The sequence below is a fragment of the Carcharodon carcharias genome, chromosome 13, assembly GCF_017639515.1.
Source record: "Carcharodon carcharias isolate sCarCar2 chromosome 13, sCarCar2.pri, whole genome shotgun sequence".
Taxonomy (NCBI): Eukaryota; Metazoa; Chordata; class Chondrichthyes; order Lamniformes; family Lamnidae; genus Carcharodon; species Carcharodon carcharias.
In genome coordinates this window covers 81,416,955-81,556,732 of record NC_054479.1, presented here as the reverse complement: position 1 = coordinate 81,556,732, position 139,778 = coordinate 81,416,955, and positions in this window count along the sequence as shown.

The window sequence follows — 139,778 nt, the reverse complement described above, 5'->3', positions numbered from 1 at the left end:
GAACCTCATTTTTGAATTCGTAAGATAAAATGTACTTTGCCTGGGTGCCTGTTTAAAGTCTATGGGTTATTGTTGCCTTGCTGAAGATTTTAGGAGTGATTAATTTGGGGATTTGTTTAATAGTCATTATGGTAGTAATTTGAAGATGTGCATTTGTTTAATGCCTTGTAAAATTAATAAATGTTTAATTTAATTTATATAAAAAACCTCTGGAGCTTGGTGGTTTCAACTCTAAATTCAGAGCTGCATCTCAAACATATCAATTGAAAATATAGGTTATGACAGTTACTTAAAGTTTGGGATTTTAAATGACTCAGCCTTTAGCAACTGCTGTGTCATAACAAGGAATAGTAAATTCTGGTCTGTGAGCATAAATTGATTAGGAAGGAAAAAAACAAAAATATTGAGAAGTGACACCACAGGTCAAGATGTCATGTGGGATGACACTACTGGTAAGCTTTTATTTTGATTTAACTTAATCAACTGTGGAGGAAGAGTAAAGGAAATATAGAGGAAATACTGTAGTGATCAATTAATTAGTATAAAAACTAAAGCCAAATAGTTTGCCTGTCATACAATTACAAACAGTCTTCAATTAATTATCAAATCTAGGGGATAAAGTGATGCAAGATGTGGATGTGAGGTTTGTAGCAGGTCTAAGGTCACGGAGTCTGGCCAACTCCAGAAACCTTTAAAAATGGCAGGTGGCACCAGGATGTGCAAGTCCCACCCCCATGTCCAACAGATCCTATGTTTGCCATCAGGAGAAGGGTGCTGGGCATGATTCACACAGGCAGGAAACTTAAACACAGCAGGGCTATTTTAAATTAGAGCTGAATTCAAACAGACCCTGTTTTGGCTTTGTTAACAACCTTATAACACTTATAATTGTAAGTTTTTGGGTTGTGGCGTTACATTTAAGGTAAAATGTAGGGGGTTATGTGACCTGTTTCCAAGTTGGCCTGACAGTAAGCCTGAGTAGTTTGATTGTTAGAGATCAGAGGAAGGCTTAGATTGTTTTACTAAGAATAAGGTACAAGGCTTGGGAGACAATGGCAGCAGCTTGTGTGCTAACAGTGGAGACTGTAAGTCTCCAAAGTCATGAAAGTGTTGAGAATATCAGGTTGTAAATAGTTGTACTTTAAACAGTCCACTTAGTTCCAGGATGAATGAGAATTGGACTCCCAAGAATAGCTAATCAGCATTTCGACCTAGATACATGGTCCAAATGATTCACATTGACATGGGAAAGGATGCAGGGGAGACCATTATGATGATCAGGTTACTGGCTTTTCTAGAATATCAGTGTTGTGAGCTTTCTTGTGGAATCCTGAGGAGACAGGGAGCAGCTGGAGGCCAAAAAGTCTCCAAGGTTTGCTGCACAGGAATACAGGTGGAAGCTCACAGTTTGTTTGAAAAGACCAAATTCGTGGAGAGTTAAAATGAGGTTAGAAGAGTCACCTAACTTGGGCTAGAGAGAGAGTCTCGAAGAATAGAAAACCGCACTGTGAAATGCAGTTCTAAGATTGTAAGTTACCAGGCTGAGAAAAGGAAAGAATGGAAATAAACTCTTGGATTGATCCTGGGAAAATTGAATATCTATGTAAAGGATAGTGTAACTTATACCTGTGAAATGTGTTTTCTCAGTTGGACTAATAATATGAAGGGGTCAGTTCTGTTCTGTGGTTTCAACCCACAGTGTGGGAATCACGCATTTATTGAGTAGATGTAAATATTCCTGAAGGGTGGATAAGGTCTGATTAAGTGTCATGATCTTAAGTTACTTAAATCCCCAACCCTTTAAACATGAAAAAAAACAGGCTGAGTCTGTCACTTTGAATGAATAAAACATTCTGCTGGACTGTTTTGATTGACTGGCCATCTGATATAGGTTAGTAAAAACATTTCTTCTGTTCCTGCTATTTCTTTAGAGTGTTTTGTTGATATTTCCCAAGGGGCTGTTATTACAGCTGAGGTAATTCTGAATGCTTGGCTGAGTTTCAAAAAGTTTAAAAAACACCCAACCACACCCCCTCCACCCAAATTTCCATTTTTCTAATTTTGTAGATCGAGCCAGTGTAGGATCACACTGTTTCATCCTATTTACCAGTATCAAACAGATAAAAGGACATTGGTTGGATTGGCTACGGTATTCATAATAAGTAATTTCTAGGAATGGTGACTGTTAAGTTTGACAATAAATAGTTTTTGTTTTGATTTTGAATATAGTTGATAATTTAAAGATTAATTTAGTGTTTACTTCTTCTTAGTTCGAAATATGGCTGAAAATGTGATGGCTGAAGGGCCAGAATATCCTGATCTCAAGATTCCTTTTACTGAGCCTTCTGAAGCACAAATACATGGAGGTAGGTGGAGAAAACATTGTTAATTCATTAATAAATATAATGAGACTATTTTCAAACTCCTTTATTTTCATTAGGCAAAGCTATAAATAGCTCCAGTACACATTATGAATTCAACTGATTTCATGGGCAAATGTTCTTTTTCTAATTTGGTCTCAGTTTCATCTGCTGTTTTTCTGTGAGTTTGTCTTGATTAATATGAGCATTCTAGCCCAAACTGATCAAGTTAAAATGTTCTCTTTTTGATAACATAACTTAGTGCATTTATGAGCCCTGTAAGTTCACTTTATTGCTTCCATTACTGGCCATGAATTTGTAACCCTAAGCTTTTCATTATTCAGCACTAATTGAACAATCGTCCCTAGATATAACGGATGTTAAAAATGGAAATTATCTACAAGTGCAATTGTGTAGAGTATGCTAGTGTAGTTTACAGTTTGTAACAAAATTGTGTTTTTTCCCCTTGGCCCTTCTGGGCCCTTATTTCCATTTTCTCCCATTCCATGGCCCAATCATGCCACCTCCAGAAGGGTCACTCACTTAAAATAAGGCTATTACCTCATCGTGGATGTTGACATTCACAACCTGGTTTTGTCTGAATCTTGCCTCGTGGGTTATGACTACCTTGCCCTGAACAAAGTCTTTCTGCCTAGTTACATTTTCCAGCACCTGCCTTAACCAAACATCTGCAATAGTGTTTTAGCTCTCAGCACCTCTGTTTCCCACCCAGCTATCCCCCCTTCTTTCCTCCTTCATCTTCTCTGCTGAGCAATTCCTCATCTTCAGTGATTTCAATCTCCATCTCAGATGCCCCTGCCATTTCTTCTGTGTATTGACTGCCACTCTGTCCTCCTTAAACAGTTCCCTCCATATCAATTCTCTAAGAAGCATAAAACACTTAAAGAAGCTTCAAGAAACGCCTCTGCTGGCTCTTTGAAAGACCTATCTAATTAGTCTCACTCCCCTCTTCTTTCCCCATAGTCCTACAAAGTTTTTCTTATTCACATAAACATCCAATTGCCTTTTGACTCTAACCTTTTCAATACATTCCAGATCATAGCAACTCATTGCTTAAAATTTTTCCTCATACCGTCTGTTTCATATCTTAAATCTGTTCCCTTGGGTTACTGACCATCCTTCTTCCTTATATCTGCACTATTTAAACCACGTATAATTTTGAACATCTCTTTAATCACCTCTGCTCTTAGGAAAACACTCCCAGCTGCTTTAGACTCTCCTACCTTCATTACCACTCTCTAAACCCCTAGCTACTTCCATTTTCTTGAATTCCAAGGTCATCTTCAACCACTTCCATATGTCACTTGCCAACACGTCCCCACCCCTTCCAACCCTACTTCCTTTGCCTATTTAAGGAATATTGCTGTCACAATGACCAATCCAATGAGAGAGACAGTCTAACCATCTCTCCTTGACATTGAGAAGTCAAGACTCCTTTGACAGTGCTTTTCAAACCCGCACCCTCTACCATCTAGATGGACAAGGGCAGCAGGCACATGGGAACACCATCACCAGCGACACCATCCTGACTTGGAAATAGGTCACCATTTCGTCACCATCGCTGGGTCAAAATCCTCGAACTCCCTTCCTAACAGCACTGTGGGTGTACCTATAGCACATGGACTGCAGCGGTTTAAGAAGACTAGTCACTGCCACCATCTCAAGGGCAATTAGGGATGGACAATAAATGCTGGCCCTGCCTTAAAACTATTCATTCATTTTGTTTACATCATGTGGCTCCCAATATTTTAAATTTATTCTGATGTTCTCACCTGTTAGATTATGTTGTTGGTTCAAAGAGGCTAGTGAATATAATATTCAGTTTGTATTGCAGGTTAAAAATAGGGCGATGTAACAATTTATTACGGTTCCAAAAGTATATCAATTGACACCAGTCATGGGTTTACTGTAAGTTTATTATTGTGGAGCAAAGGGTCTTTAGTTATGAATACTTGAGATTTTTCAGATTTGTATTTTAAAACTGAATCCTTAAATATTTTTCTTTCAGTTGATATAGATTTCTTGAAGTATGCGATAAATGGCGTTGAAGATGGAATTCGTACACCCGTATTTAACACAGGCATTTGTCTACGTCTGGAACTGATGCATAAATTTTTGAAGACCCACCTACCTGCATATAAAATTGGGTGCAGTGTTGAGCATATTCCTATTATCCTATATGAAATGTTCGATGGCAGTCTCAGATTCCCGGATTTCAACCCTGAGGTAAAGTTTACTTTTCTAGTATTTTATGGTAAATTTTCTAAAGACTTGCTGAATGGCATATAAAGGGTACATAAATTTTCAGTACCAAACCAATAAAGAGTATTAGTGGTCAAATAGCACTTCCTGTGATGTTATTTATTATGATTTAGTTCATTATAACTGTTTGCTATAGATGCATAGTCAGTGTCATCAGACAGACAAATTAAGAAAAGGCCATTCAGCCCATCAGGCTAGTTACTTCCATTGCTCTTGTACAATCTAGCCTATTATACACTCTCAGCTGCTAAGATAAAATACTGTGCACCAATTCGTGCCCTGATTAGAAGAGATTGCTTCAAATAACTTATTTGATCACTGAGTTAAAACTTTAAAGAAAGACAACAAACCCAAACTGGAGCCTGAAAAAATCTATTATTTAAGAAGTTATCTTCACTAAGTCTTGCCTTGCTTCATAGATTCTGACACAGAATTGGCATTCAGACCTCAGAACTGATGAGATTAAAAGTGTCTGAATGACTTGCACTGCAGACCCTCCCAAATAAGAAATTAAATTGTCTACATTTATAGTCTGCAAAATGAAGACTTGGCTAAAGTGTTTTATAAATTGCAAAGTGCAGCTCCAGCAACACTCAAGCAGCTCAACACCATCCCACTTGATTGGTACCCCATCCACTACCTTAAACATTTACTCTTTTCACTATCGACGAACAGTGGCAACAGTATGTATCATTTACAAGATGCACTGCAGCAACTCACCAAGGCTCCTTCGACAGCACCTTCCAAACCGCAGCCTCTACCACCTAAAAAGACAAGGGCAGAAGATACTTGGGAACATCACCACGTATAAGTTCCTCTCCATGCCATGCACTATCCTGACTTGAAACAATATCCCCATTCCTTTACTGTTGGAACTCCCTGCCCAAGAGCACTGCGGCTGTACCCTACACCACATGGACTACAATAATTTAATAAGGCACACCACCTTCTCAAGGGCAATTAGGGATGGGCAAATAAATGCTGGGCTATTCAGCGACGCCCACATCCCGTGAATGAAAAAAAGCTTAGAGGCCTGTAATTTCCAGTATTTGCTTCCAGCCATTGTAAAGATTACATCAACTGTTGTAAAACAATTAAGAGCTGTGTTTAATATTACCACTATGGTATTTTCCTGTTGCTAAATTCCAAACGTGAGCAGAGTCATCAAATTTTAAGTCTTTATTAATTAGATGTTAATTAATAATTTTGTATGTTGCAGATTTATACAAGTGTATTTGGAGAATTTGTTCTAACAACGCCAGGGAGCAGTTACACTGGTCAACTTACTCCCAGAATGAGCGTAGCAGTATATTCTACAGAAAAAGAGCTACGTGTCCAATGGTATCTGCCAGCTCTGGCAGTACCTCCTACAAGTTGTGAAACCCAGAAGGTAATAACTAGGTGCAAAACAGCATACAAATAGCCAACTATGTCTGGCGAGCTGTTTGCAAAAGAATTTTGTAAGTAAACCTTGTAAGTGTACCTGTTCCAGGCACATCTTGGGCAGAACTTTACAACAGCAGGATTTTACGTTCCTGCTGTCGTCAATGGCATTTATAATGGCCGGCTGCATTTTACGGCCCCGTCCCCGCTGAAACGGGGCTGTAAAATTCTGCCCCTTGTGTTTCTTTCTTGCCCCATTGGCCCTGGAGAACTAACTCTTCTGTCATTCAATCTCTCCTGTCTTCCACCTATCACAGACCTTCCTTTGTCCTTGTCCCACCCAATCCTTGTTCAACTTTTATCACATCATTAACTTTTCCTAGTTCTGATAAAAGATCATTGACCTGAAACATTAATTGTTTCTCTCTCCACAGATGCTGCCTTACCTGCTGAGTATTTCCAGCATTTTCTGTTTTTTTATTTTGGATTTCCAGCATCTGCAGTATTTTGCTTTCTGATAATTCAGCCCATGGACTCCCACAGCTACTTTGACTCACACTCTAGATCCCGCATGGAGTCTCATCCATTCTCCCAGTTTCTCCATTTCTGTCATATCTGTTCGGATGATGCAATCTTCCCTACCAACGTTTTGGATATCTCTTTTTCCTCAACCAACTGTAATTGACAGAGCCCTTGACTAGGTCTGTCCCATTTCCCGCACTTTTGCTCTCACCGTCACCCTCCTAGACCCTTGATCACCTCATCTGTTCCTCACCTTTTGCCCCACCAGCCTCTGTATTCAACAGGTCATTTTCCACAATTTTGCTCACCTCCAATGTGATGCCACCATCAAACGCATCTTCCCGTCCCTTCCTCTTTCAACATTGCGAAAGGACTGTTCCCTCCACAACACACTGGCCCACTTCACAGTCACCCCAACATCCCTTTCCTTCCCCAGCACCTTTCCACTCAAGTGCAGAGGATACAGCACACACCCTTTTACCTCCTGCCTCCTCACCATCCATGTCCCCAAACACAGCTTTCAGGTGAAACAGTATTTTGTGTGTTTCTTTCAATTTAATAAACTCTATTTGCTGCTCACAATGTGGCCATGCTTTACAATGTGGATACCAAATGCACACTGGGGACTATTTTGTAGATCACCTCATTCAGCCACAAGTGTGCCCCCAAGCTTCCAGTTGCCTATCATGTTATTCCTCAACTTTCCTCTTATGCTGACCTCTTTGCGCTCAACTTTCTGTAGTACGCCAGTGAAGCCCAATGTAAGCTTGAGGAACAGCACTGCATCTTTCAATTAGGCATGTTATAGCCTTAAGGACTCTGAGTTCAACAATTTCAGACTGCAATTTCTGCTACCATTTTGTCTCTTTCTTTTGCATGTTTTGGTTTTACTCTCATTTTTCTCATTTTTGCTTTTTAGATGGCATCTGCTAATTGCCTGCCATTCACAGCTCTTTTAGACACATATTTTGTTTCTTTACTTGCCCCATCACCACTCCCTTTGGTCCTGCACAACAAGTTCTCTTGTCAGTTAATCCTTCTTGTCTGCCACCCTATCACAGTTCTTTTTCCGTTCTTCCCTATTTCACTCACTTAAATCATGTTACATTTCCAATCTTTCCCAGTTTTGACAAAAGGTCATACACCTGAAATGTTTCTCTCGCCACAGATGCTGACTGACCTACTGACTATTTCTGACATTGTTTTTATTTATTAGAGGCAACTAGTGATGATTGCCCATTGTAGATCAAGGTCTTGTGTGCAGCAAGTTCTTGTGTCTTGCCTTTTTATCTTACACTTAGTGTATTGCTTCCAACTGAGGTTGATAGGAGCGCTTGAAATGTTGGCTTTACATGAATAGCATTGGATGAATAAAAGCAAAAAACTGTGGATGCTGGAAATCCAAAACAAAACCAAAAATACCATGGAAAAACTCAGCAGGTCTGACAGCATCTGCGGAGAGGAGCACAGTTAACGTTTCGAGTCCGTATGACTCTTCAACAGAACTAAGGAAAAATAGAAAAGAGGTGAAATATAAGCTGGTTTAAGGGGGGGTGGGACAGGTAGAACTGGATAGAGGGCCAGTGATAGGTGAAGATAACCAAAAGATGTCATAGACAAAAGGACAAAGTGCTGTTGACGGTGGTGATATTAGCTAAGAAATGTGCTAATGGTGACATTAACGGTAGAAAGCAGGACAAGCAAGGTACAGATAGCCCTAGTGGGGGTGGGGTGGGGGGAAGGGATTGAAATAGGCTAAAAGGTAGAGATAAAACAATGGATGGCAATACATTTAAAAATAATGAAAATAGGTGGGATAAGAAAAATATATATAAATTATTGGAAAAAGGGAGATTGGAAAGGGGGTGAGGATGGAGGAGAGGGTTCATGATCTAAAGTTGTTGAACTCAATATTCAGTCCAGAAGGCTGTAAAGTGCCTAGTCAGAAGATGAAGTGCTGTTCCTCCAGTTTGCGTTGAGCTCCACTGGAACATTGCAGCAGGCCAAGGATGGACATGTGGGCATGAGAGTAGGGTGGTGTGTTGAAATGGCAAGCGACAGGGAGGTCTGGGTCATGCTTGCGGACAGACCAAAGGTGTTCCGCAAAGCGGTCACCCAGTCTGCGTTTGGTCTCTCCAATGTTTTACCTGCCTCCAATATTCTCCCTCCATCTGGACCCCTCCCTCTGGATTCTTACCTGCTCTTGATCTTTTCATTGAGAACTGTCGGCGTGACATCAGTCGTCTCAATTTCTCTGCTCCTCTCACCCACTGTAACCTGTCTCTCTCTGAACTTGCTGCACTCCGTTCTCTCAGGTCCAACCCTGACATTGTCATCAAACCTGCTGACAAAGGTGGTACTGTTATTGTCTGGCACACTGACCTCTATCTCACAGAGGCTGAGTATCAACTCACAGACACTTCCTCCTACCTCCCCCTAGACCATGACCCCACCACTGAACATCAAACCATTGTTTCTAGGACTGTCACTGACCTCATCTCCTCTGGAGATCTTCCTTCCACAGCTTCCAACCTCATAGTCTTCCAACCTCGGATGGCCCGCTTCTACCTCCTACCCAAAATCCACAAACAGGACTGTTCCGGCAGACCGATCGTGTCAGCCTGTTCCTACCCCACTGAACTCATTTCTTGCTATCTTGACTCCATTCTTTCTTCCCTTGTCCAGTCTCTTCCCACCTACATCCGTGATTCCTCTGACACCCTACATCATATCAACAATTTCCTGTTCCCTGGCCCCAACTGCCTCCTCTTCACCATGGACGTCCAATCCCTCTACACCTCCATCCCCCACCGGGGATAGTCTGAGGGGTCTCTGCTTCTTCCTCGAACAGAGGCCTGAACAATCCCCATCCACCACTCCTCTCCTCCGTCTGGCTGAACTTGTTCTCACACTGAACAATTCCTCCTTAAACTCCTCTCATTTCCTCCAAATAAAAGGTGTTGCAATGGGTACCAGCATGGGCCCCAGATTTTCCTGTCTCTTTATGGGGAATGTGGAACATTCCTTGTTCCAGTCCTACTCTGGCCCCCTCCCACAACTGTTTCTCCGGTACATCAATGACTGCTTCAGTACTGCTTCATGCTCTTGTCTGGACCTGGGAAAATTGATTAATTTTGCTTCCAATTTCCACCCCTCCATCATTTTCGCATGGTTCATCACTGACACTTCCCTTCCCTTCCTTGACCCTCTGTCTCAATTTCTGGTGATGGACTGTCCACCAACATTTATTACAAGCCTACCGACTCCCACAGCTACCTTGTCCACAGCTCCTCACACCCCACTTCCTGTAAGGACTCCATCCCATCGCATCTGTTTTGATGATGCCATTTTCAAAAACAGTTCCTCTGATATGTCTTCCTTCTTCCTTAACCGAGGTTTTCCACCCACGGTGGTTGACAGGGCCATCAACCGTGTCTGGCCTATCTCCCACGCATCTGCCCTCACACCTTCCTCTCCCTCCCAGAAACATGATAGGGTCCCCCTTGCCCTCACTTATCACCCCACCAGCCTTCACATTCAAAGGATCATCCTCCGCCATTTCCACCAACTCCAGCATGATGCCAACACCGGGACAAACTGGTCCACTCCTCCATCACCCCTACATCTCAACATCCTCCCACAGCACCTTCCCATGCAACCGCAGAACATTCAACACCTGTCCCTTTACTTCCCCCCTCCTCACCGTCCAAGGGCCCAAACACTCCTTTCAAGTGAAGCAGCATTTCCCTTGCACTTCCCTCAATTTAGTCTACTGCATTCGCTGCTCCCAATATGGTTTCCTCTACATTGGAGAGACCAAACGCTGACTGGGTGACCGCTTTGCAGAACACCTTCGGTCTGTCCGCAAGCATGACCCAGACCTCCCTGTCGCTTGCCATTTCAACACACCACCCTGCTCTCATGCCCACATATCCGTCCTTGGCCTGCTACAATGTTCCAGTGAAGCTCAACGCAAACTGGAGGAACAGCACCTCATCTTCCGACTAGGCACTTTACAGCCTTCTGGACTGAATATTGAGTTCAACAACTTTAGATCATGAACTCTCTCCTCCATCCCCACCCCCTTTCTGATCCCCCTTTTCCAATAATTTATATACATTTTTCTTTTCCCACCTATTTTCATTATTTTTAAGTGTATTTCCATCCATTGTTTTATCTCTACCTTTTAGCCTATTTCAATCCCTTCCCCCCACCCCACCCCCACTAGGGCTATCTGTACCTTGCTTGTCCTGCTTTCTACCGTTAATGTCAACATTAGCACATTTCTTAGCTAATATCACCACTGTCAACACCTCTTTGTCCTTTTGTCTATGACATCTTTTGGCAATCTCCACCTATCACTGGCCCTCTATCCAGCTCTACCTGTCCCACCCACCACCCCCCCCTTAAATCAGCTTATATTTCACCTCTTTTCTATTTTTCCTTAGTTCTGTTGAAGAGTCATATGGACTCGAAATGTTAACTGTAGCATTGGAGGAATGTTTGTGATGGATGTGTGTGCCTTGCAGCAAAGAGTTTCAGTAGTAATAACTGCAATGTTGACTTCATTAATGCTTGGCCATATACACACATTTGGACCATATATCCTGAATGGTAAGACCAATGATTTGTGATGCAAGATCCAAGAAACAATCAAAGTCATGCTTGGCTGCCTTGGGAACCCTTAAATGTAACCATTATAAGGGAAGTTCATTGCCATATTTCCCTGCTTGGAGGTGCTGCACCAGGAAACATTGGGCAAGATTTTTGGGCGGTCAAGCGGGTGGGTCCAGGAGCAGCTGGGAAACGGTCCACCACCTGCGATCATCCACTGACCACAATTTTACACTGGTTGGTCAATTAACGGCCAGCAGGGAGCTGCTTCAGGGAGCTGATGAATATTAAAATAAAAATGAAAGAATCTGAAAATGTGCAAAACATGTCCCCACATAGGATTCACTGACATGAACGTAAACATTATAAAGATTATGTCAAAAAATTTCATTTTTAAAAATTAATGTTGGAAATCTCATCCCATCCATGGATGAGGTTTCCCAAAAAATCCAAAGATTGCCTGGCCGATTCACCTGCCCTCCAACCTAAGGTTGGACGCGCAGTGAAAAATAGGTTTAAATTAATTGATTAATGGCCTTAATAGGTCTTTTAATTGTCAGTGGGCATGGCTGGCTATCATGTGCGCCCGCCAACCGAAATATTGCGCAAGTGCGCAATGACATCGGGACCTTTACCCGACGTCATCGTGTGCTATTTTATGGCCGATCAGCTCGGGTGTGTGCCAGCCCATGGGTGGTAAATTCCTGCCCACTAAAACCACGTTGGCTGTATGTGGCAAAGGAATCTCTAATTCTGAAATTTCATCAGGGTCATGGGAGTAGAAACAAAAACAGAATTACCTGGAAAAACTCAGCAGGTCTGGCAGCATCGGCAGAGAAGAAAAGAATTGACTTTTCGAGTCCTCATGACCCTTCAACAGCACTTCTGTTGAAGGGTCATGAGGCCTTGAAACGTCAACTCTTTTCTTCTCCGCCGATGCTGCCAGACCTGCTGAGTTTTTCCAGGTAATTCTGTTTTTGTTTTGGATTTCCAGCATCTGCAGTTTTTTGTTTTTACCTCATGGGAGTAGATAGTTAGCTTTTAAAATCTCAAGCAGCTGAGCTGATGCCTCAGGCTTCTACCCTTATCTATCTTCGGCTTTAGTTACAAAGGACACTTCAAAGCACTCTGGTCAAACTAGACAAACACATTCCACCAGCATTACAATGCACTAAATAAACTGACATTCTGCAACATGTAAAGTTGCTTTTCTCCAAGAGTACACTAAAGTGGCCTTTTGTAAGCTGGACTGCATCACTATAGCAATATCACTACACGAATTAAAAACCTTCAGGCCATGTGGGTAAATATCCCAAAATACTGCACCCAGTCTGAATGGCACCTTGTGAGATGTGGGCATGCAACAAAATATACGACTGTGAAGTTGATTGGAAAATATAACCTACACCACCAGTTATAAGATGATACTGTTTTCAAAGAATTTAACAAGGGGTGATTTTTTTATTACATTGTAAATATCATCTATGAATGAGGACAGCAAAAAACTTAAAATAGTGTTTTTTTCAGATCTTACTTCTGTTTGCCTACAATGTGAAGCCCATTACGCTGGTCAGCCTCAAGACAAGCACATTAACCAATGCTTCCTGTGGTTATAGGTGGATTCATTTAAAACGGTATTAAAAATATATATTTTTAAATATACATTACCTTTAGATTTTACTAAAAAAGTGAATTTGTTCTTATCAAGATTGTCACAGGAGAAGAGTAATCTTAAGAAGTGTGAAGTTCATTAAATATATGTTATCTTGCTCATAATTATTGGTATGAAATCTGCTCTGTGAAATTTGAGGTATATAACACTATTTTACTGAACAGAAGAGCAATAATTCTACTGTGCAAATTATTAATTACATATGCTAGCACTCTGCCCTTTACATGTGTTAATTATACATAAAAGTACAATAATTTTGAAATTACCTTGTTTACTGGACTGATTCATTGGTCTGTGACCATTCTGTAGAGGGCTTTGTGCTGTTCCCTTATACAATTTGTGGGACCTCCAATGTAAAAGCTGGCTTTTGGGCTCTTGTTCCTTGAATGAATGTGCAAATTTTTTGACTTCGTATCTGAGGTTTTTTTTACAGGATTGAAAAGCCTTCAGGATAGTTCAGTGGATTATTGGAGGTACCTTTTGTTTAGCTGGTCACTTGTGTCTTACTTGCCATACACCTGAGAACTAAAAACACAAAAGATATCTTGTATATTCTGCAAGTATGTTAAAAAAGGAAGAAAATACAGTACTCAATCACAGCACTAAGAGCAAATTAAACTTCTAAGCATCATAAGTTTATAAGGATTACATAGAACATACAGCACAGAAACAGGCCATTCAGTCCAACCAGTACATGCTGGCGTTTATGCTCCACTCAAGTCTCCTCCCATCATTCCCTACCTCAATGTACCATTTATTCCCTTTCCCCTCAAAAGCTTGTCTAGTTTCCCCTTAAATGCATCTATAGAATTCACCTTAACTACTTCCTGTGGTAGACAGTTCCACATTCTCACCACTCTTCGGGTAAAGAGGTTTCTTCCGAATTTCCTTTTGGATTTTTTGATGACTATCTTATATTGATGGCTTCTAGTTATGTATCTCCCTGCGGCTATCATCTGTTGGAGGTGCGGTCAACATCATATGCACCTAGGCATGAGCCTGTATGCCGGCATCTCAGACAAAAAGCATTTCTGTGGCTTCCTAGGTGACATTCTGAGAAACATTCTGTTAAGAAATGTGAACTTGCCTTGTTCAGGGCTGCAGACTCCATTTCCTGGCAAGCCCAAGAGTTTTGATGCACATGCAGAGCACGCAGGGTGACCGGCTACATGTGCTCCCTTCTAGTTTTTTTGGCATTTAAAGAGCTCAGCCATTTTGGACATCAGTAGTGCATCTGCATGATGTGAAAACACCAATCATGGGATCCAGTATGGCACCATAAAAAGGGAGCCCATGACAGAAAGGAGAACCACCAGAGTTGGGGGACTGGCCCAAAAGAGGACTCAGAAGGGGATCCAAAGGAGGAGAGAAACCACTGGGAGAGGAGCAAAGGAAGGGGGGTCAGACAGTGACAGAGATTCTGTGTGCTGGCTCCATACAGGTGGGTCTGAGAAGGCACGTTGGGATCTGAAAAGGCACTTTGGAGCAGTGATGTACTGCTCAAAATGGCTAAAGAACTGGAGTGGTGCCCATGAATTGGTGCTGGAGTGAAGCATCAAGAAGCCAGTGGAACAGCCTCAGGAAAAGATGTTGGACCATCAGAAGGTGAGCAGTCATTGAGGCAGTCTGAGTTGGAGTGGCTTTTGAAGGAATTTAGAGACTTGATCTTCGAAAGTGAAGACTTGAAATTTGTCATGAGGGAGACAGAGTTTTAACGAGATTGTGTAACTCAGTGGACACTGATGTCTGGGTGGGTTGCTGAGAAATCTGTGGGACCTGTTTTGGTCACATCTGCCATTTATTGTGCAGTGTAGTGTGTTCGACCACAGTTTGCAGGTTAATTCACACGTACCTCATGTTAAAGTATAAGATCGATATTGTAGATTGTTTTACTTTTCTGACTTTGTATAGTAAAGTTTAGTTTGTTTTTTTACAAACTGTGGAATTTTGTGGCTCTCTCTTAGTAAGTACCTGGGATCTCAAACTTTGTCCACTTTAAACAAAAAGTTACTGGTCCCTATCTGGATTATATCAATTCCAAATGATGAGAGGCTATTCATCTTGGGTGACTTCAGTGCAAATGTTGGGATAGAAAATGATTCATGGCCAAAATGCCTTGGTCGTCATGGGATAGGCAAGATCAATGATAGTGGACAAAACCTTTTTGAGTTTTGTTTCCTGAGTGAACTCTCCATCACCAACATCTTCTTCCTTGGCACACATTGCCACAAGGTATCATGGTGTCACCCAAGGTCTGGACATTGACACCAACAAGACCTGGTCATCAAGAGAAGACATGATCTGCCCAGTGTCCTCCACACCTGCACCTACCACAGTGCAGGTTGCGATACCAGCCACGCTCTTCTCAGCAGTAGAGTGAAGGTGGACTCCTGAGAGTTTCACAGCTCCAAACATGATGGCTCACCACACATCAACAGCACTTGTACAAGTAATGATGCCAGATACCAGCACTTCATACCGTCACTAGAACAACTTCCATCCACCAGAGGTTTATCAGGAAGTGCTGATGCTGGAATTGGTGAACATGGAAGTCACTAGCTCAATCATCGATGACAGAAACATCATTTGGTAAAGGTGGAACTTGCAACAAGGACTGGTTTGAGACCAACTCAACTAAGATGACATCTATCATTGAAACAAAAAACAAAGCTTACATAATGCACAACATAAACCCAACAGTTAAAACATTGCATGACTGGAAAGTAGCCAAGAGAGCTGTGCAAAAGATGGAGATACTGTGCAAACAAACTTTGGATCAACTTGCATCAAGAAATCCAAACTGCCTGTTCAGTGGAAATCTTTGAGCTATGTACAAAGGGATCAAGAGGGCGCTTGGTCCTGCCATGCTCCCCTGAAGTCGGCAGATGGTGAACAGACAGAAGTAAACAAATGTCCCACTGGTCCAAATATTACTGTGAGCTGTGCTCATGTGAATCGGACATCTCCCATTCCCACTTGACGCTTTCCTGTAGCTTCCTGTCATGGATGAATTAGATGAAGAACTTTCATCACTTGAGCTTGAGAGGGGCATAAACATCCTAGTGAACAAAAGGGCACCCAACAAGGACAGAATCCCAGCTGAACTGCTCAAGCACAGAAAACCCCATCTATTGTCACACCTTTATGACCTTCTCCTTCTCTGTTGGAAGGTAGGCTTCATTCCTCAGGAGATATGTGACTCCATAGGCATTACGCCACACAAAAACAAAGGCGACAGCAACAAATACAGGGCAGCTCACTCCTTAGCATTACAGGGAAGGCCTCGATAAGCTCATACTTAAAAGACTCCATCTAGTTGCAGACCGTGTGTAACCGGAAGCACAATGTGGTTTCCTTGCCAGCAGATCTACTTTGGATATGATCTTCCCCATAAGCCAACTACAAGAGAAGTGTAATGAATGGGATGTACCTCTAACTTACTTTCATTGACCTCACTAATGCATTCAGCACCATCAGCAGAGCAGGGCGCTACAAGATTTTGGGAAAAATTGGCTTTCGACAAAAGCACTTCAGTCTCATCCACTCTTTCCATGACAACATGCACTGCACTGTATAGATCAATGACTCCATTCCAATGGTTTCAGAGTGAAGAATTGGAGTGAAACAGGGCTGTGTCTCTAGCCCCCACTCTGTTAGGTATCTTACCCATGCTCTTGTCCTTCACCTTCCCTGTAGATATGGAAGGACTAGGTCAGACGGCAAGCTCTACAATTTATCAAGACTGAAAGTGAAGACAAAAACACTTCACATCCTGATCGTGGAACTCTACGCTGATGGTGCTTTGGTAGTTACCCATACGGAAACTCATACTGACTTGTGGACTGTCTCTCCCATGCCTGTAACTTGTTCTACCTGACTAGAAGTGACAAGAAAACCGTGGTCATGGGACAAAGTGTTGCACCTCTGCTTCTAATCACACTAAGTAACACTCCACTGGAAGCAGTGAGCAAATTCTGCTACTTCTGGTCCACAGTAACAGACAATCTGTATCTTGCTGCAGTATTTGAAGGAGAAGGTCACCTTTGGCCAACTTGCACAATGTGTATGGGATAACATTGAGCTGACCCTTAGGACCAAGCTGGTGGCGTATAAGGCCTGTTACAATTTAGACATTTTCCCAAGCTCTTTTTTATGTTCAATGACTGTTTCACAATCTCCTATTAACTGAAACCTGCATCTTCATTCTTTGTCTCATTTAGATTAGTGTAAAAATGCTCAAACGCTTAAACTAAATCATGATAAATTACTTACTCAAGGATATGTAAGACGTCTACTACATTTCCTATCCTGTGTTTGGTTATTTATGTGCAGGAATTAGATTCAGTGCATTAGGGTTAACTTTTCCACGTATAAAAATCTGCCTCGTTTATAATTCCTTGGATGAATTAGCAAAACTTTCTTTTTCCTTGGTATATGGCCTGAGGTCAAAAAGTATCCATGATAAGAAGTTGTTATATATGAGCTACAAGCAAGCACAGTGCCCAGAGGTCTGAATTTTATCAATCGGATGACCCAACATCAGGGGAATATTTGGAACTGCAACACATAAGGGTGGACTGCAATTTTATGAGGAAGTACCAATAAAGGACCGGTTGGGGGAAGCCAGTCAATTAAAGGTGGGTGACCTTATGATGGAAGGAAGGTCATTGATGATGAAGCAGCTGAAATTTGTTGGGCCGAGGACATTACCCTGAGGAACTCCTGCAGTGATGTCCTGGAGATGAGATGACTGACCTCCGACAACCACAATCATCTTTCTTTCTGGTAGGTATAACTCCAACCAGCAGAGAGTTTTCCCCCTGATTCCCATTTACTCCAGTTTTGTTGGGGCTCCTTGATGCCACACTTGGTCAAATGCTGCTTTCATTTCAAGGGCAGTCACTCTCACCTCACCTCGGGAGTTCAGCTCTTTTGTCCATGTTTGAACCAAGGCTGTAATGAGGTCAGGAACTGAGTGGCCCTGGTGGAACCCAAACTGGGTGTCAGTGAGCAAGTTATTGCTAAGCAAGTGCCGCTTGATAGCACTGTTGATAACCCCTTCCATTACTTAACTGATGATTGAGAGTAGACTGATGGGGCAGTAATTGGCTGGGTTGGATTTGTCCTGCTTTTCATGTACTGGATATACCTGGGCAATTTTCCACGTAGCCGGGTAGATGCCAGTATTATAGTTGTACTGGAACAGCTTGGCTAGGGGTGTGGCAAGTTCTGGAGCACAAGACTCCAGTACTGTTGCTGGAATATTGTCAGGTCCCATAGCCTTTGCAGTATCCAGTGCCTTCAGCTGTTTCTTGATATCAGATGGAGTGAATCGAATTGGCTGAAGACTTGCATCTGTGATGCTGGGACCTCCGGAGGAAGCCAAGATGGATCATCCACTTTGCACTTCTGGCTGAAGATTGTTGTGAATGCTTCAGCCTTATCTTTTGCGCTGATGTGCTGGGCTCTTCCATCATTGAGGATTGGGATATTTATAGAGCCTCCTCCTCCAGTGAGTTGTTTAATTGTCCCAACATTCACAATTGGATGTAGCAGGACTGCAGAGCTTAGATCTGATCTGTTGGTTGTGGGATTGCTTATTTTTGTCTATTACGTTCTGCTTATGCTGTTTGGCATACAAGTAGTCCTGTGTTATAGCTTTAACAGGTTGACACCTCATTTTTAGGCATGCCTGGTGCTCTCCTGCAATCTTCATTGGACCAGGGTTGATCCCCTGGCTTGATGGTAATGGTAGAGTGGGGGATAGGCCGGGCCATGAGATTACATATTGTGTTTGAGTACAATTCTGCTGCTGCTGATGACCCACGGCCCCATATTGATGCCCAGTCTTAAGTTACTAGATCTGTTCGAAATCTAACCCATTTAGTATGGTGGAAGTGCCACACAACACAATGGAGAGTATCCTCAATGTGAAGATGGGATTTCATCTCCACAACGACTGCACGGTGGTCACTCCTACCGATACTGTCATGGACAGATGCACCTGCAGCAGGCAGGTTGGTGAGGATGAGGTCAAGTATGTTTTTTGCCTCTTGTTGGTTCCCTCACCACCTGCCGCAGACCCAGTCCAGCAGCTATGTCCTTTAGGACTCAGCAAGCTTAATCAGTAGTGGTGCTGCTGAACTACTCTTGATGTTGGACATTGAAATCCCCCACCCAGAGTACTTTCTGTGCCCTTGCCGCCCTCAGTGCTTCCTCCAAATGATGTTCATCACCTACCCTATACCACAATGCCATTGCCTCCTGTGTGCTTTTAGAGTGAGCTGGTGACACAATGGCCCAGATTTTTGCTACCAAAACAGGTAGCTCGAGTTAGGAAAGTTCTCAATTCACCGCACCTGTCCTGGTAGAAAGTCCCCCTTATAGTGCGGGAGTGCAGGTGCAGGATGGAGACCGCCACCCCGGAAGCAATTCGAATGCAGACATGGAACACATGCCGGGCACATTGTAAAGCACTCCCCTGTGAGCAGTTCCAGCTGTGCGGCAGGAAGTTAATGGTATAGCTGCTGGATTGTGGGAGGCAATGTCTATCACAAGTCAGGTGAATACTAACAGTAATGGTGAGGCAGTGGCATAGTGGTATTGTCACTGGACTAATATATTTCAGAGACCCAGGGTAATGCTTAGTGGACCTGGGTTTAAATGCCACCATGGCAGATGGTGGACTTTAATTCAATAAAAATCTGGAATTAAAAGTCTGATGATGACCATGAAACCATCGTTGATTGTTGTAAAACCCATCTGGTTCAGTAATGTCCTTTAGGGAAGGAAATCTGTCATCCTTACTTGGTCTGGCCTACACGTGACTCCAGACCCACAGCAATGTGGTTGATTCTGAAATGGCCGAGCAAGCCACTCAGTTGTATCAAACCACTACAAAGTCACAAAAAAAATGAATGAAGCCGGACAAACCATCTGGCATTGACCTAGGTACCGGAAACAATGGCAATCGCAGCACTGTTGGCCTTGCAAAGTCCTCCTTACTAACATCTGGGGCCTAGTACCAAAATCGGGAGAGCTGTCTCACAGACTAGTCAAGCAATAGCCTGACAGTCATCCTCACGGAATCATACCTTACAAATAATGTCCCGGACACCACCATCACCATTCCTAAGTATGTCCTGTCCCACCAGGAGGACTGACCCAACAGAGATGGCTGCATCAGAGGAGGTATACAGTCTGGAGGGAGTTGTCCTAAGAGTCTCAACATTGACTCCGGACCCCATGAAGTCCCATGGCATCAGGTCAAACATGGGCAAGAAAACCTCCTGCTGATTACCATGTAGTGCCCTCCTTAAGGTGATGAATCAGTGCTCCTCCATGTTGAGCATCACTTGGAGGAAGCACTGAGGGTGGCAAGGGTACAGAATGTAGTCTGGGTGGGGGACTTCAATGCCCATCACCAAAAGTAATTCAATAGTGCCACTACTGACCAAGCTGGCTGAGTCCTAAATGACATAGCTGCTAGACTGGGTCTGCGGCAGGCGGTGAGGGAACCAACAAGGGGGAAAAACATACTTGACCTCATCCTCACGAACCTGCCTGCCGCATATTCATCTGTCCATGACAGTTTCGGTAGGCGTGACCACGGTCATTGTGGAGACAAAATCCCGCTTTCACATTGAGGATACCCTCCATCGTGTTGTGTGGCACCATCACTGTGCTAAATGAGAGATTTTGAACAGATCTAGCAAATTAAGATTGGGCATCCATGAGGCATGTGGGGCTATCAGCGGCAGCGGAATTGTACTCGAACGCAATCTGTAACATGGCCCGTCATATTCCCCGCTATACCATTACCATCAAGCCAGGGGATAAATGCTGGTTCAATGAAGAGTGCAGGAGGGCATGCCAGGAGCAACACTTCAAAAATGAGGTGTCAACCTGGGGAAGCTACAACACAGGACTACTTGAGTGCCAAACAACATAAGCAGCAAGTGATAAACAGCTAAGCAATTCCACAACCAACGGATCAGATCTAGGCTCTGCAGTCCTGCCACATCCATCTGTGAATGTTGGTGGATAATTAAACAACTCACTGGAGGAGGAGGCTCCATAAATGTCCCATCCTCAATGATGGGGTAGCCCAGCACATCAGTGAAAAAGATGAGGCTGAAGCATATGCTACAATCTTCAGCCAGAAATGCAAAGTGGATGATCCATCTCGGCTTCCTCCAGAGGTCCCCAGCATCACAGATGCAAGTCTTCAGCCAATTCGATTCACTCCACTTGATATCAAGAAACAGCTGAAGGCACTGGATACTGTAAAAGTTATGGGCCTTGACAATATTCCGGCAGTAGGACTGAAGACTTGTGCTCCAGAACTTGTCGGACTCCTAGCCAAGCTGTTCCAGTACAGCTACAACACTGGCATCTACCCAGCTATGTGGAAAATTGCCCAGGTATGCCCTGTACACAAAAAGCAAGACAAATCCAACCCAGACAATTACTGCCCCATCAATCTACTCTCAATCATCAGTAAAGCAACGGAAGGGGTCATCAACAGTACTATCAAGTGGAACTTGCTTAACAATAACCTGCTCACTGCCACCCAGTTCTGCCAGGGCCACTCAGCTCCTGACCTCATTACAGCCTTGGTTCAAACATGGACTAAAGAGCTGAACTCCTGAGGTGAGGTGAGAGTGACTGCCCTTGATATCAAGGCAGCATTTGACCGAGTGTGACATCAAAGAGCCCTGGCAAAACAGCCGTCAATGGGAATTAGGAGGAAAACTCTCCGCTGGTTGGAGTCATACCTAGCACAAAGGATGATGGTTGTGGTTTTTGGAGGTCAGCCATCTCAGCTTCAAGACATCAGGGTGGTGTCCTAGGCCCAACCATCTTCAGCTGCTTCATCAATAACCTTCCTTTCATCATAAGGCCTGAAGTGGGGATGTTCGCTGATGATTGCACAATGTTCAGCACCATTTGCTGCTCCTCAGATACTGAAGCAGTCCACATTCAAATGCACTAAGTCCTGGACAATATCCAGGCTTGGGCTGGCAAGTGGCAACTAACATTTACACCACACAAGTCAGGCAATGACCATCTTCAACAAACGAGAAGCCAACCATCACCCCTTGATGTTCAATGGCATTACCATCACTGAATCCCCCATTATCAACATCCTGGTGTTTACCATTGACCAGAAACTGAACTGGACTAGCCATATAAATACTGTGGCTATAAGTGCAGGTCAGAGGCTAGGAATCCTGTGATGAGTAACTTACCTCCTGACTCCCCAAAGCCTGTCCACCATCTACAAGACACAAGTCAGAAGTGTGATGGAATACTCCCCACTTGCCCGATGAGTGCAGCTCCCACAGCAAACATGAAGCTTGACACCATCCAGGACAAAGCAGCCCACTTGATTGGCACCTCATCCACAAACATTCACTCCCTCCACCACTGACACACAGTAGCAGCAGTGTGTACCATCTACAAGATGCACTGCAGAAATTCACCAAGGCTCCATTGACAGCACCTTCTAATCCCACGATCACTACCATCTAGAAGGACAAGGGCAGCAGATAGATGGGAACACCACCACCTAGAAGTTCTCCTCCAAGTCACTCATCCTCTTGACTTGGAAGTATATCTCCGTTCCATCACTGTCACTGAATCAAAATTCTGGAACTCCATTCCTAACAGCACTGTGGGTGTACCTACATGAATGACAGTGGCTCGAGAAAGCAGCTCACCATCACCTTCTCCAGGGCAATTAGGGATGGGCAATATATGCTGGCCCAGCCAGGGAAGCCCACATCCTGTGAATGTATAACAAAAAATGTTCAGGCAGGCTGCAAAGGTGGGGGAGTCTGTATTAGTCGAGGCAGCTAAGGAAAGGTTTCAGCATGAGGAAGGGCCAATCCCTGATTCAGTAATGTCTCACTGGAATGAACCACAGGCGAAAAGTTGAGTGACAACGTCACCTTAAAACTACAGGCATTGGGTGTTTACCATTTCCCAATGGCATCTACTCATGCTCGCACAGCTCTGCCATCATCTCTCTGGAGAGATGCAGTCTTCATAGGCAATGGTGCTTTGATATATCCATGAAGCTGACTCTCTGATGGTACATACTTTGAGCTGGATAGTGCCTTCTGTGTCTTCTTGCCCCCAAGCACATCCTCATCTGTGTCCTTCCTCAACCCCTTGAGCCCCTTGGCTGCTGCAAATGTACTCCATGTGGCTGCATCCCCATCTCTGTGAGACTCTTCTCCCAGGATGAGTCAAACTCTGAAAGCATAAACCCCATTGTCAAAGGAAGTTTGCTCTGCGATGAGCCTCTCAAGAGCCTGGTCCTGCTTCCAGTGGCTGCTATGGACCCAGAAGACATCGTTCCATTAGAAGTACGTCACTTTGGCCCCTCCCTCTACAGTACCTCCAAACATGATAGTGTCACATGATCAACATACAGCCTGCAGACAGCTTCACAATGTGGCTGCCAGTTCCCATTGCAACTCTACTATCACTCAGATCCCATTTCCTTTGAGGAGGTGAGAATATGACCCTCCATGCATTCCCATGTGCTATATGTAAAATTGCAAGAATGTTGGAAAATATCTGATCATTAGCTGTTTGTGATCTTAATTACCTGCTGTCAGTCTGTCAGCCACTAACCCACATCATAAAAATCGTGATCAGCCAAATCTGCCCAGAGTGTCGTTGCTGTAAGAGTTGGTCACTGAAAATTTCACATTGCCTTAGATTCTTTTTCACTTTGAACGTATTACAGTCAATCAAGTTTGATCAAAGGAATTATGATATGGAGACGATTATGTAGAATGCTGCATGGAAATTTGCACAGCAAGGCTGCTGGTCTCACAAAGGGAGAGCAGTGGAGGCTGGGTCATTCAAATATTCAAAGTTGAATTTGACAGATTTTTGATCTACAGGAGAATCAAAGCTTATTGGGAACAGGTAGGAAAGAGAAATAGAGGCCACAATCAGATCAGCCATGATGTATTGAATGGCGGAGTAGGCTCTAGGGACCAAATGACCTACTCTTGCTTCTATTTATTATCTTCTTATAGAAGGAAATGGAGATAAGACTAAATCTGTGACATTGCATTTGGGGCCATGGTCTGTTTCCGGCTCTCTTTATTTTTATGTACATCTCACACATTTCTGCCATAGACTTCTTTCAGTCCCTAGCACTTCTCAGTTTTTCCAAGTCTCCTTTTCACTGTCTTCTCTCCTATGTTGTTCTTATTTTCTTTGGATAACTCTCAGCATCTTTTTATCCCTTTTCTCTTTGTATGTCTTAGTCAATCTGTTTGGTTTTCTCTGCTGCCAGACCTGTAGTGGAACTTTGACATTAACCCTTCAAGTTGCCATGTTAATTCCTGGGAATGAATAGCTTGTGCGCAACTAGCTAGTTTTTACTGTTGTATTTCTGCATGGACCAGGAGCAAAACTGCTGTTGCATCTCAGCATGAAGCTAGGCATTCCACTCCCAAACTCCCTTTACTGGGGAGGGAGAGCAGAGGGAAAGCCATGGATGGGAAAGAGTGAGGCAGGGGATGAAATGTAGCCAGCTCAGAGATAGACTTCCAGGGAAAAGATGACAAAAGGTTGGGTAAAAGCAGTCTCTGTCTGGGACCAGGAGGCAGTAAAATGCCGATGCTTAAGGCCTATGAGGTTAGGAAAATGCATCCTTTTTCTTATAGTTGAGGGCTGCAATCACCAGAAAAATTACACCAGCAACTTCACCATCTCCAGACACTCTTGCACTTTTTTTAAAAATAAGCTTTATTAAAAACAAGTATAATTGCTGTGATCTTGTGATGATATTGGTATGAGAACTTAACACTCTAAGTATTGAAGTCAGAGACCTATATGTTCATTGTCCTCACCCTGTTTGCTTCATCATGCAGTGGAAGGGAAGTATGGAGCTTTGAACAAGCCGGGAGTGAGACTTTGGGATGAGGAGAGGGGCTGAATAGAGGTCATATATTTACAGTCATATATTCCCAGGCACTAAAGTTTCATGTTTCCCATCTTTTTTTAGACTTATTTCATTACATAAGAAACTTTCTGCCTTAAAACAAAAGGCTGAGGCGCACTTGCAACCAGAACATGCACCATCCACTTCATTGCAGCGCAGTCACCATAGACTGAGACAAAGGTATACTCGAAATGAAGCTGCAACGAGTGTTAGAAAGCTACCTGCATCGCTGGAAGTAAGTCAAAATAGATATTAGAATAACATAGCTAATTTTTAACATGTTTCCATTAATATGATAAAGTCATATCAGTAGCGAGATTGTTGATTTTGTGGTCTTTGTAAATACTGGAGATTATCATTTCTATGAGAGGTACAGAAATCACTGTATTGGTGGAGCATGCTGTTTTGCTTTGAAAACAACTGGATGTGCCAATTCAGCATTGCTGAGTGTTTGCACAGATAAAATTGATCATTTGCCATTCAGATGTGAACCATGAAGATAAGGTACCATTGCAGAACAGCTGGGGGTGTGAGAAAACACTCAACTTAAATAGCACCATTAACATGGTAACATACGCCCAAGCTGCAAATGTGAATTGGAACCTGATTAGAGGAGGTCATTGAAAATTTAAGCTGTGAGGAGCCTTTTGAAAGCAGAAGCATTGTGGCTTGGCCAAAGGATTTAGGAAGCAATCACAGTGTATGATAGCTGAGGACATTTCTATTAATACGAACATTAGACATCGGTCTTCAGAAAAAGACCAAGGCTTGAAAGACCAGGTTCAACAGACCAAGTGGTCTATTGAATCTGACCCACATTTATGATGGCAATGCTGACTAAATTCTTTCTCCCTTTCACAGCCAAGTGATCTATTGGGAGAGGTGCAAAAAAAAGTAGAGAAAAACCTAGGGCCAGTAAGTGAAAACATACTCTGGAAAGTTTTTCTCCAAACCCTCTTAGACCATTGAAACATGTACAACAGATCACATGGACAAGGCATTATTTTCTGGGATCTATTTCTTGATTAACAACTGTATGGAGGAATAGTCCCAATTATTATAAATATGAAAGGAATTAGAGATGTTCTGACTCTGTATTTACCATAGGCTCATTTTTCCTACCATAGAATTGAGAGTTACCAGCCAAGCAGTACAAGGTGGAACTTTTAACTTTCAGCATTACTTGCATTCTTCATTGGCAGTCTGTCTAATGAAGGGGAGATGCAGGAAATTGGATATCACTGGTGTGATTTAAAGACAACAGTATCTCTTAAAGGATAAGTACACTGTGGTTGCAATCAAGTTCATTCTGAAGTGATAAAATGAGAGGCAGGAGATGATGAAGGGCCTCCCTACTTCTCAGATGCAGCTTTGGAGGGGCTGGGGTGGAGGTTGGTCAGTGAAGAGACCTTATATTTCTACCCAATGCTAAGATGGTAGCTTCCGATCAACACTGGGCAAAGGTGGCAAAGTATGTCAGGGCCAGAAGCAGTGCTCAAGGAGCTGGCTGCAATGCATAAGAATGTTCAATACCTGACAAGGGCTACAAAGATAAGATTGCTAACTTATATCTCTCATGATTCCCTCCTTAGCCCTGTATAACCTGTAGCTACAACATGCACAATACCTCCCTCTTGATTTCCTACCACTCTTCCAATCACTGCAGCAAAATGCACTTGCAACTGTTCACTCTATGACTTCCCTCAGATATTTACACCAGTACTATGATTCACACACTATTTTACCCTGACATGCACATCCTTAAACTTCTTGCCAGGCTAATGCTAATGTACAGCTTTCTTTCAGAAGAAGCTGGCACACAATGGCAAGGTGCAGGCAGCTTTAGGAGGTCTACCATTAATGCAAGTATCCTGCCACCCCTGGAAGAGATCATATGGATGCTTGTCAGGCCACAAAGACACAGGGACACTAAGTCAGGGAAAGCAATTCCAAACGGGCCAGCAGAGCGACTGTGCCAACGCTGTGGAGTAAAGCGCCCTCACAGGCGAGATCAATGTCCTGCAAGTGCAGCCCAATGCAACAGGATTGGACACTATGGCAAACTGTGCAAGGCAAGACCTCTGAAACACACAGAAGACCCTATGATTCATGAAGGTCAAGACTGCAAGCCCAGAAGACACACAGCCACGTTTCTTGGGTGAGTCAAAGATCTTGGTTTTTTTATTTTGGAATGCAGACATTTATGTCAATGGCCACGTAATAAATTTAAAATTAGTTACAGTAGCCAGTGTGACAGTCCTGTCAGACAAATAACTGTCGCTGAAAGACCTCTGGCTTCGAACAACGAATCCACCACTTTACAGGCCTGGAGGAATCCAACTTCCAGTCAGTCATCAGAATGATCCTGGAGCCACTGAGGTGGCAACAAACAGATCTTCAAGCTAATCGAGCTATGACATCCATAACCAGCCTTTCTCTCTCCTGAGCAGGGATGCCTGCACAGCCTTGGATCTCCTCAAAACAGCAGATGATGTCAAGACAAACACTGTTAACCAAAGAGAACTGCATGTTCTTGTGTACTCAGATAAGGAGTATTCTGACTGGAACTGCAGCTCTGAACTGTCTCATCTCTTTGTGGAGCAGGTTTGTCAATTCTTTTTATAGGTCCCAGAAAACCCTCAGTGGTCAGACCAAGCAACCACCCAGGAGACAACCGCAATGCCTCCAATGAAAGAGGTGAAAGACAGTGATCAGCAGTATGAGAAACCTCTACCTGTGGCCCCGATAATGGTACAGCAGGTCAACACTGCAACCACTGTGCATTTGCTGCAACTCTCAGCCAGCAAGCCAAAGCCACAAGAGATGCTGGAACCTCATGGCAACCGTCCATGGCCGACAATGAAAAGCAGAGGTTAGGATATCACTAAAGCTACTTCTTGCCACAGAAACGCTCTTCCTCAGCCACGGAGGACATTGAGACAACCCACATGATGACAGAAAAATTGAAGGAAGTGACAAGGAGATGAACACAATGTTCGTCCACCCTGCAAGAAACAAACAGCAACCATGGATCAATGCAACAATTGAACTGACCAAACACAGTTCAACATGAAGGAATGGAAGAAAAGAATGAATGCATAGCCAGATGCCAGCTCAACCTCCAGACCAACAGGACAAACCAGCAATGATAGCCTACCACTCCTCCGACAGAACTGTAAATAAGATATGGAAGATTTAAGACTCCCAGACTGCCTGAACCACTAAACTCAAGGACCTGAAGGCAGGAGATGGGGTAGTGATACTGTAGTAATAATGATAATGTCGGAACAACAATGTAGAGACTGATAACAATGGGACTGATAACAATGTAAGACATGAAGTAAACTAGAACAACTCTAAGGACTCTAAGGGCTTGCACACGAGTAGGGGAGAGACCTCATTGTGAGTGAGACACAGCCAGAGTGAGTGTGGGTATTGGTAATTTGGTGCACAGTGGGAATTTGGTGCATAGGGGAAGAGGTGCTCTTTGCATTTTTCTTTGCTATCCAACTTCTTAAATCTTCAGAGAGTGGTCTTGCCCTGCTGCAGCAGTAGAGGCTACAAGGGAAAGGAATCACTGCTAAGTATTGGTTAAGGTCGGGTAAGTATTTACTGCTTTTATCGCTTATAGTTTCAGGTGTTTTTCTGGTTTATAGCTTGTATATTCTGTAGTAACTAGGATCAGAAAAGAAGGGCCCTAGAGTAATTGATTTAAAAGGTTTAATTTAAAGGGAAAGTCATGGCAGGAGAGCGCAAAGCTGTGGTGTGCTCCTCGTGCTCCATGTGGGAAGCCGGGAACATCTCCAGTGCCCGGGACCAGCATATGTCCAGCTGCAGCTCCTGGAAGCTAGGATTTCAGAGCTGGAATGGCAGCTGGGGACACTGGAGCATCCGTGAGTCTGAGAGCATTGTGGATAGTATGTTTAGAAGGTGGTCACAACGCAGCTGAAGGGACTTGAGAAAGGAAGGGAATGGGTGACCACCAGACAGTCCAAGAGAAACAGTGGGTAGTTCAGGAGTCCCCTGGGGTCCCGCTGGCAAATCGGAATTCCATTTTGGAGGCTGATGAGGGCACTGGTTCCTCCAGGGAGTGCAGACAGAACCAAGCTTCTGGCACCATAAGCAGCCTATCTGTACAGGAGGGGAGGAAGAGAGGAAGACCAATAGTAATAGGGGATTCTATAGTCAGGGGAACAGATAGGCGCTACTGTAGCCATCAACGTGACTCCAGGATGGTGTGTTGCCTCCCTGGTGCCATGGTCCGGGATGTCACTGAATGGCTGCAGGGCATCCTGAAGGGGGAGGGTGATAAGGCAGAGGTCATGGTGCATGTTGTTACCAATGACATAGGTAGAAAGAGGGAGGAGGTCTTGCATCAAGAATTCAGGGAGTTAGGCAGTAGACTAAAAAGCAAGACCTCTTGGGTTGTAATCTCTGGATTACTCCCAGTGCCAGTTGCTAGTGAGCTCAGAGATAAGTGAATAACACAGATGAATACATGGATTGAGAGTTGGTGCAGGAGGGAGGGTTTTAGATTCCTTGATCACTGGGACCGTTTCTGGAGAAGGTGGGACCTGTACAAGCAGGATGGTCTACATCTGAACCAGAATGGGACTAACAACCTTGCGGGCGGGTTTGCTAGTGCTGTTGGGAGGGGTTTAAACTAACTTGGCAGTGGGAGGGGACACAGAATGTTAACAGAATAGGGACACATCATAATACAGTAAAACAATCAAGTCAGAGGGCGTACAGCTGCATTAAGTTTCAAGTGAGTAAGGCAAGGCTGGATGGCCTCTACTTTAAGATCAGAAGTATTCCAGGTAAAACAAATGAGTTAAGGCTGAGGATTGACAGGTGGAATTGTGATATAGTAGCCATCACTGAGACGTGGTTGAGGATGGGGCAGGATTGGCAGCTCAACATTCCGGGATATAGCATCTTCAGGCGAAACAGGGGAGGGGGTAAAAGAGGAAGAGGCATTGCATTATTAGTTAAGGAGTCAGTTACTGCAGTAAGGAGAGATGATACCTTGGAGGGGGCATTGAATGAAGCTTTGTGGGTAGAGCTTAGGAATCAAAAAGGGGCAGCCACATTGTTAGGTGTTTATTATAGACCTGAGATAGTCAGCGGGAAATTGAGGAGCAAATATGTGCACACTTTGCGGAGGTGTGTAAAAACAATAACAATGGGGTAATTATATTAGGTGATTTCAACTTTCCCAAAATTAATTGGGATAGACATAGTGTTAAGGGCTTGGATAGAGTGGATTTCTTGAAATGTGTACAGGAGAACTTTTTAGGTCAACATGAAGAGGGTCCAACAAGGGTTGGCGCAGTGTTGGACCTAATTCTGGGGAATGAAGCTGGACAGGTGGCTGAGGTGGTGGTGGGGGAGCATTTTGGTGATAGCGACCACAGCATGGTACAATTTAAGCTTGTCATGGACAAAGAAATAGGCAAGTTGCAATAAAGCGTTTTGGATTGGGGGAGAGTGGATTTTAGTAAAATAAGGCAGGATCTGGACAAGGTAAACTGGGAACAGTTACTTGTGGGGAAATCTACAGAGGAGCAGTGGGCGGTGTTCAAAAAGGAAATGGGGAGGATACAGGCTCAGCATGTTCCCTCTAGGGTTGATAGGAAGGAGTAACAAGCCCAGAGAACCATGGATGACCAGGGATATTCAGGATAAGATGAGAAAGAAAAGAGAGGTTTTTAGCAGGTACAAGGGGAGCAAATCTGTAGAGGCATTAGTGGAGTACAGAAAGTGCAGGGTGGAGCTCACGAAAGCAAGTAGGAGAGCAAAGAGGGGATATGAGAAAGCTCTGGCTGGTAAAAGTAGGGAAAATCCCAAGATATGCTATAAGTATATCAATGGTAAGAGGATAACCAGGGAAAGATAAGGGACCAAGGGGGTAATCTATGGGTAGAGCCAGAGGACATTGCTAGAGTGTTGAATGAATACTACTCATCTGTTTTCATCCAATAGAATGAGGATGAAGCTATCGAACTCGGAAAGAGAGACTGCGAGGTTCTTGAGCAAATTGATATAGGAAGTGACAAGGTATTGGAGGTGTTGGCAGGCTTAAAAGTGGACAAATCTCCAGGTCCAGTGATTTGTGTCCCAGGCTGCTGAGGGAGGCAAGGGAGGAGATCGCAAGGGCTCTGACCCAAATTTTTAATTCCCATGTGGCCACAGTGGAGGTGCCTGAGGACTGGAGAACAGCTAATGCGGTTCTGCTATTTAAGAAGGGTTGTAGAGATAAGCCAGGGAACTACAGACCAGTGAGTCTCACGTCAGTGATAGGGACACTTTTGGAGAAAAGTCTGAAGGAGACAATCTATCTTCACTTGGAGAGGCAAGGTTTGATCAGGGATAGTCAGCATGGCTTTGTCAGAGGGAGGTCATGCCTAATAAATTTGATTGAATTTTTTGATGAGGTGACCAGGTGTGCAGATGAGGACAGTGCAGTTGATGTAGTTTATATGGATTTCAACAAAGCCTTTGACAAGATCCCACACAGGAGACTTATAAAGAAGGCAAATGCACATGGGATACAGGGTAATTTGAGAAGGTGGATTCAAAATTGGCTTAGTTGTAGGAGACACAGAGTGATGATAGAAGGATGCTTTTGTGACTGGAAGCCAGTGTCCAGTGGCGTACCACAGGGATCTGTGCTGGGTCCCCTATTATTTGTCATTTGTATAAACGATATAGATGACTATGTTGCGGGTAGGATTAGTAAGTTTGTGGATGACACAAAGATTGGCCAGGTGGTTAACAGTGAGGTTGAGTGTCTTGGGCTACAGGAAGATATAGATGGGATGGTCAAATGGGCAGGTAAGTGGCAGATGGAATTTAACCCTGAAAAATGTGAGGTGATACACTTTGAATATTTCCTTGTCAAATTACTCCTTTCAAAGAATGGCATGACACTAGGAAGTTCTGAGGAACAAAGGGACCTTGGTGTCTGTGTCCATGGATCTCTGAAGGCGGAGGGGCATGTTAGTGGGATGGTGAAAAAGGCATATGGGACACTTACCTTTATCAATTGAGGCATAGATTACAAAAGTAGGGAGGTCATGTTGGAGTTGTATAGAACCTTGGTGAGGCCACAGCTGGAGTACTGTGTGCAGTTCTAGTCACCACATTATAGGAAGGATGTGATTGCACTGGAGGGGGTGCAGAGGAGATTCACTAGGATGTTGCCTGGGATAAAACATTTAAGATATGAAGAGAGGTTGGGTAGACTTGGGTTGTTTTCATTGGAGCAGAGAAGACTGAGGGGCGACCTGATCAAGGTGTACAAGATTATGAGGGGCATGGGCAGGGTGGATAGGGAGCAGCTGTTCTCTTTAGTTGAAGGGTCAGTCACGAGGGGACATAAGTTCAAGGCGAGGGGCAGAAGGTTTAGGGGGGATGTGAGGAAAGGTTTTTTTTACCCAGAGGGTGTTGACGGTCTGGAATGTGCTGCCTGGGAGGGTGGTGGAGGCGGGTTGCCTCACATCCTTTAAAAAGTACCTGGATGAGTACTTGGCATGTCATAACATTCAAGGCTATGGGCCAAGTGCTGGTAAATGGGATTGGGTAGGTAGGTCAGGTGTTTCTCACATTTTCGTGCAGACCCGATGGGCCGAAGAGCCTCGTCTGCACTGTGTGATTCTGTGATTCTGTAAATGCATTGGATAAAGATTTGGGGGAGGTGTAGTATAAAGGTTTAGCACATATGGGGTTAATGTGGGACTGAGTACAGTACACCCACACAGTGTTGTAGGAAAGCACAGTATAGACCCAAGCATGGAGACCGTTCCTAGTTTGTACCCTGTACTGTACATGTGTAAAATAGTTCTAGTAGTTAGTAAAGACTTATAGAAGACTATGCAGACTTCTTTAAGACATACCGATCTGTCACCAACACCCTCCTAACTCTGTATGAGCAATTATTAACTAAGGAGCAATGGTATAGTTCTTCTTTCTTCGATCACTGTTTTTATTCTCAGTTATATGAAGCTGGAAGGGGGGTATATGGATGGTAGCTGAGAGCACAATATTAGGTGGATTGAGGGACTGTTGGTGCATTGGGAAGGGAACATTCAAGCTGCTGCCTGAGAGTTCTGGCAACAGTATTGGGCTTCACTCTTCCCCTGAATCCTTAGCTTTCAATCCCCTTCTTTCTGTTTCCTAACTTACTCCTGCTGTTGTAGCTCCAATACTTGCTTCCTTGCCAAAGTAGCACAATGACAAATTTCGACTGTTACTTCGGACTATATTGAAGGTCACCTGCAGATCTAATGGTGTGCTATATGAAAGGCCAGGTTCTGCCATAACTCATTATATATCCGCTGTGCTTCTGTGTCCGGGTTCCTGACAGGAGTCATGATCCTGTCATCAATATTTCCTTTCTTTTGGGACTGGTGCATCAGCTACTTACTTATATAATTTGATGCCCAATTTGACAAGCTTCACATTAAAGAATAAAATCCCATCCTGCAGTAGAGGGCTTAGACTTGTACACGAGCAGGCAAGGTCACGTGAATGTGGATGATGACCCTTGGATCAGGTCTTTTTCTATTTGGCAGCCTCCTTTGGAAAAGTGATGAATTCTTGGCTTGTAGCAAGCAATGCATCTGTGACCTCTTTGATTGGAGTTTGTTACCAATGTCACCCGGTGGATGTTAGCAGGTCCCATGCATAAATGGTTAAGTCAAAGGCACCTTCACAACTTCAGGCATTGCATAGATGTTCTGGTGCTGGGCTGTAATTCTTGTTTCAGCAGGTGGCAGGGATAAGGCCCTGACTCCCAGAGGAACTGGAGCCACCTGACATATTGTAAAGCTGAGCTGGGAGATCAGGTACCTGGATAGTCTAATGGTGTCGGGCCTCCTCCAATCTTTCCTCCTCCATGCTCTTTGAGTAGCCAGTGTAACCAGTTGGTGACAGATCGGTATGTCTTAACCTGCTGCTGCCTTATTGCCTCTACTGCTTTCTGTCATGACTCAGCCTGTCAGGAAAATATAATAATGCTATTGGAATTTATTATAAAATAGTGGTGTGTGTGTGTATTACTTAATTGGATTAAAGGCAGCTAGTCTGAAGGCTTTGGTTCAATAGAAGATGAGCTAGGTTTGTAATGTTAAGTAGGAAAACATGGGAGAAGTGGGAATGTAGGTGTAAAAGGACATTTGTATTTTTAAATAAAGCTTTCAAAGTTTTCAAAGGAGGGGTGAAATGTGTCACCCAGCCAGGTGAAGTTCATAAACATTGGGCAGAATTTTCCTTCCGGTGGGAAGGCCCGGGGGCAGCTGCAAAACTGATCCATTGCCCGCGATCGGGCCTCGACCACGATTTCACGCTAGCTGGCCAATTAATAGCCAGCCAGTGTGAAAGGCGCTCTGAAAGGCTCAATGCTGCCAGGGTGGGGGCAGGAGGAGGGCGAGCGCTGGAAGTCTGCGCATGCGTGGGGGATCACGTGATGATAGCTCAGTTAGGGAGCTGAAGATTTGGACAAAGGAAAATCAAGATTTAATAAATGGTATAAACATGTTTAGGATTGGGGGAGAGTGGATTTTAATAAAATAAGGCAGGATCTGACCAAGGTCGACTGGGAACAGTTACTTGTGGGGAAATCTACAGAGGAGCAGTGGGGGTGCATTCAAAAAGGAAATGGGGAGGGTACAAGCTCAACATGTTCCCTCTAGGTTGATAGGAAGGAGTAACAAGCCCAGAGAACCATGGATGACCAGAGATATTCATGTTACAATGAGAAGGAAAAGAGAGGCTTTTAGCAGGTACAAGGGAAGCAAATCAGCAGATGCATTAGTGGAGTACAGAAAGTGCAGGATGGAGCTTAAGAAAGCAATTAGGAGGGCAAAGAGGGGGCTATGAGAAAGCTCTGGCTGGTAAAGGTAGGCAAAATCCCAAGATATGCTATAAGTATATCAATGGTAAGAGGATGATCAGGGAAAGAGTAGGGCCAATTAGGGACCAAGGGGGTAATCTATGGGTGGAGCCAGACGACATCGCTAGTGTGTTGAATGAATACTTCACATCCGTCTTCACCCAAGAGAGTGAGGATGAAGGTATCGAACTCAGGGAGAGAGACTGTGAGGTTCTTAAGCAAATTGATTTTGGGAGTGACAAGAATATTGGAGGTGTTGGCAGGCTTAAAAGTGGACAAATCTCCAGGTCCAGATGTTTTGTGTCCCCGGCTGCTGAGGGAGGCAAGGGAGGAGACCGCAGGGGCTCTGACCCAAATTTTTAATTCCTCTCTGGCCATAGGGGAGGTGCCAGAGGACTGGAGAACAGTTAATGTGGTGCTGCTATTTAAAAAAGGTTGTAGAGATAAGCCAGGGAACTACAGACCAGTGAGTCTCACGTCAGTGGTAGGGAAACTATTGGAGAAAATTCTGAAGGAGAGAATCTATCTCCACTTGGAGAGGCAAGGTTTGATCAGGGATAGTCAGCATGGCTTTGTCAGAGGGAGGTCATGCCTAATAAATTTGATTGAATTTTTTGAGGAGGTGACCAGGTGTGCAGATGAGGGCAGTGCAGTTGATGTAGTTTATATGGATTTCAGCAAAGCCTTTGACATGGTCCCACATGGGAGACATATAGAAGGCAAATGCACATGGGATACAGGGTAATTTGAGAAGGTGGATTCAAAATTGGCTTAGTTGTAGGAGACACAGAGTGATGATAGAAGGATGCTTTTGTGACTGGAAGCCAGTGTCCAGTGGCGTACCACAGGGATCTGTGCTGGGTCCCCTATTATTTGTCATTTGTATAAACGATATAGATGACTATGTTGCGGGTAGGATTAGTAAGTTTGTGGATGACACAAAGATTGGCCATGTGGCTAACAGTGAGGTTGAGTGTTTTGGGCTACAGGAAGATATACACGGGATGGTCAAATGGGCAGATAAGTGGCAGATGGAATTTAACCCTGAAAAATGTGAGGTGATACACTTTGAAAGGAGTAATTTGACAAGGAAATATTCAATCAACGGCATGACAGTAGGGAGTTCTGAGGAACAAAGGGACCTTGGTGTTTGTGTCCATGGATCTCTGAAGGCGGAGGGGCATGTTAGTGGGATGGTGAAAAAGGCATATGGGACACTTGCCTTTAACAATTGAGGCATAGATTACAAAAGTAGGGAGGTCATGTTGGAGTTGTATAGAACCTTGGTGAGGCCACAGCTGGAGCACTGTGTACAGTTCTGGTCGCCACATTATAGGAAGGATGTGATTGCACTGGAGGGGGTGCAGAGGAGATTCACTAGGATGTTGCCTGGGATGAAACATTTAAGATATGAAGAGAGGTTGGAGACACTTGGGTTGAGCTGGCAGCAAAAAATGCATCTTTTTTTTTATTCGTTCATGGGATGTGGGCATTGCTTGGCTAGGCCATCATTTTTTGTCCAACACTATTGTCGAGGGTGGAAGAGGCCACAGAAGACGCCACTATCCTCCTGCCAGGGTTTACAGGCAGCGAAGCAGCTACCTCAACATGTCTGAGGTGCAGTGCTGAAGGAGGCTCTGTCTGTCAAGGGAGACAGTCAACTCTATCTGTCAGATGATTGGCCCTGAGATCTCAGCTAACTGTGTGGGTGGACACCCCATGCCAACAACTCTGAAGCTCACAGTTGCCCTCCACTTCTATGCCTCTGGCTCCTTCCAGGGCTCAGTGGGTGATCTTTGCTGTGTCTCCCAATCAGCTGTCCACACTTGTGTCAAGCAGGTTACAGACGCTCTGTTCAGGCAGGCATTGACCTTCATCCACTTCTGCTGGGACCAGGCAAGTCAGGCACAGTGAGCCAGAGGCTTCGCAGCCATTGCTGACTTCCCCCATGTCCAGGGTGCAATAGATTGCACACATGTGGCCATCAAGGTGCCAGCAGGTGAACCCAGTGCCTTCGTCAACAGGAAGGGCTTCCACTCCATGAATGTGCAGATAGTGTGTGGTCACAGGATACTGATTCTGCAAGTCTGTGCAAGGTACCCAGACAGCTCCGACAACGCCGACATCCTTAGACATTCCCAGGTGCTGGGGCTCTTCAGTGCTCTGGCTCAGCTTGATGGATGGCTGCTGGGTGACAAGGGCTATCCCCTCAGAAGGGAGCTCATGACACCTCTCCGCCATCCAATATCAGAAGCTGAGCAGTGGTAGAATAGGAGCCACGCCTCCACAAGGGCTGTGGTGGAGAGAGCCATTGGTCTTCTCAAGATGCACTTCTGATGCCTGAACTACTCAGGGGTCCCACTTCAGTCACCCCCAGAATGTGTGTCGGCGATAGTGGCTGCATGCTGCGCTCTACACAATCTTACGCTGGAAATGGGGGGACGCAGTGGACGATGAAGATGTTGATGCAGCGTCTGCGGCTGCACACAATGAGTCCAGCAGCGATCCTGAGGATGTGCATGCAGAGGGGAATGCTGAGGGGCTAGACACTGACCTGGACTACACCAAGGAGGCAGGAACACCTGGGAGACATTAATCCAACGATCCTTCAGCTAGCACAACACAAATGGATCATCAGGACCAGCCTTGCCTGGCGCATCCATACTCGTTACCCACGTGCAAAATCTGTCAGGTCATCAGCAGGAATTTAGGGCTTTGGACATAAATTTGAATGTCCAAACAAACGTGATATTTCCCTTAAACATACACATGCAGAACAAACGAGCCACCCTCAGCCATGGTCACACATCTGATTTTTAATTTTAACATCAGATGCTCTCCCAATATTGTAAGCAAGCAAAAATAAATTAAAAGGACCTAATCTCGGGCCAACGCAAAAGCACCAGTGAGAAACCCGTGGTGTGCCTAAGGTGCCTTATGCTTATGTTTATGGGTGCTACATCTTGGTGCTGCCCCATTGCTGGAGACAGCCTGCCGACTCTGCTGTCCTGTTGGCCTCGATGACCTTGGCAAACATCCTCTGGCCCATGAAGCCTGTTGCTGGGCCCACCTGAGAGGGATCTTCCAGTTGCATAGCTGGCATCTCCCCAGCCATCGCAGCATCACCAGATGAAGCGGTCACTGGGAGAGGGGCGGAGCAGCTGGTGCCTTCATCCGGAGCGCCGTGAGAGGAGCCCACAGATATGACAGGAAGTTGCTGCGCCGATGTGAGGTCACCACGGACCTCCCTGCTCACTGTGGATGGATGGGCAACGAGCTGGGAAGCTTGAAGCCCACACCATCTCCCACATTTGCACTGACCAGCTGTGGCCACTGGCTCTGTGAGTGTTTGCAGGTCCGAGTGTAACCCCAGGAGAACCTACTTGTTCTCCTGGAGACCCGTCTCTACGAGAACCGCCACTTTCTCCATGGAGGAAGCATGACACTCTGCCATGGGGGCTCATTGCATCAGTGATGCTCCGCGTGGACTCCTCCACCACGGACACCAAGTGAAGCATAGCCTGACGTATCTCCCAGATGCTCCCGCACACTCGGCCGCATATCCTGCAGCTGCTGCATCGCGGACGACTCCAGAGGCACATCATCCGATGCTGACTGAGCATGTGCCTGATCCCCTGCAATCCTCCAACTGCTGGCGTTATCGGCACTCTGTCTCTGCCAGCTCCTCCAGCGAATGTGAAGTGCCCTCTCCACTGTGCCCTGGGACACTAGCCTATGTTCCACTGCCCGCTGAGTTGCTAGTATCTGCGCTGTTGCCTGCCTCGCAGAAATGGTGTGACGCAGGTGACAGTTGAGGGCCCTCAGGTGTGAGAGGGGGCATCTGCAGCTGATGCTGAAATGAACAACAAAGACAGTGGATCAGTTAGCATGCACAGAGTGACAAACTTCGTCCCTTATCCCTTGGCTCATTATGCGCTCAACCTTCCAGAACCAGAACCAATGGACACGTACATTGGTGGGGTGGCAAATAGTGATGAGGATAGCCTTACAATACAAGGGGATATAGATGGGCTGGTCAGATGTGCTAATGAATGCCAAATGGAATGTAATGTGGATAAGTGTGAGGTGATGCACTTGGGCAAAACAAACAAGGCACGGGAATACACGAGGAATGGTAGTACCGTGGGAAATGTTGAGGATCAGAGGGACCTTGGTGTGCATGTCGACTGGTCTCTTAAGGTAGCGGGACAGGTACATAAGGCGTTTAAGAAGGCATATGCCATACTTGCCTTTATTAGCCGAGGCATAGAATATAGGACCAGGGAGGTAATGTTCCAACTGCAGAAAACATTGCTTAGGCCCCAGCTATAGTTCTGCGTGCAGTTCTGAAATGCGCTTTATGGAAGGGATGTGATTGCAGTGGAGAGAGTGCAGAAGACGTTTACCAGGATGTTGCCTGGCCTGGAGAGTTTCACTTATGAGGAGAGATAGCATAGACTGGGGTTATTTCCCCTGCAGCAGAGGAGATTGAGGGATAACATGATTGAGGTGTATAAACCTATGAGGGGCGTAGATAGGGTCGACAGAAAGGAACTTTTCCCTTTGGCAGATGGATCAGTAACCAGGTGGCATAGATTTAAGGTAAGGGGCATGAGGTTTACAGGGGATGTGATAAGCAACTTTTGCACACAGATTGTGTTGGGAATGTGGGACGCACAGCCTGAGAGGGTGGTAGACTCAGAAACCCTCCTAACATGTAATAAGTATTTGGATGTGCATTTGCAATGCCATGGCATATGAGGCTATGGACGTAGTGCTGGGAAATGGGATTAGAATAGTTAGGAACATGTTTGACGTGCGCATCTTCGAAGGGCCGAAGGATCTTTTTCTATGATCCACACCTCTGACTCTATCACTCTGTGACCGAGCAATGTTGCAACAATAACAAATCAAACAATCATCAGTGCTATGGATGTTGGGAGGACATTGCAGATCTCACTGTTGGCCTCAAAGACCTGGCCACTCCACCCAGCCTCACCGACAGCAGTTGACCTAGGCACTTGGCACCTCTTAAGCTCAAGGGCCTCCGGCTCGAAGTGGCTTAATATGAGGAGGTGAGCCTTGGCACCTCCAGTTCTCGCACATTCCGATGAGCTCTTATGAGCATTCTTCTCCTGAGAAAGAGAGAACACAATCCATTGTGGCAAATTGCACATGGACTCTGCACGCGCACGCTGCACCCCAACCACAGTGGGCCATATCAGGCCTCCAGTGCTTCCTCTCCCCACTACTGCTGATCATTCACACACAAAGATAGTACACCTGCTGCCAACGCCACCCCCCAACGGTCTTGGACACATGCTGCGTACATCACTTTAGTCATGTGCGACTAAGACATGTTACGGGGGAGAACTCATCTTCTCATGAACCACTCAGGCTGAGCTAAGCCGACCCCCTGTGGTGCGCCCTAGCATTGGCCATTGCAACCAGCCTATAGGAGGCTGCCAAGCCTTCTTTTAAACAGACTGCCGGGTTGCCATTGGACCCAGTGGTCTGTGCACGCCCGCCATCACCTGCACACTCCTGCTAACCACGGGAGTCGGCAAATATGCTGGGCGGGCCTTAATTGGCCTGTCCATGTAAAATGGCGGCATAGACCTGATCACGGGTGCCGATTGGGTCTCGGTCCACACCCGCACCCGCTCTCCCCCCCGCCGCGCAAAATGGAAAATTCTGCCACAGACTTTTATTGAATTTAAATTTCACCATCTGTCATGGTGGAATTCGAACCCCAGTCCCCAGACCAATACCCTGGGTCTCTGGAATACCACTCCAGTGAAAATACCACCATGCCACAGCCTTCCCCGAAGTTTTAATTGGCCTCCTAATTGTCGACTCTTGCCCATGCCCGCCAACCAAAAGATTGCGAGAGTGCATGATAACGTCAGGACACTCGCCCGATGCCATCACATGTTAATTTACGTTCAATTAGGTCGGGCGCACACCCACTCGCCAAATCTAAAATCCTGCCCATTGTGTTTATTTTTCCCAATGATTACCGGTAAAATTGGTACTATGATAAATTTTTATGATCAGGGAGGTAAAGTCCAATGACAGTGAAACAATGGCAATTTACATTCAAAGGGGAAAATATGTATCAAGGAGAGAAGGCTGTGTGTAAAGGCAGGCATTTCAAGATCTAACAAGTGTGAAAAGCCTTCAACGTCTATGCCTCAAGCTGCTGTCTACACCGAACTGAAGCAAAGAAACCTCACTTTGAATTGGATTGTTCACGGGTATCATGTTTCTTTGCCTGCGTCTTTTAAAATCTGTGTTTCTTACTGATGCCTTAATGAAAGTGTAACTGGGAGTTGGATTAATTAGGGGATTTAGAAGTTATTGTAGTAGTAATTTGTAGATATATGTAAGTGCTTAAAATCATTTCTCTTATTAATAAATGTTTAACCTAGTTTTGTAAAAACCTATAATGTGAAGTGGTCTTTTTGCTACTGAATTCAAAGCCCACATCACGAAACGTGGAAATTGCAAAAAAATAGTTGTAGCCGTTGTCTCAAGTTTCCCTCTGGGATTTGAACAACTCAGCATTTACCATTGGCTGTGCCATAACACAGCCTCAAAGAGACCAAACAGAATGGCCCAGTTCCAACAACATGGGCAAGGCAATCTTGTAATTGAGTGCAAGACTCCCAAATATCACCCTTCAAATTCAGCTCAGCAAAATAGGGGCCGCAATTCACCAAAACATGACAGCAATGACTTCCTGGTCAAGACCTAGCCCACACTGGAATTTAGGAAACAAGTCATTCTTTAGGCATGGGTAGATGTTAATGTTTAAATGAATGCATGCTCCACTGGCCACCTAAAAAACACCTCAAGCAGCAGCTCAGGCACAAATCGAGTGCCGTCCACCACATGTTTGTCTGTCATTGTTACGCCATTTTATTACACTTGGTTCATGCCTGAGGTACAGGTGCAACAATGGGAAATTTAGAATCTGGAAATGAATCCATAGATGATCAAAATCAAAGTACTCACAGCTACATTCAATTCTTTTAAATCATTATCCATTTAAGCAAAGGGGTATTTAAAAAAAAATAGGCTGAGCTTTTCTTTTATAAAATATCAATTTGTGATTCGTGTTTAGGAAAATAAAAATTCTCCTCCCATTATGTTATTGACCATTAATCACAAAATACACTGTCATATTAATCAGATGTAATTTGCCAACCTATAAAATTCAATATAAGTTGACAAGTTTAAAATGTTTTTACCTATTTTTACAGGAGATGGTCCTGCAGTTATGCAGAGAAATAAAAGAATTGTTTCTTCTTGGATCAGACACGAAGCCTGAGACGGAGGTAAAGTCGCCAAAAAGCATTAGTACTTTATTTGTTTCTTTACCGGTGATTATTTCAAGAATTCATATTGAGGTCTGGCCAATGTTTTTCTGTTTCATAGAAAATGGTGGCTTACCTGATGGTTCAATGAACTTATCCAACGAGAATGCCGAGCCACATTAGACCAAATGGCTCCCAGCTGCAGCCTTAGGTTATACTGAATTACAATTAATCATCAACTCATCTGGAGCATCAGTTGGGATGCTATAGTTGGCTTCAAACATGGGGAGGGAAAAATCACCCAGAACTCTGTTATCCCAAGGACCAATCTAGTGAATCTTTGCTGTATTACCTCCATTTCAAGTATATCCTTTCTTAATTTTGGGAACCTAAATTGTGCACAGTATTCCAGGTGTGGCCTCACTAAAGCCCTGGACAACTGTAACAAGACTTCTTTATTCCTGTACTCCAATTCCTTTGCAATAAAGACCAACATTTCCATTTGCCTTCCTAATTGCTTACCGTATCTGCATGCTTCCTTGTCCTAGCGCACCTAGAGTCTCCCTGAACACGAATAAGTTTCACAACTATTCTTATATTGAGAGGCTGAGTAAATTAGTCCTATATTCTCTGGAGTTTAGAAAAAAGTGAGGTGATATTACTGAAACATACAAGATACTGAAGGGGCTTGACAGGGTAGACACTGAGGTTGTTTCCACTGGTCAGGGAATCTAAACCGTTGAGGGCACAGTTTCAGGATAAAAGGTTGATTATTTAGGATTGAGATGAGGAGAAATTTCTTCACTTGTGAATCTTTGGAACTCTTTACCTCAGAGGGCTATGAGTGCTTCATTGTTGAAGATATTTAAGGCTGGGATAGACGGATTTTTGATCTCTCAAAAAATCAGCACATGGGGAGCGGACAGAAAAGAAGTGGAATGCAAGCCTAAGATCGGCTATGATCATGTTGAATGGTAAAGTAGGCTCAAAGGGCCATATTGCCTTCTCCTGCTCCTGTCTCTTTTGTTCTCTTGTGTTCTTCTGTGTCCCAATGGGGAAGAGGGGCAGAGCGATCTAGGGGTACAGATACACAGATCACTACAAGTACTGGTGTAGGTTAATGAGATGATTTAAAAAAAACAACAAAGCACTGGGATTCATTTCCAGAGGAATAAAACTGAAAAGCAGAGAATTTGTGTTAAACTTGTACAGAATCTTGGTTAGTTCATACTTGGATACTGTGAACAGTTCTGGCCTCATGTTATAAAAAAGGATAGAGGCATTAGAGAAGGTGGAAAAAAGATTTATTAGATTAATACTAGAAATGTGAGATTATACCTATCAGGAGAGGTTAAACACAAAAGACTTAGGGGTGATCTGATAGACAGATCTAAAATCATTGACAAGAGCTAATAAATCCAATAGGGGATTCAGGATTAGCTACTTTACCCAGAGAGTGGTCAGAATGTGAAGATTACAACCACAAAAAATATTTTGAGATGAATCGCATCAAAGTGCATTTAAGGGGAAACGGGATAAACTCATGAGGGAAAAAGGAACAGTAGACTATGTTGATGGGTTAGATGAAGAAGAGTGAAAGGAGGCTCACATGAAGCATAAAAATGAGTATGGACAATTTAGACTGATGGACTGGGTTAGAATCCACATCGAGAGTGATGACTGTTACTCACAATAAGAGGTTGTAGTAGAGGAATTAGTCCAGGCTGGGCTTTTGGTTCAAGCTGGTTTGTTTTCAAGACAGTTCCTCAGTGCTACTGACTTCAAGTAGCTTCCACCTAATGTGTTCCAGTTGTATCTTATTTTCTGTTTAGATGGGATAATCAATGGCCATCATCTGTTTAACTAGCAATTGTCTTCAGAGTGCGGGCTGTCCGGGGAGGAAGAGTGCGGGCTGTCCGGGGAGGAAGAGTGCGGGCTGTCCGGGGAGGAAGAGTGCGGGCTGTCCGGGGAGGAAGAGTGCGGGCTGTCCGGGGAGGAAGAGTGCGGGCTGTCCGGGGAGGAAGAGTGCGGGCTGTCCGGGGAGGAAGAGTGCGGGCTGTCCGGGGAGGAAGAGTGCGGGCTGTCCGGGGAGGAAGAGTGCGGGCTGTCCGGGGAGGAAGAGTGCGGGCTGTCCGGGGAGGAAGAGTGCGGGCTGTCCGGGGAGGGGGGGTGCGGGGGGTCCGGGGAGGGAGGGTGCGGGCTGTCCGGGGAGGGGGGTGCGGGGGGTCCGGGGAGGAAGGGTGCGGGCTGTCCGGGGAGGAAGGGTGCGGGCTGTCCGGGGAGGGAGGGTGCGGGATGTCCGGGGAGGAAGGGTGCGGGCTGTCCGGGGAGGAAGGGTGCGGGCTGTCCGGGGAGGAAGGGTGCGGGCTGTCCGGGGAGGGAGGGTGCAGGCTGTCCGGGGAGGGAGGTGCGGGGGGTCCGGGGAGGGAGAGTGTGGGATGTCCGGGGAGGAAGTGTGCGGGCTGTCCGGGGAGGAAGAGTGCGGGCTGTCCGGGGAGGGAGCGTGCGGGCTGTCCGGGGAGGGAGAGTGCAGGCTGTCCGGGGAGGGAGAGTGCAGGCTGTCCGGGGAGGGGGAGTGTGTGATGTCCAGGGTGGGAGATTGCGGACTGTCTAAGTAGGGAGAGTGCGGGCTGTCCGGTTAGGGAGACTGCAGGCTGTCCGAGGAGCGAGAGTACGGGCTGTCCAGGGTGAGAGAGAGCATGCTGTACAGGGAGGGAGAGTGTGGGCTGTCTGGGGTGGGAGAGTGCGGTCTGTCCGGGGAGGGAGCGTGCGGTCTGTCCGGGGAGGGAGAGTGCAGGCTGTCCGGGGAGGGGGAGTGCGGGCTCTCCGGGGTGGGAGAGTGTGGGCTGTCCAGGGCGGGGGAGTGTGTGATGTCCAGGGTGGGAGATTGCGGACTGTCTAAGTAGGGAGAGTGCGGGCTGTCCGGTTAGGGAGACTGCAGGCTGTCCGAGGAGCGAGAGTACGGGCTGTCCAGGGTGAGAGAGAGCATGCTGTACAGGGAGGGAGAGTGTGGGCTGTCTGGGGTGGGAGAGTGCGGTCTGTCCGGGGTGGCGAGTGCGGGCTTTCCGGGGAGGGAGGGTCCGGGATGTCCGGGATATAGAGTGTGAGCTCCCTGCGGAGGGAGTGCGTGGGGTTTCCGTGGTGGGAGAGTGCAGGATGTGCGGGATGTGGGAGTTCGTGATGTCCGGGGAGGGGAAATGTTGGGTGCAGGGGAGGGAGAGTGCGGGCTGTCCGGGGAGGGAGAGTGCGGGATGTCCGGGGTGGTCGACTTCGGGCTGTCCGGGTTGGTAGAGTGCAGGCGGTCTGGGGCGGGAGAGTCTGAGCTGTCCGGGGTGGGAGAGTGTGGGCTGTCCGGGAACGGAGAGTGCGGTCTGTCCGGGGCGGTAGAGTGCGGTCTGTCCGGGCGGTAGAGTGCGGTCTGTCCGGGAACGGAGAGTGCGGTCTGTCCGTGGTGATAGAGTGCGGTCTGTCCGTGGTGATAGAGTGCGGTCTGTCCGTGGTGATAGAGTGCGGTCTGTCCGTGGTGATAGAGTGCGGTCTGTCCGTGGTGATAGAGTGCGGTCTGTCCGTGGTGATAGAGTGCGGTCTGTCCGTGGTGATAGAGTGCGGTCTGTCCGTGGTGATAGAGTGCGGTCTGTCCGTGGTGATAGAGTGCGGTCTGTCCGTGGTGATAGAGTGCGGTCTGTCCGTGGTGATAGAGTGCGGTCTGTCCGTGGTGATAGAGTGCGGTCTGTCCGTGGTGATAGAGTGCGGTCTGTCCGTGGTGATAGAGTGCGGTCTGTCCGTGGTGATAGAGTGCGGTCTGTCCGTGGTGATAGAGTGCGGTCTGTCCGTGGTGATAGAGTGCGGTCTGTCCGTGGTGATAGAGTGCGGTCTGTCCGTGGTGATAGAGTGCGGTCTGTCCGTGGTGATAGAGTGCGGTCTGTCCGTGGTGATAGAGTGCGGTCTGTCCGTGGTGATAGAGTGCGGTCTGTCCGTGGTGATAGAGTGCGGTCTGTCCGTGGTGATAGAGTGCGGTCTGTCCGTGGTGATAGAGTGCGGTCTGTCCGTGGTGATAGAGTGCGGTCTGTCCGTGGTGATAGAGTGCGGTCTGTCCGTGGTGATAGAGTGCGGTCTGTCCGTGGTGATAGAGTGCGGTCTGTCCGTGGTGATAGAGTGCGGTCTGTCCGTGGTGATAGAGTGCGGTCTGTCCGTGGCGATAGAGTGCGGTCTGTCCGTGGCGATAGAGTGCGGTCTGTCCGTGGCGATAGAGTGCGGTCTGTCCGTGGCGATAGAGTGCGGTCTGTCCGTGGCGGTAGAGTGCGGTCTGTCCGGGGCGGTAGAGTGCGGTCTGTCCGGGGCGGTAGAGTGCGGGCTGTCCGGGGTGGGATTGTGCGGGCTGCCCGGGGTGGTAGAGTGCGGGCTGTCCTGGGTGGTAGAGTGCGGGCTGTCCTGGGCGGTAGAGTGCGGGCTGTCCGGGGTGGGATTGTGCGGGCTGCCCGGGGTGGTAGAGTGCGGGCTGTCCTGGGTGGTAGAGTGCGGGCTGTCCTGGGTGGTAGAGTGCGGGCTGTCCTGGGTGGTAGAGTGCGGGCTGTCCTGGGTGGTAGAGTGCGGGCTGTCCTGGGTGGTAGAGTGCGGGCTGTCCTGGGTGGTAGAGTGCGGGCTGTCCTGGGTGGTAGAGTGCGGGCTGTCCTGGGTGGTAGAGTGCGGGCTGTCCTGGGTGGTAGAGTGCGGGCTGTCCTGGGTGGTAGAGTGCGGGCTGTCCTGGGTGGTAGAGTGCGGGCTGTCCTGGGTGGTAGAGTGCGGGCTGTCCTGGGTGGTAGAGTGCGGGCTGTCCTGGGTGGTAGAGTGCGGGCTGTCCTGGGTGGTAGAGTGCGGGCTGTCCTGGGTGGTAGAGTGCGGGCTGTCCGGGGTGGTAGAGTGCGGGCTGTCCGGGGTGGTAGAGTGCGGGCTGTCCGGGGTGGTAGAGTGCGGGCTGTCCGGGGTGGTAGAGTGCGGGCTGTCCGGGGTGGTAGAGTGCGGGCTGTCCGGGGTGGTAGAGTGCGGGCTGTCCGGGGTGGTAGAGTGCGGGCTGTCCGGGGTGGTAGAGTGCGGGCTGTCCGGGGTGGTAGAGTGCGGGCTGTCCGGGGTGGTAGAGTGCGGGCTGTCCGGGGTGGTAGAGTGCGGGCTGTCCGGGGTGGTAGAGTGCGGGCTGTCCGGGGTGGTAGAGTGCGGGCTGTCCGGGGTGGTAGAGTGCGGGCTGTCCGGGGTGGTAGAGTGCGGGCTGTCCGGGGTGGTAGAGTGCGGGCTGTCCGGGGTGGTAGAGTGCGGGCTGTCCGGGGTGGTAGAGTGCGGGCTGTCCGGGGTGGTAGAGTGCGGGCTGTCCGGGGTGGTAGAGTGCGGGCTGTCCGGGGTGCTAGAGTGCGGGCTGTCCGGGGTGGTAGAGTGCGGGCTGTCCGGGGTGGTAGAGTGCGGGCTGTCCGGGGTGGTAGAGTGCGGGCTGTCCGGGGTGGTAGAGTGCGGGCTGTCCGGGGTGGTAGAGTGCGGGCTGTCCGGGGTGGTAGAGTGCGGGCTGTCCGGGGTGGTAGAGTGCGGGCTGTCCGGGGTGGTAGAGTGCGGGCTGTCCGGGGTGGTAGAGTGCGGGCTGTCCGGGGTGGTAGAGTGCGGGCTGTCCGGGGTGGTAGAGTGCGGGCTGTCCGGGGTGGTAGAGTGCGGGCTGTCCGGGGTGGTAGAGTGCGGGCTGTCCGGGGTGGTAGAGTGCGGGCTGTCCGGGGTGGTAGAGTGCGGGCTGTCCGGGGTGGTAGAGTGCGGGCTGTCCGGGGTGGTAGAGTGCGGTCTGTCCGGGAACGGAGAGTGCGGTCTGTCCGTGGCGATAGAGTGCGGTCTGTCCGTGGCGATAGAGTGCGGTCTGTCCGTGGCGATAGAGTGCGGTCTGTCCGTGGCGATAGAGTGCGGTCTGTCCGTGGCGATAGAGTGCGGTCTGTCCGTGGCGATAGAGTGCGGTCTGTCCGTGGCGATAGAGTGCGGTCTGTCCGTGGCGATAGAGTGCGGTCTGTCCGTGGCGATAGAGTGCGGTCTGTCCGTGGCGATAGAGTGCGGTCTGTCCGTGGCGATAGAGTGCGGTCTGTCCGTGGCGATAGAGTGCGGTCTGTCCGTGGCGGTAGAGTGCGGTCTGTCCGTGGCGGTAGAGTGCGGTCTGTCCGTGGCGGTAGAGTGCGGTCTGTCCGTGGCGGTAGAGTGCGGTCTGTCCGTGGCGGTAGAGTGCGGTCTGTCCGTGGCGGTAGAGTGCGGTCTGTCCGTGGCGGTAGAGTGCGGTCTGTCCGTGGCGGTAGAGTGCGGTCTGTCCGTGGCGGTAGAGTGCGGTCTGTCCGTGGCGGTAGAGTGCGGTCTGTCCGTGGCGGTAGAGTGCGGTCTGTCCGTGGCGGTAGAGTGCGGTCTGTCCGTGGCGGTAGAGTGCGGTCTGTCCGTGGCGGTAGAGTGCGGTCTGTCCGTGGCGGTAGAGTGCGGTCTGTCCGTGGCGGTAGAGTGCGGTCTGTCCGTGGCGGTAGAGTGCGGTCTGTCCGTGGCGGTAGAGTGCGGTCTGTCCGTGGCGGTAGAGTGCGGTCTGTCCGTGGCGGTAGAGTGCGGTCTGTCCGTGGCGGTAGAGTGCGGTCTGTCCGTGGCGGTAGAGTGCGGTCTGTCCGTGGCGGTAGAGTGCGGTCTGTCCGTGGCGGTAGAGTGCGGTCTGTCCGTGGCGGTAGAGTGCGGTCTGTCCGTGGCGGTAGAGTGCGGTCTGTCCGTGGCGGTAGAGTGCGGTCTGTCCGTGGCGGTAGAGTGCGGTCTGTCCGGGGCGGTAGAGTGCGGGCTGTCCGGGGCGGTAGAGTGCGGGCTGTCCGGGGCGGTAGAGTGCGGGCTGTCCGGGGCGGTAGAGTGCGGGCTGTCCGGGGCGGTAGAGTGCGGGCTGTCCGGGGCGGTAGAGTGCGGGCTGTCCGGGGCGGTAGAGTGCGGGCTGTCCGGGGCGGTAGAGTGCGGGCTGTCCGGGGCGGTAGAGTGCGGGCTGTCCGGGGCGGTAGAGTGCGGGCTGTCCGGGGCGGTAGAGTGCGGGCTGTCCGGGGCGGTAGAGTGCGGGCTGTCCGGGGCGGTAGAGTGCGGGCTGTCCGGGGCGGTAGAGTGCGGGCTGTCCGGGGCGGTAGAGTGCGGGCTGTCCGGGGCGGTAGAGTGCGGGCTGTCCGGGGCGGTAGAGTGCGGGCTGTCCGGGGCGGTAGAGTGCGGGCTGTCCGGGGCGGTAGAGTGCGGGCTGTCCGGGGCGGTAGAGTGCGGGCTGTCCGGGGCGGTAGAGTGCGGGCTGTCCGGTGAGGGAGAGTGCGGGCTGTCCGTGTTGGGAGAGTGCGGGCTGTCCGTGTTGGGAGAGTGCGGGATGTCCGGGGTGGGAGAGTGCGGGTTGTTCGTGGTGGGAGAGTGCGGGCTGTCCGGGGTGGGAGAGTGCGGGTTGTCCGTGTTGGGAGAGTGCGGGTTGTTCGCGGTGGGAGAGGGCGGGATGTTCGCGAAGAGGGACTGCGTGACGTCCGGTGAGGGGGAGTGTTGGGTGTCCGGGGTGAGATAGTTCGGGCTGTCCAGGGTGGGAGAGTGCATGATGTCCAGGGTGGGAGAGTGCGGGATGTCCGGGGTGTGAGTGTGCGGGATGTCCGGGGAGGCAGAGTGCTGACTGTCCCGGGGGGTAGAGTGCAGGATGTCCGGGATAAAGAGTGCGGGCTGTCCGGGGAGAGATGTTGCGGGCTGTCCGGGGTGGGAGAGTGCGGGCTATCTGGGGTGGGAGAGTGCGGGCTATCCGGGGTGGGAGAGTGCGGGCTGTCCGGGTTGGGAGAGTGCGGGCTGTCCGGGCAGGGGGAGTGTGTGATATCCGGGGTAGAAGAGTGCGGGCTGTCCGGGGGTAGAAGAGTGCGGGCTCTCCGGGGAGGGGGTCTGTGTGATGCCTGGAGAGGGAGAGAGCGGACTGTCTAAGTAGGGAGAGTGCCGGCTGTCCGGGTAGGAGAGTGGGCGCTGCCCGTGGTGGGAGACTGCGGGCTGTCCGGGGAGTGAGAGTGCGGGCCGTCCGGGGAGGGACGGTGCGGGATGTCCGGGATCGAGAGTGTGGGCTGTCCGCGGAGGGAGTGTGCGGGTTGTCCGGGTTGTGAGTGTGCGGGCTGTCGGGGGAGGGAGAGTGCGGGCTGTCCGGGGACGGAGAGTGCGGGTTGTCCGTGGATGGAGAGCGCGGGCTGTCCGGGGACGGAGAGGTTGGGCTGTCCGGGGTGGTAGCGTGCTGGTTGTCCGGGGAGGGAGAGAGCGGGCTGTCCAGGATAGAGAGTGCGGGATGTCTGGGGAGGGTGTGTACGGCTGTCCAGGGAGGGAGAGTGCGGTCTGTCCGAGGTGGTAGAGTGCGGGCTGTCCGGGGTGGGAGAGTGCGGGCTGTCCGGGGTGGGAGAGTGCGGGCTGTCCGGGGTGGGAGAGTGCGGGCTGTCCGGGGTGGGAGAGTGCGGGCTGTCCGGGGTGGGAGAGTGCGGGCTGTCCGGGGTGGGAGAGTGCGGGCTGTCCGGGATTGGAGAGTGCGGGCTGTCCGGGATTGGAGAGTGCGGGCTGTCCGGGGAGGAAGAGTGCGGGCTGTCCGGGGAGGAAGAGTGCGGGCTGTCCGGGGAGGAAGAGTGCGGGTTGTCCGGGGAGGAAGAGTGCGGGCTGTCCGGGGAGGAAGAGTGCGGGCTGTCCGGGGAGGAAGAGTGCGGGCTGTCCGGGGAGGAAGAGTGCGGGCTGTCCGGGGAGGAAGAGTGCGGGCTGTCCGGGGAGGAAGAGTGCGTGCAGTCCGGGGAGGAAGAGTGCGGGCTGTCCGGGGAGGAAGAGTGCGGGCTGTCCGGGGAGGAAGAGTGCGGGCTGTCCGGGGAGGAAGAGTGCGGGCTGTCCGGGGAGGAAGAGTGCGGGCTGTCCGGGGAGGAAGAGTGCGGGCTGTCCGGGGAGGAAGAGTGCGGGCTGTCCGGGGAGGAAGAGTGCGGGCTGTCCGGGGAGGAAGAGTGCGGGCTGTCCGGGGAGGAAGAGTGCGGGCTGTCCGGGGAGGAAGAGTGCGGGCTGTCCGGGGAGGAAGAGTGCGGGCTGTCCGGGGAGGAAGAGTGCGGGCTGTCCGGGGAGGAAGAGTGCGGGCTGTCCGGGGAGGAAGAGTGCGGGCTGTCCGGGGAGGAAGAGTGCGGGCTGTCCGGGGAGGAAGAGTGCGGGCTGTCCGGGGAGGAAGAGTGCGGGCTGTCCGGGGAGGAAGAGTGCGGGCTGTCCGGGGAGGAAGAGTGCGGGCTGTCCGGGGAGGAAGAGTGCGGGCTGTCCGGGGAGGAAGAGTGCGGGCTGTCCGGGGAGGAAGAGTGCGGGCTGTCCGGGGAGGGGGGTTGCGGGGAGTCCGGGGAGGGAGAGTGTGGGATCTGGGGAGGAAGTGTGCGGGCTGTCCGGGGAGGAAGGGTGCGGGCTGTCCGGGGAGGGAGGGTGCGGGCAGTCCGGGGAGGGAGGGTGCGGGCTGTCCGGGGAGGGGGGTGCGGGGGGTCCGGGGAGAAAGGGTGCGGGCTGTCCGGGGAGGGAGGGTGCGGGCTGTCCGGGGAGGGAGGGTGCGGGCTGTCCGGGGAGGGAGGGTGCGGGCTGTCCGGGGAGGGAGGGTGCGGGCAGTCCGGGGAGGGAGGGTGCGGGCTGTCCGGGGAGGGGGGTGCGGGGGGTCCGGGGAGGAAGGGTGCGGGCTGTCCGGGGATGACGGCTGCGGGCTGTCCGGGGAGGGAGGGTGCGGGATGTCCGGGGAGGAAGGGTGCGGGCTGTCCGGGGAGGGGGGTTTGGGGGGTCCGGGGAGGGAGAGTGCAGGCTGTCCGGGGAGGGGGAGTGCGGGCTCTCCGGGGTGGGAGAGTGTGGGCTGTCCAGGGCGGGGGAGTGTGTGATGTCCAGGGTGGGAGATTGCGGACTGTCTAAGTAGGGAGAGTGCGGGCTGTCCGGTTAGGGAGACTGCAGGCTGTCCGAGGAGCGAGAGTACGGGCTGTCCAGGGTGAGAGAGAGCATGCTGTACAGGGAGGGAGAGTGTGGGCTGTCTGGGGTGGGAGCGTGCGGTCTGTCCGGGAAGGGAGCGTGCGGGCTGTCCGGGGAGGCAGAGTGCAGGCTGTCCGGGGAGGGGGAGTGCAGGCTGTCCGGGGAGGGGGAGTGCGGGCTCTCCGGGGTGGCGAGTGCGGGCTTTCCGGGGAGGGAGGGTCCGGGATGTCCGGGGTATAGAGTGTGAGCTCCCTGCGGAGGGAGTGCGTGGGGTTTCCGTGGTGGGAGAGTGCAGGATGTGCGGGATGTGGGAGTTCGTGATGTCCGGGGAGGGGAAATGTTGGGTGCTGGGGAGGGAGAGTGCGGTCTGTCCGGGGTGGGAGTGTGCGGGCTGCCCGGGGTGGTAGAGTGCGGGCTGCCCGGGGTGGTAGAGTGCGGGCTGTCCTGGGTGGTAGAGTGCGGGCTGTCCGGGGTGGTAGAGTGCGGGCTGTCCGGGGTGGTAGAGTGCGGGCTGTCCGGGGTGGTAGAGTGCGGGCTGTCCGGGGTGGTAGAGTGCGGGCTGTCCGGGGTGGTAGAGTGCGGGCTGTCCGGGGAGGGAGGGTCCGGGATGTCCGGGGTATAGAGTGAGAGCTCCCTGCGGAGGGAGTGCGTGGGGTTTCCGTGGTGGGAGAGTGCAGGATGTGCGGGATGTGGGAGTTCGTGATGTCCGGGTGGGGAAATGTTGGGTGCTGGGGAGGGAGAGTGCGGTCTGTCCGGGGTGGGAGTGTGCGGGCTGCCCGGGGTGGTAGAGTGCGGGCTGTCCGGGGTGGTAGAGTGCGGGCTGTCCGGGGTGGTAGAGTGCGGGCTGTCCGGGGTGGTAGAGTGCGGGCTGTCCGGGGTGGTAGAGTGCGGGCTGTCCGGGGTGGTAGAGTGCGGGCTGTCCGGGGTGGTAGAGTGCGGGCTGTCCGGGGTGGTAGAGTGCGGGCTGTCCGGGGTGGTAGAGTGCGGGCTGTCCGGGGTGGTAGAGTGCGGGCTGTCCGGGGTGGTAGAGTGCGGGCTGTCCGGGGTGGTAGAGTGCGGGCTGTCCGGGGTGGTAGAGTGCGGGCTGTCCGGGGTGGTAGAGTGCGGGCTGTCCGGGGTGGTAGAGTGCGGGCTGTCCGGGGTGGTAGAGTGCGGGCTGTCCGGGGTGGTAGAGTGCGGGCTGTCCGGGGTGGTAGAGTGCGGGCTGTCCGGGGTGGTAGAGTGCGGGCTGTCCGGGGTGGTAGAGTGCGGGCTGTCCGGGGTGGTAGAGTGCGGGCTGTCGGGGTGGTAGAGTGCGGGCTGTCCGGGGTGGTAGAGTGCGGGCTGTCCGGGGTGGTAGAGTGCGGGCTGTCCGGGGTGGTAGAGTGCGGGCTGTCCGGGGTGGTAGAGTGCGGGCTGTCCGGGGTGGTAGAGTGCGGGCTGTCCGGGGTGGTAGAGTGCGGGCTGTCCGGGGTGGTAGAGTGCGGGCTGTCCGGGGTGGTAGAGTGCGGGCTGTCCGGGGTGGTAGAGTGCGGGCTGTCCGGGGTGGTAGAGTGCGGGCTGTCCGGGGTGGTAGAGTGCGGGCTGTCCGGGGTGGTAGAGTGCGGGCTGTCCGGGGTGGTAGAGTGCGGGCTGTCCGGGGTGGTAGAGTGCGGGCTGTCCGGGGTGGTAGAGTGCGGGCTGTCCGGGGTGGTAGAGTGCGGGCTGTCCGGGGTGGTAGAGTGCGGGCTGTCCGGGGTGGTAGAGTGCGGGCTGTCCGGGGTGGTAGAGTGCGGGCTGTCCGGGGTGGTAGAGTGCGGGCTGTCCGGGGTGGTAGAGTGCGGGCTGTCCGGGGTGGTAGAGTGCGGGCTGTCCGGGGTGGTAGAGTGCGGGCTGTCCGGGGTGGTAGAGTGCGGGCTGTCCGGGGTGGTAGAGTGCGGGCTGTCCGGGGTGGTAGAGTGCGGGCTGTCCGGGGTGGTAGAGTGCGGGCTGTCCGGGGTGGCAGAGTGCGGGCTGTCCGGGGTGGCAGAGTGCGGGCTGTCCGGGGTGGCAGAGTGCGGGCTGTCCGGGGTGGTAGAGTGCGGGCTGTCCGGGGTGGTAGAGTGCGGGCTGTCCGGGGTGGTAGAGTGCGGGCTGTCCGGGGTGGTAGAGTGCGGGCTGTCCGGGGTGGTAGAGTGCGGGCTGTCCGGGGTGGTAGAGTGCGGGCTGTCCGGGGTGGTAGAGTGCGGGCTGTCCGGGGTGGTAGAGTGCGGGCTGTCCGGGGTGGTAGAGTGCGGGCTGTCCGGGGTGGTAGAGTGCGGGCTGTCCGGGGTGGTAGAGTGCGGGCTGTCCGGGGTGGTAGAGTGCGGGCTGTCCGGGGTGGCAGAGTGCGGGCTGTCCGGGGTGGCAGAGTGCGGGCTGTCCGGGGTGGCAGAGTGCGGGCTGTCCGGGGTGGCAGAGTGCGGGCTGTCCGGGGTGGCAGAGTGCGGGCTGTCCGGGGTGGCAGAGTGCGGGCTGTCCGGGGTGGTAGAGTGCGGGCTGTCCGGGGTGGTAGAGTGCGGGCTGTCCGGGGTGGTAGAGTGCGGGCTGTCCGGGGTGGTAGAGTGCGGGCTGTCCGGGGTGGTAGAGTGCGGGCTGTCCGGGGTGGTAGAGTGCGGGCTGTCCGGGGTGGTAGAGTGCGGGCTGTCCGGGGTGGTAGAGTGCGGGCTGTCCGGGGTGGTTGAGTGCGGGCTGTCCGGGGTGGTAGAGTGCGGGCTGTCCGGGTTGGTAGAGTGCGGGCTGTCCGGGGTGGTAGAGTGCGGGCTGTCCGGGGTGGTAGAGTGCGGGCTGTCCGGGGTGGTAGAGTGCGGGCTGTCCGGGGTGGTAGAGTGCGGGCTGTCCGGGGTGGTAGAGTGCGGGCTGTCCGGGGTGGTAGAGTGCGGGCTGTCCGGGGTGGTAGAGTGCGGGCTGTCCGGGGTGGTAGAGTGCGGGCTGTCCGGGGTGGTAGAGTGCGGGCTGTCCGGGGTGGTAGAGTGCGGGCTGTCCGGGGTGGTAGAGTGCCGGCTGTCCGGGGTGGCAGAGTGCCGGCTGTCCGGGGTGGCAGAGTGCCGGCTGTCCGGGGTGGCAGAGTGCCGGCTGTCCGGGGGTGGCAGAGTGCCGGCTGTCCGGGGTGGCAGAGTGCCGGCTGTCCGGGGTGGCAGAGTGCCGGCTGTCCGGGGTGGCAGAGTGCCGGCTGTCCGGGGTGGCAGAGTGCCGGCTGTCCGGGGTGGCAGAGTGCCGGCTGTCCGGGGTGGCAGAGTGCCGGCTGTCCGGGGTGGCAGAGTGCCGGCTGTCCGGGGTGGCAGAGTGCCGGCTGTCCGGGGTGGCAGAGTGCCGGCTGTCCGGGGTGGCAGAGTGCCGGCTGTCCGGGGTGGCAGAGTGCCGGCTGTCCGGGGTGGCAGAGTGCCGGCTGTCCGGGGTGGCAGATTGCCGGCTGTCCGGGGTGGCAGAGTGCCGGCTGTCCGGGGTGGCAGAGTGCCGGCTGTCCGGGGTGGCAGAGTGCCGGCTGTCCGGGGTGGCAGAGTGCCGGCTGTCCGGGGTGGCAGAGTGCCGGCTGTCCGGGTTGGCAGAGTGCGGGCTGTCCGGGTTGGCAGAGTGCGGGCTGTCCGGGGCGGTAGAGTGCGGGCTGTCCGGGGCGGTAGAGTGCGGGCTGTCCGGGGCGGTAGAGTGCGGGCTGTCCGGGGCGGTAGAGTGCGGGCTGTCCGGGGCGGTAGAGTGCGGGCTGTCCGGGGCGGTAGAGTGCGGGCTGTCCGGGGCGGTAGAGTGCGGGCTTCCGGGGCGGTAGAGTGCGGGCTGTCCGGGGAGGGAGAGTGCGGTATGTCCGGGGAGGGAGAGTGCGGGCTGTCCGGGGTGGGAGAGTGCGGGTTGTTCGTGTTGGGAGAGTGCGGGTTGTTCGTGTTGGGAGAGTGCGGGATGTCCGGGGTGGGAGAGTGCGGGTTGTTCGTGGTGGGAGAGTGCGGGCTGTCCGGGGTGGGAGAGTGCGGGTTGCTCGTGTTGGGAGAGTGCGGGATGTCCGGGGTGGGAGAGTGCGGGATGTCCGGGGTGGGAGAGTGCGGGATGTCCGGGGTGGGAGAGTGCGGGTTGTCCGGGGTGGGAGAGTGCGCGTTGTTCGTGGTGGGAGAGGGCGGGATGTGCGCGAAGAGGGACTGCGTGATGTCCGGGGAGGGGGAGTGTTGGGTGTCCGGGGTGAGATAGTTCGGGCTGTCCAGGGTGGGAGAGTGCATGATGTCCAGGGTGGGAGAGTGCGGGATGTCCGGGGTGTGAGCGTGAGGGATGTCCGGCGAGGCAGAGTGCTGACTGTCCCGGGGGGTAGAGTGCAGGATGTCCGGGATAAAGACTGCGGGCTGTCCGGGGAGAGATGTTGCGGGCTGTCCGGGGTGGGAGAGTGCGGGCTATCCGGGGTGGGAGAGTGCGGGGTATCCGGGGTGGGAGAATGCGGGCTGTCCGGGGTTGAAGAGTGCGGACTGTCCGTGTTGTGAGAGTGCGGACTGGCCGGGGATGGGGAGTGCGGGATGTCCGTGGAGGAAGAGTGCGGGATGTCCGTGGAGGAAGAGTGCGGGCTGTCCGGGGTGGTAGAGTGCGGGCTGTCCGGGGTGGTAGAGTGCGGGCTGTCCGGGGTGGCAGAGTGCGGGCTGTCCGGGGTGGCAGAGTGCGGGCTGTCCGGGGTGGCAGAGTGCGGGCTGTCCGGGGTGGCAGAGTGCGGGCTGTCCGGGGTGGCAGAGTGCGGGCTGTCCGGGGTGGCAGAGTGCGGGCTGTCCGGGGTGGCAGAGTGCGGGCTGTCCGGGGTGGCAGAGTGCGGGCTGTCCGGGGTGGCAGAGTGCGGGCTGTCCGGGGTGGCAGAGTGCGGGCTGTCCGGGGTGGCAGAGTGCGGGCTGTCCGGGGTGGCAGAGTGCGGGCTGTCCGGGGTGGCAGAGTGCGGGCTGTCCGGGGTGGCAGAGTGCGGGCTGTCCGGGGTGGCAGAGTGCGGGCTGTCCGGGGTGGCAGAGTGCGGGCTGTCCGGGGTGGCAGAGTGCGGGCTGTCCGGGGTGGCAGAGTGCGGGTTGTCCGGGTTGGCAGAGTGCCGGCTGTCCGGGTTGGCAGAGTGCGGCTGTCCGGGGCGGTAGAGTGCGGGCTGTCCGGGGCGGTAGAGTGCGGGCTGTCCGGGGCGGTAGAGTGCGGGCTTCCGGGGCGGTAGAGTGCGGGCTTCCGGGGCGGTAGAGTGCGGGCTGTCCGGGGCTGTAGAGTGCGGGCTGTCCGGGGAGGGAGAGTGCGGTATGTCCGGGGAGGGAGAGTGCGGGCTGTCCGGGGTGGGAGAGTGCGGGTTGTTCGTGTTGGGAGAGTGCGGGATGTCCGGGGTGGGAGAGTGCGGGTTGTTCGTGGTGGGAGAGTGCGGGCTGTCCGGGGTGGGAGAGTGCGGGTTGCTCGTGTTGGGAGAGTGCGGGATGTCCGGGGTGGGAGAGTGCGGGTTGTCCGGGGTGGGAGAGTGCGGGATGTCCGGGGTGGGAGAGTGCGGGTTGTCCGGGGTGGGAGAGTGCGCGTTGTTCGTGGTGGGAGAGGGCGGGATGTGCGCGAGGAGGGACTGCGTGATGTCCGGGGAGGGGGAGTGTTGGGTGTCCGGGGTGAGATAGTTCGGGCTGTCCAGGGTGGGAGAGTGCATGATGTCCAGGGTGGGAGAGTGCGGGATGTCCGGGGTGTGAGCGTGAGGGATGTCCGGCGAGGCAGAGTGCTGACTGTCCCGGGGGGTAGAGTGCAGGATGTCCGGGATAAAGAGTGCGGGCTGTCCGGGGAGAGATGTTGCGGGCTGTCCGGGGTGGGAGAGTGCGGGCTATCCGGGGTGGGAGAGTGCGGGGTATCCGGGGTGGGAGAATGCGGGCTGTCCGGGGTTGAAGAGTGCGGACTGTCCGTGTTGTGAGAGTGCGGACTGGCCGGGGATGGGGAGTGCGGGATGTCCGTGGAGGAAGAGTGCGGGCTGTCCGGGTATGATGAGTTCGGGTTGTCCGGGGTGGGAGAATGCGGGATTTCCGGGGTGGGAGAGAGCTACCTCTTCGGGGAGGGTGAGTGCGGGCTGACCGAGGAGGTAGCGTGCTGGTTGTCCGGGGAGGGAGAGTGTGGGCTGTCCGTGTAGGGAGAGTGCAAGGTGTCCGGGAAGGGATAGTACGTGCTCTCCGGGGAGGGAGTGTGCGGGCTGTCCGTGGAGGGAGAGTGCGGGCTGTCCTGGATAGAGAGTGCGGGATGTCTGGTGAGGGTGTGTACGGGCTGTCCAGCGAGGGAGAGTGAGGGTTGTCTGGGGTGGTAGAGTGCAGGCTCTCCTGGGAGGGGGAGTGCGGGCTGTCCGAGGAGGGGGAGTGCGGGCTCTCCGGGGTGGGAGAGTGCAGGATGTCCGGGATGGTAGAGTGTGGGCTCTCCCGGGAGGGGGAGTGCGGGCTGTCCGAGGAGGGGGAGTGCGGGCTGTCCGGGGTGGGAGAGTGCGGGCTGTCCGGGGTGGGAGAGTGCGGGCTGTCCGGGGTGGGAGAGTGCGGGCTGTCCGGGGTGGGAGATTGCGGGCTGTCCGGGGTGGGAGAGTGCGGGCTGTCCGGGGTGGGAGAGTGCGGGCTGTCCGGGGTGGGAGAGTGCGGGCTGTCCGGGATGGGAGAGTGCGGGCTGTCCGGGCAGGGGGAGTGTGTGATATCCGGGGTAGAAGAGTGCGGGCTGTCCGGGGGTAGAAGAGTGCGGGCTCTCTGGGGAGGGGGTCTGTGTGATGCCCGGAGAGGGAGAGAGCGGACTGTCTAAGTAGGGAGAGTGCCGGCTGTCCGGGTAGGAGAGTGGGCGCTGCCCGTGGTGGGAGACTGCGGGCTGTCCAGGGAGTGAGAGTGCGGGCCGTCCGGGGAGGGACGGTGCGGGATGTCCGGAATCGAGAGTGTGGGCTGTCCTCGGAGGGAGTGTGCGGGTTGTCCGGGGGAGGGAGAGTGCGGGCTCTCCGGGGATGGAGAGTGCGGGTTGTCCGTGGATGGAGAGCGCGGGCTGTCCGGGGACGGAGAGGTTGGGCTGTCCGGGGTGGAAGCGTGCTGGTTGTCCGGGGAGGGAGAGAGCGGGCTGTCCAGGATAGAGAGTGCGGGATGTCTGGGGAGGGTATGTACGGCTGTCCAGGGAGGGAGAGTGCGGTCTGTCCGAGGTGGTAGAGTGCGGGCTGTCCGGGGTGGGAGAGTGCGGGCTGTCCGGGGTGGGAGAGTGAGGGCTGTCCGGGGTGGGAGAGTGCGGGCTGTCCGGGGTGGGAGAGTGCGGGCTGTCCGGGGTGGGAGAGTGCGGGCTGTCCGGGGTGGGAGAGTGCGGGCTGTCCGGGGTGGGAGAGTGCGGGCTGTCCGGGGTGGGAGAGTGCGGCCTGTCCGGGGTGGGAGAGTGCGGGTTGTCCGGGGTGGGAGAGTGCGGGTTGTCCGGGGTGGGAGAGTGCGGGTTGTCCGGGGAGGGAGAGTGCGGGATGTCCGGGGAGCGAGCGTATGGGCTGTCCGGGGAGGCAGAGTGCGGGCTATCCCGGGAGGGAGTGTGCGGGATGTCCGGGGTGGGAAAGTGCGGGTTTTCCGGGTTGGTAAAGTGCGGGATGTCCGGGGTGGGATACTGCGGGCGGTCCGGGGAGGGAGAATGCCTGATGTCCGGGGAGGGAGAGTCGGTATGTCTGGGGAGGGAGAGTGAGGGCTGTCCGGGGTTGGAGAGTGAGGGCTGTATGGGGTTGGAGAGTGAGGGCTGTCCGGGGTTGGAGAGTGAGGGCTGTCCGGGGTTGGAGAGTGAGGGCTGTCCGGGGTTGGAGAGTGAGGGCTGTCCGGGGTTGGAGAGTGAGGGCTGTCCGGGGTTGGAGAGTGAGGGCTGTCCAGGATTGGAGAGTGCGGGCTGTCCGGGGAGGAGGAGTGTGGTATATCCGGGGTGGGTGTCTGCCGGCTCTCTGGGGTGGGAGATTGTGGTATGTCCGGGGAGGGAGAGTGCGAGCTGTCCGGGCTGGTAGAGTGCGGGCTGTCCGGGATAGGAGAGTGCGGGCTGTCCGGGGTGGGAGAGTGCGGGTTGTTCGTGGTGGGAGAGTGCGGGATGTCCGGGGTGGGAGAGTGCGGGATGTCCGGGGTGGGAGAGTGCGGGTTGTTCGTGGTAGGAGAGGGCGGGATGTGCGCGAAGAGGGACTGCGTGATGTCCGGGGAGGGGGTGTGTTGGGTGTCCGGGGTGAGATAGTTCGTGCGGTCCAGGGTGGGAGAGTGCATGATGTCCAGGGTGCGAAAGTGGGGGCTATCCGGGGAGGAAGTGTGCGGGATGTCCGGGGTGTGAGCGTGAGGGATGTCCGGGGAGGCAGAGTGCTGATTGTCCCGGGAGGTAGAGTGCAGGATGTCCGGGCTAAAGAGTGCGGGCTGTCCGGGGAGAGATGTTGCGGGCTGTCCGGGGTGGGAGAGTGCGGGCTATCCGGCGTGGGAGAATGCGGGCTGTCCGTGTTGTGAGAGTGCGGACTGTCCGTGTTGTGAGAGTGCGGACTGGCCGGGGAGGGGGAGTGCGGGATGTCCGTGGAGGAAGAATGCGGGCTGTCCGGGTATGGTGAGTTCGGGTTGTCCGGGGTGGGAGAATGCGGGATTTCCGGGGTGGGAGAGAGCTACTTCATCGGGGAGGGTGAGTGCGGGCTGACCGAGGAGGTAGCGTGCTGGTTGTCCGGGGAGGGAGAGTGTGGGCTGTCCGTGCAGGGAGAGTGCAAGGTGTCCGGGAAGGGAGAGTACGGGCTCTCCGGGGAGGTAGTGTGCGGGCTGTCCGTGGAGGGAGAGTGCGGGCTGTCCTGGATAGAGAGTGCGGGATGTCTGGTGAGGGTGTGTACGGGCTGTCCAGCGAGGGAGAGTGTGGGCTGTCCGAGGAGGGGGAGTGCGGGCTGTCCGGGGTGGGAGAGTGCGGGCTGTCCGGGGTGGGAGAGTGCGGGCTGTCCGGGGTGGGAGAGTGCGGGCTGTCCGGGGTGGGAGAGTGCGGGCTGTCCGGGGTGGGAGAGTGCGGGCTGTCCGGGGTGGGAGAGTGCGGGCTGTCCGGGGTGGGAGAGTGCGGGCTGTCCGGGGTGGGAGAGTGCGGGCTGTCCGGGGTGGGAGAGTGCGGGCTGTCCGGGGTGGGAGAGTGCGGGCTGTCCGGGGTGGGAGAGTGCAGGCTGTCCGGGGTGGGAGAGTGCGGGCTGTCCGGGGTGGGAGAGTGCGGGCTGTCCGGGGTGGGAGAGTGCGGTATGTCCGGGGAGGGAGAGTGAGGGCTGTCCGGGGAGGGAGAGTGAGGGCTGTCCGGGGTTGGAGAGTGAGGGCTGTCCGGGGTTGGAGAGTGAGGGCTGTCCGGGGTTGGAGAGTGAGGGCTGTCCAGGATTGGAGAGTGCGGGCTCTCCGGGGAGGAGGAGTGTGGTATATCCGGGGTGGGTATCTGCCGGCTCTCTGGGGTGGGAGATTGTGGTATGTCCGGCGAGGGAGAGTGCGAGCTGTCCGGGCTGGTAGAGTGCGGGCTGTCCGGGATGGGAGAGCGCGGTATGTCTGGGGAGGGAGAGTGCGGTATGTCTGGGGAGGGAGAGTGCGGGCTGTCCGCGGTGGGAGAGTGCGGGCTGTCCGAGGTGGTAGAGTGCGGGCTGTCCGGGGTGGTAGAGTGCGGGCTGTCCGGGGTGGTAGAGTGCGGGCTGTCCGGGGTGGTAGAGTGCGGGCAGTCCGGGGTGGTAGAGTGCGGGCAGTCCGGGGTGGTAGAGTGCGGGCTGTCCGCGGTGGGAGAGTGCGGGCTGTCCGGGGTGGGAGAGTGCGGGCTGTCCGGGGTGGGAGAGTGCGGGCTGTCCGGGGTGGGAGAGTGCGGGCTGTCCGGGGTGGGAGAGTGCGGGCTGTCCGGGGTGGGAGAGTGCGGGCTGTCCGGGGTGGGAGAGTGCGGGCTGTCCGGGGTGGGAGAGTGCGGGCTGTCCGGGGTGGGAGAGTGCGGGCTGTCCGGGGTGGGAGAGTGCGGGCTGTCCGGGGTGGGAGAGTGCGGGCTGTCCGGGGTGGGAGAGTGCGGGCTGTCCGGGGTGGGAGAGTGCGGGCTGTCCGGGGAGGGGGAGTGCGGGATGTCCGTGGAGGAAGAATGCGGGCTGTCCGGGTATGGTGAGTTCGGGTTGTCCGGGGTGGGAGAATGCGGGATTTCCGGGGTGGGAGAGAGCTACTTCATCGGGGAGGGTGAGTGCGGGCTGACCGAGGAGGTAGCGTGCTGGTTGTCCGGGGAGGGAGAGTGTGTGCTGTCCGTGCAGGGAGAGTGCAAGGTGTCCGGGAAGGGAGAGTACGGGCTCTCCGGGGAGGGAGTGTGCGGGCTGTCCGTGGAGGGAGAGTGCGGGCTGTCCTGGATAGAGAGTGCGGGATGTCTGGTGAGGGTGTGTACGGGCTGTCCAGCGAGGGAGTGTGGGCTGTCCGAGGAGGGGGAGTGCGGGCTGTCCGGGGTGGGAGAGTGCGGGCTGTCGGGGTGGGAGAGTGCGGGCTGTCCGGGGTGGGAGAGTGCGGGCTGTCCGGGGTGGGAGAGTGCGGGCTGTCCGGGGTGGGAGAGTGCGGGCTGTCCGGGGTGGGAGAGTGCGGGCTGTCCGGGGTGGGAGAGTGCGGGCTGTCCGGGGTGGGAGAGTGCGGGCTGTCCGGGGTGGGAGAGTGCGGGCTGTCCGGGGTGGGAGAGTGCGGGCTGTCCGGGGTGGGAGAGTGCGGGCTGTCCGGGGTGGGAGAGTGCGGTATGTCTGGGGAGGGAGAGTGAGGGCTGTCCGGGGTTGGAGAGTGAGGGCTGTCCGGGGTTGGAGAGTGAGGGCTGTCCGGGGTTGGAGAGTGAGGGCTGTCCGGGGTTGGAGAGTGAGGGCTGTCCGGGGTTGGAGAGTGAGGGCTGTCCGGGGTTGGAGAGTGAGGGCTGTCCAGGATTGGAGAGTGCGGGCTCTCCGGGGAGGAGGAGTGTGGTATATCCGGGGTGGGTATCTGCCGGCTCTCTGGGGTGGGAGATTGTGGTATGTCCGGCGAGGGAGAGTGCGAGCTGTCCGGGCTGGTAGAGTGCGGGCTGTCCGGGATGGGAGAGCGCGGTATGTCTGGGGAGGGAGAGTGCGGTATGTCTGGGGAGGGAGAGTGCGGGCTGTCCGCGGTGGGAGAGTGCGGGCTGTCCGAGGTGGGAGAGTGCGGGCTGTCCGAGGTGGTAGAGTGCGGGCTGTCCGGGGTGGTAGAGTGCGGGCTGTCCGGGGTGGTAGAGTGCGGGCTGTCTGAGGTGGTAGAGGCGGGCTGTCCGAGGTGGTAGAGGCGGGCTGTCCGGGGTGGGAGAGTGCGGGCTGTCCGGGGTGGGAGAGTGCGGGCTGTCCGGGGTGGGAGAGTGCGGGCTGTCCGGGGTGGGAGAGTGCGGGCTGTCCGGGGTGGGAGAGTGCGGGCTGTCCGGGGTGGAAGAGTGCGGGCTGTCCGGGGTGGGAGAGTGCGGGCTGTCCGGGGTGGGAGAGTGCGGGCTGTCCGGGGTGGGAGAGTGCGGGCTGTCCGGGGTGGGAGAGTGCGGGCTGTCCGGGGTGGGAGAGTGCGGGCTGTCCGGGGTGGGAGAGTGCGGGCTGTCCGGGGTGGGAGAGTGCGGGCTGTCCGGGGTGGGAGAGTGCGGGCTGTCCGGGGTGGCAGAGTGCGGGCTGTCCGGGGTGGGAGCGTGCGGGCTGTCCGGGGTGGGAGAGTGCGGGCTGTCCGGGGTGGTAGAGTGCGGGCTGTCCGGGGTGGGAGAGTGCGGGCTGTCCGGGGTGGGAGAGTGCGGGCTGTCCGGGGTGGGAGTGTGCGGGCTGTCCGGGGTGGGAGACTGCGGGCTGTCCGGGGTGGTAGAGTGCGGGCTGTCCGGGGTGGTAGAGTGCGGGCTGTCCGGGGTGGTAGAGTGCGGGCTGTCCGGGGTGGTAGAGTGCGGGCTGTCCGGGGTGGTAGAGTGCGGGCTGTCCGGGGTGGTAGAGTGCGGGCTGTCCGGGGTGGTAGAGTGCGGGCTGTCCGGGGTGGTAGAGTGCGGGCTGTCCGGGGTGGTAGAGTGCGGGCTGTCCGGGGTGGTAGAGTGCGGGCTGTCCGGGGTGGTAGAGTGCGGGCTGTCCGGGGTGGTAGAGTGCGGGCTGTCCGGGGTGGTAGAGTGCGGGCTGTCCGGGGTGGTAGAGTGCGGGCTGTCCGGGGTGGTAGAGTGCGGGCTGTCCGGGGTGGTAGAGTGCGGGCTGTCCGGGGTGGTAGAGTGCGGGCTGTCCGGGGTGGTAGAGTGCGGGCTGTCCGGGGTGGTAGAGTGCGGGCTGTCCGGGGTGGTAGAGTGCGGGCTGTCCGGGGTGGCAGAGTGCGGGCTGTCCGGGGTGGCAGAGTGCGGGCTGTCCGGGGTGGTAGCGTGCGGGATGTCCGGGGTGGTAGCGTGCAGGCTGTCCGGGGTGGGAGCGTGCGGGCTGTCCGGGGTGGGAGCGTGCGGGCTGTCCGGGGTGGGAGCGTGCGGGCTGTCCGGGGTGGTAGCGTGCGGGCTGTCCGGGGTGGGAGAGTGCGGGCTGTCCGGGGTGGGAGAGTGCGGGCTGTCCGGGGTGGGAGAGTGCGGGCTGTCCGAGGTGGGAGAGTGCGGGCTGCCCGGGGTGGGAGAGTGCGGGCTGCCCGGGGTGGGAGAGTGCGGGCTGCCCGGGGTGGGAGAGTGCGGGCTGCCCGTGGTGGGAGAGTGCGGGCTGCCCGGGGTGGGAGAGTGCGGGCTGCCCGGGGTGGGAGAGTGCGGGCTGCCCGGGGTGGGAGAGTGCGGGCTGCCCGGGGTGGGAGAGTGCGGGCTGCCCGGGGTGGGAGAGTGCGGGCTGCCCGGGGTGGGAGAGTGCGGGCTGCCCGGGGTGGGAGAGTGCGGGCTGCCCGGGGTGGGAGAGTGCGGGCTGTCCGGGGTGGGAGAGTGCGGGCTGTCCGGGGTGGGAGAGTGCGGGCTGTCCGGGGTGGGAGAGTGCGGGCTGTCCGGGGTGGGAGAGTGCGGGATTTCCGGGGTGGGAGAGAGCTACTTCATCGGGGAGGGTGAGTGCGGGCTGACCGAGGAGGTAGCGTGCTGGTTGTCCGGGGAGGGAGAGTGTGTGCTGTCCGTGCAGGGAGAGTGCAAGGTGTCCGGGAAGGGAGAGTACGGGCTCTCCGGGGAGGGAGTGTGCGGGCTGTCCGTGGAGGGAGAGTGCGGGCTGTCCTGGATAGAGAGTGCGGGATGTCTGGTGAGGGTGTGTACGGGCTGTCCAGCGAGGGAGTGTGGGCTGTCCGAGGAGGGGGAGTGCGGGCTGTCCGGGGTGGGAGAGTGCGGGCTGTCGGGGTGGGAGAGTGCGGGCTGTCCGGGGTGGGAGAGTGCGGGCTGTCCGGGGTGGGAGAGTGCGGGCTGTCCGGGGTGGGAGAGTGCGGGCTGTCCGGGGTGGGAGAGTGCGGGCTGTCCGGGGTGGGAGAGTGCGGGCTGTCCGGGGTGGGAGAGTGCGGGCTGTCCGGGGTGGGAGAGTGCGGGCTGTCCGGGGTTGGAGAGTGAGGGCTGTCCGGGGTTGGAGAGTGAGGGCTGTCCGGGGTTGGAGAGTGAGGGCTGTCCGGGATTGGAGAGTGCGGGCTCTCCGGGGAGGAGGAGTGTGGTATATCCGGGGTGGGTATCTGCCGGCTCTCTGGGGTGGGAGATTGTGGTATGTCCGGCGAGGGAGAGTGCGAGCTGTCCGGGCTGGTAGAGTGCGGGCTGTCCGGGATGGGAGAGCGCGGTATGTCTGGGGAGGGAGAGTGCGGTATGTCTGGGGAGGGAGAGTGCGGGCTGTCCGCGGTGGGAGAGTGCGGGCTGTCCGAGGTGGTAGAGTGCGGGCTGTCCGAGGTGGTAGAGTGCGGGCTGTCCGAGGTGGTAGAGTGCGGGCTGTCCGAGGTGGTAGAGTGCGGGCTGTCCGGGGTGGTAGAGTGCGGGCTGTCCGGGGTGGTAGAGTGCGGGCTGTCTGAGGTGGTAGAGGCGGGCTGTCCGAGGTGGTAGAGGCGGGCTGTCCGGGGTGGGAGAGTGCGGGCTGTCCGGGGTGGGAGAGTGCGGGCTGTCCGGGGTGGGAGAGTGCGGGCTGTCCGGGGTGGGAGAGTGCGGGCTGTCCGGGGTGGGAGAGTGCGGGCTGTCCGGGGTGGGAGAGTGCGGGCTGTCCGGGGTGGGAGAGTGCGGGCTGTCCGGGGTGGGAGAGTGCGGGCTGTCCGGGGTGGGAGAGTGCGGGCTGTCCGGGGTGGGAGAGTGCGGGCTGTCCGGGGTGGGAGAGTGCGGGCTGTCCGGGGTGGGAGAGTGCGGGCTGTCCGGGGTGGGAGAGTGCGGGCTGTCCGGGGTGGGAGAGTGCGGGCTGTCCGGGGTGGGAGAGTGCGGGCTGTCCGGGGTGGGAGAGTGCGGGCTGTCCGGGGTGGGAGAGTGCGGGCTGTCCGGGGTGGGAGAGTGCGGGCTGTCCGGGGTGGGAGAGTGCGGGCTGTCCGGGGTGGGAGAGTGCGGGCTGTCCGGGGTGGGAGAGTGCGGGCTGTCCGGGGTGGGAGAGTGCGGGCTGTCCGGGGTGGGAGAGTGCGGGCTGTCCGGGGTTGGAGTGTGCGGGCTGTCCGGGGTGGGAGACTGCGGGCTGTCCGGGGTGGTAGAGTGCGGGCTGTCCGGGGTGGTAGAGTGCGGGCTGTCCGGGGTGGTAGAGTGCGGGCTGTCCGGGGTGGTAGAGTGCGGGCTGCCCGGGGTGGTAGAGTGCGGGCTGCCCGGGGTGGTAGAGTGCGGGCTGTCCGGGGTGGTAGAGTGCGGGCTGTCCGGGGTGGTAGAGTGCGGGCTGTCCGGGGTGGTAGAGTGCGGGCTGTCCGGGGTGGTAGAGTGCGGGCTGTCCGGGGTGGTAGAGTGCGGGCTGTCCGGGGTGGTAGAGTGCGGGCTGTCCGGGGTGGTAGAGTGCGGGCTGTCCGGGGTGGTAGAGTGCGGGCTGTCCGGGGTGGTAGAGTGCGGGCTGTCCGGGGTGGTAGAGTGCGGGCTGTCCGGGGTGGTAGAGTGCGGGCTGTCCGGGGTGGTAGAGTGCGGGCTGTCCGGGGTGGTAGAGTGCGGGCTGTCCGGGGTGGTAGAGTGCGGGCTGTCCGGGGTGGTAGAGTGCGGGCTGTCCGGGGTGGTAGAGTGCGGGCTGTCCGGGGTGGTAGAGTGCGGGCTGTCCGGGGTGGCAGAGTGCGGGCTGTCCGGGGTGGCAGAGTGCGGGCTGTCCGGGGTGGCAGAGTGCGGGCTGTCCGGGGTGGCAGAGTGCGGGCTGTCCGGGGTGGCAGAGTGCGGGCTGTCCGGGGTGGCAGAGTGCGGGCTGTCCGGGGTGGCAGAGTGCGGGCTGTCCGGGGTGGCAGAGTGCGGGCTGTCCGGGGTGGCAGAGTGCGGGCTGTCCGGGGTGGCAGAGTGCGGGCTGTCCGGGGTGGCAGAGTGCGGGCTGTCCGGGGTGGCAGAGTGCGGGCTGTCCGGGGTGGCAGAGTGCGGGCTGTCCGGGGTGGTAGAGTGCGGGCTGTCCGGGGTGGTAGAGTGCGGGCTGTCCGGGGTGGTAGAGTGCGGGCTGTCCGGGGTGGTAGAGTGCGGGCTGTCCGGGGTGGTAGAGTGCGGGCTGTCCGGGGTGGTAGAGTGCGGGCTGTCCGGGGTGGTAGAGTGCGGGCTGTCCGGGGTGGTAGAGTGCGGGCTGTCCGGGGTGGTAGAGTGCGGGCTGTCCGGGGTGGTAGAGTGCGGGCTGTCCGGGGTGGTAGAGTGCGGGCTGTCCGGGGTGGTAGAGTGCGGGCTGTCCGGGGTGGTAGAGTGCGGGCTGTCCGGGGTGGTAGAGTGCGGGCTGTCCGGGGTGGTAGAGTGCGGGCTGTCCGGGGTGGTAGAGTGCGGGCTGTCCGGGGTGGTAGAGTGCGGGCTGTCCGGGGTGGTAGAGTGCGGGCTGTCCGGGGTGGTAGAGTGCGGGCTGTCCGGGGTGGTAGAGTGCGGGCTGTCCGGGGTGGTAGAGTGCGGGCTGTCCGGGGTGGTAGAGTGCGGGCTGTCCGGGGTGGTAGAGTGCGGGCTGTCCGGGGTGGTAGAGTGCGGGCTGTCCGGGGTGGTAGAGTGCGGGCTGTCCGGGGTGGTAGAGTGCGGGCTGTCCGGGGTGGTAGAGTGCGGGCTGTCCGGGGTGGTAGAGTGCGGGCTGTCCGGGGTGGTAGAGTGCGGGCTGTCCGGGGTGGTAGAGTGCGGGCTGTCCGGGGTGGTAGAGTGCGGGCTGTCCGGGGTGGTAGAGTGCGGGCTGTCCGGGGTGGTAGAGTGCGGGCTGTCCGGGGTGGTAGGGTGCGGGCTGTCCGGGGTGGTAGAGTGCGGGCTGTCCGGGGTGGTAGAGTGCGGGCTGTCCGGGGTGGTAGAGTGCGGGCTGTCCGGGGTGGTAGAGTGCGGGCTGTCCGGGGTGGTAGAGTGCGGGCTGTCCGGGGTGGTAGAGTGCGGGCTGTCCGGGGTGGTAGAGTGCGGGCTGTCCGGGGTGGTAGAGTGCGGGCTGTCCGGGGTGGTAGAGTGCGGGCTGTCCGGGGTGGTAGAGTGCGGGCTGTCCGGGGTGGTAGAGTGCGGGCTGTCCGGGGTGGTAGAGTGCGGGCTGTCCGGGGTGGTAGAGTGCGGGCTGTCCGGGGTGGTAGAGTGCGGGCTGTCCGGGGTGGTAGAGTGCGGGCTGTCCGGGGTGGTAGAGTGCGGGCTGTCCGGGGTGGTAGAGTGCGGGCTGTCCGGGGTGGTAGAGTGCGGGCTGTCCGGGGTGGTAGAGTGCGGGCTGTCCGGGGTGGTAGAGTGCGGGCTGTCCGGGGTGGTAGAGTGCGGGCTGTCCGGGGTGGTAGAGTGCGGGCTGTCCGGGGTGGTAGAGTGCGGGCTGTCCGGGGTGGTAGAGTGCGGGCTGTCCGGGGTGGTAGAGTGCGGGCTGTCCGGGGTGGTAGAGTGCGGGCTGTCCGGGGTGGTAGAGTGCGGGCTGTCCGGGGTGGTAGAGTGCGGGCTGTCCGGGGTGGTAGAGTGCGGGCTGTCCGGGGTGGTAGAGTGCGGGCTGTCCGGGGTGGTAGAGTGCGGGCTGTCCGGGGTGGTAGAGTGCGGGCTGTCCGGGGTGGTAGAGTGCGGGCTGTCCGGGGTGGTAGAGTGCGGGCTGTCCGGGGTGGTAGAGTGCGGGCTGTCCGGGGTGGTAGAGTGCGGGCTGTCCGGGGTGGTAGAGTGCGGGCTGTCCGGGGTGGTAGAGTGCGGGCTGTCCGGGGTGGTAGAGTGCGGGCTGTCCGGGGTGGTAGAGTGCGGGCTGTCCGGGGTGGTAGAGTGCGGGCTGTCCGGGGTGGTAGAGTGCGGGCTGTCCGGGGTGGTAGAGTGCGGGCTGTCCGGGGTGGTAGAGTGCGGGCTGTCCGGGGTGGTAGAGTGCGGGCTGTCCGGGGTGGTAGAGTGCGGGCTGTCCGGGGTGGCAGAGTGCGGGCTGTCCGGGGTGGCAGAGTGCGGGCTGTCCGGGGTGGCAGAGTGCGGGCTGTCCGGGGTGGCAGAGTGCGGGCTGTCCGGGGTGGCAGAGTGCGGGCTGTCCGGGGTGGCAGAGTGCGGGCTGTCCGGGGTGGCAGAGTGCGGGCTGTCCGGGGTGGCAGAGTGCGGGCTGTCCGGGGTGGCAGAGTGCGGGCTGTCCGGGGTGGCAGAGTGCGGGCTGTCCGGGGTGGCAGAGTGCGGGCTGTCCGGGGTGGCAGAGTGCGGGCTGTCCGGGGTGGCAGCGTGCGGGCTGTCCGGGGTGGCAGCGTGCGGGCTGTCCGGGGTGGCAGCGTGCGGGCTGTCCGGGGTGGCAGCGTGCGGGCTGTCCGGGGTGGGAGCGTGCGGGCTGTCCGGGGTGGGAGCGTGCGGGCTGTCCGGGGTGGGAGCGTGCGGGCTGTCCGGGGTGGGAGAGTGCGGGCTGTCCGGGGTGGGAGAGTGCGGGCTGTCCGGGGTGGGAGAGTGCGGGCTGTCCGGGGTGGGAGAGTGCGGGCTGTCCGGGGTGGGAGAGTGCGGGCTGCCCGGGGTGGTAGAGTGCGGGCTGCCCGGGGTGGTAGAGTGCGGGCTGCCCGGGGTGGGAGAGTGCGGGCTGCCCGGGGTGGGAGAGTGCGGGCTGCCCGGGGTGGGAGAGTGCGGGCTGCCCGGGGTGGGAGAGTGCGGGCTGCCCGGGGTGGGAGAGTGCGGGCTGCCCGGGGTGGGAGAGTGCGGGCTGCCCGGGGTGGGAGAGTGCGGGCTGCCCGGGGTGGGAGAGTGCGGGCTGCCCGGGGTGGGAGAGTGCGGGCTGCCCGGGGTGGGAGAGTGCGGGCTGCCCGGGGTGGGAGAGTGCGGGCTGCCCGGGGTGGGAGAGTGCGGGCTGCCCGGGGTGGGAGAGTGCGGGCTGCCCGGGGTGGGAGAGTGCGGGCTGCCCGGGGTGGGAGAGTGCGGGCTGTCCGGGGTGGGAGAGTGCGGGCTGTCCGGGGTGGGAGAGTGCGGGCTGTCCGGGGTGGGAGAGTGCGGGCTGTCCGGGGTGGGAGAGTGCGGGCTGTCCGGGGTGGGAGAGTGCGGGCTGTCCGGGGTGGGAGAGTGCGGGCTGTCCGGGGTGGGAGAGTGCGGGCTGTCCGGGGTGGGAGAGTGCGGGCTGTCCGGGGTGGGAGAGTGCGGGCTGTCCGGGGTGGGAGAGTGCGGGCTGTCCGGGGTGGGAGAGTGCGGGCTGTCCGGGGTGGGAGAGTGCGGGCTGTCCGGGGTGGGAGAGTGCGGGCTGTCCGGGGTGGGAGAGTGCGGGCTGTCCGGGGTGGGAGAGTGCGGGCTGTCCGGGGTGGGAGAGTGCGGGCTGTCCGGGGTGGGAGAGTGCGGGCTGTCCGGGGTGGGAGAGTGCGGGCTGTCCGGGGTGGGAGAGTGCGGGCTGTCCGGGGTGGGAGAGTGCGGGCTGTCCGGGGTGGGAGAGTGCGGGCTGTCCGGGGTGGGAGAGTGCGGGCTGTCCGGGGTGGGAGAGTGCGGGCTGTCCGGGGTGGGAGAGTGCGGGCTGTCCGGGGTGGGAGAGTGCGGGCTGTCCGGGGTGGGAGAGTGCGGGCTGTCCGGGGTGGGAGAGTGCGGGCTGTCCGGGGTGGGAGAGTGCGGGCTGTCCGGGGTGGGAGAGTGCGGGCTGTCCGGGGTGGGAGAGTGCGGGCTGTCCGGGGTGGGAGAGTGCGGGCTGTCCGGGGTGGTAGAGTGCGGGCTGTCCGGGGTGGTAGAGTGCGGGCTGTCCGGGGTGGTAGAGTGCGGGCTGTCCGGGGTGGTAGAGTGCGGGCTGTCCGGGGTGGTAGAGTGCGGGCTGTCCGGGGTGGTAGAGTGCGGGCTGTCCGGGGTGGTAGAGTGCGGGCTGTCCGGGGTGGTAGAGTGCGGGCTGTCCGGGGTGGTAGAGTGCGGGCTGTCCGGGGTGGTAGAGTGCGGGCTGTCCGGGGTGGTAGAGTGCGGGCTGTCCGGGGTGGTAGAGTGCGGGCTGTCCGGGGTGGTAGAGTGCGGGCTGTCCGGGGTGGTAGAGTGCGGGCTGTCCGGGGTGGTAGAGTGCGGGCTGTCCGGGGTGGTAGAGTGCGGGCTGTCCGGGGTGGTAGAGTGCGGGCTGTCCGGGGTGGTAGAGTGCGGGCTGTCCGGGGTGGTAGAGTGCGGGCTGTCCGGGGTGGTAGAGTGCGGGCTGTCCGGGGTGGTAGAGTGCGGGCTGTCCGGGGTGGTAGAGTGCGGGCTGTCCGGGGTGGTAGAGTGCGGGCTGTCCGGGGTGGTAGAGTGCGGGCTGTCCGGGGTGGTAGAGTGCGGGCTGTCCGGGGTGGTAGAGTGCGGGCTGTCCGGGGTGGTAGAGTGCGGGCTGTCCGGGGTGGTAGAGTGCGGGCTGTCCGGGGTGGTAGAGTGCGGGCTGTCCGGGGTGGTAGAGTGCGGGCTGTCCGGGGTGGTAGAGTGCGGGCTGTCCGGGGTGGTAGAGTGCGGGCTGTCCGGGGTGGTAGAGTGCGGGCTGTCCGGGGTGGTAGAGTGCGGGCTGTCCGGGGTGGTAGAGTGCGGGCTGTCCGGGGTGGTAGAGTGCGGGCTGTCCGGGGTGGTAGAGTGCGGGCTGTCCGGGGTGGTAGAGTGCGGGCTGTCCGGGGTGGAGAGTGCGGGCTGTCCGGGGTGGCAGAGTGCGGGCTGTCCGGGGTGGCAGAGTGCGGGCTGTCCGGGGTGGCAGAGTGCGGGCTGTCCGGGGTGGCAGAGTGCGGGCTGTCCGGGGTGGCAGAGTGCGGGCTGTCCGGGGTGGCAGAGTGCGGGCTGTCCGGGGTGGCAGAGTGCGGGCTGTCCGGGGTGGCAGAGTGCGGGCTGTCCGGGGTGGCAGAGTGCGGGCTGTCCGGGGTGGCAGAGTGCGGGCTGTCCGGGGTGGCAGAGTGCGGGCTGTCCGGGGTGGCAGAGTGCGGGCTGTCCGGGGTGGCAGAGTGCGGGCTGTCCGGGGTGGCAGAGTGCGGGCTGTCCGGGGTGGCAGAGTGCGGGCTGTCCGGGGTGGCAGCGTGCGGGCTGTCCGGGGTGGCAGCGTGCTGGCTGTCCGGGGTGGCAGCGTGCGGGCTGTCCGGGGTGGCAGCGTGCGGGCTGTCCGGGGTGGGAGCGTGCGGGCTGTCCGGGGTGGGAGCGTGCGGGCTGTCCGGGGTGGGAGCGTGCGGGCTGTCCGGGGTGGGAGAGTGCGGGCTGTCCGGGGTGGGAGAGTGCGGGCTGTCCGGGGTGGGAGAGTGCGGGCTGTCCGGGGTGGGAGAGTGCGGGCTGTCCGGGGTGGGAGAGTGCGGGCTGTCCGGGGTGGGAGAGTGCGGGCTGCCTGGGGTGGTAGAGTGCGGGCTGCCCGGGGTGGTAGAGTGCGGGCTGCCCGGGGTGGGAGAGTGCGGGCTGCCCGGGGTGGGAGAGTGCGGGCTGCCCGGGGTGGGAGAGTGCGGGCTGCCCGGGGTGGGAGAGTGCGGGCTGCCCGGGGTGGGAGAGTGCGGGCTGCCCGGGGTGGGAGAGTGCGGGCTGCCCGGGGTGGGAGAGTGCGGGCTGCCCGGGGTGGGAGAGTGCGGGCTGCCCGGGGTGGGAGAGTGCGGGCTGCCCGGGGTGGGAGAGTGCGGGCTGCCCGGGGTGGGAGAGTGCGGGCTGCCCGGGGTGGGAGAGTGCGGGCTGCCCGGGGTGGGAGAGTGCGGGCTGTCCGGGGTGGGAGAGTGCGGGCTGTCCGGGGTGGGAGAGTGCGGGCTGTCCGGGGTGGGAGAGTGCGGGCTGTCCGGGGTGGGAGAGTGCGGGCTGTCCGGGGTGGGAGAGTGCGGGCTGTCCGGGGTGGGAGAGTGCGGGCTGTCCGGGGTGGGAGAGTGCGGGCTGTCCGGGGTGGGAGAGTGCGGGCTGTCCGGGGTGGGAGAGTGCGGGCTGTCCGGGGTGGGAGAGTGCGGGCTGTCCGGGGTGGGAGAGTGCGGGCTGTCCGGGGTGGGAGAGTGCGGGCTGTCCGGGGTGGGAGAGTGCGGGCTGTCCGGGGTGGGAGAGTGCGGGCTGTCCGGGGTGGGAGAGTGCGGGCTGTCCGGGGTGGGAGAGTGCGGGCTGTCCGGGGTGGGAGAGTGCGGGCTGTCCGGGGTGGGAGAGTGCGGGCTGTCCGGGGTGGGAGAGTGCGGGCTGTCCGGGGTGGGAGAGTGCGGGCTGTCCGGGGTGGGAGAGTGCGGGCTGTCCGGGGTGGGAGAGTGCGGGCTGTCCGGGGTGGGAGAGTGCGGGCTGTCCGGGGTGGGAGAGTGCGGGCTGTCCGGGGTGGGAGAGTGCGGGCTGTCCGGGGTGGGAGAGTGCGGGCTGTCCGGGGTGGGAGAGTGCGGGCTGTCCCGGGTGGGAGAGTGCGGGCTGTCCGGGGTGGGAGAGTGCGGGCTGTCCGGGGTGGGAGAGTGCGGGCTGTCCGGGGTGGGAGAGTGCGGGCTGTCCGGGGTGGGAGAGTGCGGGCTGTCCGGGGTGGGAGAGTGCGGGCTGTCCGGTGTGGGAGAGTGCGGGCTGTCCGGGGTGGGAGAGTGCGGGCTGTCCGGGGAGGGAGAGTGCGGGCTGTCCGGGGTGGGAGAGTGCGGGCTGTCCGGGGTGGGAGAGTGCGGGCTGTCCGGGGTGGGAGAGTGCGGGCTGTCCGGGGTGGGAGAGTGCGGGCTGTCCGGGGTGGGAGAGTGCGGGCTGTCCGGGGTGGGAGAGTGCGGGCTGTCCGGGGTGGGAGAGTGCGGGCTGTCCGGGGTGGGAGAGTGCGGGCTGTCCGGGGTGGGAGAGTGCGGGCTGTCCGGGGTGGGAGAGTGCGGGCTGTCCGGGGTGGGAGAGTGCGGGCTGTCCGGGGAGGGAGAGTGCGGGCTGTCCGGGGAGGGAGAGTGCGGGCAGTCCGGGGTGGGAGAGTGCGGGCTGTCCGGGGTGGGAGAGTGCGGGCTGTCCGGGGTGGGAGAGTGCGGGCTGTCCGGGATTGGAGAGTGCGGGCTGTCTCGGGAGGAGGAGTGTGGTATGTCCGGCGTGGGTATCTGCCGGCTCTCTGGGGTGGGAGATTGTGGTATGTCCGGGGTGGGAGAGTGCGGGCTGTCCGGGGTGGGAGAGTGCGGGCTGTCCGGGGTGGGAGAGTGCGGGCTGTCCGGGGTGGGAGAGTGCGGGCTGTCCGGGGTGGGAGAGTGCGGGCTGTCCGGGGTGGTAGAGTGCGGGCTGTCCGGGGTGGGAGAGTGCGGGCTGTCCGGGGTGGGAGAGTGCGGGCTGTCCGGGGTGGGAGAGTGCGGGCTGTCCGGGGTGGGAAAGTGCTTGCTGTCCGGGGTGGGAGAGTGCGGGCTGTCCGGGGTGTGAGAGTGCGGGCTGTCCGGGGTGGGAGATTGCGGGCTGTCCGGGATAGGAGAGTGCGGGCTGTCCGGGGTGGGAGAGGGCGGGCTGTCCGGGGTGGGAGAGTGCGGGTTGTTCGTGGTGGGAGAGGGCGGGATGTGCGCGAAGAGGGACTGCGTGATGTCCGGGGAGGGGGAGTGTTGGGTGTCCGGGGTGAGATAGTTCGGGCTGTCCAGGGTGGGAGAGTGCATGATGTCCAGGGTGGGAGAGTGGGGGCTATCCGGGGAGGAAGTGTGCGGGATGTCCGGGGTGTGAGCGTGAGGGATGTTCGGGGAGGCAGAGTGCTGACTGTCCCAGGAGGTAGAGTGCAGGATGTCCGGGCTAAAGAGTGCGGGCTGTCCGGGGAGAGATGTTGCGGGCTGTCCGTGGTGTGGGAGTGCGGGCTGTCCGGGGTGGTAGAGTGCGGGCTGTCCGGGGTGGTAGAGTGCGGGCTGTCCGGGGTGGTAGAGTGCAGGCTGTCCGGGGTGGTAGAGTGCGGGCTGTCCGAGGTGGTAGAGTGCGGGCTGTCCGGGGTGCTAGAGTGCGGGCTGTCCGGGGTGGTAGAGTGCGGGCTGTCCGGGGTGGGAGAGTGCGGGCTGTCCGGGGTGGGAGAGTGAGGGCTGTCCGGGGTGGGAGAGTGCGGGCTGTCCGGGGTGGGAGAGTGCGGGCTGTCCGGGGTGGGAGAGTGCGGGCTGTCCGGGGTGGGAGAGTGCTGGCTGTCCGGGGTGGGAGAGTGCGGGCTGTCCGGGGAGGGAGAGTGCGGGCTGTCCGGGGAGGGAGAGTGCGGGCTGTCCGGGGTGGGAGAGTGCGGGCTGTCCGGGGTGGGAGAGTGCGGGCTGTCCGGGGTGGGAGAGTGCGGGCTGTCCGGGGTGGGAGAGTGCGGGCTGTCCGGGGTGGGAGAGTGCGGGCTGTCCGGGGTGGGAGAGTGCGGGCTGTCCGGGGTGGGAGAGTGCGGGCTGTCCGGGGTGGGAGAGTGCGGGCTGTCCGGGGTGGGAGAGTGCGGGCTGTCCGGGGTGGGAGAGTGCGGGCTGTCCGGGGTGGGAGAGTGCGGGTTGTCCGGGGTGGGAGAGTGCGGGCTGTCCGGGGTGGGAGAGTGCGGGCTGTCCGGGGTTGGAGAGTGCGGGCTGTCCGGGGTGGGAGAGTGCGGGCTGTCCGGGGTGGGAGAGTGCGTGCTGTCCGGGATGGGAGAGTGCGGGCTATCCGGCGAGGAGGAGTGTGGTATTTCCGGGGTGAGTATCTGCCGGCTCTCTGGGGTGGGAGATTGTGGTATGTCTGGGGAGGGAGAGTGCGAGCTGTCCGGGGTGGGAGATTGCGGGCTCTCTGGGGTGGGAGAGTGCGAGCTGTCCGGGGTGGGAGTTTGCGGGCTCTCTGGGGTGGGAGAGTGCGAGCTGTCCGGGGTGGGAGAGTGCGGGCTGTCCGGGGTGGGAGAGTGCGGGCTGTCCGGGGTGGGAGAGTGCGGGCTGTCCGGGGTGGGAGAGTGCGGGCTGTCCGGGGTGGGAGAGTGCGGGCTGTCCGAGGTGGGAGAGGGCAGGATGTGCGCGAAGAGGGACTGTGTGATGTCTGGGGAGGGGGTGTGTTGGGTGTCCGTGGTGAGATAGGTCGGGCTGTCCAGGGTTGGAGAGTGCATGATGTCCGGGGTGGGAGAGTCGGGGCTGTCCGGGGAGGCAGAGTGCTGACTGTCCCGGGAGGTAGAGTGCTGGATGTCCGGGATAAAGTGTGCGGGCTGTCCGGGGAGGGATGTTGCGAGCTGTCCGGGGTGGGAGAGTGCGGGCTATCCGGGGTGGGAGAATGCGGGCTGTCCGGGGTTGAAGAGTGCGATCTGTCCGTGTTGTGAGAGTGCGGACTGGCCGGGATGGGAGAATGCGGGATGTCCGGTGTGGGAGAGAGCTACTTCATCGGGGAGGGTGACTGCGGGCTGACCAGGGAGGTAGCGTGCTGGTTGTCCGTGGACGGAGTGTGCGGGCTGTCCGGGGACGGAGTGTGCGGGCTGTCCGGGGACGGAGAGTGCGGGCTGTCCGGGGACGGAGAGTGCGGGCTGTCCGGGGACGGAGAGTGCGGGCTGTCCGGGGACGGAGAGTGCGGGCTGTCCGGGGTGGGAGAGTGCGGGCTGTCCGGGGTGGGAGAGTGCGGGCTGTCCGGGGTGGGAGAGTGCGGGCTGTCCGGGGTGGGAGAGTGCGGGTTGTCCGGGGTGGGAGAGTGCGGGCTGTCCGGGGTGGGAGAGTGCGGGCTGTCCGGGGTTGGAGAGTGCGGGCTGTCCGGGGTGGGAGAGTGCGGGCTGTCCGGGGTGGGAGAGTGCGTGCTGTCCGGGATGGGAGAGTGCGGGCTATCCGGCGAGGAGGAGTGTGGTATTTCCGGGGTGAGTATCTGCCGGCTCTCTGGGGTGGGAGATTGTGGTATGTCTGGGGAGGGAGAGTGCGAGCTGTCCGGGGTGGGAGATTGCGGGCTCTCTGGGGTGGGAGAGTGCGAGCTGTCCGGGGTGGGAGTTTGCGGGCTCTCTGGGGTGGGAGAGTGCGAGCTGTCCGGGGTGGGAGAGTGCGGGCTGTCCGGGGTGGGAGAGTGCGGGCTGTCCGGGGTGGGAGAGTGCGGGCTGTCCGGGGTGGGAGAGTGCGGGCTGTCCGGGGTGGGAGAGTGCGGGCTGTCCGAGGTGGGAGAGGGCAGGATGTGCGCGAAGAGGGACTGTGTGATGTCTGGGGAGGGGGTGTGTTGGGTGTCCGTGGTGAGATAGGTCGGGCTGTCCAGGGTTGGAGAGTGCATGATGTCCGGGGTGGGAGAGTCGGGGCTGTCCGGGGAGGCAGAGTGCTGACTGTCCCGGGAGGTAGAGTGCTGGATGTCCGGGATAAAGTGTGCGGGCTGTCCGGGGAGGGATGTTGCGAGCTGTCCGGGGTGGGAGAGTGCGGGCTATCCGGGGTGGGAGAATGCGGGCTGTCCGGGGTTGAAGAGTGCGATCTGTCCGTGTTGTGAGAGTGCGGACTGGCCGGGATGGGAGAATGCGGGATGTCCGGTGTGGGAGAGAGCTACTTCATCGGGGAGGGTGACTGCGGGCTGACCAGGGAGGTAGCGTGCTGGTTGTCCGTGGACGGAGTGTGCGGGCTGTCCGGGGACGGAGTGTGCGGGCTGTCCGGGGACGGAGAGTGCGGGCTGTCCGGGGACGGAGAGTGCGGGCTGTCCGGGGACGGAGAGTGCGGGCTGTCCGGGGACGGAGAGTGCGGGCTGTCCGGGGACGGAGAGTGCGGGCTGTCCGGGGACGGAGAGTGCGGGCTGTCCGGGGACGGAGAGTGCGGGCTGTCCGGGGACGGAGAGTGCGGGCTGTCCGGGGACGGAGAGTGCGGGCTGTCCGGGGACGGAGAGTGCGGGCTGTCCGGGGACGGAGAGTGCGGGCTGTCCGGGGACGGAGAGTGCGGGCTGTCCGGGGACGGAGAGTGCGGGCTGTCCGGGGTGGGAGAGTGCGGGCTGTCCGGGGTGGGAGAGTGCGGGCTGTCCGGGGTGGGAGAGTGCGGGCTGTCCGTGGTGGGAGAGTGCGGGCTGTCCGGGGTGGGAGAGTGCGGGCTGTCCGGGGTGGGAGAGTGCGGGCTGTCCGGGGTGGGAGAGTGCGGGCTGTCCGGGGTGGGAGAGTGCGGGCTGTCCGGGGTGGGAGAGTGCGGGCTGTCCGGGGTGGGAGAGTGCGGGCTGTCCGGGGTGGGAGAGTGCGGGCTCTCCGAGGTGGTAGAGTGCGGGCTGTCCAGGGAGGGAGAGTGCGAGCTGTCCGGGGTGGGAGTGTGCGGGATGTCCAGGGTTGGAGAGTGTGGGATGTGCGGGAAGTGGGAGTTCGTGATGTCCGGGGAGGGGAAGTGTTGGGTGTCCGGGGAGGGAGAGTGCGGGCTGTCCGGGATAGAGAGTGCGGGATGTCCGGGGAGTGGGGGTGCTGGTTGTCCGGGCTGGGAGAGTGCGGGTTGTCCGGGGAGGGAGAGTGCGGGATGTCCGGGGAGCGAGCGAATGGGCTGTCTGGGGAGGCAGAGTGTGGGCTATCCCGGGAGGGAGTGTGCAGGATGTCCGGGATAGAGAGTGCAGGACGTCCGGCGAGGGAGGGTGCGGGCTGTCCGGGGTGGGAGAATGCGAGCTGTCCGGGGTGGGAGAGTATGGGCTGTCCGAGTTCGGAGAGTTTGGGCTGTCTGGGGAGGGAGTGTGCGATTTGTCCGGGGAGGGAGAGTGCGGTTTGTCCGGGGAGGTAGAGTGCAGGTTGTCTGGGACGTAAGTGTGTAGGCTAACCCGGGATGGAGAGTGTGGGCTGTCTGGGGAGGGATAGTGTGGGCTGTGTGGGGAGTGATAGTGCGAGATGTCCGGGGTGGGATAGTGCAGGCTGTCCGGGGAGGGATAGTGCGGGCTGTTTGGGGAGGGATAGTGTGGGCTGTGCAGGGAGGGATAGTGCGGGTGTACGGGCTGGGAGAGTGCGGGCTATCCGGGCTGGGAGAGGGCGGGCTGTCCGGGGAGAGATAGTGAGGGCTGTCTGGGGAGGGATAGTGCGGGCTGTCTGGGGAGGGATAGTGCTGGCTGTCCAGGGAGGGATAGTGCGGGCTGTCCGGGGTGAGAGAGTGCGGGCTGTACGGGGTGGGAGACAGCGGGATGTCCGGGGTGTTAGAGTGCAGGATGTGCGGGAAGTGGGAGCTCGTGTTGTCCGGGGCGGGGAAGTGTTGGATGTCCGGGGAGGGAGAGTGCGGGCTGTCCGGGATGGAGAGTGCGGGATGTCCGGGGGGTGGGTGTGCTGGTTCTCTGTACTGGGAGAATTCGGGTTATCTGGGGTGGGGGATTGCGAGCTGTCCGGGGTGGGAGAGTGCGGGACGTGCTGGAAGGGTGAGTGCCTGATGTCCGGGGTTGGAGAGTGCGGGATGTCCTGGGAGTGGGGGTGCGGGCACTCCGGGGTGGGAAAGTGCGGGTTGTCCGGGTTGGTAAAGTGCGGGATGTCCGGGGAGGGGGAGTGCGGGCTGTCCGGGGTGGGAGAGTGCGGGCTGTCCGGGGTGGGAGAGTGCGGGCTGTCCGGGGTGGGAGAGTGCGGGCTGTCCGGGGTGGGAGAGTGCGGGCTGTCCGGGGTGGGAGAGTGCGGGCTGTCCGGTGTGGGAGAGTGCCGGCTGTCCGGGGTGGGAGAGTGCCGGCTGTCCGGGGTGGGAGAGTGCGGGCTGTCCGGGGTGGGAGAGTGCGAGCTGTCCGGGGTGGGAGAGTGCGGGCTGTCCGGGGTTGGAGAGTGCGGGCTGTCCGGGGTGGGAGAGTGCGGGCTGTCCGGGGTGGGAGAGTGCGGGCTGTCCGGGGTGGGAGAGTGCGGGCTGTCCGGGGTGGGAGAGTGCGGGCTGTCCGGGGTGGGAGAGTGCGGGCTGTCCGGGGTGGGAGAGTGCGGGCTGTCCGGGGTGGGAGAGTGCGGGCTGTCCGGGGTGGGAGAGTGCGGGCTGTCCGGGGTGGGAGAGTGCGGGCTGTCCGGGGTGGGAGAGTGCGGGCTGTCCGGGGTGGTAGAGTGCGGGATGTGCGGGAAGGGTGAGTGACTGATGTCCGGGGTTGGAGAGTGCGGGATGTCCTGGGAGTGGGTGTGCGGGGTCTCCGGGGTGGGATACTGCGGGCGGTCCGGGGAGGGAGAATGCCTGATGTCCGGGGTGGGAGAGTGCGGTATGTCTGGGGAGTGAGAGTGCGGGCTGTCCGGGGTTGGAAAGTGCGGGCTGTCCGGGGTTGGAGAGTGCGGGCTGTCCGGGGAGGAGGAGTGTGGTATGTCCGGGGTGGGTACCTGCCGGCTCTCTGGGGTGGGAGATTGTGGTATGTCCGGGGAGGGAGAGTGCGAGCTGTCCGGGGTGGTAGAGTGCGCGCTGTCCGGGGTGGGAGTGTGCGGGCTGTCCGAGGTTGTAGAGTGCGCGCTGTCCGGGGTGGGAGAGTGCGGGCTGTCCGGGGAGGGAGAGTGCGGGCTGTCCGGGGAGGGAGAGTGCGAGCTGTCCGGGGTGGGAGTGTGCGGGATGTCCGGGGAGGGATAGTTCGGGCTGTTTGGGGAGGGATAGTGCGGGCTGTGTGGGGAGTGATAGTGCGAGATGTCCGGGGTGGGATAGTGCGGGCTGTTTGGGGAGGGATAGTGCGGGCTGTCCAGGGAGGGATAGTGCGTGCTGTCCAGGGAGGGATAGTGCGGGTGTACGGGCTGGGAAAGTGCGGGCTGTCCGGGCTGGGAGAGTGCGGGCTGTCCGGGCTGGGAGAGTGCGGGTTGTCCGGGGTGGGAGAGTGCGGGTTGTCCGGGGTGGGAGAGTGCGGGTTGTCCGGGTTGGGAGAGTGCGGGTTGTCCGGGGTGGAAGAGTGCGGGTTGTCCGGGGAGGGAGAGTGCGGGATGTCCGGGGAGCGAGCGAATGGGCTGTCCGGGGAGGCAGAGTGTGGGCTATCCCGGGATGGAGTGTGCGGGATGTCCGGGATAGAGAGTGCAGGACGTCCGGCGAGGGAGGGTGCGGGCTGTCCGGGGTGGGAGAATGCGAGCTGTCCGGGGTGGGAGAATGCGAGCTGTCCGGGGTGGGAGAGTATGGGCTGTCCGAGTTCGGAGAGTTTGGGCTGTCTGGGGAGGGAGTGTGCGGTTTTTCCGGGGAGGGAGAGTGCGGTTTGTCCGGGGAGGTAGAGTGCGGGTTGTCTGGGACATGAGTGTGCAGGCTAACCCGGGATGGAGAGTGTGGGCTGTCTGGGGAGGAATAGTGTGGGCTGTGTGGGGAATGATAGTGCGAGACGTCTGGGGTGGGATAGTGCAGGCTGTTTGGGGAGGGATAGTGCGGGCTGTTTGGGGAGGGATAGTGCGGGCTGTCCAGGGAGGGATAGTGCGGGCTGTCCAGGGAGGGATAGTGCGGGCTGTCCAGGGAGGGATAGTGCGGGTGTACGGGCTGGGAGAGTGCGGGCTGTCCGGGGTGAGATAGTGAGTGCTGTCTGGGGAGGGATAGTGCGGGCTGTCCAGGGAGGGATAGTGCGGGCTGTCCGGGGTGAGAGAGTGCGGGTTGTACGGGGTGGGAGACAGCGGGATGTCCGGGGTGGGAGAGTGCAGGATGTGCGGGAAGTGGGAGCTCGTGATGTCCGGGGCGGGGAAGTGTTGGATGTCCGGGGAGGGAGAGTGCGGGCTGTCCGGGATGGAGAGTACGGGATGTCCGGGGGGTGGGTGTGCTGGTTCTCCGTATTGGGAGAATCCGGGTTATCTGGGGTGGGGGATTGCGAGCTGTCCGGGGTGGGAGAGTGCGAGCTGTCCGGGGTGGGAGAGTGCGGGCTGTCCGGGGTGGGAGAGTGCGGGCTGTCCGGGGTGGGAGAGTGCGGGCTGTCCGGGGTGGGAGAGTGCGGGCTGTCCGGGGTGGGAGAGTGCGGGCTGTCCGGGGTGGGAGAGTGCGGGCTGTCCGGGGTGGGAGAGTGCGGGCTGTCCGGGGTGGGAGAGTGCGGGCGGTCCGGGGTGGGAGAGTGCGGGCTGTCCGGGGTGGGAGAGTGCGAGCTGTCCGGGGTGGGAGAGTGCGGGATGTGCTGGAAGGGTGAGTGCCTGATGTCCGGGGTTGGAGAGTGCGGGATGTCCTGGGAGTGGGGGTGCGGGCTATCCGGGGTGGGAAAGTGCGGGTTGTCCGGGTTGGTAAAGTGCGGGATGTCCGGGGAGGGTGAGTGCGGCATGTCCGGGGTGTGATACTGCGGGCGGTCCGGTGAGGGAGAATGCCTGATGTCCGGGGAGGGAGAGTGCGGTATGTCTGGGGAGGGAGAGTGCGAGCTGTCCGGGTTTGGAGAGTGCGGGCTGTCCGGGGTTGGAAAGTGCGGGCTGTCCGGGGTGGGAGAGTGCGGGCTGTCCCGGGTGGGAGAGTGCGGGCTGTCCCGGGTGGGAGAGTGCGGGCTGTCCCGGGTGGGAGAGTGCGGGCTGTCCCGGGTGGGAGAGTGCGGGCTGTCCCGGGTGGGAGAGTGCGGGCTGTCCCGGGTGGGAGAGTGCGGGCTGTCCCGGGTGGGAGAGTGCGGGCTGTCCGGGGTTGGAGAGTGCGGGCTGTCCGGGGTTGGAGAGTGCGGGCTGTCCGGGGTTGGAGAGTGCGGGCTGTCCGGGGTTGGAGAGTGCGGGCTGTCCGGGGTTGGAGAGTGCGGGCTGTCCGGGGTTGGAGAGTGCGGGCTGTCCGGGGTTGGAGAGTGCGGGCTGTCCGGGGAGGAGGAGTGTTATAAGGCCAGGGTGGGTATCTGCCGGCTCTCTGGGGTGGGAGATTGTGGTATGTCCGGGGAGGGAGAGTGCGACCTGTCCGGGGTGGTAGAGTGCGGTCTGTCCGGGGTGGGAGTGTGCGTGCTGTCCGGGGTGGGAGTGTGCGTGCTGTCCGGGGTGGGAGTGTGCGTGCTGTCCGGGGTGGGAGAGTGCGTGCTGTCCGGGGTGGGAGAGTGCGTTCTGTCCGGTGTGGGAGAGTGCGGGCTGTCCGGGATGGGAGAGTGCGGGCTGTCCGGGGTGAGAGAGTGCGGGCTGTCCGGTTAGGGAGAGTGCGGTCTGTCCGGTTAGGGAGAGTGCGGTCTGTCCTGTTAGGGAGAGTGCGGTCTGTCCGGTTAGGGAGAGTGCGGTCTGTCCTGTTTGGGAGAGTGCGGGTTGTCCGGGGTGGTAGAGTGCAGGATGTCCGGGATGTGAGAGAGCGTGCTGTCCAGGGAGGGAGAGTGCAGGCTGTCCGGGGAGGGGGAGTGCGGGATGTCCGGGATATAGAGTGTGGGCTCCCTGTGGAGGGAGTGTGTGTGGTTTCCGTGGTGGGAGAGTGCGGGCTGTCCGGGATGGGAGAGCGCGGGCTGTCTGGGCAGGGGGAGTGTGTGATATCCGGGGTGGGAGAGTGCATGCTGTCCGGGGTAGTAGAGTGCGGGCTGTCCGGGGTGGGAAAGTGCGGGCTCTCCGGGGAGGGGGACTGTGTGATGCCCGGAGAGGGAGAGAGCGGACTGTCTAAGTAGGTAGAGTGCTGGCTGTCCGGGTAGGAGAGTGGGCGCTGTCCAGGGTGGGAGAGTGCGGTCTGTCCGGGGAGGGAGAGTGTTGGCTATCTGGATTGGGAGAGTGCGGGCTGTCCGGGTTGGGAGAGTGCGGGCTGTCCAGGGAGGGAGTGTGCGGTTTGTCCAGGCAGGGAGAGTGCGTGTTGTCTGGGAGGTGAGTGTGGAGGCTAACCCGGGAGGGAGACTGCGGGCTGTCCAGGGAGGAAGAGTGCGGGATTTCCGGGGTGGGAGAGTGCGGGCTGTCCGGGGAGGAAGAGTGCGGGCTGTCCGTGGAGGGAGAGTGCGGGCTGTCTGGGGTGGGAGAGTACGGCTGTCTGGGTTGGGAGAGCGCGGGCTGTCTGGGTTGGGAGAGTTCGGGCTGTCTGGGGAGGGAGTGTGCGGTTTGTCCGTGCAGGGAGAGTGTGGGTTGTCTGGGAGGTGAGTGTGCAGGCTAACCCGGGAGGGAGAGTGCAGGCAGTCCGGTGTGAGAGATTGCGGGCTGTCCGGGGTGCGAGAGTGCAAGATGTCCGGGATGGGACTGTGCCGTCTATCCGGGGTGGAGAATGCCGGCTGTCTGGGGAGGGATAGTGCGGGCTGTCAGGGAGAGATAGTGTGGGCTGTCCGGGTAGGGATAGTGCGGGCTGTCCGGGATGAGAGAGTGCGTGCTGTCCGTGGTGGGAGAGTGCGTGCTGTCTGGAGAGGGAGAGTGCGTGCTGTCCGGAGAGGGAGAGTGCGTGCTGTCCGGAGAGGGAGAGTGCGTGCTGACAGGGAGGGAGAGTGCGTGCTGACAGGGAGGGAGAGTGCGTGCTGACAGGGAGGGAGAGTGCGTGCTGACAGGGAGGGAGAGTGCGTGCTGACAGGGAGGGAGAGTGCGTGCTGACAGGGAGGGAGAGTGCGTGCTGACAGGGAGGGAGAGTGCGTGCTGACAGGGAGGGAGAGTGCGTGCTGACAGGGAGGGTGAGTGCGGGCTGTCCGGGGAGGGAGAGTGCGGGCTGTCCGGGGAGGGAGAGTGCGGGCTGTCCGGGGAGGGAGAGTGCGGGCTGTCCGGGGAGGGAGAGTGCGGGCTGTCCGGGGAGGGGGAGTGCGGGCTGTCCGGGGAGGGGGAGTGCGGGCTGTCCGGGGAGGGGGAGTGCGGGCTGTCCGGTGTTGGTGAGTGTGGGCTGTCCGTCGGGGGAGTGTGCGGACTGTCCGGGTTGTGAGAGTGCGGGCTGACCGGGGAGGGGGAGTGCGGGACGTCTGTGGAGGGAGAGTGCGGGCTGTCCGGGCATGGTGAATGCGGGTTGTCCGGGGTGGGAGAATGCGGGATGTCCGGGGTGGGAGAGAGCGACTTCTCTGGGGAGGGGGAGTGCGGGCTCTCCGGGGAGGGAGTGTGCGGGATGCCCGGGGAGGGAGAGTGCGGGATGTCCGGGGAGGGAGAGTGCGGGATGTCTGGGGTGTTAGAGTGCAGGATGTCCGGGCTATGAGAGAGCGTGCAGGCTGTCCGGGGAGGGGGAGTGCGGGCTCTCCGGGGTGGGAGAGGGTGGGCTGTCCAGGGCGGGGGAGGGAGTGATGTCCGGGGTGGGAGATTGCGGACTGTCTAAGTAGGGAGAGTGCGGGCTGTCCGGTTAGTGAGACTGCAGGCTGTCCGAGGAGCGAGAGTACGGGATGTCCGGGGTGAGAGAGAGCATGCTGTACAGGGAGGGAGAGTGTGGGCTGTCTGGGGTGGGAGAGTGCGGTCTGTCCGGGGTGGCGAGTGCGGGCTGTCCGGGGAGGGGGAGTGCGGGCTTTCCTGGGAGGGAGGGTGCGGGATGTTGGGATATAGTGTGTGGGCTCCCTGCGGAGGGAGTGTGTGGGGTTTCCGTGGTGGGAGAGTGCGGGCTGTCCGGGATGGGAGAGCGCGGGCTGTCCGGGCAGGGGGAGTGTGTGATATCCGGGGTGGGAGAGTGCATGCTGTCCAGGGTAGAAGAGTGCGGGCTGTCCGGGGTGGGAAAGTGCGGGCTCTCCGGGGAGGTGGACTGTGTGATGCCCGGAGAGGGAGAAAGCGGACGGTCTAAGTAGGTAGAGTGCTGGCTGTCCGGGTAGGAGAGTGGGCGCTGTCCAGGGTGGGAGAGTGCGGTCTGTCCGGGGAGGGAGAGTGCGGGCTATCTGGATTGGGAGAGTGCGGGTTGTCTGGGTGAGAGACTACGGGCTGTCCAGGGAGGACGAGTGCAGGATTTCCGGGGTGGGAGAGTGCGGGCTGCCCGGGGAGGAAGAGTGCGGGCTGTCCGGGGTGGGAGAGTACAGCTGTCTGGGTTGGGAGAGCGCGGGCTGTCTGGGTTGGGAGAATTCGGGCTGTCTGGGGAGGGAGTGTGCGATTTGTCCGGGCAGGGAGAGTGTGGGTTGTCTGGGAGGTGAGTGTGCAGGTTAACCCGGGAGGGAGAGTGCAGGCAGTCCGGTGTGAGAGATTGCGGGCTGTCCGGGGTGCGAGAGTGCAAGATGTCCGGGATGGGACAGTGCCGTCTATCCGGGGTGGAGAATGCCGGCTGTCTGGGCAGGGATAGTGCGGGCTGTCAGGGAGAGATAGTGTGGGCTGTCCGGGTAGGGATAGTGCGGGCTGTCCGGGATGAGAGAGTGCGGGCTGTCCATGGTGGGAGAGTGCGTGCTGTCCAGAGAGGGAGAGTGCGGGCTGACCGGGGAGGGAGAGTGCGGGCTGACCGGGAAGGGAGAGTGCGGGCTGTCCGGGGAGGGAGAGTGCGGGCTGTCCGGGGAGGGAGAGTGCGGGCTGTCCGGGGAGGGAGAGTGCGGGCTGTCCGGGGAGGGAGAGTGCGGGCTGTCCGGGGAGGGAGAGTGCGGGCTGTCCGGGGAGGGAGAGTGCGGGCTGTCCGGGGAGGGAGAGTGCGGGCTGTCCGGGGAGGGAGAGTGCGGGCTGTCCGGGGAGGGAGAGTGCGGGCTGTCCGGGGAGGGAGAGTGCGGGCTGTCCGGGGAGGGAGAGTGCGGGTTGTCCGGGGTGGGAGAGAGCGACTTCTCCGGGGTGGGAGAGTGCGGGCTCTCCCGGGAGGGACAGTACGGGCTGTCCGGGGAGGGAGAGTGCGGGATGTCCGGGGAGGGAGAGTGCGGGATGTCCGGGGAGGGAGAGTGCGGGATGTCCGGGGAGGGAGAGTGCGGGCTGTCCGGGGAGGGAGAGTGCGGGCTCTCCGGGAAGGGGGAGTGCGGGCTGTCCGGTGTTGGTGAGTGTGGGCTGTCCGTCGGGGGAGTGTGCGGACTGTCCGGGTTGTGAGAGTGCGGGCTGACCGGGGAGGGGGAGTGCGGGACGTCTGTGGAGGGAGAGTGCGGGCTGTCCGGGCATGGTGAATGCGGGTTGTCCGGGGTGGGAGAATGCGGGATGTCCGGGGTGGGAGAGCGCGACTTCTCCGGGGGGGGAGAGTGCGGGCTGTCCGGGGAGGGAGAGTGCGGGCTGTCCGGGGAGGGAGAGTGCGGGCTGTCCGGGGAGGGAGAGTGCGGGCTGTCCGGCGAGGGAGAGTGCGGGATGTCCGGGCATGGTGAGTGCGGGTTGTCCGGGGTGGGAGAATGCGGGATGTCCGGGGTGGGAGAGAGCGACTTCTCCGGGGAGGGAGAGTGCGGGCTCTCCCGGGAGGGAGAGTGCGGGAGGTCCGGGGAGTGAGAGTGCGGGATGTCCGGGGAGTGAGAGTGCGGGATGTCCGGGGAGTGAGAGTGCGGGATGTCCGGGGAGGGAGAGTGCGGGATGTCCGGGGAGGGAGAGTGAGGGATGTCCGGGGAGGGAGAGTGCGGTCTGTCCGGGGAGGGAGAGTGCGGGATGTCCGGGGAGTGAGCGTATGGGCTGTCTGGGGTGGGAGAGTGCGGGCTGGCAGGTGAGGGGGAGAGCGGGATGTCCGCGGAGGGAGAGTGCGGGATGTCCGCGGAGGGAGAGTGCGGGATGTCCGCGGAGGGAGAGTGCGGGATGTCCGCGGAGGGAGAGTGCGGGATGTCCGCGGAGGGAGGGTGCGGGATGTCCGGGGAGGGAGGGTGCGGGCTGTCCGGGGAGGGATTGTGCGGGCTGTCCGGGGAGGGAGAGTGCGGGCTGTCCGGGGAGGGAGAGTGCGGGCTGTCCAGGGAGGGAGAGTGCTGGCTGTCCGGGGAGGGAGAGTGCGGGCTGTCCAGGGAGGGAGAGTGCGGGATGTCCGGGGAGGGAGATTGCGGAATGTCTAAGTAGGGAGAGTGCGGGCTGTCCGGTTAGTGAGACTGCAGGCTGTCCGAGGAGCGAGAGTATGGGATGTCCGGGGTGAGAGAGAGCATGCTGTACAGGGAGGGAGAGTGTGGGCTGACTGGGGTGGGAGAGTGCGGTCTGTCCGGGGTGGCGAGTGCGGGCTGTCCGGGGTGGCGAGTGCGGGCTGTCCGGGGAGGGGGAGTGCGGGCTTTCCTGGGAGGGAGGGTGCTGGATGTTGGGATATAGTGTGTGGGCTCCCTGCGGAGGGAGTGTGTGGGTTTTCCGTGGTGGGAGAGTGCGGGCTGTCCGGGATGGGAGAGCGCGGGCTGTCCGGGCAGGGGGAGTGTGTGATATCCGGGGTGGGAGAGTGCATGCTGTCCGGGGTAGAAGAGTGCGGGCTGTCCGGGGTGGGAAAGTGCGGGCTCTCCGGGGAGGGGGACTGTGTGATGCCCGGAGAGGGAGAGAGCGGACTGTCTAAGTAGGTAGAGTGCTGGCTGTCCGGGTAGGAGAGTGGGCGCTGTCCAGGGTGGGAGAGTGCGGTCTGTCCGGGGAGGGAGTGTGTGGGCTATCTGGATTGGGAGAGTGCGGGTTGTCCGGGTGAGAGACTGCGGTCTGTCCAGGGAGGAAGAGTGCGGGATTTCCGGGGTGGGATAGTGCGGGCTGTCCGGGGAGGAAGAGTGCGGGATGTCCGGGGAGGGAGAGTGCGGGCTGTCTGGGGTGGGAGAGTACGGCTGTCTGGGTTGGGAGAGCGCGGGCTGTCTGGGTTGGGAGAGTTCGGGCTGTCTGGGGAGGGAGTGTGCGGTTTGTCCGGGCAGGGAGAGTGTGGGTTGTCTGGGAGGTGAGTGTGCAGGCTAACCCGGGAGGGAGAGTGCAGGCAGTCCGGTGTGAGAGATTGCGGGCTGTCCGGGGTGCGAGAGTGCAAGATGTCCGGGATGGGACAGTGCCGTCTATCCGGGGTGGAGAATGCCGGCTGTCTGGGGAGGGATAGTGCGGGCTGTCAGGGAGAGATAGTGTGGGCTGTACGGGTAGGGATAGTGCGGGCTGTCCATGGTGGGAGAGTGCGTGCTGTCCGGAGAGGGAGAGTGCGTGCTGTCCGGAGAGGGAGAGTGCGTGTTGTCTGGAGAGGGAGACTGCGGGATGTCCGGGGAGGGGGAGTGCGGGCTGTCCGGGGTGGGAGAGTGCAGGCTGTCCGGGGAGGGAGAGTGCGGGCTGTCCGGGGAGGGAGAGTGCAGGCTGTCCGGGGAGGGGGAGTGCGGGCTGTCCGTTGTTGGTGAGTGTGGGCTGTCCGTCGGGGGAGTGTGTGGACTGTCCGGGTTGTGAGAGTGCGGGCTGACCGGGGAGGGGGCGTGCGGGATGTCTGTGGATGGAGAGTGCGGGCTGTCCGGGCATGGTGAATGCGGGTTGTCCGGGGTGGGAGTATGTGGGATGTCCGGGGTGGGAGAGAGCGACTTCTCCGGGGAGGGAGAGTGCGGGCTCTCCGGGGAGGGAGAGTGCGGGCTCTCCGGGGAGGGAGAGTGCGGGCTGTCCTGGTAGGGAGAGTGCGCGCTGTCCTGGGAGGGAGAGTGCGCGCTGTCCTGGGAGGGAGAGTGCGGCCTGTCCTGGGAGGGAGAGTGCGGCCTGTCCTGGGAGGGAGAGTGCGGGCTGTCCTGGGAGGGAGAGTGCGGGCTGTCCTGAGAGGGAGAGTGCGGGCTGTCCTGGGAGGGAGCGTGCGGGCTGTCCTGGGAGGGAGAGTGCGGGCTGTCCTGGGAGGGAGAGTGCGGGCTGTCCTGGGAGGGAGAGTGCGGGCTGTCCGGGGAGGGAGAGTGCGGGCTGTCCGGGGAGGGAGAGTGCGGGCTGTCCGGGGATTGAGAGTGCGGGCTGTCCGGGGAGGGAGAGTGCGGGCTGTCCGGGGAGGGAGAGTGCGGGCTGTCCGGGGAGGGAGAGTGCGGGATGTCCGGCGAGGGAGAGTGCGGGATGTCCAGGGAGGGAGATTGCGTGCTGTCCGGGGACTGAGAGTGCGGGCTGTCCGGGGAGGGACAGTGCGGGATGTCCGGGGAGGGAGAGTGCGGGATGTCCGGGGAGGGAGAGTGCGGGATGTCCGGGGAGGGAGAGTGCGGGCTGTCCGGGGAGGAGGAGTGCGGGCTCTCCGGGGCGGGAGAGGGTGGGCTGTCCAGGGCGGGGGAGGGAGTGATGTCCGGGGTGGGAGATTGCGGAATGTCTAAGTAGGGAGAGTGCGGGCTGTCCGGTTAGTGAGACTGCAGGCTGTCGGAGGAGCGAGAGTACGGGATGTCCGGGGTGAGAGAGAGCATGCTGTACAGGGAGGGAGAGTGTGGGCTGTCTGGGGTGGGAGAGTGCGGTCTGTCCGGGGTGGCGAGTGCGGGCTGTCCGGGGAGGGGGAGTGCGGGCTTTCCTGGGAGGGAGGGTGCTGGATGTTGGGATATAGTGTGTGGGCTCCCTGCGGAGGGAGTGTGTGGGTTTTCTGTGGTGGGAGAGTGCGGGCTGTCCGGGATGGGAGAGCGCGGGCTGTCCGGGCAGGGGGAGTGTGTGATATCCGGGGTGGGAGAGTGCATGCTGTCCGGGGTAGAAGAGTGCGGGCTGTCCGGGGTGGGAAAGTGCGGGCTCTCCGGGGAGGGGGACTGTGTGATGCCCGGAGAGGGAGAGAGCGGACTGTCTAAGTAGGTAGAGTGCTGGCTGTCCGGGTAGGAGAGTGGGCGCTGTCCAGGGTGGGAGAGTGCGGTCTGTCCGGGGAGGGAGAGTGCGGGCTATCTGGATTGGCAGAGTGCGGGTTGTCCGGGTGAGAGACTGCGGTCTGTCCAGGGAGGAAGAGTGCGGGATTTCCGGGGTGGGAGAGTGCGGGATGTCCGGGGAGGGAGAGTGCGGGATGTCCGGGGAGGGAGAGTGCGGGATGTCCGGGGAGGGAGAGTGCGGGATGTCCGCGGAGGGAGAGTGCGGGATGTCCGGGGAGGGAGAGTGCGGGATGTCCGGGGAGGGAGAGTGCGGGATGTCCGGGGAGGGAGAGTGCGGGATGTCCGGGGAGGGAGAGTGCGGTATGTCCGGGGAGGGAGAGTGCGGGCTGTCCGGGGAGGGAGAGTGCGGGCTGTCCGGGGTGGGAGAGTGCGGGCTGTCCGGGGAGGGAGAGTGCGGGCTGTCCGGGCAGGGAGAGTGCGGGATGTCCGGGGAGGGAGAGTGCGGGATGTCCGGGGAGGGAGAGTGCGGGATGTCCGGGGAGGGAGAGTGCGGGGTGTCCGGTGAGGGAGAGTGCGGGATGTCCGGGGAGGGAGAGTGCGGGATGTCCGGGGAGGGAGAGTGCGGGATGTCCGGGGAGGGAGAGTGCGGGATGTCCGGGGAGGGAGAGTGCGGGATGTCCGGGGAGGGGGAGTGCGGGATGTCCGGGCATGGTGAATGCGGGTTGTCCGGGGTGGGAGTATGTGGGATGTCCGGGGTGGGAGAGAGCGACTTCTCCGGGGAGGGAGAGTGCGGGCTCTCCGGGGAGGGAGAGTGCGGGCTGTCCTGGTAGGGAGAGTGCGCGCTGTCCTGGGAGGGAGAGTGCGCGCTGTCCTGGGAGGGAGAGTGCGGGCTGTCCTGGGAGGGAGAGTGCGGGCTGTCCTGGGAGGGAGAGTGCGGGCTGTCCGGGGAGGGAGAGTGCGGGCTGTCCGGGGAGGGAGAGTGCGGGCTGTCCGGGGAGGGAGAGTGCGGGGTGTCCGGGGAGGGAGAGTGCGGGATGTCCGGGGAGGGAGAGTGCGGGATGTCCGGGGAGGGAGAGTGCGGGATGTCCGGGGAGGGAGAGTGCGGGATGTCCGGGGAGGGAGAGTGCGGGATGTCCGGGGAGGGAGAGTGCGGGATGTCCTGGGAGGGAGAGTGCGGGATGTCCGGGGAGGGAGAGTGCGGGATGTCCGGGGAGGGAGAGTGCGGGCTGTCCGGGGAGGGAGAGTGCGGGCTGTCCGGGGAGGTGGAGTGCAGGCTCTCCGGGGTGGGAGAGGGTGGGCCGTCCAGGGCGGGGGAGGGAGTGATGTCCGGGGTGGGAGATTGCGGAATGTCTAAGTAGGGAGAGTGCGGGCTGTCCGGTTAGTGAGACTGCAGGCTGTCCGAGGAGCGAGAGTACGGGATGTCCGGGGTGAGAGAGAGCATGCTGTACAGGGAGGGAGAGTGTGGGCTGTCAGGGGTGGGAGAGTGCGGTCTGTCCGGGGTGGCGAGTGCTTGCTGTCCGGGGAGGGAGAGTGCGGGCTGTCTGGGGTGGGAGAGTACGGCTGTCTAGGTTGGGAGAGTGCGGGCTGTCTGGGTTGGGAGAGTTCGGGCTGTCTGGGGAGGGACTGTGCGGTTTGTCCGGGCAGGGAGAGTGTGGTTTGTCTGGGAGGTGAGTGTGCAGGCTAACCCGGGAGGGAGAGTGCAGGCAGTCCGGTGTGAGAGATTGCGGGCTGTCCGGGGTGCGAGTGTGCAAGATGTCCGGGATGGGACAGTGCCGTCTATCCGGGGTGGAGAATGCCGGCTCTCTGGGGAGGGATAGTGAGGGCTGTCAGGGAGAGATAGTGTGGGCTGTCCGGGTAGGGATAGTGCGGGCTGTCCATGGTGGGAGAGTGCGTGCTGTCTGGAGAGGGAGACTGCGGGATGTCCGGGGAGGGGGAGTGCGGGCTGTCCGGGGTGGGAGAGTGCAGGCTGTCCGGGGAGGGAGAGTGCGGGCTGTCCGGGGAGGGAGAGTGCAGGCTGTCCGGGGAGGGGGAGTGCGGGCTGTCCGTTGTTGGTGAGTGTGGGCTGTCCATCGGGGGAGTGTGTGGACTGTCCGGGTTGTGAGAGTGCGGGCTGACCGGGGAGGGGGCGTGAGGGATGTCTGTGGATGGAGAGTGCGTGCTGTCCGGGCATGGTGAATGCGGGTTGTCCGGGGTGGGAGTATGTGGGATGTCCGGGGTGGGAGAGAGCGACTTCTCCGGGGAGGGAGAGTGCGGGCTCTCCGGGGAGGGAGAGTGCGGGCTGTCCTGGTAGGGAGAGTGCGGGCTGTCCTGGGAGGGAGAGTGCGGGCTGTCCTGGGAGGGAGAGTGCGGGCTGTCCGGGGAGGGAGAGTGCGGGCTGTCCGGGGAGGGAGAGTGCGGGCTGTCCGGGGAGGGAGAGTGCGGGCTGTCCGGGGAGGGAGAGTGCGGGCTGTCCGGGGAGGGAGAGTGCGGGCTGTCCGGGGAGGGAGAGTGCGGGCTGTCCGGGGAGGGAGAGTGCGGGATGTCCGGGGAGGGAGAGTGCGGGATGTCCGGCGAGGGAGAGTGCGGGATGTCCGGGGAGGGAGAGTGCGGGCTGTCCGGGGACTGAGAGTGCGGGCTGTCCGGGGAGGGAGAGTGCGGGCTGTCCAGGGAGGGAGAGTGCGGGCTGTCCGGGGAGGGAGAGTGCGGGATGTCCGGGGAGGGAGAGTGCGGGATGTCCGGGGAGGGAGAGTGCGGGATGTCCGGGGAGGGAGAGTGCGGGATGTCCGGGGAGGGAGAGTGCGGGATGTCCGGGGAGGGAGAGTGCGGGATGTCCGGGGAGGGAGAGTGCGGGATGTCCGGCGAGGGAGAGTGCGGGATGTCCGGCGAGGGAGAGTGCGGGATGTCCGGCGAGGGAGAGTGCGGGATGTCCGGCGAGGGAGAGTGCGGGATGTCCGGCGAGGGAGAGTGCGGGATGTCCGGCGAGGGAGAGTGCGGGATGTCCGGCGAGGGAGAGTGCGGGATGTCCGGCGAGGGAGAGTGCGGGATGTCCGGCGAGGGAGAGTGCGGGTTTTCCGGGGTGGGAGAGAGCGACTTCTCCGGGGAGGGAGAGTGTGGTCTGTCCGGTTAGGGAAAGTGTGGTCTGTCCGGTTAGGGAGAGTGCGGGATGTCCGGGGAGTGAGAGTGCGGGATGTCCGGGGAGGGAGAGTGCGGGATGTCCGGGGAGGGAGAGAGCGGGATGTCCGGGGAGGGAGAGTGCGGGATGTCCGGGGAGGGAGAGTGCGGGATGTCCGGGGAGGGAGAGTGCGGGATGTCCGGGGAGGGAGAGTGCGGGCTGTCCGGGGAGGGAGAGTGCGGGCTGTCCGGGGAGGGAGAGTGCGGGCTGTCCGGGGAGGGAGAGTGCGGGCTATCCGGGGAGGGAGAGTGCGGGCTGTCCGGGGAGGGAGAGTGCGGGCTGTCCGGGGAGGGAGAGTGCGGGCTGTCTGGGGAGGGAGAGTGCGGGCTGTCCGGGGAGGGAGAGTGCGGGCTGTCCGGGGAGGGAGAGTGCGGGCTGTCCGGGGAGGGAGAGTGCGGGCTGTCCGGGGAGGGAGAGTGCGGGCTGTCCGGGGAGGGAGAGTGCGGGCTGTCCGGGGAGGGAGAGTGCGGGCTGTCCGGGGAGGGAGAGTGCGGGCTGTCCGGGGAGGGAGAGTGCGGGCTGTCCGGGGAGGGAGAGTGCGGGCTGTCCGGGGAGGGAGAGTGCGGGCTGTCCGGGGAGGGAGAGTGCGGGCTGTCCGGGGAGGGAGAGTGCGGGATGTCCGGGGAGGGAGAGTGCGGGATGTCGGGGGAGGGAGAGTGCGGGATGTCCGGGGAGGGAGAGTGCGGGATGTCCGGGGAGGGAGAGTGCGGGAAGTCCGGGGAGGGAGAGTGCGGGATGTCCGGGGCGGGAGAGTGCGGGATGTCCGGGGAGGGAGAGTGCGGGATGTCCGGGGAGGGAGAGTGCGGGATGTCCGGGGAGGGAGAGTGCGGGATGTCCGGGGAGGGAGAGTGCGGGATGTCCGGGGAGGGAGAGTGCGGGATGTCCGGGTAGGGAGAGTGCGGGATGTCCGGGGAGGGAGAGTGCGGGATGTCCGGGGAGGGAGAGTGCGGGCTGTCCGGGGAGGGGGAGTGCGGGCTGTCCGGGGAGGGGGAGTGCGGGCTGTCCGGGGAGGGGGAGTGCGGGCTGTCCGGGGAGGGGGAGTGCGGGCTCTCCGGGGCGGGAGAGGGTGGGCTGTCCAGGGCGGGGGAGGGAGTGATGTCCGGGGTGGGAGATTGCGGAATGTCTAAGTAGGGAGAGTGCGGGCTGTCCGGTTAGTGAGACTGCAGGCTGTCGGAGGAGCGAGAGTACGGGATGTCCGGGGTGAGAGAGAGCATGCTGTACAGGGAGGGAGAGTGTGGGCTGTCTGGGGTGGGAGAGTGCGGTCTGTCCGGGGTGGCGAGTGCGTGCTGTCCGGGGAGGGGGAGTGCGGGCTTTCCTGGGAGGGAGGGTGCGGGATGTTGGGATATAGTGTGTGGGCTCCCTGCGGAGGGAGTGTGTGGGGTTTCCGTGGTGGGAGAGTCCGGGCTGTCCGGGATGGGAGAGCGCGGGCTGTCCGGGCAGGGGGAGTGTGTGATATCCGGGGTGGGAGAGTGCATGCTGTCCGGGGTAGAAGAGTGCGGGCTGTCCGGGGTGGGAAAGTGCGGGCTCTCCGGGGAGGGGGACTGTGTGATGCCCGGAGAGGGAGAGAGCGGACTGTCTAAGTAGGTAGAGTGCTGGCTGTCCGGGTAGGAGAGTGGGCGCTGTCCAGGGTGGGAGAGTGCGGTCTGTCCGGGGAGGGAGAGTGCGGGCTATCTGGATTGGGAGAGTGCGGGTTGTCCGGGTGAGAGACTGCGGTCTGTCCAGGGAGGAAGAGTGCGGGATTTCCGGGGTGGGAGAGTGCGGGCTGTCCGGGGAGGAAGAGTGCGGGATGTCCGGGGAGGAAGAGTGCGGGATGTCCGGGGAGGGAGAGTGCGGGCTGTCTGGGGTGGGAGAGTACGGCTGTCTGGGTTGGGAGAGTGCGGGCTGTCTGGGTTGGGAGAGTTCGGGCTGTCTGGGGAGGGAGTGTGCGGTTTGTCCGGGCAGGGAGAGTGTGGGTTGTCTGGGAGGTGAGTGTGCAGGCTAACCCGGGAGGGAGAGTGCAGGCAGTCCGGTGTGAGAGATTGCGGGCTGTCCGGGGTGCGAGAGTGCAAGATGTCCGGGATGGGACAGTGCCGTCTATCCGGGGTGGAGAATGCCGGCTCTCTGGGGAGGGATAGTGCGGGCTGTCAGGGAGAGATAGTGTGGGCTGTCCGGGTAGGGATAGTGCGGGCTGTCCATGGTGGGAGAGTGCGTGCTGTCCGGAGAGGGAGAGTGCGTGCTGTCTGGAGAAGGCGACTGCGGGATGTCCGGGGAGGGGGAGTGCGGGCTGTCCGGGGTGGGAGAGTGCAGGCTGTCCGGGGAGGGAGAGTGCGGGCTGTCCGGGGAGGGAGAGTGCGGGCTGTCCGGGGAGGGGGAGTGCGGGCTGTCCGTTGTTGGTGAGTGTGGGCTGTCCGTCGGGGGAGTGTGTGGACTGTCCGGGTTGTGAGAGTGCGGGCTGTCCGGGGAGGGGGCGTGCGGGATGTCTGTGGATGGAGAGTGCGTGCTGTCCGGGCATGGTGAATGCGGGTTGTCCGGGGTGGGAGTATGTGGGATGTCCGGGGTGGGAGAGAGCGACTTCTCCGGGGAGGGAGAGTGCGGGCTCTCCGGGGAGGGAGAGTGCGGGCTGTCCTGGTAGGGAGAGTGCACGCTGTCCTGGGAGGGAGAGTGCGGGCTGTCCTGGGAGGGAGAGTGCGGGCTGTCCTGGGAGGGAGAGTGCGGGCTGTCCTGGGAGGGAGAGTGCGGGCTGTCCTGGGAGGGAGAGTGCGGGCTGTCCTGGGAGGGAGAGTGCGGGCTGTCCTGGGAGGGAGAGTGCGGGCTGTCCTGGGAGGGAGAGTGCGGGCTGTCCTGGGAGGGAGAGTGCGGGCTGTCCTGGGAGGGAGAGTGCGGGCTGTCCTGGGAGGGAGAGTGCGGGCTGTCCTGGGAGGGAGAGTGCGGGCTGTCCTGGGAGGGAGAGTGCGGGCTGTCCTGGGAGGGAGAGTGCGGGCTGTCCTGGGAGGGAGAGTGCGGGCTGTCCTGGGAGGGAGAGTGCGGGCTGTCCTGGGAGGGAGAGTGCGGGCTGTCCTGGGAGGGAGAGTGCGGGCTGTCCTGGGAGGGAGAGTGCGGGCTGTCCTGGGAGGGAGAGTGCGGGATGTCCGGGGAGGGAGAGTGCGGGATGTCCGGGGAGGGAGAGTGCGGGATGTCCGGGGAGGGAGAGTGCGGGATGTCCGGGGAGGGAGAGTGCGGGATGTCCGGGGAGGGAGAGTGCGGGATGTCCGGGGAGGGAGAGTGCGGGATGTCCGGGGAGGGAGAGTGCGGGTTGTCCGCGGAGGGAGAGTGCGGGATGTCCGGGGAGGGAGAGTGCGGGATGTCCGGGGAGGGAGAGTGCGGGATGTCCGGGGAGGGAGAGTGCGGGATGTCCGGGGAGGGAGAGTGCGGGATGTCCGGGGAGGGAGAGTGCGGGATGTCCGGGGAGGGAGAGTGCGGGATGTCCGGGGAGGGAGAGTGCGTGATGTCCGGGGAGGGAGAGTGCGTGATGTCCGGGGAGGGAGAGTGCGTGATGTCCGGGGAGGGAGAGTGCGTGATGTCCGGGGAGGGAGAGTGCGGGATGTCCGGGGAGGGAGAGTGCGGGATGTCCGGGGAGGGAGAGTGCGGGATGTCCGGGGAGGGAGAGTGCGGGATGTCCGGGGAGGGAGAGTGCGGGATGTCCGGGGAGGGAGAGTGCGGGATGTCCGGGGAGGGAGAGTGCGGGATGTCCGGGGAGGGAGAGTGCTGGATGTCCGGGGAGGGAGAGTGCGGGTTGTCTGGGGTGGTAGAGTGCTGGATGTCCGGGCTGTGAGAGAGCGTGCTGTCCGGGGAGGGAGAGTGCAGGCTGTCCGGGGAGGGGGAGTGCGGGCTCTCCGGGGTGGGAGAGTGTGGGCTGTCCAGGGCCGGGGAGGGAGTGATGTCCGGGGTGGGAGATTGCGGAATGTCTAAGTAGGGAGAGTGCGGGCTGTCCGGTTAGTGAGACTGCAGGCTGTCGGAGGAGCGAGAGTACGGGATGTCCGGGGTGAGAGAGAGCATGCTGTACAGGGAGGGAGAGTGTGGGCTGTCTGGGGTGGGAGAGTGCGGTCTGTCCGGGGTGGCGAGTGCTTGCTGTCCGGGGAGGGGGAGTGCGGGCTTTCCTGGGAGGGAGGGTGCGGGATGTTGGGATATAGTGTGTGGGCTCCCTGCGGAGGGAGTGTGTGGGGTTTCCGTGGTGGGAGAGTGCGGGCTGTCCGGGATGGGAGAGCGCGGGCTGTCCGGGCAGGGGGAGTGTGTGATATCCGGGGTGGGAGAGTGCATGCTGTCCGGGGTAGAAGAGTGCGGGCTGTCCAGGGTGGGAAAGTGCGGGCTCTCCGGGGAGGGGGACTGTGTGATGCCCGGAGAGGGAGAGAGCGGACTGTCTAAGTAGGTAGAGTGCTGGCTGTCCGGGTAGGAGAGTGGGCGCTGTCCAGGGTGGGAGAGTGCGGTCTGTCCGGGGAGGGAGAGTGCGGGCTATCTGGATTGGGAGAGTGCGGGTTGTCCGGGTGAGAGACTGCGGTCTGTCCAGGGAGGAAGAGTGCGGGATTTCCGGGGTGGGAGAGTGCGGGCTGTCCGGGGAGGAAGAGTGCGGGATGTCCGGGGAGGAAGAGTGCGGGATGTCCGGGGAGGGAGAGTGCGGGCTGTCTGGGGTGGGAGAGTACGGCTGTCTGGGTTGGGAGAGCGCGGGCTGTCTGGGTTGGGAGAGTTCGGGCTGTCTGGGGAGGGAGTGTGCGGTTTGTCCGGGCAGGGAGAGTGTGGGTTGTCTGGGAGGTGAGTGTGCAGGCTAACCCGGGAGGGAGAGTGCAGGCAGTCCGGTGTGAGAGATTGCGGGCTGTCCGGGGTGCGAGAGTGCAAGATGTCCGGGATGGGACAGTGCCGTCTATCCGGGGTGGAGAATGCCGGCTCTCTGGGGAGGGATAGTGCGGGCTGTCAGGGAGAGATAGTGTGGGCTGTCCGGGTAGGGATAGTGCGGGCTGTCCATGGTGGGAGAGTGCGTGCTGTCCGGAGAGGGAGAGTGCGTGCTGTCTGGAGAAGGCGACTGCGGGATGTCCGGGGAGGGGGAGTGCGGGCTGTCCGGGGTGGGAGAGTGCAGGCTGTCCGGAGAGGGAGAGTGCGGGCTGTCCGGGGAGGGAGAGTGCAGGCTGTCCGGGGAGGGGGAGTGCGGGCTGTCCGTTGTTGGTGAGTGTGGGCTGTCCGTCGGGGGAGTGTGTGGACTGTCCGGGTTGTGAGAGTGCGTGCTGTCCGGGCATGGTGAATGCGGGTTGTCCGGGGTGGGAGTATGTGGGATGTCCGGGGTGGGAGAGAGCGACTTCTCCGGGGAGGGAGAGTGCGGGCTCTCCGGGGAGGGAGAGTGCGGGCTGTCCTGGTAGGGAGAGTGCACGCTGTCCTGGGAGGGAGAGTGCGGGCTGTCCTGGGAGGGAGAGTGCGGGCTGTCCTGGGAGGGAGAGTGCGGGCTGTCCTGGGAGGGAGAGTGCGGGCTGTCCTGGGAGGGAGAGTGCGGGCTGTCCTGGGAGGGAGAGTGCGGGCTGTCCTGGGAGGGAGAGTGCGGGCTGTCCTGGGAGGGAGAGTGCGGGCTGTCCTGGGAGGGAGAGTGCGGGCTGTCCTGGGAGGGAGAGTGCGGGCTGTCCGGGGAGGGAGAGTGCGGGATGTCCGGGGAGGGAGAGTGCGGGATGTCCGGGGAGGGAGAGTGCGGGATGTCCGGGGAGGGAGAGTGCGGGATGTCCGGGGAGGGAGAGTGCGGGATGTCCGGGGAGGGAGAGTGCGGGATGTCCGGGGAGGGAGAGTGCGGGATGTCCGGGGAGGGAGAGTGCGGGATGTCCGGGGAGGGTGAGTGCGGGATGTCCGGGGAGGGAGAGTGCGGGATGTCCGGGGAGGGAGAGTGCGTGATGTCCGGGGAGGGAGAGTGCGTGATGTCCGGGGAGGGAGAGTGCGGGATGTCCGGGGAGGGAGAGTGCGGGATGTCCGGGGAGGGAGAGTGCGGGATGTCCGGGGAGGGAGAGTGCGGGATGTCCGGGGAGGGAGAGTGCGGGATGTCCGGGGAGGGAGAGTGCGGGATGTCCGGGGAGGGAGAGTGCTGGATGTCCGGGGAGGGAGAGTGCTGGATGTCCGGGGAGGGAGAGTGCTGGATGTCCGGGGAGGGAGAGTGCTGGATGTCCGGGGAGGGAGAGTGCGGGTTGTCTGGGGTGGTAGAGTGCTGGATGTCCGGGCTGTGAGAGAGCGTGCTGTCCAGGGAGGGAGAGTGCAGGCTGTCCGGGGAGGGGGAGTGCGGGCTCTCCGGGGTGGGAGAGTGTGGGCTGTCCAGGGCCGGGGAGGGAGTGATGTCCGGGGTGGGAGATTGCGGACTGTCTAAGTAGGGAGAGTGCGGGCTGTCCGGTTAGTGAGACTGCAGGCTGTCTGAGGAGCGAGAGTACGGGATGTCCGGGGTGAGAGAGAGCATGCTGTACAGGGAGGGAGAGTGTGGGCTGTCTGGGGTGGGAGAGTGCGGTCTGTCCGGGGTGGCGAGTGCGGGCTGTCCGGGGAGGGGGAGTGCGGGCTTTCCTGGGAGGGAGGGTGCGGGAAGTTGGGATATAGAGTGTGGGCTCCCTGTGTAGGGAGTGTGTGGGGTTTCCGTGGTGGGAGAGTGCGGGCTGTGTCGGATGGGAGAGCGCGGGCTGTCCGGGCAGGGGGAGTGTGTGATATCCGGGGTGGGAGAGTGCATGCTGTCCGGGGTAGAAGAGTGCGGGCTGTCCGGGGTGGGAAAGTGCGGGCTCTCCGGGGAGGGGGACTGTGTGATGCCCGGAGAGGGAGAGAGCGGACTGACTTAGTAGGTAGAGTGCTGGCTGTCCGGGTAGCAGAGTGGGCGCTGTCCAGGGTGGGAGAGTGCGGTCTGTCCGGGGAGGGAGAGAGCGGGCTATCTGGGTTGGGAGAGTGCGGGTTGTCCGGGTGAGAGACTGCGGGCTGTCCAGGGAGGAAGAGTGCGGGATTTCCGGGGTGGGAGAGTGCGGGCTGTCCGGGGAGGAAGAGTGCGGGATGTCTGGGGAGGGAGAGTGCGGGCTATCTGGATTGGGAGAGTGCGGGTTGTCCGGGTGAGAGACTGCGGGCTGTCCAGGGAGGAAGAGTGCGGGATTTCCGGGGTGGGAGAGTGCGGGCTGTCCTGGGAGGAAGAGTGCGGGATGTCTGGGGAGGGAGAGTGCGGGCTGTCTGGGGTGGGAGAGTACGGATGTCTGGGTTGGGAGAGCGTGGGCTGTCTGGGTTGGGAGTGTTCGGGCTGTCTGGGGAGGGAGGGTGCGGTTTGTCTGGGCAGGGTGAGTGTGGGTTGTCTGGGAGGTGAGTGTGCATGTTAACCCGGGAGGGAGAGTGCAGGCAGTCCGGTGTTAGAGATTGCGGGCTGTCTGGGGTGTGAGAGTGCAAGATGTCCGGGATTGGCGAGTGCCGTTTATCCGGGGTGGAGAATGCCGGCTGTCTGGGGAGGGATAGTGCGGGCTGTCAGGGAGAGATAGTGTGGGCTGTCCGGGATGAGAGAGTGCGGGCTGTCCATGGTGGGAGAGTGCGCGCTGTCCGGAGAGGGAGAGTGCGTGCTGTCCGGAGAGGGAGAGTGCGTGCTGACCGGAGAGGGAGAGTGCGGGCTGTCCGGGGAGGGAGAATGCGGGCTGTCCGGGGAGGGAGAGTGCGGGCTGTCCGGGGAGGGAGAGTGCGGGCTGTCCGGGGAGGGAGAGTTCGGGCTGTCCGGGGAGGGTGAATGCGGGTTGTCCGGGGTGGGAGAGGGCGACCTCTCCGGGGAGGGAGATTGTGGGCTGTCCGGGGACTGAGAGTGTGGGCTGTCCGGGGACTGAGAGTGTGGGCTGTCCGGGGAGGGAGAGTGTGGGCTGTCCGGGGAGGGAGAGTGCGGGATGTCCGGCGAGGGAGAGTGCGGGATGTCCGGCGAGGGAGAGTGCGGGATATCCGGTCATGTTGAGTGCGGGTTGTCCGGGGTTGGAGAATGCGGAATGTCCGGGGTGGGAGAGAGCGACTTCTCCGGGGAGGGAGAGTGCGGTCTGTCCGGTTAGGGAGAGTGCGGTCTGTCCGGGAGGGAGAGTGCGGGATGTCCGGGGAGAGAGAGTGCGGGATGTCCGGGGAGCGAGAGTACGGGATGTCCGGGGAGGGAGAGTGCGGGATGTCCGGGGAGGGAGAGTGCGGGATGTCCGGGGAGGGAGAGTGCGGGATGTCCGGGGAGGGAGAGTGCGGGATGTCCGGGGTGGGAGAGTGCGGGATGTCCGGGGAGAGAGAGTGCGGGATGTCCGGGGCGGGAGAGTGCGGGATGTCCGGGGCGGGAGAGCGCGGCATGTCCAGGGAGGGAGAGCGCGGGATGTCCGGGGAGGGAGAGTGCGGGATGTCCGGGGAGGGAGAGTGCGGGATGTCCGGGGAGGGAGAGTGCGCGATGTCCGGGTAGGGAGAGTGCGGGCTGTCCGGGGAGGGAGAGTGCGGGCTGTCCGGGGTGGGAGAGTGCGGGCTGTCCGGGGAGGGGGAGTGCGGCCTGTCCGGGGAGGGAGAGTGCGGGCTGTCCGGGGAGGGGGAGTGCGGGCTGTCCGGTGTTGGTGAGTGTGGGCTGTCCGTCGGGGGAGTGTGCGCATTGTCCGGGTTGTGAGAGTGCGGGCTGACCGGGGATGGGGAGTGCAGGATGTCTGTGGAGGGAGAGTGCGGGCTGTCCGGGCGTGGTGAATGCGGGTTGTCCGTGGTGGGAGTATGTGGGATGTCCGGGGTGGGAGAGAGCGACTTCTCCGGGGAGGGAGAGTGTGGGCTTTCCGGGGAGGGAGAGTGCGGGCTGTCCGGGGAGGGAGAGTGCGGGCTGTCCGGGGAGGGAGAGTGCGGGCTGTCCGGGGAGGGAGAGTGCGGGCTGTCCGGGGAGGGAGAGTGCGGGCTGTCCGGGGAGGGAGAGTGCGGGCTGTCCGGGGAGGGAGAGTGCGGGCTGTCCGGGGAGGGAGAGTGCGGGCTGTCCGGGGAGGGAGAGTGCGGGCTGTCCGGGGAGGGAGAGTGCGGGCTGTCCGGGGAGGGAGAGTGCGGGCTGTCCGGGGAGGGAGAGTGCGGGCTGTCCGGGGAGGGAGAGTGCGGGCTGTCCGGGGAGGGAGAGTGCGGGCTGTCCGGGGAGGGAGAGTGCGGGCTGACCGGGGAGGGAGAGTGCGGGATGTCCGGGGAGGGAGATTGCGGGATGTCCGGGGAGGGAGAGTGCGGGATATCCGGGGAGGGAGAGTTCGGGATGTCCGGGGAGGGAGAGTGCGGGATGTCCGGGGAGGGAGAGTGCGGGATGTCCGGGGAGGGAGAGTGCGGGATGTCCGGGGAGGGAGAGTGCGGGATGTCCGGGGAGGGAGAGTGCGGGATGTCCGGGGAGGGTGAGTGCGGGATGTCCAGGGTGGGAGAGTGCGGGTTGTCCGGGGTGGGAGAGAGCGACTTCTCCGGGGAGGGAGAGTGTGGTCTGTCCGCTTAGGGAGAGTGCGGTCTGTCCGGGGAGGGAGAGTGCGGTCTGTCCGGGGCGGGAGACTGCGGTCTGTCCGGGGAGGGAGAGTGCCGTCTGTCCGGGGTGGGAGAGTGTGGGCTGTCCAGGGCCGGGGAGGGAGTGATGTCCGGGGTGGGAGATTGCGGACTGTCTAAGTAGGGAGAGTGCGGGCTGTCCGGTTAGTGAGACTGCAGGCTGTCCGAGGAGCGAGAGTACGGGATGTCCGGGGTGAGAGCGAGCATGCTGTACAGGGAGGGAGAGTGTGGGCTGTCTGGGGTGGGAGAGTGCGGTCTGTCCGGGGTGGCGAGTGCGGGCTGTCCGGGGAGGGGGAGTGCGGGCTTTCCTGGGAGGGAGCGTGCGGAATGTTGGGATATAGAGTGTGGGCTCCCTGCGGAGGGAGTATGTGGGGTTTCCGTGGTGGGAGAGTGCGGGCTGTCCGGGATGGGAGAGCGCGGGCTGTCCGGGCAGGGGGAGTGTGTGATATCCGGGGTGGGAGAGTACATGCTGTCCGGGGTAGAAGAGTGCGGGCTGTCCGGGGTGGGAAAGTGCGGGCTCTCCGGGGAGCGGGACTGTGTGATGCCCGGAGAGGGAGAGAGCGGACTGACTAAGTAGGTAGAGTGCTGGCTGTCCGGGTAGGAGAGTGGGCGCTGTCCAGGGTGGGAGAGTGCGGTCTGTCCGGGGAGGGAGAGTGCGGGCTATCTGGATTGGGAGAGTGCGGGTTGTCCGGGTGAGAGACTGCGGGTTGTCCAGGTAGGAAGAGTGCGGGATTTCCGGGGTGGGAGAGTGCGGGCTGTCCGGGGAGGAAGAGTGCGGGATGTCCGGGGAGGGAGAGTGCGGGCTGTCTGGGGTGGGAGAGTACGGCTGTCTGGGTTGGGAGAGCGCGGGCTGTCTGGGTTGGGAGAGTTTGGGCTGTCTGGGGAGGGAGTGTGCGGTTTGTCTGGGCAGGGAGAGTGTGGGTTGTCTGGGAGGTGTGTGTGCAGGCTAACCCGGGAGGGAGAGTGCAGGCAGTCCGGTGTTAGAGATTGCGAGCTGTCTGGGGTGCGAGACTGCAAGATGTCCGGGATGGGAGAGTGCCGTCTATCCGGGGTGGAGAATGCCGGCTGTCTGGGGAGGGATAGTGCGGGCTGTCAGGGAGAGATAGTGTGGGCTGTCCGGGATGAGAGAGTGCGGGCTGTCCATGGTGGGAGAGTGCGTGCTGTCGGGAGAGGGAGAGTGCGTGCTGACCGGAGAGGGAGAGTGCGGGCTGTCCAGGGAGGGAGAGTGCGGGCTGTCCAGGGAGGGAGAGTGCGGGCTGTCCGGGGAGGGAGAGTGCGGGCTGTCCGGGGAGGGAGAATGCGGGCTGTCCGGGGAGGGAGAGTGCGGAATGTCCGGCGAGGGAGAGTGCGGGATGTCCGGGGAGGGAGATTGTGGGCTGTCCGGGGACTGAGGGTGTGGGCTGTCCGGGGAGGGAGAGTGCGGGATGTCCGGGGAGGGAGAGTGCGGGATGTCCGGGGAGGGAGAGTGCGGGATGTCCGGCGAGGGAGAGTGCGGGATGTCCGGCGAGGGAGAGTGCGGGATGTCCGGCGAGGGAGAGTGCGGGATGTCCAGGCATGGAGAGTGCGGGTTGTCCGGGGTGGGAGAGAGCGACTTCTCCGGGGAGGGAGAGTGTGGTCTGTCCGGTTAGGGAGAGTGTGGTCTGTCCGGTTAGGGAGAGTGTGGTCTCTCCGGTTAGGGAGAGTGCGGGATGTCCGGGGAGGGAGAGTGCGGGATGTCCGGGGAGGGAGAGTGCGGGATGTCCGGGGAGGGAGAGTGCGGGATGTCCGGGGAGGGAGAGTGCGGGATGTCCGGGGAGGGAGAGTGCGGGATGTCCGGGGAGGGAGAGTGCGGGATGTCCGGGGAGGGAGAGTGCGGGATGTCCGGGGAGGGAGAGTGCGGGATGTCCGGGGAGGGAGAGTGCGGGATGTCCGGGGAGGGAGAGTGCGGGATGTCCGGGGCGGGAGAGTGCGGGATGTCCGGGGTGGGAGAGTGTGGGCTGTCCAGGGCCGGGGAGGGAGTGATGTCCGGGGTGGGAGATTGCGGACTGTCTAAGTAGGGAGAGTGCGGGCTGTCCGGTTAGTGAGACTGCAGGCTGTCCGAGGAGCGAGAGTACGGGATGTCCGGGGTGAGAGAGAGCATGCTGTACAGGGAGGGAGAGTGTGGGCTGTCTGGGGTGGGAGAGTGCGGTCTGTCCGGGGTGGCGAGTGCGGGCTGTCCGGGGAGGGGGAGTGCGGGCTTTCCGGGGAGGGAGGGTGCGGGATGTTGGGATATAGAGTGTGGGCTCCCTGTGTAGGGAGTGTGTGGGGTTTCCGTGGTGGGAGAGTGCGGGCTGTCCGGGATGGGAGAGCGCGGGCTGTCCGGGCAGGGGGAGTTTGTGCTATCCGGGGTGGGAGAGTGCATGCTGTCCGGGGTAGAAGAGTGCGGGCTGTCCGGGGTGGGAAAGTGCGGGCTCTCCGGGGAGGGGGACTGTGTGATGCCCGGAGAGGGAGACAGCGGACTGACTAAGTAGGTAGAGTGCTGGCTGTCCGGGTAGCAGAGTGGGCGCTGTCCAGGGTGGGAGAGTGCGGTCTGTCCGGGGAGGGAGAGTGCGGGCTATCTGGATTGGGAGAGTGCGGGTTGTCCGGGTGAGAGACTGCGGGCTGTCCAGGGAGGAAGAGTGCGGGATTTCCGGGGTGGGAGAGTGCGGGCTGTCCGGGGAGGAAGAGTGCGGGATGTCCTGGGAGGGAGAGTGCGGGCTATCTGGATTGGGAGAGTGCGGGTTGTCCGGGTGAGAGACTGCGGGCTGTCCAGGGAGGAAGAGTGCGGGATTTCCGGGGTGGGAGAGTGCGGGCTGTCCGGGGAGGAAGAGTGCGGGCTGTCCGGGGAGGAAGAGTGCGGGCTGTCCGGGGAGGGATAGTGCGGGCTGTCAGGGAGAGATAGTGTGGGCTGTCCGGGATGAGAGAGTGCGGGCTGTCCATGGTGGGAGAGTGCATGCTGTCCAGGGAGGGAGAGTGCAGGCTGTCCGGGGAGGGGGAGTGCGGGCGCTCCGGGGTGGGAGAGTGTGGGCTGTCCAGGGCCGGGGAGGGAGTGATGTCCGGGGTGGGAGATTGCGGACTGTCTAAGTAGGGAGAGTGCGGGCTGTCCGGTTAGTGAGACTGCAGGCTGTCCGAGGAGCGAGAGTACGGGATGTCCGGGGTGAGAGAGAGCATGCTGTACAGGGAGGGAGAGTGTGGGCTGTCTGGGGTGGGAGAGTGCGGTCTGTCCGGGGTGGCGAGTGCGGGCTGTCCGGGGAGGGGGAGTGCGGGCTTTCCTGGGAGGGAGGGTGCGGGATGTTGGGATATAGAGTGTGGGCTCCCTGTGTAGGGAGTGTGTGGGGTTTCCGTGGTGGGAGAGTGCGGGCTGTCTGGGATGGGAGAGCGCGGGCTGTCCGGGCAGGGGGAGTGTGTGATATCCGGGGTGGGAGAGTGCATGCTGTCCGGGGTAGAAGAGTGCGGGCTGTCCGGGGTGGGAAAGTGCGGGCTCTCCGGGGAGGGGGACTGTGTGATGCCCGGAGAGGGAGACAGCGGACTGACTAAGTAGGTAGAGTGCTGGCTGTCCGGGTAGCAGAGTGGGCGCTGTCCAGGGTGGGAGAGTGCGGTCTGTCTGGGGAGGGAGAGTGCGGGCTATCTGGATTGGGAGAGTGCGGGTTGTCCGGGTGAGAGGCTGCGGGCTTTCCAGGGAGGAAGAGTGCGGGATTTCCGGGGTGGGAGAGTGCGGGCTGTCCGGGGAGGAAGAGTGCGGGATGTCCGGGGAGGGAGAGTGCGGGCTATCTGTTTTGGGAGAGTGTGGGGTTGTCCGGGTGAGAGACTGCGGGCTGTCCAGGGAGGAAGAGTGCGGGATTTCCGGGGTGGGAGAGTGCGGGCTGTCCGGGGACGGAGAGTGCGGGCTGTCCGGGGACGGAGAGTGCGGGCTGTCCAGGCTGGTTGCGTGCTGGTTGTCCGGGGAGGGAGACAGCGGGCTGTCCGGGATAGAGAGTGCGGGATGTCTGGGGAGGGTGTGTACGGGCTGTCCAGGGAGGGAGAGTGCGGGCTGTCCGCGGTGGGCGAGTCCGAGCTGTCCGGGGTGTGAGAGTGCGGGCTTTCCGGGATGGGAGAGCGCGGGCTGTCCGGGGTGGGAGAGCGCGGGCTGTCCGGGCAGGGGGAGTGTGTGATATCCGGGGCGGGAGAGTGCATGCTGTCCGGGGTAGAAGAGTGCGGGCTCTCCGTGGAGGGGGACTGTGTGATGCCCGGAGAGGGAGAGAGCGGACTGTCTAAGTAGGGAGTGTGCTTTCTGTCTGGGTAGGAGAGTGGGCGCTGCCCGTGGTGGGAGACTGCGGGCTCTCCGGGGAGTGAGAGTGCGGGCTGTCCGGGGAGGGACGGTGCGGGTTGTCCGGGATCGAGAGTGTGGGCTGTCCGCGGAGGGACTGTGCGGGTTGTCCGGGTTGTGAGAGTGCGGTCTGTCGGGGGAGGGGGAGTGCGGGCTGTCGGGGGAGGGAGAGTGCGGGCTGTCGGGGGAGGGAGAGTGCGGGCTGTCGGGGGAGGGAGAGTGCGGGCTGTCGGGGGAGGGAGAGTGCGGGCTGTCGGGGGAGGGAGAGTGCGGGCTGTCGGGGGAGGGAGAGTGCCGTCTGTCGGGGGAGGGAGAGTGCGGGCTGTCCGGGGACGAAGAGGGTGGGCTGTCCGGGGACGGAGACTGCGGGCTGTCCAGGGTGGTAGCGTGCTGGTTGTCCGGGGAGGGAGACAGCGGGCTGTCCGGGGTGGTTGCGTGCTGGTTGTCCGGGGAGGGAGAGAGCGGGCTGTCCGGGATAGAGAGTGCGGGATGTCTGGGGAGGGTGTGTACGGGCTGTGCAGGGAGGGAGAGTGCGGTCTGTCCAGGGTGGGAAGGTGCGGGTTGTCCTGGGTAATGGAGGGCGTGATGTCTGGGGTGGGAGAGAGCGGGCTGTCCAGGGAGTGAACGTGTGAGCTGTCCGGGGTGGGAGAATGCGGGATGTCCGGGGAGTGAAAGTGTGAGCTGTCCGGGGTAGGAGTGTGCGGGCTGTCCGGGGAGGGAGAGTGCCGGCAGTCCGGGGAGGGAGAGTGCGGGCTCTCCGGGGTGGGAGTGTGCGGGATGTCCGGGGTTGGAGAGTGCGGGATATGCGGGAAGTGGGAGTTCGTGATGTCCTGGGAGGGGAAGTGTTGGGTGTCCGGGGAGGGAGAGTGCAGGCTGTCCGGGATAGAGAGTGCGGGATGTCCGGGGAGTGGGTGTGCTGGCTGTCCGGGGTGGGAGAGTGCGGGTTGTCCGGGGTGGGAGAGTGCGGGTTGTCCGGAGTGGGAGAGTGCGGGTTGTCCGGGGTGGGAGAGTGCGGGTTGTCCGGGGTGGGAGAGTGCAGGTTGTCCGGGGTGGGAGAGTGCGGGTTGTCCGGGGTGGGAGAGTGCGGGTTGTCCGGGGTGGGAGAGTGCGGGTTGTCCGGGGTGGGAGAGTGCGGGTTGTCCGGGGTGGGAGAGTGCGAGTTGTCCGGGGTGGGAGAGTGCGGGTTGTCCAGGGAGGGAGAGTGCGGGATGTCCGGGGAGCGAGCGTATGGGCTGTCCGGGGAGGCAGAGTGCGGGCTATCCCGGGAGGGAGTGTGCGGGATGTCCGGGATAGAGAGTGCAGGCCATCCGGCGAGGGACGGTGCAGGCTGTCTGTGGTGGGAGAATGCGAGCTGTCCGGGGTGGGAGAGTATGGGCTGTCCGAGTTCGGAAAGTTTGGGCTGTCTGGGGAGGGAGTGTGCGGTTTGTCCGGGGAGGGAGAGTGCGGTTTGTCCGGGGAGTTAGAGTGCGGGTTGTCTGGGAGGTGAGTGTGCAGGCTAACCCGGGATGGAGATTGTGGGCTGTCTGGGGAGGGATAGTGTGGGCTGTCTGGGGAGTGATAGTGCGAGGTGTCTGGGGTGGGAGAGTGCAGGCTCTCCGGGGGGGAGAATGCCGGCAGTCCAGGGAGGGATAGTGCGGGCTGTCCGGGGAGGGATAGTGCGGGCTGTCCGGGGAGGGATAGTGCGGGCTGTCCGGGGAGGGATAGTGCGGGCTGTCCGGGGAGGGATAGTGCGGGCTGTCCGGGGAGGGATAGTGCGGGCTATCCGGGGTGAGAGAGTGCGGGCTGTACGGGGTGAGAGAGTGAGGGCTGTCCAGAGAGGGATAGTGCGGGCTGTACGGGAATTGGGAGTTCGTGATGTCCAAGGCGGTGGAAGTGTTGGGTGTCCGGGGAGGGAGAGTGCGGGCTGTCCGGGATAGAGATTGCGGGATGTCCCGGGAGTGGGTGTGCTGGCTCTCCGGGTTGGCAGAGTCCGGGTTATCCGGGGTGGTGGATTGCCAGCTGCCCGGGGTGGGAGAGTGCAAGCTGTCCGGGGTGGGAGAGTGCGAGCTGTCTGGGGTGGGAGAGTGCGGGATGTGCGGGAAGGGTGAGTGCCTGATGTCCGGGGTTGGAGAGTGCGGGATGTCCGGGGAGTGGGTGTGCGGGCTCTCCGGGGTGGGAAAGTGCGGGTTGTCCGGGTTGGTAAAGTGCGGGATGTCCAGAGAGGGTGAGTGTGGTATGTCCAGGGTGGGATACTGCGGGCAGTCCGGGGAGGGAGAATGCCTGATGTCCGGGGAGGGAGAGTGCGGTATGTCTGGGGAGGGAGAGTGAGAGCTGTCCGGGTTGGAGAGTGCGGGTTGTCCGGGGTTGGAAAGTGCGGGCTGTCTGGGATTGGAGAGTGCAGGATGTCCGTGGAGGGAGAGTGCGGGCTGTACGGGGAAGGAGAATGCCTGATGTCCGGGGAGGGAGAATGCCTGATGTCCGGGGAGGGAGATTGCGGTATGTCTGGGGAGGAAGATTGCGATATGTCTGGGGAGGGAGATTGCGGTATGTCTGGGGAGGGAGATTGCGAGCTGCCCGGAGTGGGAGAGTGCGGGCTGTCCGGGGTTGGAGAGTGCGGGCTGTCCGGGATTGGAGAGTGCGGGCTGTCCGGGATTGGAGAGTGCGGGCTGTCCGGGATTGGAGAGTGCGGGCTGTCCGGGATTGGAGAGTGCGGGCTGTCCGGGATTGGAGAGTGCGGGCTGTCCGGGATTGGAGAGTGCGGGCTGTCCGGGATTGGAGAGTGCGGGCTGTCCGGGATTGGAGAGTGCGGGCTGTCCGGGATTGGAGAGTGCGGGCTGTCCGGGATTGGAGAGTGCGGGCTGTCCGGGATTGGAGAGTGCGGGCTGTCCGGGATTGGAGAGTGCGGGCTGTCCGGGATTGGAGAGTGCGGGCTGTCCGGGATTGGAGAGTGCGGGCTGTCCGGGATTGGAGAGTGCGGGCTGTCCGGGATTGGAGAGTGCGGGCTGTCCGGGATTGGAGAGTGCGGGCTGTCCGGGATTGGAGAGTGCGGGCTGTCCGGGATTGGAGAGTGCGGGCTGTCCGGGATTGGAGAGTGCGGGCTGTCCGGGATTGGAGAGTGCGGGCTGTCCGGGATTGGAGAGTGCGGGCTGTCCGGGATTGGAGAGTGCGGGCTGTCCGGGATTGGAGAGTGCGGGCTGGCCGGGATTGGAGAGTGCGGGCTGGCCGGGATTGGAGAGTGCGGGCTGTCCGGGATTGGAGAGTGCGGGCTGTCCGGGGTGGGAGAGTGCGGGCTGTCCGGGGTGGGTATCTGCAGGCTCTCCGGGGTGGGAGAATGCGGGCTGTCCGGGGAGGGATAGTGCGGGCTGTCCGGGGAGGGATAGTGCGGGCTGTCTGGGGTGAGAGTGTGCGCTCTGTACGGGGTAGGAGAGTGCTTCCTGTCCGGGTTGGGAGTGTGCAGGATGTCCGGAGTGCGGGATGTGCGGGAAGTGGGAGTTCGTGACGTCCAGGGAGGGGAAGTGTTGGGTGTCCGGGGAGGGCGAGTGGGGGCTGCCCGGGAGGGAGAGTGGGGGCTGCCCGGGAGGGAGAGTGGGGGCTGCCCGGGAGGGAGAGTGCGGGCTGTCCGGGGTGGGAGAGTGCGGGCTGTCCATGGTGGGAGAGTGCGTGCTGTCCGGAGAGGGAGAGTGCGTGCTGTCCGGAGAGGGAGAGTGCGTGCTGACCGGAGAGGGAGAGTGCGGGCTGTCCGGGGAGGGAGAGTGCGGGCTGTCCGGGGAGGGAGAGTGCGGGCTGTCCGGGGAGGGAGAGTGCGGGCTGTCCGGGGAGGGAGAGTGCGGGCTGTCCGGGGAGGGAGAGTGCGGGCTGTCCGGGGAGGGAGAGTGCGGGCTGTCCGGGGAGGGAGAGTGCGGGCTGTCCGGGGAGGGAGAGTGCGGGCTGTCCGGGGAGGGAGAGTGCGGGCTGTCCGGGGAGGGAGAGTGCGGGCTGTCCGGGGAGGGAGAGTGCGGGCTGTCCGGGGAGGGAGAGTGCGGGCTGTCCGGGGAGGGAGAGTGCGGGCTGTCCGGGGAGGGAGAGTGCGGGCTGTCCGGGGAGGGAGAGTGCGGGCTGTCCGGGGAGGGAGAGTGCGGGCTGTCCGGGGAGGGAGAGTGCGGGCTGTCCGGGGAGGGAGAGTGCGGGCTGTCCGGGGAGGGAGAGTGCGGGCTGTCCGGGGAGGGAGAGTGCGGGCTGTCCGGGGAGGGAGAGTGCGGGCTGTCCGGGGAGGCAGAGTGCGGGCTGTCCGGGGAGGCAGAGTGCGGGCTGTCTTGGGAGGGAGAGTGCTGGCTGTCCGGGGAGGGAGAGTGCGGGCTGTCCGGTGTTGGTGAGTGCGGGCTGTCCGTCGGGGGAGTGTGCGGACTGTCCGGGTTGTGAGAGTGCAGGCTGACCGGGGAGGGGGAGTGCGGGATGTCCGGCGAGGGAGAGTGCGGGATGTCCTGGCATGGTGAGTGCGGGTTGTCCGGGGTGGGAGAATGCGGGATGTCCGGGGTGGGAGAGAGCGACTTCTCCGGGGAGGGAGAGTGCGGTCTGTCCGGTTAGGGAGAGTGCGGTCTGTCCGGGGAGGGAGAGTGCGGTCTCTCCGGGGAGGGAGAGTGCGGTCTCTCCGGGGAGGGAGAGTGCGGTCTCTCCGGGGAGGGAGAGTGCGGTCTCTCCGGGGAGGGAGAGTGCGGGCTCTCCGGGGAGGGAGAGTGCGGGCTCTCCGGGGAGGGAGAGTGCGGGCTCTCCGGGGAGGGAGAGTGCGGGCTCTCCGGGGAGGGAGAGTGCGGTCTGTCCGGGGAGGGAGAGTGCGGTCTGTCCGGGGAAGGAGAGTGCGGGCTATCTGGATTGGAAGAGTGCGGTCTGTCAGGGTCGGGAGAGTGCGGACTGGCCGGGGAGAGGGAGTGCGGTATGTCCGTGGAGGGAGTGTGCGGTATGTCCGTGGAGGGAGAGTGCGGGCTGTCCGGGGAGGGAGAGTGCGGGCTGTCCGGGATAGAGAGTGCGGGCTGTCCGGGATAGAGAGTGCGGGCTGTCCGGGATAGAGAGAGTGGGCTGTCCGGGATAGAGAGAGCGGGATGTCTGGGGAGGGTGTGTACGGCCTGTCCAGGGAGGGAGGGTGCGGGTTGTCCCGGGTGATAGAGTGAGGGATGTCCGGAGTGGGAGAGTGTGGGCTGTCCGGGGTGGGAGAGAGCGGTCTGTCCGGGGTGGGAGGGTGCGGGTTGTCTTGGGTGGGGAGAGTGCGGGCTATCCGGGGTGGGAGAGTGCGGGCGGTCCGGGGTGGGAGAGTGCGGGCGGTCCGGGGTGGGAGAGTGCGAGCTGTCTAGGGTGGGAGAGTGCGGGATGTCCGGGGTGAGAATGCACGCTGTCCGGGGAGGGAGAGTGCGGGATGTCCGGGGAGTGAGTGTGAGGGCTGTCCGGGGAGGCAAAGTGCGGACTGTGCGGGGATGGTGGGTGCAGGATGTCCGGGATAAAGAGTGCCGGCTGTCCAGGGAGGGAGGTTGCGGCCAGTCTGGGGTGGGAGAGTGCGGGCTGTCCGTGGAGGGAGAGTGCGGTATGTCCGTGGAGGGAGAGTGTGGTATGTCCGTGGAGGGAGAGTGCGGGTTGTTCGCGGAGGGAGAGTGTGGGCTGTCCGGGGAGGGAGAGTGTGGGCTGTCCAGGGAGGGAGAGTGCAGGCTGTCTGGGAAGGGAGAGTGCAGGATGTCAATGGCCAAGGGCGGCAGGCTGATCTGTTCATGGACTTTGTTCATGCTTTTGGTTGGGGGACAGTCTGTCTATTTGGTGATGGTGGGCAGAGAGAAGCGTCCATAGTGTGGGGCCATGGATGTCAAGGATTGGTTCCTGAGGGATAAGATTAGGGAACTGGGAGGCAGAAGGTACAGTGACAGGGGAGTGCTGGATGTGGTAGGAGGAGAGCGGCAGGGTCATGGGTTGTGTACTGTAGGGTCTCATCTGGGTGTTCCTAAAAAGTCAGATTAATGGTGACCTTGAGAACAGGAAGGGTCAGAATGGGCACCTGCACTTGGAAATTTAAGAGGGCAGAGTAGAAATAAAGACATAAAGTGGATAAAGGCAAAATAATGCAGATGCTGGAAATCTGAAACAAAATCAAAAAAGTGCTGGAAAAACTCATCAGGGCTGACAGCATCTGTGGAGAGAAAGACAAAGTTAACATTTCGACTCCATGTGACTCTTCTTCATAACTAAAGAGGCATAGGGTGGAATTGTCCCAGATTTGCACTAAGTGCGGTAATGGACGGGTAAAACATTGCTTCAGAGGTGACTTTTCATGCCCTATCATCCCAGATCCGCTGCACTAATTATGCAGTCCCAGGAAACTTTCCATTTCTAAGGCGGGCAGGGTGTCATTTGCCCACCATGCCACCACGTGGCCACTTCATCATGCCGTGCGCCACATTTAAACTGCAGCCACATGCACACCTCTCAGTGCTTCCAGCCCACAGAAGACAGGGTGGCCCTGAAAAGCAAAAAAATTGCAGGCTCCGGCTTCAGTGACACGTCCCTCGAGTGCCTTGCCTTTTGAATGCTGTGGAGGCCCGCCATGATGTCCTCTAACCCTGCTCTGGCCACAGGATAGACAGGTACATCACCAATCCAGCATGGGAGGCTTTGGCAGCGGGGGGTTAGTGCCGATACCCTGCAAAAGAGGACAACCACCCAGTGCCGCCTCGGGATGAATGGTCTCATCTGCTCCACAGGGTAACTCACTCTTCTCATCTTCTCATCACTTTCAACTCACATACCCACAAACCAATCACACATCCACAGGGATCTCACACCTCAAGGGGCAACACCACTAACTCTCACACACACCCTCACATTTCCATCAGGCTCATACCCTCTCGAGCTTGCGTCCTTATCCTGTCCATGGCTCCTTTGACCACACAAACATTCCACTCAGTGCCATGTGACCTGTTCACACTCTCTCCATCTGTTTTCATGCAGGAAAAGCTGGCTCACAACAGTAGGGAGAGGCCCCAGATCAGGGGTGGAGTCGCCCACATTAGGCCCCTCACTCACTTTGAGGAGTGTGCCATCAAGCTGACTGGTGAGGACATGGACCATGCCTGCGGTGATGGTGTGGTCGGTGGCGAACACCCTGGTAAGGATCCTGCACCTTATCATCCCTCTCTCAATGCAAATGTGAGTGCTCTCTCTCCTGCTTTTGACTCCGTTGACATGCACTAAATATCTCTACTTTGGTTTACAGGAAGCTCTGCCAAGCAACAGACATCCTCAGCAAGACAGTCCCTCATGATGTTCTGATGAAGAGTCATACGGACTTGAAACGTTAACTGTATTCCTCTCCACAGATGCTTTCAGACCTGCTGAGTTTTTCCAGCTATTTTTGTTTTTGTTTCAGTCCCTCATGTCCATCCAGGCCCTCGCCTCCAGCCAAGAAGATACCTCCTGCATTGAAGAGCTGGAAATAAGCCCCCTGGAAGACCTGTCACAGCGCTTACCCACACCTCCACCAGCGCAGAGACACACCTCAGTGGGACCTAGCTCTAGAGCAGGCTAGAGTTCACAATCTAGCGGTCACCGCACGAACATATGTCCGCAGCAGGAGGAGGCAGGTTTGGCCAAGTTCCCCAGCACTCGGAGGACTGCTGGGAAAGAGGCATCTGTGAGTTCCGAGTCAGATGACCAGCCTCTTGATTTGGCCTCCCAACTCATCCTGGAGAGTCAGCAGAAAGTGGGGGAATATCACGCAAAGCTGTTGGAAGCCCTCAATAGAGTGGCATGCAAAACGGAGGAGTGTGTCTGCCTGCTCTCTGATGAAGTGGTGCCCACATGTGCGTGTCTGGAGGTCTCCATGGAGAGGATGGCGGACGCCGTGCAGACCTTGGTCCAGCAGAATGCGGGGATGCGTGCAATCATGCACTCTTTTGCCGGAGCCATGTGTGAGTCCCTACATTGGCAACTCAAGAGGGAAACAGGACACCTAGAAATCCCTCCAGGTGCTCCTTCCCCTCGAGTCAGGCCGGGGCACCCGAGGGGAGGAGGAGAGGCAGCTGGCCACCCTGGGTCATCTACTCAGGAATCTCAGAGGCTGCCCTCCCCCTCTGAGTCCCCTTTGCCTGTGAGCCCCTGAACCTCGTCCTCTGTTACCGCAGAGGGAGCAGCTGGCCAATGAGTGATTCTGGACATAGAAGTGTGTGTGTGTGGCAGTGCCTTTCAGAGTCTCGTGTAACCATTCTTCCATGAGCACAGATCCTTCTCATATCACACTTACCTCAATATCCCGAGCATTTTGAATGCTGCATGGCAGGGTTCGTTTCCATTTGTCAATCTGAGCTGACCTGCATCTCCGCCCACCCACTGATCACACTGCCATGCAGCGCCTGATCTCGCCCACCACAACTTGTTTCACTTTCAATTAAGACAGCATTGTCCTGATTCGGCTTTTAACGCACTCCCCTGACTTTTCCCCTTTCCCAGTCACCCATTTCCTCTCCCTAATCACTGGCATAACCTTGGACCTCCCCTCTGTGACCTACCAGCCACAACCCTTTTCCTTCGGGGATATCCAAGTGAATGTGCACGTTCCATTCCTTCCCAAAAATCCCAGCCCCATACACGTTCACCTCCCCGACCTCCTTCCCACTCCTGTTTCTGTGTCTGCCTCCGAGTCTCCACCAACCACCCTTGCCATCTCATCAACCACTACCATCGAACCCTCACCCTCCCACCCTACCACCTCATTCTGCCCTCGGCCTTTCTCACCATTCCCTTGTTCCATGCCCACCCTCAGTTCGCTCCCTAGAAGGCAGCCATGGACTTATTCTTCCCTTGCACATTCACCTAGACTTCGCCCCCTTCCGGACCCCTTCAGCCTTTGGAACCCCTTCCTCCCCATCTGGACATCCCCCCTCACCCCAACCCTTGGTCCACCAGCACCACCCCTGGACTCACCCCCACTTAGTCCTTCCCCCTTCCTGACTTCTTCAGGCATCCTTACTTCTTCCACCACCCCTCGTCCTTGCCCAATCCTGACTCTTTCCTCCAGCCTTAATTCTTCCTCCAACCTTACTCCCTCCCCCCTCCACACTCCTTCCTCACCCACGGACCCCCTTCCCCTCTCTGCACTCCTTCCTCCCCCAGACTCTCTCCCTTCTCCACAATCCTTCCACCTCCCCGAACTCCTTCCGTTACACCTTATGCCCCCCCTTACACCTACCTCCCCAGTTGCCATTTTCTCGTCTGTTACCCCCTCTTGCCCCCGTACTCCCTCCACCCAACCTCCCCCTGACACCTTCATTCCCCCCTCCCAACCTCACCCCAACCTGACACCTTTTCCTCTCCCAGTCGATCCTAGACCTACTTCTCCCCTCGGGTACATCTTCCTCTCCCAAACACAGCTGGCCCTTCCTCTCCGCCCCTCGACATTCATCTGTTGTGAGCAGACCCTCAACGGTGACTTTTCAAATTCCATGAGCTGCTTCACAGCAGAGCCATGTCCATGAGAATCCACTCAGCATGCCATGGGTGTTCCTCCAGTGTGCTGTTGCTGTAGGGCTTCAGCATCTCCTGCTCCTCAGATGTCTGTGATGTGACAGAGGCCCTGGTGGTAAGTCCCGACTTCTGCACGTCACACTTGTCAAGACGTGTTCTGCACTGGACTGCAATCATGCCACCGTGGATGGACGATCCAGTGGGGTGGATGATTCCAGTGGGCTGGCCTTATAATGATATTCAGGTATATTACAATGAAGTTCCCGACATCCGATGGCGGGAAACGCAGCCTGCCATCGACAGGCTAAGTGGATGATTGCATACCGATTTCTGGCCTTCTTGCCATATTGCCCACACATGCCACCGAGCATGCCCGAAGCCAGCGGTCTTGGAAAATTCTGGCCATAGTGTTATAGGAGAGAGGGTAATGGGAGGATGTAGAAAGTGAACTGGGGGAGATGAAGGATAATGTGGTGTTGGCAAATGAAGATGGGGAAACTTGGTGGGTGACGGGGTAAAGTAGAAGGTGCTGGGCCATCATTGATAGGAGATGCACATTATTGTTTAATTTGCAATATCATAACATAGTCCCACGGTGAAAGCCAAGACTGAAAGTGTGAGGAGGATTATCAGTTGTCAGTGGAGTTACTGGTATGCTTAGGGGCCAACTAAAGGGTCACCCGAATAATCATTTGTCAACTGGATGGAGGACCATGCTTGGATCTGTTCTTGTCTCTATGGTCAAACCCATAAGACAACAGCATTCCTCCATAATTTGTGGGTCTCATTTCAGCATCACTCCAGCAAGGTCTGGAGGAGCAGTGAATTTTGAGCTGGAGGCCATCTCCTCATGCCTGAGGCAGGGACATCCGGAGTAGGAGAGGGAAGCGGAGCTCCATGGGTCCCAGGTTGGGAAATGGCCCTAATGTACCAGCTTGGAACCTCGAGGTATCCGGGTAGATAATAATGGCAGATAAGGTGGTGGGTATTATGCATGTAATGGCAAGGACAAGGTCTAGCGAATATATCTTAAGGATTTTGGAAGGAAGCTCAGTCGTGTCTGAGGGAGGATGTGAGGACGTGGCTTTCATGACCCTGGTCCAGGCAGCATGTATCTTTGCTCATGGATGTCTGAATGAGAGGACCACTTATTTGTAGTCCTCCAGTATGGGCTTCACCTTGCTGGGGCTGTGTGTCAGGGTGGGTGCCAGGGGTCGACTGATACTAGGTACAGGTCTTCCTATTGGCTGAATTGGTCAAGGACAGAGGGAAAGTTTCAAACGATGTGATGACTGGGTCACAGAGCCCCTCAGGCATCCCTGATGATGGCTGTTTTGCTAGCCATGGTGCAACTGAGGTGCAATTGGCACAAGAGGTAGTGGCTACAGACGCTGCTAAAAAAGCATTCTCAGAGGGATCCTAATTGGGTCACCAGCACCTGTTGGGTGGCCAGATTTGTACCAAGGCCTCAACTTCAATAGTGATGCTCAAGGATGCCTCCTACAGAGTTCAGGATCCTTATACCTTGCACAACGGATGATGTAAGACAATAAATGGTGATCGAGTAGGCCCAGTTAAAAACAGGGTGAAGGGATCGACTCATTCATTAATAAGCTGTTCCAACTTATTCCACCTATTCCAACAATTGTGAATCTGGAACAAACTGATCAGAGATAGGATAATTGTTGGTGTTTTAATCAAAACCTCTCTTTTTACAATAGAGGGAAGATTTAATTTTAAGTAAAGCTGTACAACTGGCCAGGCAGGTGGAAGAGCACAAGCAGAATAACGTCTTTGTAAGAAACACAAGGGAAATCCCACAGGAACAGCCCGATGAAGTTGTTCAGTTTGTGGGTTGAGTAAGGCAGCAAACAGGGAAACATCTGAAAAGGCACCAACACCATTTTCCAATTTCCCGCTGTGTAGGGCAGAAGGTTCACAGGTGGGAAGAATGTCCTGCCTGAATTGTGCAGTGCCATGTGTGTGGCAAGTGGAAATATGTATTTGCAAGACAGAAGGAGAAATCTGTTAAAGGAACCTCCATTCAAGAAGTTAAAGTCCTTGACAACCATGAAATCACCTTCCTAGGAAAAATAAAGGAAAATAAAAGCCAGTTTGGAGTGCTGACATTGAAGTAAATTGGCATCCTACTGAATTCAAACTGCATATTGGAGTCTCCGTTTTATCTGACAGTTTCATGGCTGAACAAAATAGCTTTGCAACCATCCTCTATTCAACTCCAGGATCCAGATGGAATCAAGCTAAATGTTAAAGGTCAGCTTGACATAACACCAAAATATAAAGATAACATTTTTGAAATGTTATATGTTATTCAGAATTATGAATGCTCTTTGCTGAGCAGAAAAGCCTACACCCTGAACCTGCTCATGAAAGTTGATGATGTCAATGCACAAACACAAGATAATGAATTTAGAAGGAAATTACCCACACTCTTCAAAGGCTTAAGTAAACTGAAGACCGTATACAACGTTACACTCGAGACAGATGCTAAACCCATTTGTCTATTTATACCCAGGAAAGTCCCACACTCACTTGTGAAAAGATCCAGGAGTGAGATAGGGGTGATGTTTCAACAAGGGGTCATTTTGCCAGTCTCTAAACCAACCAGATGATGCTCTGGCATGGTATCAGTCCCAAAGCTTAATGGCTCTATTCGAATCTGCATTGACCTGACATGCCTCATTAGGCAGTGGAAAGAGAAATGCATCCAATGGTATTGGTAGATGAGAACGTGGCCAAACTTGCAAAGTGTACAATCTTCACCAAACTAGACACCAACAACAGATTCCGACAGCCACCACTGGATCAGGAGTCAAACCTCCTTACCCATTTCATTATGCTCTTTGGAAGGTATTGTTTTAATCGTCTGCCATTTGGTATCACATCTGCCCCAGAAATTTCCCAACGGACGATGTCCAATATACTGGAGGACATGGAAGACATCATATTGAATGGACTGAAGCAGTCCTTGCCCATGTGCGACGAGACCTGGAGAGCATTTAGGCTTAGACTGATAAATGTCAAGTAAAACTCACGCCATACAAGTGCCAGGCAATGACCGTCTCCAACAAGAGAGAATCCAACCAACTCCCCTTGATATTAAGTGGCATTACCATTGCTGAATCCCCTGCTATCGACATTCTAGGGTTACCATTGACCAGAAACTGAACTGGACCAGTCATATAGCCCTGTGGCTATAAGAGCAGGTCAGAGGCTAGGAATCCTGCAGCAAGTAACTCACCTCCTGACTCCCCAAAGCCTGGCCACCATCTACAAGGCACAAGTCAGGAATGTGATGGAATACTCTCCACTTGCCTGGATGAGTGCATGCCCTACAACACTCAAGAAGCTCAACACCATCCAGAACAAAGTAGCTCACTTGATTGGCATCCCATCCACCCCCTTCAACATTCACTCCCTGCACCACTGACATATACTGGCAGCAATGTGTACCATTTACAAGATGCACTGCAGCAACTCACCAGTCTCCTTCGACAGCACCTTCCAAATCTGCAAGCTCTACCACCTAGAAGGACAAAGACAGCCGATGAATGGGAATGCCACCACCTGCAAGTTCCCCTCCAATTCATGCATCATCCCGACTTGGAACTATATTGACGTTCCTTCACTGTTGCTGGGCCAAAATCCTGGAACTATCTAACAGCATTGTGAGTGTTCCTACACCACATGGACTGCAGCAGTTCAAGAAAGCAGCTCACCACCACCCTCTCAAGGGCAACTATGGGTGGGCAACTAAACTGTTGGTCTAGCCAGCGACGTCCATGTCTTTGAATGAATAAAAAAAATGCCACATAGACAATGTTTTGGTACATGGTTCAATGAAGGAGGAAGATGACAAACAAGTCAGAAAAGTCTTACTAACGCTGAAAGAGGCTGGCTTGACTTTCATTGATAAATGTGAGTTTTCTAGGCCCACGACAAAGTTCCTAGGTCATATTATACAAGCAACTGCAATTATCGCAAACCCACAGAAAATAAAAGCAATAAAGGAATCCCCACTACCTAGGAATATAACAGAACTACAAACGTTTATGGGCATGATCAACCAATTAGATACACTCTTACCTCATTTAGCCTAGATAAATGAACTCCTCAGATATTTTTTACGAGAGGACCAAGCTTGGTGCTGGACTGAGTATCAGCAGCAACCATGGAGCAGATCAAAACTATGTAACATCTTCAGAGGTCTTAGCCCACTACAATCCTGAACTTCCCACAAGTGTCACATGTGCAAAAGGCCTGGGAGAAATACTATTCCAGATCCAAAGTAATGGCAAAAGAGGACCTATTTATTATGCATCCAGATCATTAACCAAGGCTGAACAGCTGCTATAGAAAGAAAAAGCCTCATAGTGACTCGGGCGTGTGAGAATTTCTCTGATTATTTCCTGGGCCTGCAGTTTAAGATTGAGACTGACCATGAGCCATTAGAAACCTTGTTGAACACAAAAGCAATCATGAGGATGCCACCAAGGATCCAGAGATTCAGATTATGACTCATGCAATATGATGCAATTATGGAATACATACATGGTGAATATCAGACTATAGTCAACACTCTGTCGGAGATACCTGCCAATTACCTAGTACAGGGAGATAAAACCTTCATCGAAGAAGCTGAAGCCTTCACAACCTTGACTATCAATACTTGCTGCAACAGACGAGAAGTTGCAACAGTTTCATAAGGCTCAGAGGGAAGATGAAGACTGCAGTCAGATTCACACATACTGCTTGGATAGATGGCCACAGTACATTCCAAGCAACCCCATCCTAAGTCAATACTTTGAACAACATCACCATATTAGCATCATAGACAACTGGTATAAGATGCAAGAATGGTGGTACCACAAGCCCTCAACCTGGATGTCCTCCAAAAGATTCATCAAGGACATATTGATATAATCAAGTGTCGAGCCAGGGCACAGCAGTCAGTATGGTGGCCAGGGATTTCACACTCTATTAAAGACATGGCCGCCAACAGCACCACCTGTGCCATTCACAGACAGAAGCAGAAAAAGCCGCTTCTGCCTTCCTCCTTCCCATCCAAGCCTTGGAATCGCCCTAGCATGGACTTATTTGAATTAAAAGGGAAAGTATTTCTCAGAGGAGTAGACTATATTTCCTTCTGGATAGATGTGCAAAAGCTGCCTGCCTGGCCTCATCTCTGAAGCTGTTGTAACCTCTCTGAAGAGGATGTTTTCCACACACAGCATTCTGAATGTTGTCATCTCTGACAATGGGTCACAATTCAATAACAAGTGTTTCCAACCCTTTGCAGCATCGTATGGATTTGTGCATGTCACAAGTTCGTCAAAGCACCCTCAGTCTAATGGAGAGTCTGATAGAGGAGCATGCACTATAAAAAAGCTACTAAAGACGAGTGATTACTTTGAGCTTGCTCATTCAGTTATCGCTTATCATGCGCCTATGCCCCTTTGTTTTTTGAAAATATGATTTTTTAACTTTCAATTAACTGGAAATGTTGCAATTTGAACTGAGGCAGAGCAAACTGCTTAAAAATGCAAGGCCACATTCCAAGGTGAAGGAGACATACAAACAAATCACCCTCAAGGGAGTGTGAAGAGAAAGACATTTCCTATAATCCCGACACCCATCAAAACTCAATCTTCTACAGAAGAAACATTAAAATGCAAAGCACTGGACATTGAGACAATGGCTACCACAGACAAACACACCCAAAACCTCTTAGAAATATACACTGGGTGAAGTATTTCAAGGTAAGGTTACCCAGCCGCTTGGGATTGCAAGTGTTATAGATGGTGTCAAAAAATTCTTCAGCAGAGGAAGCAGCCTAAAGGCTGTTCTCTCTCCCTCTCTCTGTTGGAATAAGAATGTCACCCCTGTTTGAGAAGCAAACTCTACTAAAAATCTACTAACAAATCAAGATCTCATAATAATTGCAACATCTTCTACATCTGACTCCATTGAAGAAACTAGCTAATCCAAATTGGCCACAGTATTTTAAAATCTACACCTCAAGGGCAATCTATTCTTTTATCTTTATTTTATTGGTCTCTAATTCCCTTTATTTCTGATGTGTGTGTGTGGGCCTGAATGATTGCATGAAGGCCAAATGCTTGATGTCACTATTTTATTATTTTAGTTAGTGGTTAATAAATGTGTTCTTTCTTTGACTCAAGAAAATCTTGATTGGCTTTGTATTGCTCACAGTTTAAATAGTTAAATACATTCTGATTTGGAAAAGGCATATCCTCGTGAAAAAGAAACATAAACCTTTGTTGCAACGAATTGAGGAGGTTGAATAGAGGGGAGGAAGTTATCCCCTTCTGACCTGGTTGTAACCTGCTGTACACCATTGTAGCTTCTGATGAGCCACAGCCTAAGAACTAAACTTCCTTTCCTTCCCCACATGCTGATATCAAATGTCACAATGGAAGATCTTGATTGTGCTCGAAAAAAGGAAGAAACTTACGGAGCAAGTCAAGCCCGTACCTTTAACCAGAGACACAGGGCTCATGACCTTCTAGCTCTGGATCAGAGACCAGCAGCAAGGAGGTACTGAAATAGAGAAGCTACAGTAACCAGGACCTTATCTGGTCAATTCACAGTCGGGCACCATTCCAAGGAACAGAGCTTCACTGATTTAAATGGTCAGACAGCTGGATGGGCTGGATGTACCCTGATCCTCAAGCAAATGTCACACCTACAGAACTACAAATGATGGAAACCAGGTGTGACAACCCCCTGGAACCAACCTTAGAGCAAACAGATTCCCAACTATCTCAGAAGGAGCTCCACACTCGTTCATAGGACTAGTGAAACCACAAAAGAGACTAGCCCTCTAAAAGAAGAGACTTTGAAGAGAGACGTAGGAGGATGTGTATAGAATAATATAGGGATAAAGACTTAAGGGGAGATGTAGAGTAAAGGGTTAATTCTAATGCTAGCTACTGAGAATGTATGTAAGGAGATGTCACAGTGATGTCACTCACTGAGAGAAGATCACTGAGAAGCATCTCAGAGAGTAGCTATAGCTATGTCCTAATGTTCCATAATCTTGTAAATAGTAATGTAAATAAGGTATTTTTGAACTGAAGGCTATTGCCTCCAGCAAGGTCTCTTCTAGATTGAGAAGCCAACAAATCCTGAGACAAACCCACAGTAACAGAATAACAGATAATAAAGCTGCCAGGTTGTTCACTAATAGCCTTTAAGGAAGGAAATCTGACATCCTTACCCATTCTGACTCCAGTCCCACACCAAAGTGACTGACTTGAACTGCTCTCTGAAGTGACCCAGCAAGCAACTCAGTTGCATTAAATCATATGGAATACACAATATGTAACAGCATTGTAGGAGCACCTTCAGCACACACCTGTGGCAGTTCAAGAAGAGTCATGACTGTTCAGAAGAACTAGGGATAGGCAATAAATGCTGGCCTAAGCAGCAATAAAAAGGAATGCTAAGCTCCAATAAATTGCATCTGACATTGTTTTGTCCAATTGTATCCTTTGTAGTGCTCATTCTCTAATTTTTCATTTACCCTTTCTAATTCAACTGCCCTTCGTAGTTTGGTATTTTCTAGATTTTGACCACTTTGCATCGAGTTCCTGAATCCATTTCATCAACTTAAATTTGAAACAGCAGTGATCCCAACATTGAGTTCTGATCAGTACTTCCCAACACTCTTGACATAACTCCTCCAATGAGTATTCATTTGTTCTACTTTTCAGCTAATTTCTTACTAGTTCCTAGGTTTTACCCAGAATCACAAGAGCTTTGTGTTTAATTTACAATCTTGCATATAAAACTTAACCAAAAAGACTTTTGGAATTCAAGATACACAATGCCATTGGACTTAACAGAGTACATTTATTATCGCTTCCTCATAGAAATCAAGGAGGTTGTTCAAGCAGGATCTGCTCCTTCAAATTTCATGCTGATTTCTGTTTATCTGATTATTATTGTGCAGATGAACCTCCAGTTTACTTCTGATAGTCAATTCCATTGTATTATGTGGAATGGAAGATTAATAGGTCTGTAGTTTTTCTATGTCAGTCGTACCATCTTTTTCTTTTAAATAAGGGCATTACATTAGCCTGTTTTAAAAAAAAATACATGTACCTCTCCAGCATTCAGTGCCTCTCCATTAATGATAATCAGAATTTCACAATTTTGTCTCTCTCATGGCTATGTGATAAATGCCACCTGTATTTGTATTTACTTAACATATTTAACATGTCTAGGATTTCCATCTCATTTACAATGTAGACATTGATTTGGGATATCTTCAAATGTATTGCAATAGAGAAAATGAGGATAAAATTAAAATGTCTCAGGCAAGATGTGAGGAAATGTCTCAGGCAAGATGTGAGGAAAAACCTTTTTACCCAGAGGGTGGTGACGGTCTGGAATGTGCTGCCTGGGAGGGTGGTGGAGGTGGGTTGCCTCACATCCTTTAAAAAGTACCTGGATGAGCACTTGGCACGTCATAACATTCAAGGCTATGGGCCAAGTGCTGGTAAATGGGATTAGGTAAGCCGACGGGCCTCTTCTGCACTGTTTGATTCTGTGAAGATCATTTTTTTTCAAATGAATAGATATTTAAGACACAAAAACAAAAATAGCTGGAAAAACTCAGCAGGTCTGACAGCATCTGCGGAGACGAATAAACTTAACGTTTCAAGTCAGTATGACTCTTCATCAGAACTAAAGAAAAATAGAAATGAGGTGAAATATAAGCTTTTTGAGGGGGGTGGGACAGGTAGAGCTGGATAGAGGAGCAGTGATAGGTGGAGGCAAAGAAGAGATTGCCAAAGATGTCATAGACAAAAGGACAAAGGGATGTTTATGGTGGTGATATTAGCTAAGGAATATGTTAATGGTGACATTAAGGGTAGAAAGCAGGAAGAGCAAGTGACAGATAGCCCTAGTGAGGATGGGGTAGGGGAAGGGATCGAAATGGGCTAAAAGGTGGAGATAAAACAATGGATGGAAATAAATTTAAAAATAATAGAAATATATATTAAAAAATTATAAATTATTAGAAAAAAGGGGGATCGGAAAGGGGATGGGGATGGAGGAGGGAGTTCGTGATCTGAAGTTGTTGAACTCAATGTTAAGTCCAGAAGGCTGTAAGTGCCTAGTCGGAAGATGAGGTGCTGTTCCTCCAGTCTGCATTGAGCTTCACTGGAACATTGCAGCAGGCCAAGGATGGACATGTGGGCATGAGAGCAGGGTGGTGTGTTGAAATGGCAAGGGACAGGGAGGTCTGGGTTATGCTTGCAGACAGACCGAAGGTGTTCCGCTATTTCTATTTTTCTTTAGTTCTAATGAAGAGTCATACGGACTCGAAACGTCAACTGTATTCCTCTCCACAGATGCTGTCAGACCTGCTGAGTTTTTCCAGCTATTTTTGTTTTTGATTCAGATTTCCAGCATCCGCAGTATTTTGCTTTTTTCTTGGTGGATATTTAAAGATGGAGTTGCAGCTAACAAACTTAATAGTATATCTTCAAAATGAGCTGGAAATGTATTGGCTTCAGGAATTGATTATGGTGCATAAGAACAAATACTGCTAGAGTGGATTCAATACAGTATGAAACAAAGATTTTTTGTGGCTGGAACTTGACATTTCATGCCAAAGAAAGCAAACATTTATAATGCAGGATATAAAGTTAAACACGTATCCTAGAGTTAATGTTTGATTTACATTCAGCAAGAAAGTGCAAAACATTTCATCAGGAAAGTAAATAATTTAGAACAAAATCAAAGAAAAACTCGATTATGTGTAAGATATGCAAAGGATTCAGACCGCACAACCAAAAGTTGTAGTAATTCTCTTTTATTGTCACACAGCAGAGATCAACATATTATGTAGTGTTTATGCAGCAATTTACAGTACCAAATAGATCATATATCACCCAAAGGATGCAGGGTGGTGTTGCACCTGTTCTCACTCACTCTTTTCTTCCCTCGGTCCTGTGTCAATAGCAAGGCAAGTGTTAGGTTTCAGCCAACATTTGCTCAGGCTGTAGAACTTGTTCCATGATTTCTATCCTCACACCTTTTGTGAGAAATTCGCCCTTCCTAATACCCCTTTCACTTTACCACCTGACCTGATCATTCCAAACACTTTTTCTCCTGCTCTGCTGTGCCTGTCTGTACGTACATTTTTCACACTTTCCTAATCCCTAGGACACATCTTGCCTTGCCATTCTCTTTCTCTGTCCCTTTTGTGCCTTGTGGTTTCAACTGTCTAGTCTATCAGTCACTCAGTGATGGTTATCAGTTCAATGAAACAATTCATCTTAAGCAATGGCAATCAATCATGGACTATCAGCACTTCTCTAAACAATTACCAACATTTCTGGACAATGGGTTTTTAATATTTTTTGTCCAGACATGTGGCTTATATTCTAAAGTAGCTGCATTTCTAAAATCATATAGGTCATCATAACAATGCAGGTAATAAGATAAATGCTAGTTAAATGAGAAAAAGAATTATTTCTAAGTAAATCAATTTATGGTAATCTCACAGTGGTCTTTTTGGACACAATTGCCTTGTATTTACATAGGGTTCTTACTATTAACTTTCCCCAGAAAAATGACATAAATTATTGCTTTTAGGATTTTGAGTCATTCAATTGGGGAATCCGTCAATCTCTCACTGTAGAATCGCCATAAACCATACAAACAAATATCTTTACCTAGAAAAACTCAGCAGGTCTGGCAGCATCTGCGGAGAGGAGCAGAGTTAACGTTTCATCCAAATGACCCATCAACAGAACTAAAGAAAAATAGAAATATTTAACAGAAGGGTCATTTGGACTTGAAATGTTAACTCTGCTCCCCTCTGCAGAAGCTGCCAGACCTGAGTTTTTTCAGTATTTTTGTTTTTGTTTTGGATTTCCAGCATCTACAGTTTTTTGCTTTTAAACAAATATCTTTGCTGTCTTTCCTATAATAATCTGATAGTAAATATAGCATAGAAGCTTTATCATGGGAGTTGACTATTTAATACATTGTGTTAACTTCATTTACTTTCTCAATAGGTTCCATTTGACCTTTCCTTCGATACCCTGGAACAACTGGAACAAATATTCAACCCTGCAGTTGGCTACATATTAAAGTATGGCTCTCTGTTCAAGTGGTTAATTTCTTTCATGGAATTGGATTAAGTTACTGTACCTTTACTGCATTCAGTTTGGAACTTGCAACTGATGACAATGTCTTCAAAATATTTCATTTTGATTTTCCTTTTACATTTACTCATAAAATGTACCTGTACATCAACTAACTCAGACACACAATTGAGCATTCATTTAATAGATATTGTACTAATTACTTACAGGGATTGGTTATGTTTTAAAACAAATTTAATAGTTTTTAAAATGTTAAATAATATTTCACAATGTGTTTTCTAAATTTACAACCTGTCCCATTAATTTTATTTCTTGGACTGTGTAAAACCACAGCTTTCATTCTTCCAAATGGTTTTGAGCTGTATTTGCTTTGTATCAGAATCAAATAGTTACATCCATTGATTGTTTCTGCTAATTAAAACACGTGCATTGTACCGCGATGCTTTGCTTTGCATTACTGGTAGTTACATAAAGCTGCTTGTTTTTTGACATAATATCAGCCACTTCAATTCACTCCATGTGATATCAAGAAATGGCTGAAGGCACTGGATACTGCAAAGGCAACGGGCCCTGACAACATTCCCGCAATAGCACTGAAGACTTGTGCTCCAAAACTAACACACCCCAGCCAAGATGTTCCAGTACAGCTACAACACTGGCATCTACCCAGCAATATGGACAATTGCCCAGGTACGTCCTGTATACAAAAAGCAGGACAAATCCAACCCGGCCAATTACCACCCCATCAGTCCACTCTTAATCGTTAGTAAAGTGATGGAAGGTATTGTCGACAGTGCTATCAAGTGGCACTTGCTTAGCAATAACCTGCTCACTGATGCTCAGTTTGGGTTTTGCCAAGGCCACTCAGTTTCTGACCTCATTACAGTCTTGGTTCAAATATGGACAAAAGAGTTAAACTCCAGAGGTGAGGTGAGAGTGACTGCACAGCGTTTGACTGAGTGTGGCATCAAGGAGCCTTAGCAAAACTGGAGTCAATGGGAATCAGGGTGAAAACTCTCTGCTGGTTGGAGTCATACCTAGCAAAAAGGAAGATGGTTGAGTTGTTGGAAATCAGTCAACTCAGCTGCAGGACATCACTGCAGGAGTTCCTCAGGGTTGTGTCTTAGGCACAACCATTTTCAGCTGCTTCATCAATGACCTTACTCCCCATCATGAGGTCAAAAGTGGGGATGTTCATGGATGATTGCACAATGTTCAGCACCATTTGTGACTCCTCAGATACCAAAGCAGTCCATGTCCATATGCAGCAAGACCTGGACAATATCCAGGCTTGGGCTGATATGTGGCACGGCGATTACTTGCCATTTAAATGCCAGGCAATGACCATCTCCAAAAAGAGAGAATCTAATCATGATGACCGTGCAACTATTGATGATTGTCATAAAAACCCATCTGGTTCACTAATATCCTATAGGGAAGGCGATCTGCTGCCCTTACCTGGTCTGGCCGATGTGACTCCAGACTCACAGCAATGTGGTTGGCTCTTAATTGGCCTCTGAACAGAACGATTAGGGATGGGCAATAAATGCTGGCCTAGCCAATGCTGCTCACATCTCATGAACGAACAAAAATAAATGCCCAAATGCAGCAAGACCTGAATAATATCCAGACTTGCACTGACAAGTGGCAAGTAACATTTGTGCCACACGAGTGCCAGGCAATGACCATCTCCAACAAGAGAGAATCTAACCATCTCCCCTCGACATTCAATGACATTACCATCACTTAACACCGCCTCCTCCCGCCCTCCCCACCCCCCCACTAATTCTTAGCACACTGAGAATTATTTAGCAAATCGCGAAATCAGATCTAATGTTGAACACTGGGTTTTGGATTTTGCAAGCACAGATTGGTTGGGTACGGTCTGTACCCTGCCCATTGAATAGCGGCCAGAACATGCTATTTGATACAACGTGCAGTCTTTGGGACATACGGTCTACATACCTAGCATCACAGTGGCAATGGAATTCATATACCAAATTACCGATTTGTGTGATAGGCAGAATGTCTTTTGGGCTTCATGACAGCATCCTGTTAATGGCGAATACCATTCATGTTGCTACTGTATAGTAGCAGCGTGAAACAACTATGTTCACCTGTTGCTCAACTTTTGAGATTCTTTGCCCTTCCAGGGTAACCTGAGGTAGACTAGTCACTTTTCATGAGTTTGCATCATATACAGCCTACAAAAACTCCTACAAAGGCCACCTTTTAACATCTGGTGCCACCCCAAAAGGGGCAGAATTTTCTGGCTGACATGCGGGTAGCGGGGCCCGCAGATCAGCGCTTAAAATGTCACGCGAGTGTCCCAATGTCAGTGCGCGGCATCGCGATATTTCGGTTGGCAGGCGCGCCCGCCATTAACGAAAGGCCTCATTAAGGCCCTTAACTTGCCAATTGTCCAGGATTTTGAGGGGACCGTGTGAACTACGGGTTGGCGCAAGGGCCCAACGGGCAGGCAGGTAGGAGATTTTTTAATAAAAGTCATGCACTGGCGGGATATGTGGACTCAGAGGGGTTCTTCATGCTTTCCACAAAGTTTTAATTGCAGAAAGTGTTTTAAAGTTGCCAGTTTGATTGTTAGCAGTTCACATCGATTTCCAAGAGCTTTTTGTGTACTTTGAAACCAGTCACAGTAATCTTTCTCAGGCCTGCAGCTTTCCAGAGGCCTCCATTCAGCCTGGGGATATGGGTTCTGACATCTCCACTGGAGGCAGCTCCCCTGAGGAGGAAGGGAGGGATAGAATAAGGAGGAGGCCAGGACTGGACAATCAGCCTCCAGGGGAACCACCTTTGGGAGGCCAGGCGCAGGTACAAGGGGAGCAGGGCCAAGAGGTTGTCCAAGGTGGAAGGTGCCGCAGAAGATGCCACTATCCTGCTGCCAGGATATACAGCCGGCGAAGCAGCTACCTCAATATGACTGAGGTGCAGTGCTGAAGGATGTTCCGTCTGTCAACGGAGACAGTCAACTATATCTGTCAGATGTTTGGCCCTGAGATCTCCCCTAACTGTGTGGGTGGACATCCCATGCCAGCAACTCTGAAGCTCACAATGGCCCTCAACTTCTATGCCTCTGGCTCCTTCCAGGGCTCGGTGGGTGATCTATGCGGTATATCCCAATCAGCTGTCCACACTTGTGTCAAGCAGGTTACAGACGCTCAGTTCCGACAGGTATTGACCTTCATCCACTTCCGCTGGGACCAGGCAAGTCAGGCACAGTGAGCCAGAGGCTTTGCAGCCATTGCTGTCTTCCCCCACGTCCAGGGTGCAATAGACTGCACACATGTGACCATCAAGGTGCCAGCAGGTGAGCCCAGTGCCTTCGTCAACAGGAAGGGCTTCCACTCCATGAATGTGCAGATAGTGTGTGATCACAGGATGCTGATTCTGCAAGTCTGTGCAAGATACCCAGGCAGCTCCCACGACGCCTACATCCTCAGACACTCCCTGGTGCCAGGGCTCTTCAGTGCTCCGGCTCGGCTAGACGGTTGGCTGCTGGGTGACAAGGGCTATCCCCTGCGAATGTGGCTCGTGACGCCACTACACCATCCAAGAACAGAAGCTGAGCAGCGGTACAATAGGAGCCAGGGCACCACAAGGGCTATGGTGGAGAGAGCCATTGGTCTTCTCGAGATGTGCTTCTGTTGCCTGCACCACTCAGGGGGTGCACTCCAATACTTCTCAGAGTCTTGTCTCTCTGATAGTGGTAGTATGCTGTGTCCTGCACAGTCTTGCGCTGGAAAGGGGGGATGCAGTTGACGATGAAGACCTTGACGCACTGGATGAGGCTGCACATGATGAATCCAGCAGTGCCTCAGAGGATGAGGAAGCACAGGCCGATGATGAGGGGCAGCACGCTGACCCGCTATTACGCCAAGGAGGCAGGGACACCGGGACAATTTAATCCAAAGAACCTTCAGCTAGTTCCACACACATGGATCAGCAGGAACAGCATTTGCTTGGTGCTTCCACACATGGCACTTAGGTGCTACATCTTCCACCTTATCAGCTGCAACTAAGGGCTTAGTACAATTAGCATCAATGTCCACTCAAACACTCATGGTATGTCTGTGAAAAAGAAAAATCACAACAAAGGAAACACCCTCAGCCATGGTCAGAAAAGTGGACTTTATTATGTTATACTTCTCCATTCCAATAAGAAGAATTTTGTTCCCTATTCTAAGGCCAACACAAAATCACCAGTGACATACCCGTTGAGTGCCTAACGTGCCTTATGCTTATATTTGCGGGTGCTACCTCTAGGTGCCACCCCATCGATCAGGATGGCTTGTGAGACAGCCTGCTAACTGCTGTCCTGTTGGCCTCGATCACCTTGGTGGGCGTCCTCTGGCCTGTGGAGCCTGTGATGGCCCCACCTGGGAGGGAGTGGCCAGTTCCAGAACTGGCACCTCCCCTGTTGTCGCAGCCTCAATGGAAACAACGTTGACTGGCAGAGGGGTGGAGGAGCTGCTGCCCTCATCTGGAGCACTCTGAGAGGAGCTCACAGCAACTGTGCCAACGTGATGTCCCTTTCAATCTCACCGATGCTTGGTGCCCACAACATCTCCCACATTGGGAATGAGTACCGCTGTGAGGGCTTGCAGGTCAAAGCATAACCCAAGAACCCCGTCTCCATGAGAGTCGCCAATCTCTCAGTGGAGGAAGCCTGAAGGTCTGCCCTGAGGATTATGCCTTCACGTGCATTCTGCCTGGACTGCTCCACCACAGAGACCAACTGAATCATACTCTCATGCAACCCTGCCAGATGCAAATGCACTTCCTGTCGCTTGTCCTGCAGCTGCTGCATTGGTGACAACTCCAGAGGCACATCATCAGTGCCGGACTCAGCATGTGCCTCGTCCCCTGCAGCCCTCCAGCTGCTGGTGCCATCGGCACACTCTGTCCCTACCATCTCCGCCAGCGATTGTGAAGCGCCCTCTCCACTGTGACCCGGGACACTAGCTGACGGTAAATTCCCCACCGAGATGTTTGTGTCTGCATTGGTGCCTAGCTGGCTGAAATGATGTGCCGCAAGTTGCACATGTTGGGCCTCAGGTGAGGAGGGGGGGCTGCGGTGTCTATGGGCGTGGTGATCTTGTGGTGATGCTGAAATTAACAACAAGGACAGTGCATCAGTTAGCATTCAGTCAGTAACACCTTTCATCCCTTTCCCCCCCAGCCTCATAAGTCGCTCACCCCTCAAGACCCTAAGGAGACGAACATTGGTGGGGTGGAAAAGAGTCAAGAGGAAGACCAAACATTAAATGCACATACAGACAGGCTGGTCAGATGTCCTCAGGAATGCCACATGTCATGTTATGTACCACTGGAGTGGGGGGAGTGCAGAGGTACCTGACTTGGATGCATTCTGGCCTGGATAGTTGCGGGGCTGAGGAAACATCGCAAACACTTGCGACATTTGCCGTGGAGCACAGGAGATTGACAGGTCACATTATTGACCTTCATTCCATTAGGAGGGGCATAGACAGGTGGGAAGAAGGCAACATTTCCCCTTGGCACAGGGATGATTAACGTCATTTATCTAAGTTGAGTGCCATGAGGTTCACGGCTGAGGTGTTGAGGACCTTTCGGACAAAGTAATGTGGGGCACACTGGCTGAAAGGGTGGTGGAGGTCCCAAACTCCCTAAGATGCAAAAAGTCTTTGGCTGTGCAGCAGCGATGCTATGGCATGTTAGGCCATGGTGATAGTGGTCACAAATGGGATAAGGTGACTTTGGGAGGTGGTGGAGACGCGATTCCTCAAGGGGAGGAGGGATCTTTGTGTATGACCCACACGTCAGAGTGTCTCAGTCTGAAAATGAGCAGTGTTGTAGCATTAATGATTGCAGCAACCATCAGTGGTTTGGATGATGAGCAGACAGAGTGGATGAGACTGTGGACCTCAAATACCTGGCCACTGGACCCCAGCCTCGCCACCCCCAGCCGCCCTGGCCTCCTGCCTCCTCCCCAGCTCCATGGCCTGTTCTTCAAATGTGGTGAGGCACTGGAGCAGGGCGTGCCCACCTCCAGTCCTCTGGCACTCCTGCTGATTGTGTTGACTTTTTGCCTGCAGAACAGAGAAGAGGATTTATTGGGTCTGATTGCTCATGTACTCTGCACGCGCACGCCGCACCCCAACCACAGTAGCCCATCTGAGACCTCCAGTGGCTCCTGTCCATACTACTGGTGATCCGTCCCCAGAAGATAGTACGGCTGCTCCCATCCCCCTCCCCCAACCTTGGACACATTCGGCGTCCATCACTTTGAATAACACACGGGTCTTAGCACCTATGGCAAGGAGGCGCAACTAGATGCGGTGCCGATGCCAGCAGAAGGCTTTTGGCCACAACACCTTGAGGCACCCCTTGCGCCATCTCATCACCATCAATATGACATGTGTTGGAGATCTGAGTATGTGTCTAGCAGCCTCCCCTGCAGATTGCCCCCAGACTGCTCAAATGCCACAAACACCAACATATGCTGTGGGGAGAACCCATCTTCTCCTCAACCACTAAGGCTGATGTAAGCATGGTCACTACCTGTTTGCCCACCCAGCATGCGCCAAATGCCCAATGAAGTAACGACAGCAAGACGTGGGGGGTTGGGGGGCTCAAAGGCTAAGGCTACCTGCTGGGTCAAATGGCCAAAGCTGACATGGTTCTCATCCGTCCAGAGCGCGGCAAATCATTGAATGTTTTGCGGCATTGGGTGCCGGTGCACCGCACATCATCACGGGCACTCACAGCATCACCAACCTCCTCCCACGCCTGGCTGGTGACATGGGGGACCCTCCTCCTCCCATCCTCCGGATACAACAAGTGCCAATGGCTGGAAACCTCTTGGAGGAGGACAGCAAGGCACGCATCGGAGAATTGAGGGGAACAGTGGCCCCCTGCTGGCCTCTCCTGCAGCCTGCCCCCCATCTCCTGCTCAAGCTCTTCTGCATACACAGCTCCCTCCCCCTCTCCCCGAGTGGCCACGGTGCACTGCCTCAAGCAGGCTGCCTGACCACTCTTTATACAGGCTGCCGGCTCCCATTGGAACCGGCAGTTTGAGGCCGCCTGCTCCCACGATTATTTTCCCGTTCTCCACAGGAGTCACTAACCCGCTGGATGGGCCTTAATTGGCGGGAATTGGCTGCCCACCCGCCGCTGAGTCAGTCGGACCCGCCTTCCCACCAAGCGGAAAATTCTGCCCAAGGTCTGCTCCCCTGTGGGTGCTCCCACCCCGACCTCTCCACCAACAGTCCCACATGCCTTTGCAAACCCCACTCCCTGCCCCTGTCCCATGTATCTCCCTTCTCCTCACTGCCCTGAGACCTCCACACCTACCTGGTCCTGGACTCCAGGACTTAGACTCTGCGGACTGATTTTAGTCCTAGTCTTGTCCACTGCAGCTTTTGGCGCTGCTGGGACTAGAGTGCTGCCAGCCAATCAGATAGTAAGTCCCATCTCCAGTCAACTAACCCTCTTTGGAGCATTAAATGGCTGCGGGGCAGCCAACATTAGCAGCGATGCGTTCTCCACCAACTCTTCAAATGTTGGGCCAAGTAACCCCACCATCTGAAAAACCCTGGGCATTAATCAGTTGTCTAAGTGCCACTAAACTGATTTTTTGGATATTTTTGGAACCACTGAGAAAAATATTTGGAGTGCAGTCAGTCAATTTATTCAGTTACATTAATTTATCTCATTAGCATTTTCAGTTAAAGGGAACTTCCATCAGGAGAAGCATGTTAATGGGAAAATACTGCTCTGGAGATGTAACATCTGAACAAAAACCGAACCATAACAGTATTGAGAATATCTCATCATTATGTCTATCCTGGATCTTTGTTAGAGTAATCAAAAACTAACCCCACCATCCTGATATCTCTCATAGACATACATCTTTCCCTGCTTAAGAGATTAAATGGTCTCTGCTTTAACCACTCTCCCTGGCAAAGTATCCCAAAATCCAACAACTCTCATTTTAAAGAATTTTCTCCTCACCTCTCCCCTCATGCATTAGTGTCAATTTTAAACTCATGCTTTCTTATCACTGACGCCCCAAGCGGAGGAAATAGTCTAACCAATTCAATTGATTAAAGTCCTTCATCGTTTAAAGCCTATCTCAATCTTCTCAGTTCTTGGAAGCAGTTTGAGTGTTTCAAGTCTACTGCTTTAATGCACTTAGTGTTATTGGACATGAAAATTGTTCCTGAAAATTTTATAAGGATTAATTCAGTTTCTAGTCTTGTCCTAACTTAAAGTGCATTTCCATTATAGTCACTTTATCATAACCTTTCATGGTTCCAAACTAACCAATTTTGCTGTAAATACTTTGTGTAATCACATGTTTGAGAACTGTTGAAAAATGAGACATGCTGTCAAAGCTTTTTGTCTCACACTCATCAGGACAGACACAAGAATACCAAATTTCAAAGGGAGCAACAATTTATACTGCATGAAAAAAGGGTGCTGATTTGTTGGCAGTTGACTCAAATTGGTCAAGATGTTGCCATGGAGAATGCACCAGGGAACTATTGCCCCAAGACTTTTGTTTAACTCAAAAAAGGTATAATGCCTGAACATATACCTTTTCCCTACAGAGGACAGGTCCCCACTTATGAATATATGCAGTTCCTCACAGGCCAATACATAGAATTTCACACAGATTAGGCCAGTCATGTTGAGAGGGAAGTTGAATACATGGCCATCACTGGATTCCCTTAGGTGCAGGGGGCAATTGACAACACATATGTTAATATCAAGGCTCCCACAGAGCAGCCAGGAACCTTCAACAACAGGAAGGGTTTTGGCTAGCTGAATATATAATTAGTATGCGACCATCATAAACAGATCCTGCATGTGTGTGCAAGATTCCTGGGAAGCTTTTTTTACTCGTTTACAGGATGTGGGTGTCACTGGCTAGGCCAGCATTTATTGCCCATCCCTAAATGTCCTTGAGAAGGTGGTGGTGAGCTGCTTTCTTGGACTGCTGCAGTCCCTGATAGAATTCTAGGTGCATCAGCTTTTCAGATCGCCCAGTTGCCTTCGTGGATAGATCCTGGGTGGCAAGTACAATGTTCTGAAGATGTGGCACCCCAGCACAAAAGCAGGGAACACCTACAACCAGTGCCATGCGACTTTGAGGACAGCCATAAGCCTACCGACGATACGATTCCAGTGTCTAGATAGATCTGGGGTGCCCTTCAGTATGCACCATCACATATCTTTGTGGTATGCTATGCTCTGTCCAACTTGGTGCTCCAGAGGGGCTTAACCTTGGAGAATGAGAATCTCCTTGAGAGACACCCTCTTCAGGGAGTCACACGATTCACTCTTTTGGACATGTTTCTTCTGAGCCTACCTTCTTCCACAACTCACTCCAATGACCCAAAAACATGAATCCTTCCCTCCTGCATCAACCCTGCCGTCAACATTGACCATCCTAATCTTCCTCTCCCTAATCTGTCAGTGTGGAGCACAGGAAGCAACCAACATTAAGAATTGCTTTTTATTCTAGTGCCTGACTCCAGCAAATGCCTTCTGTAAGACCTCAAACCCACTGGAGCAAGGAGGTGTAGGAGTGTTTTTCCTGGCTCATAACAGTGACAAAGACTGATGCTGGCTCCCAATCACCCGGCTGCACCCCATTCTTCTTGATCGCTTCCCCCAACTCTCTCAGGAACTACCTGAGGCCTTAAGTAAATGAGGCCTGAGACTCAATATTAGGTGTGCCTTGGCCCATACATTCTGGCACATAGATATTTGGTGGCACTAACCAATTTCTAGACCTATATATCAATTGATCAGTTCCTGTAACTCAGAGGATCTCTGCACCCAGGCCTGTGCTGCATCTGTGAAGTTACCTACTCCACTCTTCCCAGACTGTCCCTGTGTCCTGAACCATCTGGCACTGCCACTTGCTTGCTGACATTCCAAACAGTACAATCAATAAATTAGTCACCCTCCGATGCTGTTCAGTAAGACCAATTGCTCCTCAAGTGCAGAGATACTTTGCTGCAAAGAATCAGTTATGTGACAGTTTGGTGCAAATGTGCTGCCCCTGGCTGCACTGCCAATCCATAATGACTCACATTTCCCTCAGTATTCTGTTTATAACTTAACAACATAGTTAAAGAAAACTACAAATGTTGGAAATCGGAAACAAAAACAGAAAAGGCAAAAGAAATCCAGGAAGTCACTCAGTATCTAATCAGTGAACAGACAAGTTAATGTATCAATGTAACCATTCATCAGAGGAAAGATAAAAACGAACAGCATCAAAATAGGTCCAGAACAAAGAAGGAAGAACTAGCATTTCTACACTGTATTTCACAACTTCAGAATGTCTCAAAGCACTTTTCAACCAATGAAGTAGTTCAGTCATGTAGTCACTGTTGTAATGTAGGAAATGTGTCAGCCATTTTTCACACAGCAATCTTCCAAAAATAATAATGGGATTGACCAGATAACCTGTTCAGGTGTTGGTTGAGAGATAAATTTTCACCAGGATACTAGGGATATCTCCCTGCTCTTCTTCCCGTGCCCCTGGACAACCTCCCTAACAACAGTCGCCTCCGAGGCTGGGCAGCAGTTGCCCCCAGACACTCTCCCCAACAACAGTCGCCTCTGTGGCAGGGTAGCACTTCACCCCACCCCCTGGCGCCCCTGAAGCTTGCCAAACAACAGGCAACCTTGGTGATCTCTGCAGAACAAAGCTGTCCACTAACCTTCAGTTCCCCGAGAGTGAAGGCCGCCAAGTGCATGTCGCTTGTGTGAATCACGTCGACGTGCTCTCCAACTGACCTGGATGGACAATCCGGCGAGGGTGTAAGAGCCTGGCTAGATGGTCTTTTAATGATATGCTGATGTGTTACAATGAGTTCCTCGATGACCATTGGTGAGAAATGCGGCCCGCCGTCAGGAAGCTGAGCAGATGATTGCGACCTGCATTCCTGCTGTCATGAAACCAATCACGCCATATTGTCCACCCACGCCACCTATTACGCCCGCTGCCAGCGGGCATGGAAAATTTTGCCCATTGGCTGACTCTCACTGAGTATTTCAGACATTTTCATTTTCTTGCATCAAAAATGTAACATTTTCCTGCAAGATATCAAACTTTGTTTCTTTACTTCACGCATATCAATTTCATTTCAAAAACTGCATTTTCCTGTTGAACCCTTCAAGGCTGCTCATGGAAGTGATACATCATTACACATCTCCAACTGCACCAGCCCCAATTACAGCAAGTCAAAGGTTTTTGTGTGACAGTGTACCTGGCAGTTTCTGAGAAACTTGCACTATTATCCCTAAAGAGACACTAACAACCCCCTGTGGTCTGTACAGACCAAATTCAAAGAGAGTTATACAAAGGCAATTTGCATTTCATAGCCCAGGCTTGTCAACAAGAATCTGCTCATCTGATAAGACAAAGGGCCCCACAACATTACTTTCAATTCTTAATGGTTGAGACATTTAACAATCCCAGGAACCCAGATGAGGGATACATACCCTTTGTCAAAGACAGTGTGAAGAGGTGGGAGTCATGTGACATGGACCTCTGGCTTGTGGAACCAGTAATATTGCCTTGCTGTACTGCAAAGTCTCAGTCTGTCAACTTACCATCGAACATCACATGCAAGGAACTCTGACCCAGGTTGGACACCTGGCCCCCATCTACACTGCTTCTGTTGGAAATTCTGCATCATCGTATACAAGACTGATTCATCCCTACATGCCGATATCACCGTGTGAAGTCAACACCTATGGAAAAGGGAATTATCCAGCATTGGTTTTCATCTCACTGACCTCCATGAAGGAATACCTCATTAGACTTAGATTCTGAACTCTGGAGCCCAAGTAAAATCATATTTTTTTCTCTCTGGTCTCTGCACTGTATATCTTTTTCTCCATTCCTCTTTTACTGTATGAATG